The sequence below is a fragment of the Podarcis vaucheri genome, assembly GCF_965113315.1.
Source record: "Podarcis vaucheri genome assembly, chromosome: 10".
Taxonomy (NCBI): domain Eukaryota; kingdom Metazoa; phylum Chordata; class Lepidosauria; order Squamata; family Lacertidae; genus Podarcis; species Podarcis vaucheri.
Genome location: NC_138748.1, coordinates 19,670,200 through 19,783,412, shown reverse-complemented (window position 1 = coordinate 19,783,412; position 113,213 = coordinate 19,670,200). Strand labels below are relative to the sequence as shown.

Genomic DNA, 113,213 nt, shown 5'->3' with positions numbered 1-113,213 from the left:
TGGGGGGGGGGGGAGAGAGACATGAAATGCACTGCATTTGATATATGACTATGGTTCTTGTGCATTCAAAGCGTACCATAGCATACAGTGGTACCTCTAGTTACGTATTTAATTCATTCTGGAGGTCTGTTCTTAACCTGAAACTGTTCTTAACCTGAAGCACCACTTTAGCTAATGGGGCCTCCCGCTGCTGCCGTGGCGCGATTTCTGTTCTCATCCTGAAGCAAAGTTCTTAACCCGAGGTACTATTTCTGGGTTAGCGGAGTCTGTAACCTGAAGTGTATGTAACCTGAAGCGTATGTAACCCAAGGTACCACTTTATTTCAAGATGTTCAGCTCACTACTCTTAACATGGATAGAAGGGGAAAGATGCATACTGGGTGTAGTATGCAAGTTGAATTCATCTTGTCTATTTGCAGAGTGGCATTAAAATATTTGCATTATTTTCTTGTTTCTGAAAGAAAACTATCAGCTCTGCTGTTCCCTATCCTTGTGCTGTTCATAATGAGCCCTGCAGTGATTTTCACCCCTGCATAGTAGCAACTAATTTAGAGCATGCTAATAGGTATGAACAGTTCCAATTGTTCCTTTAGCACTTGCCGAGGAAGATGTAAATAAACATTAAAAACAAAAACAAAACACCAAACAGCTTCCAGTGCTAGTTAGATCCAAAGCAGGAATTCACCTTGAAGGTACAAATGACATTTTTATCCTTTCACAGCATTTCTGCCAGGAGCAGAAATAGAATCATAGAACTGGAGAGCTGGAAGGGACTACAAGGATCATTTAGTCCAGCCCCCTGCAATGCAGAAATCTTTTGTCCAGTGTGGGGTTCAAACCCACAACCCTGAAATTAAGAACCTCATACCAACTAAGCCATACCAGCTATAGTCTCTTAAAATGACCCAAAGAAATTACGGTAAATTTGTACTTAGCCATCCTTACAACAGCACAGTACAGACCTCAACTTTATTTGCCCTATAGACCAGTGTTTCCCAACCGGTGTTCCGCGGCACACTAGTGTGCCGCGAGACGTTGCCTGGTGTGCCGTGGGAGGGAGGCGGGCGAGTCTGGCGGCGAGAGGCGGGGCGGCGGCGGCGAGGAGAGGCTGCCCAGCGCAGGGCTCTTGCCGTCTGCCTGCCTGGCTGCCTGCGTGGCGCTGATGTCACGGGGCTGTAACGTGCCCCACATAGGCACACGCGGGGCGGCGAGCGAGCTCCCTCCCACATCCCATCGCCGCTCGCTTCGGCCGGCCTACTGGGCTGTCGCAGGGGGAAGGCCTGCGCATGCGCGAGGTTTTCGCGCCTTCGTGATTCCCTTCACGCCTTCCTCCTCCCGGGTCCTTGAGAGCGCGGGAAGCGGCAGCGCAAGACCGGCGTTGAGCCTGGTAGGTATTGCGCTTGCCAAGGCAGTCATTTGGGAAATGAAAACTTGCAAAGCAAGCAACCAGTTCAATCTGAAGTACGTGTATGCTTAATATCCTGCATCTGAAACCTGTTCTGCTCCCTCCCCCACACTTGGTGCCATTTTCATCTACACATGCAGCAGAGTAAGTTGACCCAGAATAGTACCAATTCAGATGGCAGATGGGAGAATGACAGTGCTGAATGCTTTCCCATGTAGAACAGTCCCTGCAAATAAAAACCTAGCATATTTGGAAGAGGGATGCTAGCCTAACCATTACCTTCTATGCTGTTACTATATATATATATATATATATATATTTACATAAGTAAAAAGTGACCTTTCCCCATCTGGCATGGTGGTGTGCCTCGAGATTTTTTTCATGGAACAAGTGTGCCTTTGCCCAAAAAAGGTTGAGAAACACTGCTATAGACCATTCTCTCCTGATAAGAAGTGGTGGAGTGAATGTAAATTAAATTGTGTGAGACCTGGAGACCCACCTCCTATGTTGTGGGTGGGTGAGACAGGACAACCACAGCACCCGATTGGCAGGTCCCTCGTTGTTGGGTTCAATCTGGCCAATGGGGCACAGTCCAAATGACTGAGGGACCTATATATATATATGATATATACTCAGAGTCACAAAGTGATTTCATGCTCTTTATTCAGCTCATAGTGGTGAGGAGGAATGAATGGAAGTCCCCTCAAAGTATCTGCTTTATATACATTATTTATACAATGGGCTGCACATGATTGGCTAATTCTGGAATTCTACTGTAAGCCAATCAGGTTGTGGATTCACTTATATCTGGAGCATGATTGGGTGGTTCCTGCCAACCAATCATACTGCTGCATTGTTCTAGGACCAATCAGACTGCTGCATTTTGAATCCTATTGTTCTAGGACCAATCAGACTGCTTCAGTTTGGATCCTATTCAACTCAGTACATAACACCCCTCCCCTCTAAGTTCCAGTCCTGCCCGGGAGGTCGCATTCATAGTCCTTGAGGTACGCCGGCTGCCTACGTGTGCGTTGCAGCCTGTGCTGTTCCCTGGTCCGGGGTTCAGGTTCTGGCTCGTGTTCCAAGGATGCTGGCTGTGATGGGGCTGTTTGGTCTGGCGCAACCGGCTCGCTCAGTCGTGGTTCTGGTTCCGGTGTCCTTTTGGCCTCGCGGGTCCTCTCTGTATTTACTGATTCTGCCTCTCCTGCTGGCCCCTCCTGCTCTATGGGCCTCACTGCCTCTCTGTTCCCTTGGGACTCCTCTGACCTTTCCTCCTCCTGGTTTTCTCCCGGGAATCGTTGCCGTATCTGGTCGCAGTGGCGGCGCCAGCATTGCCCCCCATCCGTTAGCACCTCGTACGACACGGGGCGAGTGACCCTGGTGACTGTGGCGGGTACCCATGCTGGGCCTGCCCCAAAATTCTTTGCGTACACTGGGTCCTGGGCCTCGAAGGTCCGGGGGTTCCTGCCTTCCCCCATCACTACCTCATCCTGAGCTCTATCGGGGTGAAGGCGGTCCAATCTGATTGCAAGGCACTGACCCATTAGTAGTTCAGCGGGGCTCCGGCCAGTCGTTGAGCTGGGGGTGCTGTGCTGTGCTAGGAGGAATGTGGCAAGGTGGTACTCCCAATCCCCTTGCGTCATGCGGCGAAGGGTGTCCTTGGTGGTCCGCACCATGCGTTCTGCTTGGCCATTGGTGGCTGGGTGGAATGGCGCCGAACAGATGTGGTGGATGGCGTTCTGCGCTGTGAAGGTTTGGAATTCTCCTGACGTAAATGCAGTCCCGTTGTCTGAGACGAGAGTGTCAGGGAGCCCGTGGGTTGCAAACAGCCTGCGTAGTACCCGGATGGCTGCGGATGTAGAAGTGGACGGTACCAGTGCGACTTCCAGCCATTTGGTGTAGGAGTCCACCACTATGAAGAATGTTTTCCCCTGAAAGGGGCCAGCGAAGTCCACATGCAAGCGTGACCATGGTGCTCGGGCGGACTCCCAGGACTGGACTGGGGCCCTTGGGGGATCTGGGCAGGATTCTTGGCAGGCCTGGCAGTGTTTGACCCAGGCCTCTATCTCTCCGTCGATCCCCGGCCACCACACATAACTCCTGGCCAGGGCCTTCATTCTTACTACCCCTGGGTGTGTCTCGTGTAGGGCTGTGAGGACCCTTTTGCGGAGGGGCTGGGGAACAACGACCCTGCTTCCCCATAACAGGCACCCCTTGTGGGCCGACAGTTCATGTTTGCGGGTTGTGTAGCCAGTGAATTCTGGCCCAGGGCTGCTGCTGGGCCATCCCCTCCACACCCAGTCCAGGACCCGGGAGGTGACCCTATCTTTCTTGGAATGGTGTGCAACTTCTTGTGCCTGAATGGGGCGGTCGGGAAGCAGCTCCAGGCTCATAACCTCTTGTGCAGGTGCTGGGCCGGGGCCTGTTTCCGGTAGTGGTAGCCTGCTGAGGGCGTCCGCATGGCTCATCGCCTTCCCCGGGCGGTGAATCAGTGCATACTGGTAGCTGGCAAGGAAAATTGACCACCTGAGGACGCGAGGAGACAGCACTTGGGGGGTCTGCTTTTCGGGGGCAAACAAGCCAAGCAACGGCTTGTGGTCAGTCACCACGGTGAAGGGCCGCTCATACAAGAAACCATGGATTTTTTTTACTCCCTTCACGATTGCCAGCCCCTCCTTGTCTATTTGCGAGTAGTTCCGCTCGGTTGCGTTGAGTGTCTGTGAAAAGTATGCTACCGATACCTCTCTTCCATCCGGGAGTTGGTGTCCCAGGACAGCGCCAATGCCATAGGGCGAGGCGTCGCATGCTAGCACCACCGGCAGCCTCTCGTCGAAGTGTGCCAAGACCGTGTTTGAGACAAGCAAGTCCTTGACTGCCTGGAATGCAGCCTCCTGGCGCTGGCCCCACACCCAAGGGTCCCACTTGTCCAGGAGTCTGTGTAGGGGCTCTGCTACCGCCGCCTTGTGGGGAAGGAAGGAATGGTAAAAGTTCAATAGTCCCAAGAAGGCCTGAAGTTCAGTCTTGCTCTTGGGTGCTGGGGCATCACAAATGGCCCGTACCTTGTCCCCAGTCGGGTGGACCCCTTCTGCGTCCACCATAAATCCCAGAAAGTCCACCTGAGGCACTCCTAGTAGACATTTTTCCCGCTTCACCTTGAGACCCGCCGTCTGGAAACGGTGCAGAACGGTGCGGAGGCGGTCCTCAAACTCCTCTGGTGTGGGCCCGGCAATCAACACATCATCGAAGAAGGGGGTGACGCCAGGAATCCCTTTAAGGAGCGAGTCCATTAGATTCTGAAATATGCCTGGTGCCACACTGACACTGAATTGCAGCCGCTTTACCCTGAACGCTCCTCTGTGCGTCACAATCGTCTGTGCCTCTGCTGTGGCCTCATCTACTGGCAGCTGTTGATATGCTTGGGCCAAGTCCAGCTTGCCAAAAATTTTCGACCCAGCCAGGGTGGCAAGGACATGGCTGACCACTGGCACTGGGTATGCATTTTAACTCTTTCTATGTGGAATTGTTTTAAATCGTTTTATATATGGATCTGTTTCTGATTGGGTTTTTTAATGCTTTTCTTGTTTTATGGTTTCAGGTGTTTTATTTGTTTTATAACTATGTGCTTTATTGTTGTCACCTGCCCTGGGACCTAGGGTAAATGGCAGGTAAGAAATATAAAAAACTGGAGGAAATAATAATACCTGCATCTTCAGGAACTTGTGACCTTTCCTAGCCCACATGTTGTTTTACACAGGGTCTCCCAAGTCGTCGTGACTAGCAAAAGGTGGTTGTGGCATTGGGAATACTGTCATTTATATACACATCTACAGAGAGAGAGAGAGATGGAGAGATTTTGCAAGGTATTACAAGCCATACCCATCATCGCCTACGTTTGCAATACTCTAGCTTCTTGTCTGATTAACAGAGGTATGTGCACATCAGGGGAACTTAGCTTCAAGTTGCTACTGGGTCAGGGATCTGTCCAAACATTGCACGAAAATGGGCTTATAGAGGGAAAACTTAATTGTTACAAGGTTGTGCAGGCCCAATACATTTTGTTGTCTGAAGTGGAGCTCAAGCAGTGCTGCCTGTCCATTGTCCAGTTAGGGCAGGAAAACATAGGATTGTATAACTCCCTGCAATGCAAGAATCTTTTGCCCAATGTGGGGCTCAAACCCATGACCTCAAGATTAAGGGTACACCATTCAGACATCCATTCTTCTGTCTGCACCTCGTACTCTCACACAGTGCTGCCTGGCACCATCAGTCCACCCAATAATTTCCTCTCACATCAGTGTCTCTCCCTTTGTTGTGGTTGCTCTGTTATGTTGCAATGCACCTGCTCTTTGCTTTTGAGGGGGTGTGCACTGTGGTCCAGGTGGTTTATTTTATATTGCCTAGTGACAGGGAGTGGAATTAATTGGCCTGTTTGGTCTCCTCGTAGTCTATGATTCTACACTATTTTGGAACCCTATTACAGTGGTACCTCTGGTTACGAACGTAATCCGTTCTGGAGGTCCGTTCTTAACCTGCAACTGTTCTTAACCTGAAGTACCAGTTTAGCTAATGGGGCTTCCCGCTGCTGCCGCAGCGCCACCACACAATTTCTGTTCTCATCCTGAGGTAAAGTTCTTAACCCGAGGTACTGCTTCCGGGTTAGCAGAGTCTGTAACCCAAAGTGTTTGTAACCCGAGGTACCACTGTATAATCAGTTGCTGAAATGTGATCATGAAATCATGGCCGTGCATAGTCCTCAAGCAGAGGAATTACTATTTCAGCCAGTGGCCTGAAGCTCAGTAGGCAAGTTGTCTCAGAAAGGACTTTTTAGGGCACAGAATCATGCCCTGTACACACCAACACTTACTTGCTTATTACCTGTATTAATCACTCAATGCTGTGAATTTCTACAATGGTATAGATATTATATTACTATTTACAGTCTTTCTTAAGTACAGAGATGCCAATCTATATATTGACCCAAAAAGAGATTGTATTCTTTAAGAACTTTTAAAACGCTCTACAAATAATTAAACACTCTTTCTTACTGCTTGATACTCTTTGTTGCTCAACTGTGTGGGACAGCATGCATGTGCCTTTTGTTCAGTCACAAGAGATACCAGTCTTGGATTTTTGCCCTTCCAGCCTCAATAATGTTATTGTTCTAGGATTATTAAATGACACTATGAGATGGAAGAAGTTAAATAAAACTGCCTTTAGAAACATAAACCTTATGAGCTGGCCAGAGGGAGATTCACACACTTTCCACTCCTCCTACCTTTACTTTGGCCCTGAAAGAGGATTGAAAGTTGCTCAGAAATCTTTGCTATCCGGTCAAAACAACAATGGCCTTCTGCAGAGCCAGGCACCCATGGCTACATTAAGCTGGCCCAAACGGTTGTGGTGTTTGACAAATCTATGCTAACATTTTGGCTGTGGACACTTTTGCCTTAGGTCAGTTACCATCTGCCAGATGTTACCCATATACAAAGCGATAGCCTGCTTGTGCAGTTATTGGGGGGATAATAGAATATACTGTATTTTTCGCTCCATAAGACACACCTAGTTTCTGGAGGAGGAAAACAAGAAAAAAAATATTTTGAATCTCAGAAGCCAGAACAGCAAGAGGGATAGCTGCACAGCCTGCATTCGCACCATAAGATGCACACACATTTCCCCTTACTTTTTAGGAGGGAAAAAGTGAGTGTTATAGAGCAAAAAATACGGTAGTTTATGCGTTGATTCAGCTAGTAGCAGATTTTAGGTGCCTTTGTGGATATGGAGCTCTCTCACAATAAAAATAATAAACCATTTGCTGCCTTTTCATGACACCTATCATGATCTGCTTGAGGTAGGTGCATCTCTCTACCTAATGGTAGATTGTTAGGACCACTGAAACAGACCTAGATCTGTGCTCCAGACATTGGAGTAAACAGAGGAGCTGGCTTGCAGCATAATCACCTTTGCAAACTCGACTACAAAATATTCCTTTCATATTAAGCTTGCAGATCCAACATCTTTTATTTCCAGATGTTGAAGACTAGGGAGGTAGTGTAGGCAGATGTCAATCCATGTTCTTCATTAGTGGCATTGCTTATGTCGGCTACGAAATAGAGACTTACCATACTTCTCTACATTTCACATTGCGAAAACCAGTCTTAGATTAGCCCTTAGCAAGGGACACAGCCCCAGGCAGAGATAGTGTCAGGTGGATTCTACAAAAACAGATGTCAATCAAACGGTGAGCAGGTGGCTCAGCTGGCCCTGCAATAAACTAGAAAATAAACCACCTATCCAGCAGCCAGCCAGCATCTCAGTCCATCTGCATTGAACACACATATCACAAAATTGGCACTCCGGATTCTCTGTACTGAGCCAATCTGGAACGAATTGTATAATGCATGAATGCACCCTATATCTGCCGATTAATTTGCACATGTGACAATAGCACAGCTTTCCACTGCTATTAGCAGAGACACAACCAGTAATCATTGTATGCAGAGGCATATTTTCCAGTTTTGAACAAATAAATCTTATGTTTTGGTTGGATCTCCCTAGAATTCTCAAGTGCTGGTTTTATTTTGTTTTTAAGAATTTGACCAAAAAATGCCGTGTGGAATTACCCTATCAGTTTTATTTTTGCTGATGGGAGCTATTATCACAGTCCTGTGGTAAAGTGTGCCATTCCATATGACAGATAGTGGCCCATGAACTAGCAGTATGTTTTGACTGCTGTATGTTATAGTTGGTACCAACTAATAATCAGGGCTTCAGAGTTATGATGACATTCGCTTGGTCTACACATTGCACACAAAACCTAAGGATGGGTGTAAATACTTAACCTATGGAATATTTATACGTCTGTTGTTGTTTTAAAAGGCAGGGACTGTAAAATGAAACAGGACGTGGGATACATGAGGCCACAACACTTCTTTTCATTTAAATTTATTTTTAATAACACTTGCTTAAAAATAATTGTTTAAGTTACCTCTATATCTTGATTGATTTGCTTTTATTTGTGAGCGAACAAGGTAAAATCTATACCAGGTTTTATTTTATTTTATTTTTTGAGATCTGTGAATGGATCTCACAACCTTTGCCTAAAAGCAGCTGCATGCCTACTTCAGAGTAAAGCCCACTGAATACAGTAGGATTACTTCTGAACAAACATGGATCAATGCTGCACGAGAGTTAGCCAGTGATTATATGCTTGCTATCTACATAATCACACTCTTTTATTCTGGGCAATTGACTGGAAATTATCATTAAGCAGCCTATGCCTTTGTACCTATAATCAGCAACAGATGTAAAACACCATCCCATGCCTTAAATTGCATGTTAAAAATCAATTTGAAATTATTAGTTATCTCTCATTGCTGTTTAACTGTCTTTTTCTCTCTCAAAATGAAAGTAATAAAAGTAGGGGAAATTGGTAACATCTGTTTAACGTACGTCCATGGGAATGCTACTTCATTCTTATATCAAGACATGTGTCTCATTTCAAATGAACCTGGTCAGTTTTCCGAGAAAATGTAGACTTGTCTCGCTTACGTTTTCGTGCAGATGAAATTTACATGAGCTCCAGTCTTACTCAGGTAGACTGCTAATACATTGATTTCAGTGATATTTAAACAGTCATGGTGGTGACATGTGGCCTAACTATTTGATCATTTCTTTACTTGCTACATTTATATCCCACACGGGTGCCCCTGCCAGAATATTTCTGGTCCCTTAGCCAATTTATTTTTGTCAATGAAATAAAAATAATAAAGTCTGTAGCCTACTTATACTGTAAACAGGTCTGCAGTATCACCAAACCTAAATTGGAGTGCATATGGGATTTGGAAGCATGGAACAAATGAGTGCAGTCTTTTACTATGTTTTAAATCAGGGTTTCCGAAACTTGGGTCTCCAGCTGTTTTTGGACTGCAACTCCCATCATCCCTAGCTAGCAGAACCAGTGGTCAGGGATGATGGGAGATGCAGTCCAAAAACAGCTGGAGACCCAAGTTTGGAAAACCCAAACCCTATTTTAAGTAATATGCTGTTGTGATCAAGTGGGTAGTTAAAATGGTTTAAGGGAGATGCAATCTAGGTTAAGGGTCCTTTGCAAATCCCTGTTGCTAGAATGTTAATAAGGGAATCCCTTGTACTATAACAGGTTTAAATCAGTATGCTTTCTAAAAGGTAAAAAAGAGATTAAGTAGCATCAGCTTGGCAGGGTGGGGGGTCCTAATAAATCCTACAGCAGACATGGAGGGGAAATTCAGCTGTTTCTTTCTTGACAGAGCTCTTACAGAAAATTCCTCTTCTGCAGCTGATAGCTGCTTTGGGAGGAATCCTCAATTGGTGCCAATGGAGACATGGGTATAGCGGGGGGGGGGCAGATGCTCCCCTATCAATAAAAATCAATAAGAATACATAGCAAACCTAGGTTATGCCCCCCTAACAAAAGACCTGCCAACAAAAATCCTAGCTACATTCATGAATGGATAATTTCCTCCCAACAGAGTAGCACACTCAGAATAGTTGGCTCTTGATTGCAGCTGGGAAGGAAAGAGTTACATCCTACTAGTTGCCTGCTGTAATAATGATCCTGATAATTATCAGCCCTCCCAGCTGATGAGCTGATGCTGTTTGTATTTTTAAAAACCAGCATCTTCAATGCAAAGACACATTTAATGTCACGTCTAGTTTGGCCCTGAGCTACACTAGGAGGCATATATATGCGCCTCTGTGCAGGCTAGAGAGCTACATGCTGAGGAACTAGAACGGCAAATATGTAAAACTAGTTACCCTATTATCCTTTATATGGAGGACAGGTATATAAAATTGGTTCTTTGCAACCTGTCTATCATCTTTCATAGCCTCAGGAAAGGCTTGGCCTGGAGTTCTTTGATGTCATCTGGAATCTTTCCATTTTAAATTAACTTTGGATCGCGACCAAAACGAACGCTGTTCTTGCTGGACTCTTTGAAGGTTTCTTCATAAGCATAGAAAGATGTGGAATTTATCCCAGTTACAACTATAAAGGGAGCCCTTGTAATACACTATACAATAAACCTGTTTGCCCTGTTTCTCTATGGTGACCTTGTTCAAGATTTGGTAGTAAATGTTTTATTCCTAGTTACAGAAGCATGCGCAAAAAAGTGCAGAGGCCTCAGAGGTGTCCATGAACTTAATAATTAAATCTAGGCCTTTACATTTTCAGAATGTGACTATTAACACCTCCGAATTCACATTAAAAGCAACAACATTTAGGGCACAATGGGTGACATTCTGTTCTTGCCTACAGTCCAAAGAACCGTGTGACTTAACTCCCAATGAGACTTTGGACATGTGTTTTTTGAACACCCCAATGCTGCATAGAAAGTGTGTGTGTGTGTGTTTGTGTGTGTGTGTGTGAGAGAGAGAGAGAGAGAGAATGAGAAATTATATGTACATCTGAATCTCGAGATTTTGCCAAGAATCTAGACCAGAAATCTATTTTACTGAGTTCAAGGACTTTATATTGGCATTATATAATATTTTTTTATGCAGACCTTTGCATAAACAGACTGTTATTGAATGCTTTTAATCATAACTTTTTGCCCTTCCTCAAGGAGGAATTATACTCTGTGTTCAGTGGTACCTCGAGTTACAAACACCTCGGGTTACAAGCACTTCAGGTTACAGACTCCACTAACCCGGAAGGAGTACCTCAGGTTAAGAACTTTACCTCAGAATGAGAACAGAAATTGCAGCAGGAGGTCCCATTAGCTAAAGTGGTGCTTCAGGTTAAGAATGGTTTCAGGTTAAGAACGGACCTCCGGAACGAATTAAGTACGTAACCAGAGGTACCACTGTATGTTTGAATACAATGAGTGTGTTCCTTTTTTAAAATAGTATGAGGGAAAAACATTTAAAATTGGACAATAAAATAAATTAACACCTGATATATATGTATATATATATATATATAGAGAGAGAGAGAGAGAGACAGACAAGTGGCCTTGACTTTAATGGGACATAGTTCCATATAGGATAGATTTTGACATTAGCTATCAATGGCAAGCACTCACTTATTTCAAGGTTGTGAGTTCAACCCCCACGTTGGCCAAAAGATTCCTGCATTTCAGGGGGTTGTACAAGATTACCCCTGTGGTCACTTCCAGCTCTACAATTATATGAAATGATTTCAGTGGTAAGCCCCACTTTCCTTATCAACTCTAAATGGAAGGGTCTCCCTTCATTGCTTTTCCAAGCATCTAGTGCAAGGTAAGAGATATCTGATTGCTCTAAACCTCTCTGAAGTCAGTATGATGTACTGGAGAACAACCACTCTTCTACAAGTTCTGAAGAAGGGTGGGGGAACCTTATTATTATTATTATTATTATTATTATTATTATTATTATTATTATTATTGCTTGCCAATGGCAAGCCAGAAGTGAATTTGTATTTCTGGATTCTTGTCCGATAACATATAGACTCTGGTAATAAACCATTCATCCCAGTGAAAGCATGGATGGAGCCCTGTACATTCCAAGGGTGCGCAAAGCTACAAAGCATTTTAAAGATCTAGATCTTTAAACTTTTGATTCAGCTGTTAAACAAATGACAGTTGTGTCTCCCATATCCATGAATCCTGATGATCACTTATATAAACAATGTCAAGTGGCAGTAGCAAATATATTTCTAAGCAAATGTGACTTTGGTTTCCAGGATGAGTGTTAATAGTTGTGTACCACCATCAATTATCTTAATCTTGTAATTTCAAAGTAAACAAATCTGCTATAGAAAACCTAAAGCCTTGAGATAGAAAAAACTTCAGACTCTTTATGTCTGTTGATCTCCTGTTCTCCAATGTCACTGTGTGCTTTTAGCAAAGCCCCTGGTTTTGACACAAGGTGTGCAGAGCACTTTAGAAGGTGAGACAGGATTAGCTATTTCAATTCATGTTGTAGTTGATCTTTGATGTTCTGGATCTCCCAGAGATGCCACAGTTTACATTTTCCCTTTGTTAAACTCAATTGGTATTCTGCTAATTTATCGGAAAAGGTCAGCCCTGCATTTCCTGTGAAGTAATTAAGAGTTTTTGCACTGGCTTAAAGATTTTGCTAGTTTATCATTTATCAAACCACTCAGATTAGGGATTTGTTTGAAGTAGAAGTGGCCAATCAGTGACTAAAGTAAATTGTCAATGGAGAAAAGATGCCGGATATCATTTGGAGAAAAAACTTGTCACTTTGGGGTAACTAATCCTATAAAATTGCATTTTTTGGTATCACATACCAGGTAGACAGAGCACAACTCTCTATCCTGGATTTCAGGAGCCCTTGGGGCTATCTCTCCAGACCACAACCCTCCCTAGTCTTGCTTCATATCTGAGTGTGAATGTTTCCCTGAACTCTGATAAATGATTCTTCTTGCTAGCCTCTATGGAAGATAGAGAAGGGTAGAAACTAGCCTACTGCACAAGCGTAAAATATTGTCGTACACCACCTCAATCTCTGAGCAGTGCGAGATCCCAAGGCTTCAAGGTGCTTGCCCAGGGTTTCTTCTGGACAGTGAAGCACAGCGGAGACTGTGGTGTCTTTATGATGTATGGTTTATTTACACATATATACAACCCTGAGCCTACAATGGAGGGGTTCACCTTAGCCATAGCCTTGGATTCAAGCAGAAAACACCTCTCTTGCTTCCCAGTCTGCAGCTTCTCTTCTAGCTTCTAGCTCACACAACTCCACTCTCCGCTCTCAACTCTTCCTTTGTCCTTCTAACTATTTGCGAGTTGAACGAGGGGCCCCTTACCCATTTGCTGTTCCCCTTAATGGCTCATCCCCCAGGCTATCACTACAACAGGAAGCTAGCCTGACTATTCCAAGAATTAGAAGGGCACCCATGCATTGAGCCTAACCACCCCCCACAAAAAACCTCATAGCAATATATACATTTCTCTTCCCACTTTTGCCCTGCCTACCGCTAGCATGCCCACACGCGACTCCAGAAGGTTGTGCAGAAGATAATGTGACGCTTGGGCTGCAAAAGCTTCCCCACCTGTTACATTGTGCTTCTCTTCCCTGCATGCTCAATATGTGAGGTTCACCTACATGGAGGCTAGACAGACTTCAGAGTTGCAGTTATTATCTGCTCTCTTTTTATTACAAGGTTTTACTTCCTGTTCTTCAGGATAGAAATAGTTCTGCAGTAGCTTATAAGGAACACTAAACTACTGTACTTTAAAAAATAAAAACAAAAACACAAGAGACAGTAGGAGGTAAGATGTGCTATCAGTTAAAAGGAAGGAACAGGCTGCCCCTGACAACTTGCTCAGCCTATAAATTCCTTTTCAGTATCAGACATGAATTCACAGTCCTTTCATACAGACAAAAATCTGCCCCTGGTTTTTGCCCAACCTTTCTTTGTTTCAGCAGCCTAATGTGGGAAAAAAAGAAAAGGCCCTTTTTTTTGCTTTTTCTATTGTTAAACAATTGGTAGCTGAAATCCTTGCCACCAGTAGATCCCGGATCTATGGTCTGCCAATCCCCTCCTCCACCCTAATAGTTGTCATTCACCACCTGTACTAATAATGGAGAAGATCCAACATGTTCTTTCAGTCTTTCTTTCTCAGTGTGCCATTATTCTGGGATCTGAGGTAAGAGTTTATTTTCCTCCCCTTTTGCAATTAATTATTTCAAGCTCTTAAGGTTCAAGGGAGATTTATAATTTGCATTAAATACACCCCCCCCCATTTTAAAAAGAAATTTGGGTGTGTATCATAAAAATGGAAACCATATTAATTGCCTGGGTATTAGAAATTGATATAGCATGACAATAGAAAAAATACTCTTCAAATTGAAGGAACAGAATATGATGTAATATAACACTGGTTATTGTAATACTACAGTGGTACCTTGGGTTACATATGCTTCAGGTTACATACGCTTCAGGTTACAGACTCTGCTAACCCAGAAATAGTGCTTCAGGTTAAGAACTTTGCTTCAGGATGAGAACAAAAATCGTGCTCCAGCGGCACGGCGGCAGCAGCAGGCCCCATTAGCTAAAGTGGTGCTTCAGGTTAAGAACAGTTTCAGGTTAAGAACGGACCTCTGGAACGAATTAAGTACTTAACCTGAGGTACCACTGTATGCATATGCTAATGTCCCAATCCACATACCAATAACAATATAGTTTTAAGCTTTAAACTGATTTAATCTCATTGATATGTCAACCTAGACAGGGTGGAATAAACATATAATAATAGGGATATATGAGATTTAAGTATTCAATTCTAAGCAACCTTGCGTACATAGAATTAATTGAATTTCTAGATGGAAGCCAACTGTCATATCACGATGTCTGGGATTGACAAGAGCATGAAATCATTCAAGAATCAAACCTTGCTGTTGATCACATACCCCCATACCCTCTTATTTATTTTCTAAATTTAATTGATGCCTAATAATAGCTATCATGCTCTGGGCATCAAAAAAGAAAACAGCAAAACAAGGGGGGGGAATCACAAAACAACAGCAACATGCAATATAAAAGCAGCATTAAACAATAATAAAACATCTTTAAAAACCCATAAAGGTCTAGGAGACCAAAAAAGGTTTTTGCTAAAAAGACATTCAGTGTTAGTTGAGACTTTTCAGGGATAGTGTTCCATAAATGAGGGCCCACTGCTAAGAGGGCACTTCCTCTTATAGCTACCCACTGTATATTAGCTGTAGAGGCACTTGTTGAAAGGTTTCAATTGATTACCACAGGGCATGGGCAGCTGGGCACAGGAAGAGGTAATCCTTCAGATACGGTGGTCCGAAGCTCGGATAGCTCAATTGATAGAGCATGTGACTCTTAATCTCAGGGTCGTGGGTTCAAGATAACCCTTGTGGTCCCTTACAAGTCTACAAGTCTATGATTCTAAGTCCTGAAGAGCTTTAAGGGTCAAAACTTGCACTTTGAATTTGGCCCAAGTAATGGACTGGGAGCCACTGAAATTGAAAACCACTAGCATAACATGCTCTTATTGCTTAAGCTTTCTGCCATATTCTGTTCCAACTGCAGTTTCCAGACCATTTCTGAAGGCAACTCCATATATACAACAGAGCTCTGCAATACGTATATACAGGAGGTTACTAGGGGCATGTACTACTGTAACCATGCCATCTAAACGGTCATAGCAAATGTACCAGCCTAAGTTGGCTCAGGCTGACTCTAAGTTGACTCAGAGGCACAGTGGATAGTTGAGTCTCTAATGGCAAAGACTGATCAACAGGAATCCTCAAACTATGCACCTGGTCCTTAAGGGGAGTGCAATTCCATCTAGAATATGTTAAGTACCACTCGCATTAAAAGGATGAGCCACCACCAACATGATCTCTATCTCACCTGGATTGAACTTCAGTTTGTTAGCACTCATCTGTTATCGTGGTGAGGTATCCATTTTGCACAGCCATAGCCTTGCTTGTTCATGAACATCTGAAAATGCCTTAATTAGCAATACAGAAGAGAGAGAGAGAAAATTAAATAGCTCTTTCAGTACAGTAGTTTATAAGAGATCAAGTGTGATGTGCAGATCTATGTGGGGGAATTTTATGTCAAAAAGGGACAACTAATTGTAATAAAATTATTTTTAAAAATCTATTTATCTAGGGATTTTCCCTGTTGCATTTGTATCATCCATGTCAATAATATGAACATAACCAATGTCCTCCTCCTATCTGTGACATACTAAAATCTGGAATGGGTTTTAAGCATTTAGCTCTTTTGTTGCCATATTCCCATTTAGAAATTCACACATACCTTTATTTCACCCCCAAACTTCTCTTCCACGTTATCCTACGGCTCATTCCACCTACCTGTCACCCCCCCAACTCTTTAGTCCCATGTGCTTCTACTGCATTTTGGGAAACCTTGGTACAGATTTTGGCCAAACTGCCCATTAGGTCATTGCTAACCCAATAAACCTGGGAGGGGGGGGGAATGTATCATATGTGATCATCTCTGGATGCATTACCAAGGTTCCTTAAGCTGGATTGATTGCCACATCTTAGAACCTTGTCTATTTCAGCATGATGGCTAGGTCTACAGGTGTAACAGAAAAGGCGGTAGCAGGCAGCAGAGTCCTGAGTAGGTAGAATGAACTATAATTTCACACTTTCAGTAGAGGAGGCTCAATTTGCAACATTATCCCAGACAAAACAAAGAAATGCAAACTCCCTGCACTCAGAAAACTAACATATCAGGGAGTGTGCTGCTATAGAAGTGTTTTCCCAAATGTGCTACATGGAAGAGCATTGAAATCTAGGATCCCTGAAGTGGTACCATCCACCTGACCAATTCAGGATGCTACCAGGCCCAGGAGTGGGAGGAAAGATAGATGATCCCTCCTTTTTTTGATACGTACAGGCTAAAGTTAACTTCAGAAATTAATGTATTGGGGGGCTCAGGTATAAGATTCTTTTAGTTAAATTGGCAGTTACCTTGGCAAAGATATTTTTCTGCCTGAAGCAAGGACAAAATGATGCTGTCCTTGTCCTTCAGTCAAGATAGAGAAGGCAGCCTTGATGGCAGTATCTGGTAATCTGGCACCAATGTGTGCATGCCTATAGTTAAAGGAATGCTTAGCACATTTAGGAGACAGTTAATAAAACCTAGGTATAAGCCTGTGGGCGGCAATTTGATTTTTAAGGGGGGCAATTTGGATGCTTGTTTAGACCAAACTAATGGCCTTTTAGGCTTCCTCCATGTAAATAGGAGTTCACGTTTTGAATAATAAGAATTATATGTCACGGAGGGGGGCATCAGGATTTTAGAGATGCTTAGGGGGGGATGGCCTAAAAAAGGTTGTAAACCACTGGTATAAGCCATGTTTAATGGTGAAAGTTCCTTGATGCAGATAGCGCTTCTAAAGCCTAGATTCTTTCATATCACTTTCCTCACAGGGCATGGGGGGGGGGAGGGCAGCTGCCCCCCTAAATAAAGTCAATAAATAAAAATACTTAACGTAAAGTAGAAAGATTTTGACAGACTTTTCTGAGCACTTGGGAGTCAAAAGAAAGTAATTTAACTGTCCCCGAGACATTCCTTTCTGAATCTGCTAAACAGAGGATGGTGGCACGGGCGTCCTACCCCCCTCCCCCAAAACCCCCCATAAATCATGGCTACGCTCACGTCCGAGCTGCGACCTCTTTTTAATGCTGGTTCTCGGGTTCAGTCCACACGTTCAGATGGGAGCCGTAGGGCGCTGACGCTTAATGGGAAGGAGCTGTGAGGAGAAGCTCTTTGAAGGCGGCGGGAAGCCATAATCATTAGCAAGGCTCCGTCAGGGAGGCGAGGTTGCTATTTCAGGACCGTGGCGACCGCTAACAAGGTTGGCTCGGCAAAGGGAGCGAGGCTGGGCGGCGGAGGGGTGTGTGTGTGTGGGTGGCGGGAACGACGACTCGCCTCAGAGGCTTCTTCCCCGGGACTGGAGAGCGCGCGCTCGCTCTGCCCGGAGAGGCACCTGGCGCGGGGCGCTTCTCTTGGCGCGCGCCAGTTTTTGTGTGTGTGTGTGTTTTTGTTTTGTTAAGGAGCGATTCCTTTGGGAGGATGTTGCTCCGCGTGAGGAGGAGTACGGGGCGGGAAGGCGAGGGCAGGCTTATGAAGCCGAGCGGGCGCGCAGAGGCGGGGAGAGGGGCAGGAGAAAGAGGGAGGCGGTGACCTGAGGGAGAATAAGGTGGGAGAGCGCAGGGCCAACAGCGAGGACGACTTCGCTTCTCTTTCCCCCCCTCCCCCTTTCCCAATTCGGAGGCGAGAGTATAAACGGCGCGGTTCCTCGAGAGGCCGAACTCTCTCCCCCTCCCCTCACCGGCCCCGCCGCGCCCACCCTCTTCCTTTGGTGTCCGCTGCGCACAGCAGCCTGGACGGTGAAAGACCATGCAGAGGTCGCCTCTGGAGAAGGCGAACGTCTTCTCCAAACTTTTCTTCAGGTGAGTGGCCGCCGCCTGAGCGGGCACGTGCTGCTGGCGGGGTGGGCGAGAGGGAGGGAGGAAGGAAGGGAGAGCGCGCGCCTGCGAAGCTGAGGGGACCAGATGGAGAGGCGGATTAGCGTTCGCGCGGGAAACCGGGGGGCGCCGCTCGCTGTACCGGGTCGCGCGCGCGCCCACCGGGTGGGTGGGTGGGGTGGGGGTGAGGCGCGCGCGCCCACCGCGGGGGGGGTGGAGTTTCCCCTTTCTAACCCTTTCCACACAGCGACGAAGCCTCGGGGACGACAGCGCGCCTCGGGGCAGCTGCTCGGTTTCCACGGGGACAATTGACTGTTGTCATTGCTCGCCTTCGTCCTGTCAAAGCCTGAAATGGTTAAGGGCTGGCATGCCGAGCTATCTCCTATCTCCCCCTGCTTCAGCAGGCAGGGGAGCACAGCGAGCCTTTCGACTTGGCAAGTAACATCGCGCTGCCTGAGATGCCAGTAATGAGTCTTGAAAACAGTTGGCAAAGGGAGAGGGAAATAAGGGTTTGTTCCAGGAGGAGGAGGAGGACCCCCTCTCTTCTCCGCCTTCGTCCTTTGTGCGCTGAGCTTTTCCTTTTGCTGAGGGAAGCGCCGGCAATCTCCTAACTTTTGACCTGAAGCCAGATATTACAGACCCATTTAGTATAGAACGGATCACCATCCCAGTAACTTTGGGCAGTTTTGCTCGCCTGCGGGATCTGCTTGTTGCGCTTTCTGGGACTGGCCGACGTAATTCCGAGGACGAATCGGCCCGCAAGCAGGGATTTGCCTGGCAACAGGGGCCGGGCTGTCCTACCTACTGGGTGCTGCAAAGTGTTCCCAGCTCTCAGGTGCGAGGCTCCTAAAGGTCGACCTGAAATCCATGCTGGCTGATGCTGTGCGTGCTCATTCAGAAACGGCTGGCGCCGAACTCACCCCCCGCAAAGTGACTGAACTTGCAGTCTGGTCTCCAAACCATTACATTGCACAGTAATAATTAAGAGCTCAATCCCAAACTAAATGTGTTATTCGTTTCATAGGAGCCAACTCCCAGGGGCCTAGGTCCTTTCGCGCCACCCCAAAAACATTTTAGGGCCCCCCAAATTGATTGGCATTTCCCTCCCATCAGATGTCAAGGAAATAAACAACTAACTTGACTTTCAGAAGACATCTGAAGGCAGCCCTGTATAGGGAAGTTTTTAACGTTTGATGTCTTACTGTATTGTGTTTTAATTTGTTGGAATCCGCCCAGAGTGGCTGGGGTAACCTAGTCAGGTGGGTGGCATATAAATAATAAATTATTATTATTATTAGTGTGTACACAATGTCATGTGATTGATTATGCGGGGCAGGGCTTAACCTGGCTCCCCAATATTTTATTCAAGTTGGCACCCCATATCTGTTGACACCCCATCAATCTTTTCCCCACTGAGCTCATGACTCACATACTGTACATGAGGTTCTTGCCTGATCTCCCATCCCAGCACTGACCAGATCAACATTTGCTTAGCTAATAATAATAATAATAATAATAATAATAATAATTTATTATTTATACCCCGCCCATCTGGCTGGGCTTCCCCAGCCACTCTGGGCGGCTTCCAAAAGAATATTAAAATACTATAATACATCAAACATTAAAAGCTTCCCAAAACAGGGCTGCCTTCAGATGTCTGCTAAAAGCCTGGTAGTTGTTGTTCTCTTTGACATCTGGTGGGAGGGTGTTCCACAGGGAAGGCGCCACTACCGAGAAGGCCCTCTGCCTGGTTCCCTGTAACTTGGCTTCTCGCAGTGAGGGAACCACCAGAAGGCCCTCGGTGCTGGACCTCAGTGTCCGGGTAGAACGATGGGGGTGGAGACGCTCCTTCAGATATACTGGACCAAGGCCGTTTAGGGCTTTAAAGGTCAGCACCAACACTTTGAATTGTGCTCGGAAACGTACTGGGAGCCAATGTAGGTCTTTCAAGACCGGTGTTATGTGGTCTCTGCGGCCGCTCCCAGTCACCAGTCTAGCTGCCGCATTTTGGATTAGTTGTAGTTTCCGGGTCACCTTCAAAGGTAGCTTCAGCAAGATGGCTTCATCCTGTGCCTTCAGGTGGAGGATGAGTCTATCAATGGCTACCAAGGAGGCATTGTTCTTCTGAATACCAGTTACCAGAAAGTGGAGGAGGACAAAGTGCTCCTGTGCTTAAGGTGCTGCTTGTGGGTTTTCTAGAGGTATCTGCTTGGCCACTGTGAGAGCAGGACGCTGGACCAGGTGGCCCATTGGCCTGATCCAGCAGGACTCTTCATATGTTCAGATCATGGTCACAAATCTTATGTGATCCTTAGGGTGAGTTCCCAGATTCCATCCTACATATGTTTTCGTTTGCTTTAAAGCCAAGACACACTGGGCAGACCATATCTGATGATGAGGCTACTTGACTCTTTTCTTTGCATTGTGTGGAAAATGAGTTTAATACTAAGATGATGGCCATCCAAGGAAATTGATTTACACGTGGTACAGGGCAGATGAGAGTAGTACTGTATGCAGTTAATTTATGGAATTTGCTGCCGCAAGATGTGGCATTATATCACTCGATAGTAGTTCCTGGATAGCAACACTGAGAAGGGATTGTTGTCTTCAAGAGTAAGGTAAAGGGACCCCTGACCGTTAGGTCCAGTCGTGGCTGACTCTTGGGTTGTGGCGCTCATCTCGCTTTATTGGCCGAGGGAGCCGGCGCACAACTTCTGGGTCATGTGGCCAGCATGACTAAGCCGCTTCTGGCAAACCAGAGCAGCGCACGGAAATGCCGTTTACCTTCCCGCCGGAGCGGTGCCTATTTAACTACTTTCACTTTGATGTGATTTCAAACTGCTAGGTTGGCAGGAGGTCTTCAAGAGTACTGGTGGGTTTTTGAGGGATCTGGCTATCTTCTGTGGAAAGCAGAATATTGGACTAGATGGACTTATTGTTTGAAACAGCTGGATCTTTCTTGTGTTCTTACGTTCCCCACTTGTTTTCCAGCTCAAAATCACCCTTCCCAGGGAGGTTTCTCTCCCCCCACTTGTGTGTGCATGGACAGGAGATGGGGAAGAGAGGAAACATGGTCATTTGATTCATTTGAATTTGATGACATATTGAATGGCTGGTCTGTCTATATAATATGCCTGGTTAAAAGGTGGCGACCTTGGGTAGGAATAATGCCAAGGTACGGGATGTGATTTAAGGGCACATTTATATGATAACAATACTTTATTAACTCAAAACAGCTATCATCCCCAATTCTGTCTGACAAAACTAATGATTTCCTGTCACTTGGCAACTCTAGCTCATACTTTACCATACCTGTCTTTAGAATTATAAGTTTAAGCACGTAATCCTATGGCACTTACATGTACGTAAACCACAGGGATAAATGGGCCTTGTTTTGGTTATATATACCCACAGAAGTGGACTTTCATCCTTTCATTTTCAAAAGCTGTAAGACAAATTATCAAATGCTATTTCCTTTTTTAAAAACAACAACAGCAGTACCCTAACTTGCAAGCCTTATTGTTGAAAGTCAGGTATCCAAAATATGACGTAGATTAATTTTCTATTTTTATAGGCAGGCTGTACCTCCTCTTTTCTTGACTTTTTATTTTTAGCATGCCTACCAATGAACAATAACATGTAAACATTAAAACAATACAAACAATGAATTTACATAATAAACATTACACTGCAAGACATCAAAACTGCACTTGTGTGTGGCTAAAATGTTTTCATATATACACCTCTATTTTTTCCATTCTAAAAATAGCAAAATGATGTAAAACAATGTTTTTGTTTTTAAAAGTCACATCTCTTTAATTGTCCTTTGCTGTTTCAATGATAGCATTGGCCACAAGTAGTATTTCAAGGGACGCGGGTGGCGCTGTGAGTAAAACCTCAGTGCCTAGGACTTGCCGATCGCATGGTCGGCGGTTTGAATCCCTGTGGCGGGGTGCGCTCCCGTCGTTCGGTCCCAGCGCCTGCCAACCTAGCAGTTCGAAAGCACCCCCGGGTGCAAGTAGATAAATAGGGACCGCTTACCAGTGGGAAGGTAAACGGCGTTCCGTGTGCTGCGCTGGCTCGCCAGATTCAGCTTTTCACGCTGGCCACGTGACCCGGAAGTGTCTGCAGACAGTGCTGGCTCCCGGCCTATAGAGTGAGATGAGCGCACAACCCTAGAGTCTGTCAAGACTGCCCGTACGGGCAGGGGTACCTTTACCTTTACCTGGTATTTCAAGGCAAGTTTTCCACTTGGTTTCTTTGATTCAGAACTTGAGCATGTGAAGATTGGGTGAAGAAGTACTCTACCCAGACTTCCGAATCTCTCTTCAACCCTTTTGGTTTACATGAAACAAGGGGTTTTTTTGCCCATCACTGATGAGTTGTGAGTTTGGACTGGATATAATTAACCTGATGTATGATAGGCCAAGTCTGTGTAAAGCTCTGGCTATAGAAGAGACAACAGAGCTGTGGAGTGTGTCCTTCTATACAGTATTCCAAATCCCTGTATTGGGAATATCTAGATTTGTAAAGGCAAAATAGCAGGAGAGCCCTTTGACTCCAAATTGCTATTTGCAGGAGCTTTCCCCAACTTCTTGTATAATTTGTACTCAAATTAAAAGTTAAAGAAAACAACTCATTTCAAACTGTATTAAGAGTCACTATACTATTGGTAATTCACAAACTGATAAGCATTCATTGTAAATTAATTTGCTCTTGTATTCAAAGCATCACATAGCATTGTAACATTACTAGTTCTACCTTTTCACTGCTTTTGTCACTCATACCCCAGCTCTGCCATACTATCATCAGTATTTTACTGATACCAAGACCTTTGACTGATACCAAGAACCTTTTTTGGGTGGGTGGGGGGAGGGAGATCTACTCTTGAATCAAATCCAATGGGCTTCGTTTCTGGGAGAAGAATCAGTAATCTTACAGTAATCTTAAATAAAACATTGATTATTAGTTTCCTGCTATTCACAATTATTCATGTTACTGCAGTAGAACTCTTAACTGGAATGAACATGCCAAGGTTTGGTATGTTGGATCAAAAGAATTAATGAAAAGATAGTTTCTGCAATTAATATTACTATTAGGAACTTGACAGTTTCAGAGGAACAGCAAACAAGGAAACTACAAAAAAAGAAAACTCTTGCTCAAGATAGATACCACATCTTAACACACCCTCAACTGGCTTTAGTCAGATAAAGCAACAAAGAGGGATGAGATTGATGTTTTTCTTGATGACAGTTATGTGCATTTGCCTGATGACTGATAACACATATGTGAAACTTCAGGCTTCAACTGCAGTGGCTCACCTTTTGAATAAAGTAGTGTGAAAGAAAATGCTATTTTTTAAAAAAGCAATTACAGCAGTTCCTGCTTAGATGTTCTTCCTGTCCTATGACCAATGCAGACTTGTTTTAATTGTGAAGGATTAGATTTGCAGAGTGCCAATCTCAATACAGTAAAACGTTCTGAAGCTCATTGAGGGACTGCTTGAAATAATTGTGCCAAAATTTATAGGTAAGTTGCAAAGCTAAATATCTCTAGCAAGCAAGCAAGCAAGAATCCAGTGATACACATATTGGTCATCATTATGCTTTTCAGCTAGCTAATGGCAGTAAAATTCTTTGCTTACAGATCTGAAGACAGAATTCCTTGCTTATAAAGTACACAAGCATAAACATAATTTTCACGAAAGCCAAATGAGTCCTCTGATGTTCAACCACAAACTCTATTGTCTATGATTATTTGCCATTATTGCTGAGTTTGATGGGGTTATAGTCCAACCACATCTGGACGACACCAATATAATATAGGCAGTAGCTCCCCAAAGCCTCTGCTATCTGAAATCCTCTAACTGGAAATACCAGGGATTTTGAACCCAGGACCAATATACTTGCAAAGCATGTGTACCACCACAGAGTTACGGATCCTCATTTTTTTGTAACCAACAAGCAATATGAATTTTAAATATACATGCTCTGCTTGAAAATGATCAAGGATTCAAGCAAAATAAACAAATTTACTTTTAAAGCTACTTTAGCTCTGAAATGTAACTATGGATGTTAGAAATGTTTTATGTAGGTAATTAGATAAGCAGAGGTGTGGCATTCTACCAAAAGTGTTGTACCTTTCCTACAACACTTTAAATAATGATAACTACTTGGAGGTTAAAAGTCATTAAATGCTATGGAACTCTCATGTGTATGCCAGTTCTATGAAGATTTATGGGCTGCCATTCCTCTATCTTGTTTAGCATATTTTATGCAGAGAGATCAAGTAAATATTACAATATTTTGAAATATCCATTTCATTTAGCTTATGAAATCAGGGGTTCTTTCATGTTGGGTTCTTCATTACTACCTAGAAATAAGCATTTGTCTGAAGAGACTGAAATGCTAACATAGCAATATGTTTAGATTCTCTAGACCAGGCATCCCCAAACTCGGCCCTCCAGATGTTTTGGGACTACAACTCCCATCATCCCTAGCTAACAGAACTAGTTGTCAGCGATGATGGAAATTGTAGTTCCAAAACATCTGGAGGGCTGTGTTTGGGGGTGCCTGCTCTAGACACTAACCAAAATAAAAATAACTATAAAAGATGTCTAGTCTTTTCTGCTGAATGACTCTCATTAAGGTTAGGGTCCTTGTGTTTCAAACTGAACACTGAATATTGCTCCATGAAAACACATACCGGTAGTTATTTTTATTATTATAGCTAAAGATTTTCATTTTCTAATAACGCTTGAGAGCTGGCACAGCTTTGGAGAGAGAGAACCAAGAGATAACAAATGATGCATATTTGCATTTATTCTAGCATCTTTTCACTGGCCTTTTACTCAACGGTTTTGCCTTATGAGCACTTTGGTGTTAAATTTAATTACCACTATGAAACACAACATTGGTCTTAAGAATCTGAACGAGACTAGTGCTCAAGAAAGAGTGAGGGTGCTGGCAGTCACAATGCAGAGTAAGAGCGTCTGTTCTCCTAAACAGAAATAGTTATCTCGTGTATCCATTTCATAGAATCTTACAGCTGGAATCAACCAAAATGCCATCTAGTTCAATCCATCACTGGCCGCCCACCCAGAATCCTCTCCTGGAACATCATGTTCCACTCCGGCCCATAATGTGCCACAAGTAGGGCTTTCAGGAAGCAGTCACAGAACATATAGTCTGCAGGTGACTTATGTAAATGAACAGCATTTTCCTTAATCCCTTGTCTGTGGCAGAGAAATATGGGACAATCACAATATGGTTTGTGAATAAGAAGCAGATTTCAGCAAAACACAAGAAAGGCAACATTCCAATAGTAAGAGCTGTTCAGCAGTTGAACAACGTGCCTCAGGAGTTAGTGGCCTCTCCTTTTCTGGAAGTTTAAGCAGAGGTTGGATGGCCATCTTTCAGGGATACTGTTTGCACTGAACTGACTGATTTTCATGACTGCCAAGGTCACTGCCTAAAGTTATATGGTGGTATTCAACTAAATGCTTGTGCTAGTGCAATGATTAACACAAACACAACAGTATTTTACCCCTCTCCCCCCCCCGTCACTTCTCGCAGTTAGGGAACCGCCAGAAGGCCCTTGCAGCTGGATCTCTGTGTCCAGACTGAATGATGGGGGTGGAGATGCTCCTTCAGGTATACGGAGCCAAGGTCAGCACCAAAACTTTCTGCTGTGCTCAGAAATGTACTGGGAGACAGTGAAGATCTGTTAGGACCAGTGTTATATGGTCCTGGGGCCACTCCCAGTCACCAGTCCAGATGCTGTATTCTGGATTGATTGTAGTTTCCAAGTCACCTTCAAAGGTAGCCCCATGTAGAGAGCACTGCAGTAGTCCAAGCAGGAGATAACCAGAGCATGTACCACTCTGGCGAGACAGTGCGCAGGCTCTGTGTGAGGTGTTTGTTGGCATCACCACAGTGGCTTGAGGAAGGGCCAGAATTAGTGCTGACTAGTTTCCTTGCAGACAGATGTTTAAAAAGGTAAGAAGGGCAGAAAATGCTGTGCAAGGAAGTAGAAAACCTTTCTCTTTCTCCCTCCCCCACTTCCAGTTTAGAGCACGGATTGTAGTTTCCTCAAAAAGTCCAAAGGTTGTTGCAATTACTCAGCATATCTCTGAAATTACCAGTGTGAGACACTGCCTAGGAACACCTTGCAGCATTTGCCAAGGATCAAGTTCCATAATCAAGATGGGCCACAATAATGTTCTTTCCATGCCAATTTCTATAGCAGACACCTTCATCTACCTGAAAAAGAGGGAAGCCGGAAGGCTGGCTATACTACCTGTCGGATGACTCATTATTCACATGCTGGAATGGTTCTCTGGCAGCTATTTATGTCAAGTATGTGAAGTTTCTTAGCAGTGATTATTGGAAGACTGGGCATTTAAATGTGGGGAGAGGGATTGTACCTGCTGTGATGGGAGACTTGCAAAAGCCGTGATTAAACCCTATAGGAGCAGGAAAGATCTGCACGTGAAATAAGTTTCCCTTTGCTCATGTAGAAGTATAATGCAGGAGGCTGAACAGACTTAAAATCAACAACTCCAAAGAGAGGAAATGCTTTTAAAGGGGGAGAGAGAAAAAACACACCCTTGCAGCTATTAAACAAATCAAAGTAAAGTAAAGACAATATCCCATGTACGTGAGAGCCTTGTATCATTCTTGTGAGGTGTATTTTGTTACCAGGCATTGAAAAGAAGAGGTGGAACTTGTTTTCCTTCTTTTACCTATATAACACCCTTGTTCCCTGCTGAGCTCTCTTGAGTATGTGCCTGTAATAACATCCGTCGTGACTGGCAAGACTATGACAGCTCTAAAGGCTCCTCCGGGAAAGGGTTCCTTTAAATGTCAGTCAGTAACACAGAAGCATGTGCTAATTCAGTGCATTTTTTACTTGTTTAAAAATTAGATTTTCCCATGGTACAGGAGCAGAGAGCCTCTTGATATTATTGCATTTATATCCTCTCCATCCTTCACAAGGAGCCAAGGACTATCAAGTTATAAAAATTGGAAATTTATAAAATGATATTGAGCTGGTTTTGACCTATGCCACCAGGGCTCGCCATCATATCTCCTTATTTAATTATGCTGCAAACTAGGTTTATAACTGACTTACACCATCACATTACAAAAAGCTCAAGGATGCTGAACATCTGGAGATCACTGTGCCTGAGGCTGTCAGGAACCACTAGAGAACCTTCCATACCACCAGGCTCTAAAGGTCCAGAGCCAAGGTCCTCACCAGCATCTTCTCCTGAGGATCCAAATTCCTCTCCCAGTATCTCACTGGTCACCAGGCAGCAGGTTACGGAATGGAGGAGTGCCCATCTTCAGGCAAGAGGGTTGTCCTCTAAAAACCTCAAGTTCTTCAGAAGGGGGTGGATCCTACAAGAGGAAGTCTGAAGGAGTCTATAAGAGGTAGTCTGGAGACAGATATTGGAAAGGCCTCCTTCTGCTCTGGAAACTCTGTTGGAACAAGTTGTTCTCATGGAGCTATCCATGGTCCTGCAACCCCTGACCTGCCTTGCTGCTGGGCTTTGGCACCAGACCAGCATACAACAAACTGAGAGGGGAGCAAAGTGTTACAACTTGCTTGTAATGCTTAATGTTTATATTGGGTGGTTAATCTGTGGCCCTTCAAATGTTGGATTCCAACTTCCATCAGTCCTGGACAGCTTCTGGTGATCAGGGATGATGTCTAGCAACATCTGCCATGACACAGGCTGCCCACACCTGATTTATATGGTGTTTTTCTGCATGTTTGGAAACACTTCATATTTGTTGTAGTATATCCCCAACCTCTGGACCAGGAACAGATTAGTATGCCTGGGGTACTGGGAGGACAACCTTTAGCTTTGCTATCTTTTGTGAAATATCCCTTTGTTATGATGTGTATAGAGTGCTGCAGGCTCAACATCAGGACCTGGCCAGTAGATTGGAATCTATTGGTACATCTCTGGATGATTTGCAGTAGATTAATAAGGGTTTCTGACTTCCAATTATTTAACATTAGTAACAATGAAATGATTCACCTGTTAAATTAGACTGCTGAAATTAAGAAAGCTTGAGGTAACCAGGAAAATATTTGTGGGTTCAGCTCAATACTAGTTCTAAAAAATATATATCCTGGTGTTTAGCTGGTGCTAAGGGTACCATCTATAATGGATGCCCTTTGCCGTTAGTGTCCTGGAAAAATGTAATAGATCCTATAAACCTAAAGTCTGCTCTCATCTGCTATAAGTTGTTAGGGACTCAAGCAGATCAATTTCCTCTCTCTTAATCCATATCCTCTTCCCTCCAGATGTGGCTGGCAGCTTGAATATTCTGTGGTTCAATTGTCCTCATTCACAGACTTATTTGCTAGGCTCGTATCCCGCCCCCCCAGTCAAAGTTTGTGAATAGTGAGAAAATCCAAAGACCTGCAAAATGGCACCTGACCTGGACCAGAAGTATAGAATTGGAAACATCTGTGAAAGTAACATTTACATCTAAAAGCCCAGCAATGTTAGAAACTCAGATTTATAAACTCGGTGTCAAATGGCTCCTTAAACCAGGGTTACAGTCGCTAAAGCAGAATGCCTAGTTGTCATTTTGGGGCCAGTTGTATTTGTCGGTTCCTGAAATTCATTCTGATTGTGCAGATAAAATATAATGGATAGAATTCTACAGGATGTGTTGCTAGTCTGTGAAAACAGTCAAGATCCAGAGATCTCCAGGGATGCACCTTCAGATGGTGGAGATGTCAGGTGCCATTCTGGTACCTGGGCATCTTCACTTGGTCACAAGTGACCGATAGCCAGGTGAAAATGTGCCTGGCAAATTTCGGATGCTGAAGCCCAGATAGAATCTGTAACCAAACTACAAGCTACCAAACGACATAAACTTCAGGTGGCCCCTCAAAAGTCACTTCCATTGTGGAAGAAGGCATTTAGCCACAATTTGTAAGCATAAAATGTCATAAATATTCAGAAGTGGGAGACTGGTATCAGAAAACATAAGGCAGGTTCCTAAAAATGGGAAAACACAAGGTAATGAAAACACACACTATGCTGGGGCAAATAAGGAAGCTACCCTGATGATGAAGAAGAGGCAGAGAATGTTATCTAAAAGGTGAATTATGAAATGGAAAAAGTGGACTCTTATGAGGAAACTGTATAGTTAAATTATCAACTTGTATACATAGAGATAATGGATATGTGGGAAGTCAGTGGAGATTATCTGTACAGGGACTGTATACAGAAGCATTCCAAATTGTTCAAATCACCAGTCCCTGGTCTGTTTTGATCCCAAGGTGGAATAAGAATGAATCTTTTCCTGTATGCAACAGGAGTGGCTCAGTTTCTGTCCAATGTTATTTCAGCAACAAACGGCTTATTTTGCTAGTGTGCAAATAACACAATTATGAGTTTTATATAGTAGCATGTTGCTGTACAAAAATAAAACTGGAAACCTGCTTCACTTTAATCAAATAGAATTTGGCACAGAACGCCACCAGCTACTCCGGCCCAAACCAGTTGGGATATCATAATGGGACAGTGCAGTGTGGGTGGATATTTTAGCGCAGAGCCTGCACGTTACCTTGGCTTGCAGTTCTTCATCAGTCTGCATGTCCAAATGCACCCTTGGCTGAAAGGGCGCTGCAGTTGATTCTTGAATGCCCTTTTGGGTTTCGCACAGTACTTTCCCATCCTAGGTTTAAGCAAGAGCCGCTCAGCACATCAGTCATTCTAATTTCTTCTTCAAACTGGCACAATGCCTAGTTACATTCTGATGAAAAGGAAAACAAAAGTATAGGCAGTAACAACTCACCAGAGACTGTTTCCCCAAAATATACATGGTATGAAATAGGCAAACATGATTTATGACATTTCCAGCATGTTGTTGAAAGTTTATATGATTTTCAGTCACCAAACAATCAGGATCATGGAGGCCCATGTCTTTAATTCGAAAGTCAAATATTTCTGCATGTTGCACTATTTGCAGAAACCTTTAATGCTTTCTTTTTAATTTAGCCGTTTTGTAAATGCCAAATGCTGCCAATGTAGTTTTTGATGTGAAACAAGAAATTGTTTCCATTTATGGAGAAGAGCCACACCCACACCATAATACATAATAAAACATCAAACATCAATTTGCTTTAAAGATGTTTGTTCTCATGAATTTATTCATTTATAACATTTCATACCTGTGGTGCATGGAACTCTAGTTCTGTGAGGGGTAAACTAAACTTCCAGGGATTTTTTTGGGGGGGAAGGTGATTTATAGGGACACGGGTGGCGCTGTGGGTTAAACCGCAGAGCCTAGGACTTGCTGATCAGAAGGTCAGCGGTTCGAATCCCCACAACGGAGTGAGCTCCCATTCCTCGGTCCCTGCTCCTGCCAACCTAGCTGTTCGAAAGCACGTCAAAGTGCAAGTAGATAAATAGGTAGCACTCCGGCGGGAAGGTAAACGGCATTTCTGTGCGCTGCTCTGGTTCGTCAGAAGCAGCTTAGTCATGCTGGCCACATGACCCGGAAGCTGTACGCCAGCTCCCTTGGCCAATAAAGCGAGATAAGCGTCGCAACCCCAGAGTCGGCCACGACTGGACCTAATGGTCAGGGGTCCCTTTACCTTTAAGGGGATTTATGGTGTGTACATTGAAAGTATACTTCTAGAAAACTAGATATAGAACTGTAGCCTGTATAACTTGGAACACATAAAATGTTGTTGAACTCTGATATTTCAAAGAACAGAAAATGCACAGCAAGCTTGAACACAGAGAGAATATGTGCATTGTGGAAGTACTGGATGTTTTTTCCCCATAGAGGAGGTTAAGATGAGTACTTGGTACTCAAATACTGTATGAATGAGCTGAAACTTACTGCATGTACTGTCTTCTGGAATATTTTTGTTCAAAGATCTACTATTAAAATTACTTATATTTACAGCGTACTTTTGGACCAATCTAAAATGTGTTCAGTAGCAATTGGGTGACCATTTGAAAAGGATGGTTAGTAAAATGGCATAACTGGTGACATTGTACAAACTCCACTAATTCCCACACCAAACATTTAAAACACATTTAAAGCACCTGGCTTCCCCCAAAGAATCCTTCGAACTGTAGTTTTCCTCTCAGGGTTGGCATCCGTTTGTCTCAGGAGACAATGGAGGAGTGTGTCTTTTGGGGGTGACGTTCCAGGCTCAGAAGGCTTGGGGCTGATCTACATTATGTTGGATTTTGGGTCAATCCCTGCAGCTCTTTACATTTTTGTAACTATCTTAAAAAGTGAGGCTTCTTATCCTTGTAGTTCCATCTATGCATGAAATGGAGCAAAGCCTGATCGTTACGTTTAAGATCTGTCCCTTTATGGTCTGCATTAACGTAGAGAAGTTTTAAAAGCTTCAGTTTCTAATTCTTCTGAAAAAGAGTATACCATGTTAAGGATACAACATAGTTTAGAATTTCTCTGGGTGTGTGAATGTACTTTGTGCCTTGTTTAATGGGAAATGAGCATAAACCTAAAGAACCATGCAACCGTTTTGACTACAGGAGAAGCAAGAATTCTTGGGGTGTTAATGCTGTTAACCTATCCATTGTAGGTTCAAGTTGTACATATGTGTAAATAAACCACATATCATAGAGACACCACAGTCTACACTGTCCCTCATTCCAAGGAAACAAAAACCTGAGTAAGCGCCTGAAACTTCTTGAATCTTTGGGGTGGCATGCAACACTATTGTAGTATATATTATGCTTAATAATAAATTATGGCCAGCATCCAGATAATAGTTTTTGAGTGACCACAGCTTGTGCTTGTGCATATCCAGTTAGACTTTTACTTTTCATTGGTTGAAGAATAAACCCCACCATACCATGTCAAATTCTGTTTTTGAAAATCTCGGTTTCAAAAGTGGTTTGCCAAATGGCTTGAGAAAGCCTAAGGTCCCTTGGACACTTGGAACTAGGTGTTTGTGTGTATGCTTTTTATTCCAGGTGTATGTGTTTTATATACCTCGATATTAATCTGAGAAAAACATTACTATCTATTAGGTGGACAAAACCGATTTTGAGAAAGGGTTACAGACAACGCCTGGAATTATCAGACATTTATCAAATCCCTGCCACAGATTCTGCAGATAACCTTTCTGAGAAATTGGAAAGGTATGTATTAAAATTATTCTATTTTTTTTATAAGGCAAACAATAGAATTTTATGTTTTGTTCTTATGTTCTGATAAATGAATGATAAAAGTACTTTAGCAGAAGATGTGTAGTAATCTTCTTTATCTAGCATTCTTTATCCAGGCTTTAGATCTGTCTAGTAATCCATATTAATTATATTAGTCCTTACTAATCTGGATATTAGTTTATCATCCTATACATCATTGTGAAAAATTGCCTCATTGTTCTCTGCTAATTTCTCATGTTGTAGTAGAGTTCTTCAGTGTTTAAGTGTTCAGTGTCTAGCTTGAAGATATTCATATCATGGAGGTGATTTCTATGCAATTTATCCAAATGATCTTCACACAAGCAAAAAAATTATTGTGATGCACAAGATCTTGAAATCTAAACAGAATAGAAACATATGAAGGTGCCTTATACTAAATCAGGCCTGACTGCAACCAATATATTAAATTTCTTTCAAAAGAAAAGTTACCTCTGAAAACTCTTTAAGAACTTGTGCCAGTGGTGTTTTATTTAGAGTCCACCCGTTCTAGTCTTTATTCCCAGAAATTCATACCTGTTTGGGTATTAACTTTGGGCTCTTTTGTTGTATCAAAGTAAAGCTTTGCAAGGTACTGGAAATAAAGCTTGTTCCAATTAAAAACAAAGAGCAACTTTCCTGAGAGGCTCACACTTTAACCCAATAGATTTACGCAGCTTCATAATGCTGTATTAAAGTATTACTGTACTATAGGTAAAGTAATACTATATGCAAGCCCCTCTTCAAAAAGGAGTTTCTGTCTAGCGGATAATTTCACACTATGATGCTTTCCAGCCAGAGTCACTCAAACATTTTCTTCCATTTCCCCCCTCAATTCATCCTAGCAGCTGCTCTGGGCTGGTGTTACAACAAACACATTATTGAATCCATAATCTAAAATCTCTCCCTATGTTAAATGTTTCCAACACTCTAAATATAGACATAGAAGATCATTCTGCCCAACTGAAAACTATCACCGTCTCAAAATAATAGGACTTCTGTTGAAGTCTTAATAATCTTAGAATGATCTATTATATCATTTGCTTTTTGCATATTTCTCATTAGATTCCTACGCTTGATAGATTCAAATAAAACTGTGCATAATGTCATTCAATAAAGATATGGGATGATAAGACTCCATTTCAGCATTATTAAAATGATACTGGCTTCATTTGGAGATTTTGTTTTGTTTCCCACACAGTAATTAAACAATCTGGTACCAAAGAATGGTCCCCGGTCTTCATATATTTCAGCTATCTGACACTGGTACATTGTTTTTTTTTTAGGGATTTAATTGGATTTACAAGATCCTGAGGAAAAATAGTCATTCTTCATTTTAGCTTGTCTTCTAATGAAAGCTTATGAACTTGCAAATTATTTAAATGATATAAATGTAATCATTTAAATAATGTAAATTAAATTATTTAAGAAAGGGGAAAGCTCTTAGATTGAAAATATACAACCTGAGCATAGGGTGGGAGGGCTGATATCATGAATACACCTACAGACCCTGCTTCCCATTTAGGTTTTTAGGAGAAGTTGGAGTCAAGTCTGTCCAGCTTCCATAATTAACAACAACAACAAAAGCTCATACACAGAGATACTTGGCTTTTGTTCTCCATCCTAGGAGGAGTCAGTGACAGCAGAAAGATGGCTGATGGTAGTGACCAGTGGTGTCATGGTAGGATAAAGGAAGGAAGTATGGTTTCATAGGTCCAAGCAGGTCTGTGCAGGCTTTGTCTGAGGACCAGTGTGGGAGTCTTGCTAGAGTAAAGTTATAAACTTAAACAAACAAACAAATAGCAGCTGGTCCCTGGCAGTTCCCTCCTACCAACTTAACCCCCTGAGGCCTAGGATACAGCTGCCCTGCCCTCTGCACAGGCCTGGGTCCAAGGGTGTCCGTGGTAGTGGGGAGAAAGGGGAATTACTTGGATGGAGTTATGGGAACAGATCCAGCAAGTATGGGAATATTGGCACCTCAGGGCAGAGATAGATGGTTGAGTTGCGGCTGAGTTTTTGAGTGATGATTGAAGTTGGAACTGGGCCGTTGGATCTCAAATGTTTCCTTACACTGGACAAAACCTGGTACAGCTGTTCCATCCAAGGTTATTTATTTCAGTGAGATGATCTTCACTGTGCTCAAGTTTGTAGCCAAAGCTATATCTTTTTTCCTCTGAGTACTGGATAGTTAAATTATAGTATCAAAAAGTCTGTTCAGCAGTAGCTGACATGCTTTATATGCAGCACATTGAAAAAGTCACAAAATAGAATACTTTAGAATAGTTTGTCTTAGTTTTTTTTACTTCTGGAGACTGGAAGGGATTCAAAGCCTTTATTTGCCTATTATTTGTGTATCGGTCTTGAGGAGTACAACAGGTTTCTTTAAAACATACAACGTGACCTTTTTAATGAATTAACTCCCTGCAGAATGATGTATAGCTAGGTATTTAGATCTGCCAAATATGTGGCTGAACTACACTTGAACTTTTATTGAGCTATCAAGTAATTGAGGATCAGATCTTTGGGGTCTTTGCAAAGCCTTCATTTCATCAGTCACCTAGCTAAATCTCCTTGGATATACTTGAGTGAGCTGAACTATGCTAGAGTCACAGAGCTGTGTATTTGGTCACACAACTTAATGGTGTTTTCTCCCCACCAGAGAATGGGACAGAGAGCTGGCTTCAAAGAAAAAACCCAGACTCATCAATGCTCTTAGAAGATGTTTTTTCTGGAAATTTATGTTCTATGGAATAATACTATATTTAGGGGTAAGAATTTACCTTATTCCACTTTGCTTGTTGGGTTGCAATCCTACATCATTTTACCCTGTGCCTGGGATGTTCTAAAGAGCAAGGAAATAATGCCTTCAGTTTCATTTTTTAAAATCCTACAGGAATCATGGTTGATTGAATTGGAGCCAATTTAAATAAAACACTGAAGCCTATATATTACCCTGTTAAAACATATCTCTGTGTTAGCATGCATTTCCTAAGTGACACACATTCTAAATAACACAAAAGCAGCAGGAATGGAAAATGACATTAATAATAAATTTATTTATTTCACTAAAGAGGCCAAATCAGAAAGTTCTTTTTTTAAAAAAAATGTAAGAAATATAAAGCCACATTTAACATTCCTAAGCCAGTCAGAGAATATTTTTTTAAAAAAGTAAATAATGGTAATTAAGGCAGAAGTGAGAACTTTATAGTCACTTCAAATTTATCAGCACCCAAGATTAGCATAATTGCACACCATGGCCACTAGAGTATAATTTTAAGATTATGGGTGAGATCTAGTGATTCAGCATTTTCACTGGTATGTCTGGTTATGCTCCCAGTCTTTACTCAAGGAAGAATTATGCAATTCCTACCACCAGTGGAATGGAATATTAACACCAGTGCTGGGTTATCCAAAAGCTGAGAAATGTTTTTCGAAGAAAAATGACATTTGATATTTCAAAAAGCATCAAAGTAGTCATCATGGTAAAAATCAGAACCTTCCTAGACTTCCTTACAGACTCTTGAACCATTTTCCTGTTGCCTTTTTATTACTTATTCTCACCTAGACCAGGTAGTATTCTACTAACATAAAATAACGTGAGTGAATCAGATCTTGTCATGTGTTGCAATCAAATCTATGATTTATTATTGATGTATCCTTCTGAGCTATATGCACATATACACACAATAGTTTTGTCTCATTTTTAGAAAATGGAATTTTATTTTATGAGTTAGCATCATTTTAATTTTGAATTACATATGCGGGGCCTCTAAAGGTCTTAATACCCTACCCTGTTTAACACTATCCCAGAACACAGAGTTGCATTGTGCAATTATTTCTTATTGAAAACAGTGGGGTAGTATTTAACGGAATAGTTCTGCCAGTGCAAGAACCTCTGGCTGCAGAATGGAGCTTTCCATATGGCTCCTCTCCCTAAGGACCCCACTAAATATTTTCTGGGGTTTCCCCAGTCCAAGGAACAGATTGGGGGGGGGGGAGCAGGGGACACATTTAGAATAGGAGAGGGATGGGAAGTTCCATTGCATAAGCAAAAATTATTGTACTAGTGGAAGTACTTTGTTGGATTTTAAATAGGAGTTATCGTCTTTGGCTTGCACCTGTTATTTGACCATAAAAACCATTTGTTTCAATGAAATTTTAGATAATAGTCTGTTTTGGGTCCTAAACGATCAAGATCAATACACCTTGGCAGAGACAAAAAACATGATCTTTCTTCCCCATCACATATAGGGAGAAGGTAGAGATCTAGGGCTTTGTTTCTGGACTGATAAAGAAACAGAGGAACTAGATTTCACTTTATTTAAGCTTCTTTTCTGGAGTTACCTCTAGAGTAACAGCTGCTCTAATACTCCAGAGGCCTTTGAACCAGAGATTTGGAAAGGTTCCAGATTTGAGAACGTCACAGTGCAGTTGTCAGTAGTTGCATACGAAGATTTCACGTATGTAAAACTACTCTGCTATGAAATGTAATTTTAAATGGAGAAAAAAATTCCTATGTTGGGGCCATAAAAAGGTGATTGCAGTCATTATGTGTTTACTTGCGACACTGCTATTTGCTTAAGAAATCATGGTATATCAAATAAAACAAGGTGTGTGAATCAGCGTTATGCAACATGATACTCCAATACTATGCAGTGCTCATGACAAGCATAAAAGAGGAAACTTAGTGCTGGAAACTGGTGTTTAATCCACCTCCCACCCCTGTTTTGCTCTGCTGAAATATGTGGAAGTTCCCTGTCATTCACTTCAGAAAGCGCAGGAAAGAAACATTTGGCCTCCCCGCTCCTTTTAAAATGTTCTTGCACCCTTTCTTTGGTCTGTTCATTCTTGCTGTTTTCCCTATGCCTTCCTTGTAATTTTTCACGCTGCACGCAACAGCTTGGGTAAAACATGTTTCCTAATTTGCTGTGGTTTCATTTCATCAGTTTTCTTGTAAAGACGTAACACATCAATGCCACTGTCTTCTGAATAGCATGCTCTGTTGCATCAATAATGGGGCTATGTTTAAATGAGAAATGGGAAATCTTCTTCAACCTGGGGGTCACATTCTGGACCATCGACCAAGGATCATCGACCAAGGATCAGATGGCATTGGTGGGTGGAGCCAAAGACAAAAGTGAGCTATAAAGAGCTCTTTAGCTTCCATCTATACAAGCACGGGTGGCGCTGTGGGTTAAACTACAGAGCCTAGGACTTGCCGATCAGAAGGTCGGCAGTTCGAATCCCCACAACGGGGTGAGCTCCTGTTGTTCGGTCCCTGCTCCTGCCAACCTAGCAGTTCGAAAGCACATCAAAGTGCAAGTAGATAAATAGGTACCACTCCAGCGGGAAGGTAAACAGTGTTTCTGTGCGCTGCTGTGGTTCGCCAGAAGCGGCTTAGTCATGCTGGCCACATGACCCGGAAGCTGTACGCCAGCTCCCTCGGCCAATAAAGCGAAATGAGCGCTGCAACCTCAGAGTCGGCCATGACTGGACCTAATGGTCCTTTACCTTTACCATTATGCAAGCAAAAAGTGGTATTGGATTTCAAGGACACATGGCAGCAGGGCTGGTGAGGGATATGGTTTAAATGAATGAAGAATACCAAGTATAACAGTTTTTGAAGGAGTGTGTGAAAACAGGCAATATGCATTTTATGTACAGACTCTGTACCTTCACAAATAATGCCTAAATACACTGGGTTAGAAACTTGCCGACTGTAGCATCGCCATCTAACTTGCCTGCCTGCTCACATTCTCACACTATGGAGATTCTTCTTGCCAAAATATAAATTGAACAAGGAAGTTGTTGTACCTGTGGTTCTATATTGAATCATTCCCATGACACCCACTCACCCTTTAGGGTCAGCAAGCAAAGTTATATATTGCCAGTAGTCATTCCTTGTATATTCCTGTAAGTGCTATAAATCACTTTGGTACAATAATCTGAAAACGTATTTGCTATCTCTATATGGTATATACACAACAAACATTAGCAAATAGTATCATTCCCACTGCTGCACAAATGGTATGATTTGTAAATACCAGACCACGACAGAAGTTTCTTGGATCTCAAGATATATGAAATAACTCTGTGATATTCTTGCCCTTGAATCTTACATACTCACATATAAAAACAGCTGTCATCATTATTTTTGGTGCTTGATCCTAGAATTATATGGACTCAAACACACCTGCCCAAGCCTCTTTTTAATTGTTCTTTTATAAATATTACTCTTTGTATACTAAAAACACTGCTGTGTTGCTCCAACACAAGTCTGTTGTGTATCTTTTTTTGTAAAATTATATGTGATCATGTAAAAGGATGTGAGTACTTAAAACATGAGCTATATAATTCAGTGTGTAAGTTTTAGACCATTTCTGAAAACATCGTATGAATAGCAGCTCTGCCAATTGATCTGTTGGAAGTGATTACACAAAATAATGAGAAATCGATGCATACCACTGGCCTCAGGTCATTTAAAGGACAGAATACAAAAGGACACTTATGATCTGATAGGTCTCAAGGAAACTCCAAGGTCTCAAGGCAAACTCTTAGCTTTAATTTTGGAAGGGAGACTGGGTGCCCCATGCAGATTTGCCCTTCAGCACTCCCTCCCAGCACCCACCACCTGAGGCAAGTTCTGCCCCACAACCAACAACCCACATATGCAGCAAAGAAAGATGAACGAGAAAGACCCGCAAACCAGAAGAAGATGAAAACCAACAACCGTATAACTATGGTAGAATTAACTGACAAATTGTTGCCTTTGTTAAAAGATTTGGCAGGGTGTGATTTGGGGCAGGGATTCATTTGCCAATCAGAAGCAAGGCTTTGCATACAGTGTAATCCCAATGTACCAAGTACAAGCTGTATTGGATGAGAACCTTAGTTTAATTATACAAATATTAACATTAAGACTGCCAGAGGGTTTTCACATTTTATTGACATTGACATTTCGCTCCCCCCCCCTTTCCGCAGGAAGTAACGAAATCTGTACAGCCTCTTTTGCTGGGGAGAATTATTGCTTCCTATGATCCGTCCAATTCACATGAACGATCAATAGCTTACTATTTAGCCATAGGACTCTGCCTTCTCTTCGTTGCGCGGATGTTGCTGCTTCACCCAGCTATATTTGGCCTCCATCATATTGGGATGCAAATAAGGATAGCAATGTTCAGCTTAATCTACAAAAAGGTAGGACTTGTCTTTTATTTACACGAGCTGTGAGTACAATTAAATCCATGGAAGACTTGGATCCTAATAGTTGGCTCGCATTGCAATTGTGGAAACAGTCCAGTGGTACAAAAAAAACACCTTTTCAGATGCTGTTTATAACATTTCTGTGCAATGTGGATATAGTGTTTTTTATGATTCAACTTTTTGTTTTTAATATGCTTCCTTGTTGTTTGTTTCTTGATGTTATTGTTTTTTGGTTATTTATTGCACAGCAGTTTGTGGACCTTCCTTGATTGGAAAAGAGATACACACATTTAACTAACTAAATAAACCATGCACTGAGTTCATACTAGAAGTGATTATTTGATCTGGAATCCAACCCTATGTTAACAGAACATTCTTTTTTAAAAAATCTACTATACCAGATTTTAGTTTCAGACTAGTTTCATATTTTATTGCATCTCTGATGAATTTCAGTGCGTTATAACCAGCGAAATTGTGCCGAATGGTTCACGCTGTACCAGCAGTGGTCTGGCCATCCATAGGTACACACACTCCCTGCTCTCCTTGGATGCGCCGATTTCCTCCCTGGTTCTGCTCCTGCTTCAACCAGGAGTCTTGCATAATACCTGGTCTTGGGGGAGGAATGGCTGCTTCTGATGTTGTTTACCAAATCCTACCTTTGATATAAGTGTTCCCTAGTTGCACGTTGACAGGGCTGGGAAGGGATTTTATCTGCAACCCTCCTTTGGCTAGTTGGATGATGAGAATTCTAGACAAACACTGGTTCCAACAAGGCCTAAGGTGAGAGTCAAGCCAAGGTGCAGCCAAGGTCCAGGTCAGCAGATGTTCAGGCAGGTGAAAGGCTGGTCAAGGGACAGGCCAAACTTTAGGTCCATGTAAGCTGACAATCAGGCCCAGGTATGACCTGGTATCAAGACATTGTTTCAGCAGCATTCCAGCCTCCCATTGAGACATTTTAGCCACCAGAACTCCACCCTGGACTCAGCCACTGTTGAATTAAGAATAACGAAAATGCAGCTAGGAAGTTCAAATCATACATATGATGTATGACCCTTTTTTTTGGAAATTAAACCAATGTGCAGACTTTAATATTCAAAAACTTCAACACTGAAAAAACTTATTGGCGAATTAAAACATGATATTTACAGTCACACGCTTCTCCAAGCATGGGCTCACAGTCTCTTCCTCAAACTCCCAAACAACTATATTTTCCTCTCTTTCCAGAGCTAAGCACTTAGCCTTCTGTATCTCAATTAGGCTATGCCTTGCAGCTGCCATGAGAGTCTTCCACTTTTACCTTTTCCTGCAGCTTCGCTCCCTTTCTTACAAGCAGAGAAGGAAGCATTCCAACACCCTATTCAACTTAGCAGTGTTCACAGTGGATTCTAAGGCATCTTGCGTCACATAAAATGGAGTCTCTCCTTCACTATATACCTCAAATGTGACCAATGTCAGCCGATCACATGAAAACTACGGTACTTCTCTAGAATTCAGTTACCAACCAATCAAATATAAACACATAGTAATGCATACAACCATTTACAATTTTGGTGACTTAAGTTACTATACTTAACAGCCACAACCTCTTCTCAGTTTCTGCAGAGAGTACTCTTGATGAGAAGGGTCCTACTCTTGAGTGCCCTTAACTCGCAAGGAGTCCTCTTCAGAATCTAAACATTCCTCCTGACTGTGAGGATGTCCACCTGTCTTGAGGCAATGTTGCCTCCTGAGGGCACGGGAGTAATTCTGCATGTAATTCAAAAGCCAAGCTCACTTTCTGTGTGGAGGGACCCTTGCCTGTCCCGGCTTCTCCTTGGCTGTTGTTCTGGGCTGTTCCTGAGTTTCTGGTGGCTCTAGATAATCTTCCACCAGATCCTCAGAAGTGGATTTATATTGTAAGGGCATAACAACCACTGAATTAAAGCCCCTCCACAAATATACTTCCCAGTGGTTAAGCCAGAGGTACCAAGGCAGCAGGTGAGCTGCTATAGTTTTTGATTCCTTGGCCCCAAATGTTTTTATTACATTGGAATCAGCAATGTAATCGCATGCCTTCCAAACCAGAATGGGAAACAGTGGTTTGAAGTGGGTTTCCAGTTTTGGGGGGGAAATGCTTAAGTGTCTAAGGCTCAGACCTGACAGCCGAAACAGGGTCTGGCTGTTGTACCTGAATCAGCTCAGTATGAGTGAATAATACAGTATATTGCCTTATGTAAATACAATTAGAAATAGCAGTAGATGCATTGAAGAAAAGGTCAGTATTTGCATGCTGATCGTATCAGAATATATTAGAGTGTGATAGATAAAATAAGCTTAGACTGAAATCATAAAACACTTAACAGGAAACCGCATTTCAATACTGTGGGACTTAGTTTTGAGTAAAGAAGCCTAGGCTCACACACATTAATGCTTTCCTGTGTAGGAAGTAATATTCCATTGGCATTTACTAACATCTAGTTGATAATAGCTGTGCAATATGATATTTGTGCTGCTTTATCTAAGTATTTGATTGTTGTTGTTTGTTTTTTTTAAAAAAATATCTTTTGTTTTGTTTTGTTTTTCAGACCTTAAAATTATCAAGCAGAGTCCTTGACAATATAAGCACAGGACAACTTGTTAGCCTCCTTTCAAACAATCTGAACAAATTTGATGAAGTATGTTGGTGCTAATATAATCATGTTTAATGTATTGCATTTCTTTGCAAGAGGTTGGGTATTTCTAGATTCCAGGCCATTCTAAAGTGCTTTGAATCACTGGAGCTGAAGTTAACAGGGTGTGGTGAATAGTTTTAGTGAATTGTGTGGCTTGAGCTAATTACAAAAAGAAGAAGATAAATGTCACCGCATTAGGTATGCTAGCAGAGCAATATTATTCACACACTGCTTGGTTTGCGTCTCAGCATTTCTAGATCTAGGTGGTTCATTTATTTGTTTAAAATACTTATATTCCACCTCTCACCCCCTGCTACCTGATGTGTCTTATAAAACAAAATACAGAGAAATATATGTGATTGCCAGTTCCCAGCCAGTTATCTTCTTTGGCATACTCTGTCGTCAACATTCCTTCACACTCCAGTCTGACTAAGGGTGTGCCTGGCAGTGTACCGCTGATTTACTGCTTGAACAACCACTATATGTGCTTGCTTCACTGTAAATTTCGTACTTGACTAGGGGTGGATAATTACCGCTCAAGGCCATAACAGTTCTTCACTGCTATTTCCCTCACGATGTTTGACAGACACAGTAAAAACTACTCAGGAGTGCAGTGTACCTAATTCTGCCCCCATGGGCAGAAATAATTGGATACAGGGCTAGCCCTATCATTAGACAAAGTGAGGTAAACTGCCTTGGGGAGCAAAACTATGTATGTTCCACAGCACGTCCTGATCCACCTAAACAAGGCTGTTGCTTCAGGTAGACTGTATCAGTGTTTTATTAAGGTTTTATTGACAGTCCAGCGGGTTTCTGTATATGGAACCAGGAGGTGCACACCATCTTGTCATTTGCCTCAGGCAGCAAAATGCCTTAGGCCGGCCCTGACAGAGTATGAGTTTGAAAGGCAGAAGCCACCATTGTGCCTTGCTTATTGCATAGGGTTACGGGATGACTGCTGTTCTTTTCATACTACGGGAAAACAGCAGCAGCATGTTAGTGTGGGTGGTGTGGCACTATGCTTGCAAAGATAGGGTGGAACATGGCAGTAGTGAGGTCAGGGCAACTCCAGCCAGAGCTCCCTCAACACAAGATGTAATACGTGAATGAAATTATGAATACATTTATTCGGAGAGAGCCAGACCAAGATAGTGTGACTTGGGAACTGTGTGGGAAGGACTTCTTACCTCCTTCGCAAAGATTGGATATGTTCAGTACAGGGGAATAGAGAGCAGGCCCAGATTTGGGGAAAATAAACCTGGTCCAAGCTCTTGTCCTGTCTGAGGGAAGAGTGAGAGTTTTTTTGGATTTGATATCCCGCCTTTCACTCCCTTTAAGGAGTCTCAAAGCGGCTAACATTCTCCTTTCCCTTCCTCCCCCACAACAAACACTCTGTGCGGTGAGTGGGGCTGAGAGACTTCAAAGAAGTTTGACTGGCCCAAGATCACCCAGCAGCTGCATGTGGAGGAGCGGGGAAGTGAACCCAGTTCCCCAGATTACGAGACTACCGCTCTTAACCACTACACCACACTGGCTCAGTGATGGACATGAGGTTGGAGAATGGGGATGGAGACTCAGGAGAATGTGGGGAGGAACTAGGGAAAAGCCTATAACTCTCCACCCCTCTTGCCTATTTTCTTTCCTGTGACTATCTTTGCATACTACCAGTGAGCAACGCTGTGATTTTCCTCCCCAGGGTTTAGCTTTAGCTCATTTTGTTTGGATTGCACCTTTACAAGTCTTGCTGCTGATGGGACTTCTCTGCGAGATGCTGCAGGCCTCGGCGTTTTGTGGACTCGGTTTCCTAATTCTTGTTGCCCTTTTCCAAGCCTGGCTGGGGCGAATGATGATGAAATACAGGTGACAAAGCAATTGCGGGTATTTCTTTCAAATATTAAGGGTTTTAAAAGCTTGCTAATGACAGATTCTGAATAAATCCTGCCAGCAATTTGCTATTAACAGGGCTCTCATATTGTATGTGTTTATACCATATATTGTATCTTACATTTCCATATATTGTATCTTACATTTCCATATATTGGATCTTACATTTCCATATATTGGATCTTACATTTCCATATATTGGATCGTACATTTCCATATATTGGATCTTACATTTCCATATATTGGATCTTACATTTGGAGGGAATATATTTAATACTTGTAAATTAGGGAATAATCCAAAGCTAGGCATGAACATACTTCCAGTTTTTAGAGGAACCAAAGTTTTCATAGGCATTAATGATTGTTAATTCACTCGGCTATTAATTTACACATTTTCATATGATCCTTCTGTTAATGAAACCAATGTTGGTTTACAACATACAATGACTTAAGATATTTATTTGTTAGGTTTTTATATCGCTCTTAATCTGAAGGTCACAGGGCAGTTTACAATATAAAGACACAAAAATATATAGCATAATAACAAATACAAATGACATCCAGTTTAAAAGGCCATAGATTGTTTAATTATGCAAAGGCCTGGAATAAGAGGAATGTCTAGACTGGCCTATGCTGTTCAAGTCATTCAAGGTTGAGTCATTAAGCTGGATCTGTTGAAACAAGCTTGAACACCTGTGTCTTTCCACAGTCTCCCGATAACTCCAGCAAGTTCTGCTGCCATAAAGCTTTCACCTGTTGATCCAGCTAGAACAAAGAGTCATCAAGCATCATCAGCTCTGCCAAAATCTATCAAAAACTCCTGTCACTGAGGGCTGGATCACAGTATCAGGAATGGAGGGCAAATTTTGCACAAACCACAACTTTGCCCATGATTATATTGCCTTACTTTTCTCCATAATGGCAATAATAATCTACTTATATATGGAGGGGGGGGGGGAACTACAGATGTGCACAGATGGAATGTTGAGGGGTTGCCTTTTATATGTACAAGATACGCGCACGCACACACACACACACACACACACACAACCAATAGCTACTACAAGCGGAAACGGGTGTGAATTATTATTTTCCAAAGAACATATGTACTCTCAGTTCTTGCTGCAAATCAACACAGGTGCTTGATCTTTGAGGTTGGGTTTATCTATATGCCAGAGAAAGTTTACTGACACAGGTAGCTATTCTAGGGGGAAAAAGAACAGGGAGAGAAGAGGAAAATATGCAAATTCAAGGGCTATTATAGAATGTTACATAACGAACTTGCGCAGTGACCAGGTGAAATGGCCATTGCAGAATGAGACATATGGGAGGTTGGTCCTGGTGAGGGAGGGGGTGCTATGAACCTCCCCCCACTCTGATGCTGTCAATCTATTGGTGATGGAGACAGTTATGGAGTGGAAAAGTCAAATGACCATCTGAGCTATAGAAGCTTAGAACACCTTTTGATTCAACCTGCTGAACTTTGAAAAGAAAAGAAATAGCATTGAATGTGAATCTGTTGAAGAATAAAAAAATTCTCTAAAATTTGGAGAGGGTCTCCTTGTTCCTACGAAGCAATTCTGAGGGTTTTTTTTTTGGATTTATCTCATTTCTAAATGAAGCAAATGTGCCAAGTCTATCTTTTTACCTTAACTTGGAAGATTGTTATAATTTAGGTTTATTATTATGCGCAAATTATAAAAGCTGCAGGCCAGTAGCCATTTAACTGCCTGGTTAGCTCAAACTGGTGATGAGTTGAGTCCTGTTGGGAATTATAATCCTCCAACTGATGTATTTTCTGAAGAACTCAGAAAATAGCTTCATTTCCCCCCAGACTATGTCATGTTTCCAATGGTATCAAGAATATACAGATAGGTACTAAACATAACTGTGTTGATGTGTTTTACAGAGATCAGAGAGCAGGAAAGATCAATGAGAGACTTGTACTCACTGCAGAAATGATTGAGAATATACAATCAGTCAAAGCTTACTGTTGGGAGAATGCAATGGAAAACATGATTGAAAATGTGCGCCAGTAAGTATTTGCCTCTCCAATATTGTCCATGTAATCTTTATTCCTGTGGGTTTATTTGGTAGTTTCATTAAACAGGACATTTTTGCTCTTCCCTAAAGTTTTAATCCCCTGCAAACGAGATAAATTATTTTAGCCCTATTCATCCTATAATGAAATGTATTGGGCCATTTTGGGTTAGGCATTTAAGCTGTTGGTCCAACCATTGTGCTGCGGATTTTACAAATTTAAATAGGAGAAATGTGATTCTTTTGGGTGGCTGTGTAGCAAAGGCTTTACCTCTGGAAGATAGAGCTGAGTTTATAAGGTAAATCGGGGGAAATTTGGAAATTTAAAAGAGTAATGATCTCAACCCCTATTTTTCTGTGGCTGTCAGGCTGTTTTGGAGGACTGAAACTAAAGCTCTAGAAAATATGTGATGGCCAAGGTTAATCTTTAAAATGAAAGTTTGCATTTTGGTGTGCTTATCGGGCTGGAGAACTTGTAGCCCTCCAGATATTGTTGGCCATCCACTCCAGCCAGCATGGCCAAATGTCAGGGATGGAAGGAGCTGGAGAACCCCATTTTTGGCCATCTCTGGCCTACAGTATCAGACAGAACAGGAAAAATATTTCAAATTCCAAGAGGCTAGTCCTCCACAGAAATGAATAATGCAGATTATTCAGCATTCTAGTTTCACATTCCAACCCTGCACAAAGCTATAAATACCCATATCAGTCCTCGATGCCAACACTAAATGTTTAAATACCGGATAATCAGGTAACTGGATTGTTTTGTAGCTCTTTCATCTTGGTCTATTGCATACGGAACTTAGGCAATTTATTTCCTTAACTATTTATTATATGGTTACTATGTGTTTTCCTTTTAAAAAAATATCCCCCCTTCCCGTTTGATATACAGAACTGATTGTGGTACTAGGTGTGTCCCGTCTCTGTTTTAGAAGAAAAACCAGCCTGTAGCCTTAATGCCTGGCACACTGTGTACGAGTGTTAAATATGAGTAGCAGCAGTATTCAGCATTGCAGCATTTCAGCTAGAATTAGCAGGGGCTCAAAATGTTTAGAAACCAAAAAGAGTTGTACTATGTTAGAGCCAACTCAAAGAAAGGGAGTGAAGAAAGTTCAGCGCAAGCCTAGGCTCTGGTGTTCCTTGAAATTATAATTTTTAGGTACAGGACGCAAGAATATGGTAGGGAAGGAGTAAGAAGAAACAGCACATTCGCTTTCATTAATCAATCATCAGTGTAACAATCCGTATTGGATGCCTACCTTCAAAAGACGTAATGGGGGAAAAAGAGAGTAGCTGATTGATCTTTATCAATTTCATATTTTGCTATAGATTTGGGACACCTTGCTTGTGAAAACGTATCTTTTGACCATTTAAAAATTCTTTCCCGTTAATTTTCTGGCCTATTTCATTTTGTATTTTGAGAAACTCTGTTTGACTTCCCTTTTTTTTGCTTCTCAAAATTATTCATCAACATATACTTTTGCTGTTTCACCCGCTAGTAGTTTCTTTCTGAGATTTTCACCTCAGCTTTAAGCATGCCTAGATGGAAGCACGTTCCACTGATTTCACGTGCTCCCCAAACATGTGTGCCGTTTCTGATTGGGACCTGTTCATTCTGACTTTAACCATTAACATATATAGGCTGTAATCTGCATAGCGTCTCCTCCTTTTGAAATCCTATCAAAGTCTTGATTTGGGCTGTAAACTGGAGACACAGAGTTGTCCTTTCCACACCCCAGTGTGCATTGGGTTCCAGCTGCCAAGACTCACTTTGGTTCGCTGTCTTATTGGCCATGCAATGAATTCTACATTTCCATAGTCTGGTTTAATGTTGGAGATCTCTTCCATTCCCATGCCAAGCAATGTACAGTACAGGTCAGGGGCTCTCTGGGAACTGAATCCCAATGCAGCCCTCATGATGTATGTGTTCACTGAATGATTAACCTCTTATTGCTACAGTGCTGCATTGGGGTAAAGGGTGCTCCAAAGCTCAACCCACGGCTCTCATTTTATTGCACAATTGTACAATACAGAGATTTCTGTGAGTCTGGAATGTAATAAGCTGATAAAGAGCTTCATAATTTCCCAAAGTGCTGCAGATTTTGATGAAGCAGTTTATCCAAGCATTTAGAGCTACACAGCTGTTCCTTTTCCTTATTAACATCTGCATCGGGACTTTTTCTGCTTATAAAAATGTCATTGCGAATGGAGTTTTCTCCTCCCCCCCCCACACTTTTATTCAGAATTGCATGCTAGTTGTGCTTCTTTGCTGACCCACCCTACAGAAGCAAACCAAGAAGATAACTAATAAAAATTCTCAGCTTATTTGGACAATAGTTAGTCTGCCGTCTCTAGGTCTAGAATCTCTTCAAAACTGCATGGTTTTGCAGATGCAGTATAATCACTTGCAAGAAAAAGAAACAGAAGAACAGGGAAACGAAGCCGCATTCATCCTAGTTATATTGTGTAAAGACATACCCGGATTTTTTGCAGAAAATGTCACATTTGCCCTATCCACAAACTCTTTGGGCTCTGATATTTTCTGAGATCCATAGCAATTCGTTGGCAGAACACATGCAAATAACATTGCTGTCATAGTCTGCTAGATGGTTGCTCCTAGAAGCCCACTAGTTTTAGGGATTTCCCTTGTCTCTGAATGTGCAGCTCTGATTTAACACACCTTTTAGTTGAAGTGTTGACCTGTGCAAAATGTAGTGTGAATGTTAGAGTTTTGGATGTAGGTTCAAATTCCTAAGCTCACTAGGCAATCTTGGGCCAGTCACTGTTTCACAGCTGAACTTACACCACAGGGGTACCTTATACCGAAGGATCAGTTGTTCTACTTTTGTGCCACCCTCATTCACATTCTGCGCTAAAGCTGTTTTCCAAGCATTTATTTGCAGCCCCAGCTGCTTCTGCTTTTAGGGTGGCATACCTTTCCCCAGGTATAATGACTTCCACATTTTACTTTTCTCTTTGACAGACCTGAACTGAAGCTGACCCAAAAAGCTGCTTATGTGAGATATTTCAATAGCTCAGCATTCTTCTTCTCTGGATTTTTTGTGGTGTTCTTGGCTGTGCTTCCATACGCACTGATCAACGGAATTATTCTCAGGAAAATATTTACCACCATCTCATTTTGCATTGTTCTTCGAATGGCAGTCACTAGGCAGTTTCCTTGGGCTGTGCAGACATGGTATGATTCTCTTGGAGCAATAAACAAAATACAGGTACAATACATAAACCCAGTTCCCTACAGGAATAGAAGCTAATCCTTTGTAGTATATTATCTTGCCAATTTATCACTGAAAGTACATTGCAATATTTTATTGCACTTCATTAAATGCTATTCGTAGAAGCCGTTTTGATGTATTTCTCCACTGTTGTTATGAGGAAAATGTCAATTGACTGAGGTCATTGCTGACTTCAGCTGCAGTTCTCCAAATGTTTGCTCAGGCAGCCTGTTGAGAGTCAATGGGATTTACTTTTTTTCAAGTTTATAGAAGATTGCAGCCTGTATCTGATGCATGTAAAGCACATTGAGTTTAATGAGGCTTACTTCCAGGTAAGTATGTATAGGACTGCAGCATGAACCAGTTTGTTTGGGGCAAGAAAAAGTCCTCAGTATACAATGCTACTTTGTAGGAAAAATCCCTTTCATCAGAGTGGAAAAACAGTCTATGGTGGTTTCAATCGGAAAGTCAAGTTAACTGCTAGACCTCTTTAGTCCTATTGCCCCATCTCTTTAGATCAGAGGTTTTCAACCTTTTTGAGTCCTCGGCTCCCTTGACCCACTACATTCTTTCCATGGCACCCCTAAGGGGCTCAGGAGCCCAGTTATGTCACCCCTTGTCTGCAGAGCTGGCAGCCTCTCACCCTTTTTCGAACATCTTCCTTTGTGGAGTGTTGCATCAGCCTCCTCTCCCCTCTCCTTGGCAGTCTTGTTGCCACCCCTGCCCCAAAGAGAGGTGCCTTTCAGTGGCACCATTCACCTGCAGAGCTTATAGCCAGGGCTTCTGCAATAAACAGTTGTTCAAGCCTTTGGGAGGCAGAGACGCAAGAGAGCATCAGAAGACGGAGGGAGGGAAAGAGAGACAGATGCCAGTGTTGCTCAAGGCACTGTCTTTAGATGGTCAGTTGTATTACTTCTATAGAGAAGCGAAGCACACAATGGATGTGTCTAAGCTCTCATCCACTTAATTCTTTGTATCTGTGGCTACATTCCTACATCCACACAAGCTACCTCAACTCTTGATGTAGAAGCAGTATCTGCTAAAGGCTCTTCAATCGCTACCTCGCAAGCAGTCTTAACTCCTGACCTTATAGTTACAGGAGTGCTTGGTCTTAAAGGAAAGCCTAGCTATATTGTTCATAGCAGAAACCTGGGGAAATGGAGAGTGCCATTGGGATGCTGTCATCTCTATAAGAAGGACAGGCAAGGGTGTATTGGAGATGGTGTCACTCTGTATGTCAAAAAGAGTCCAACAAGCTAGAAATCCCAAAAGGGTCAGACTCCTTAACAGAATCACAGAATGGTGATACCAGATTTCTCATGGACGTCTTACCAACACCTGTGATAACCAGATGCTGAACTCGATGATCCAGCAGGGCTTTACTTATATTTTACTATATTTTGTTGGGAGCTACCCAACAACCCTGAGACGCAGGTGGCGCTGTGGGTTAAACCACAGTGCCTAGGACTTGCCGATCAGAAGGTTGGAGGTTCGAATCCCCGCCATGGGGTGAGCTCCCATTGCTCGGTACTTGCTCCTGCCAACCTAGCAGTTTGAAAGCACGTCAAAGTGCAAGTAGATAAATAGGTACCGCTCCGGCGGGAAGGTAAACGGCGTTTCCATGCACTGCTCTGGTTCGCCAGATGTGGCTTAGTCATGCTGGCCACATGACCCGGAAGCTGTACACCGGCTCCCTTGGCCAGTAAAGCGAAATGAGCGTCGCAACCCCAGAGTTGTCCACGGCTGGACCTAACGGTCAGGGGCCCCTTTACCTTTACCTTACCCAACAACCCAGTCAGATGGGTGGTATTATAGGGTGGCGCTGTGGTCCAAACCACTGAGCCTCTTGGGCTTCCAATCGGAAGATCATTAGTTCAAATCCCTGCAACGGCGTGAGCTCCCATTGCTCTGTGCCAGCTCATGCCAACCTAGCAGTTCAAAAGCATGCCAGTGCAGGTAGATAAATAGGTACCGCTGCAATGGGAAGGTAAATGGCATTTCTGTGCACTCTGGTTTCTGTCACAGTGTTTTGTTGCACCAGAAGTGGTTTAGTCATGTTGGCCACGTGACCCAGAAAGCTGTCTGTGGACAAACGCCGGCTCCCTCGGCCTGAAAGCAAGATGAGCACCACAACCCCATAGCTGCCTTTGACTGGACTTAATCGTCCAGGGGTCCTTTACCTTACTTTTTACCTTTTACTTATGTTGACTATCTAGCCTCCAAGAACTTCTTTTTCTTTTGAATATTCTCATCATGATAACTGACTAATTTCCTTTTTTGCAACTATGCATTATGATGTTTATGAAAGCACCTGTGGAATAAGTAAAATGTACCAAGCTGGGAAGGATAGCTCAATTTTTCTTCACCTCGACCAGCATCAAGCCTCTGTATCTCCCCTCCAGTGCCCATTGTCTCCTGAGTATAGCGACAGCATGACTGAAACTTTTTCTCATCCCACCCCAGCACATCCATCGACAAAAATATATGGTATAACTGGATCCTGTGCATATTTACACAGAAATAAATCCTACTGTGTTCAACAGATCTTATTCCAAAGTGTGTGCACATAAGATTATAACAAAAAAACACACAAACCCTCCTAGCTCTCATAGACAAAAAAAGGTGACAGATTAGAGAGAAACGAAAACACAGAAAGTCAGGAAGGTAAGCATTGGCCCATTCTACCCATTCAAAACATAAATGCAGAGAGTGGATTTGCTGCTGCCCTCCAAATATTAGAACAAAAAATCCCAAGCAAACATAAAAAAACAGTTTGCAAACCCTAATAAAATAAAAATAAATGAATGCTTGGAGTATGTACAATTTTGCATTTTAAACTCACTTAAGGCAATATGGTGCATTATGATGGTATTGCAAGCAGTGACACAAATGTTTAGAACTATTGGGGGGTGAGTTGTGTCCCAAAATCCATGGCTAATGGTGCCACTTGTTTAACTTTGGGCTGGCCTGTGTCCACAGTAAACTCTCCTGTCCTATGTAACCTTGGCTTGCCCTGTAACCCCTGGAAGTGACCATTTTCTTTGTGGTGAGACTTGTAGAATGAGAAGCCGCTGAGTCATTTAACAATTATATGCTCCAACTCTGTTTTGGAAATGGTGCTTCATAGTTTTTATTTCATTAAAGGAAAACATAATTGTCAAGATCATTTTTGTTTAAATAGCCGTGCCCAAGGGCATCTGAGGACAGGCATGTGACGACCAGATATTAGAAGGTGGTTGTCTAGATCCAGGTTCAACATTTATTTCAGGATTAAACCAAGATAAAATGATGGGGAAAATGTGGAATGTGTAATGGCGCCATCTCTGTGCATTCTAAGCATTTACAGGCCGAAACACCTGGTTTGAAGATTTGGCTGAAAGACTTTATTACTGCAAATATGTGTTGAATAGTTAATACCCAACTGCTGTTATCTGTGCTACACATATGCTCAGATATGCTGTCGAGAGGATACAAACATGAACCTTAAGGCTGATTACAAGCGTGCAGGGAGCCATCTGAGTGCACCTTCATGTGTTTGCAGTTTGCACCCCCTTCAGAGTGTATGTAAAGTGATCGCTTGTTTTATTTGATGACAGCAAATAAACTGAAGCCTAATCCAAATAAGACTGAGACACTGTTAGGCTGGATGGATGGGCGGTTGCTTGCTGTTGAAAGAGTTGCACTCCCTCTGAAGGTGTGGGTACTAAGATGGTTGAACTTCTGAATCTCCTGTTGTTGCTCGAGGCTCAGGGGGCCTTGGTAACCTCTAGGTTAGATTACTGTAACATGTTATACACGGGGCTGCCTCTGAGGATGGTTTGGAAACTTCAGCTGGTGTAGAATTCAGTGACCAGGTTGCTCACTGGGCCAAAACAGTTTGAGCAAATTAGTTTCTGTGCCCAATCCAAAGTGCTTTTGTATTGCCTTTGTGTTGCCCCTTTGCATGAGTAATACATGACAGGGCCTCTTTCTACATGCAGGACTCAGCTACATTAGTGAAGAAACAATGATTTGAGTGCACTATAAACATGCAACACCAGATGGCGGCAGAGAGCAGGAAATATTAAAATGTGATTTTCCATAGAGATTTTTTCTTTTGTTAAAACGATCTAATTTCTGACTTATTTATAGTGGGTTTTTCCTGTGTTTAGATCTACCTGCAGTTAGACTCAAGTGCAAAAGTGTAAGGTTAAATTCTTATTGGTGGTCTTTAAGTTGATAGGTGGAGAGGGGAAGATAGCATTAAGGAACCAAAAACAAAGGATGACATAGCCGGTTCATATGTGCACTTATGATGATCTTGCCATCTCACTTGCATGTTATGTTGGGAGTCTCCATCTGAAGATGAATATTCACTGGCGTGGACAGACTTTGCCCATTAACAACCGCCTTCTTTTTAATTAAAAGTAATTCGTGCCGGAACAAGAAAATGTTTTAAAAGACATGTTCTGTGGTCAGAATTTAGCATGCTGCATTATATGTATTGGCGCCTGAAAAACTTTAAATTAAATTTACAGGATTTCTTGCAAAAAGAAGAACACAAAACTCTGGAATATAATTTAACAACCACAGGGCTTGAGCTGGATAAAGTAACAGCCTTCTGGGATGAGGTAAATCTGAAATTTTGATCATTTTTGCCGAGTTCTTAGAGTTTCTTTTAAAAGGATTGCCCCTTATTAGATTAACTGTTTCATGTGCCTTTAATAACTACAAGACAAGCTGATGTTCAGCAGGTGAAGACTGCGCTGTTATTCTGTGTCCATGCTGCGTAAAGCTTCACCTGATAAATTTCTGCATCAGATATAGTTATAGAAGGGACAAGTGCCCAGCCACAAACAACCATGGCAAATCTAATGCATTAATTAGTTCAATATTAATGAATGAAAGCTTCCTGGAGGGAGGGGGAGGTTGCAAAAATTCCAGGATATATTGCTGTCCATGTTTTACCATTTAGCTTGTGTGTTCTGTGCAAAACAACAACAAAAAATCCTTAAAACCATCTGGTCTTAATTAATTTTTGTCCCACCATTCCTCCAATAAGCTCAAGTTGGCATACGTGGTTCCCTCCCCCTTGAGATGCCATCCTTTATCCTCACAACAATATTGTCAAGGAGGTTAGGCTGAGATATAGCTACTGGCCCAACTAAGACCACCCAGGTAGCTGAATTGCCATGTGAGGAACACTCTCAACACTACACCATACAACTAACGTGGTATATAAATATTGACTGGTGTTGCAATATAGGTGCATCTTTTAATACATGCCAGTGTCTCATTACATAGGCAGATGGTGGGAAAAAGGGAAAAGAAGTTGTCTCCTCATCTCTCCCTTTATCCAAGCTTTCCAAGAAAAACACTCATTTTTCTAGACTCCGCCCTGATAACCCCAATAATGGACTATAATAACATTTTTTAAAAAAGTTTGATTCACCTTTGCATACCAATTTGAGGGATTGGGACGGGTTTTGATATAGAGTATGGAATTGCTTGATTGATATCAGAACATATATCCGGCTAACTGTGGATATTCAATACATCTACACCAAGGTTAGCGGTTAACATCAAGTTAAGCCAGATTTTCTTCCAACTCAGAATCCATTTCCAGTTATGATTTCCAGATGATATGGGAAATCTGGTAAACCTTAACCATAGTTGGCAACCATGCTGCGATATTTCTTAAATGCAGGTGATGTGACAGGGTGGGAATTCAATGCAAGGAAGAAGAGAAGTTCGTCTTTGGGTGGGTGGGTGTGTTTGTACAAGGAGCACAAAGAAGCGGCTTGATGAATATACAATAAATATACTACAGTTTTTAAATTAGGGTCCATCTCCAAAATGTCAGCATTGAAAATAGCAAACATCAGAACATATGGAATTATTTTAATGCAATAATAACGCAGATACATAATATGAAAGCGTTTTCTTTAGAGAACTCATTTATACATGCACTTCCTTGTTGCTGCTCTATAATTCTGAGCATTTGCTTTTCCTCTTTGCAGGGATCTGGGGAGTTCTTTGCAAAAGCACAGCAGGAAAATGGCGACAGGAAAATATCCACTGCTAGTGATGGTCTCTTCTTCAGCAACTTCCAACTTCATTTTACTCCTGTCCTTAAGGACATCAACTTCAGAATTGAAAAGGGAGAGATGCTGGCTGTTGCAGGGTCTACTGGAGCAGGAAAGGTACCGATGGCAGACTGCTGAAATATTTGCATGTCAAGGCCCCCAAGCCACCCCCCCCAGGAGAATAAAGACAGAAGGACCCAGATTTTAGGTTAATGTTAACGGGCAAAATTTAGGCCACAACTTTATTGGTTACAGAATGTGAGCGGTATTGGCTTAGGCATTGGCAACAACGGACTATATCTGACTCCTGCCTGCCTTGCAGGAAGGTAAACCACCAGTAGGGGGAGCCTGCCGATGTGGATCGACTTGAGCACCCTGGGTTCCTGCTGGGGTCGTGGCATGGCCCTAGTCCCTCCCCAGGCTTTGGACAAGATCCACACCCCTGGATTCCCCAGATGGCCGCACCTCCCCTCCCCCACACATCACTACTCCAATGCCTAACTGCCAAACCTTACAACATTGTGACGATTGCTATGAGGTAGGCAAAAACCAAGTGGCTGGTGCCAGTCTGCCAAATGGAAAAAAGTCCTACCAGGCCCCTCAACAGTGACCAATTGAAGATCATAGCAAGGCCAGTGACGCGACCTGAAAAAAGGATGGGAGGGTGGGAGATCCGTGGTGCGAGGCTGAAAGGTAAGCCTCAGAGTCGCGCCGCGGCTTAAATCGGCCCCAGCCACGCCCCCAAGCGACCTGATTGGCCACCTGGTAACCTGACGTGGCCGGGGTCTCTCCCAGCATGACATGGGGCGCTGTCCTGCCCTCACGCTGAGGTGGGAGTCTAGGCGGCCTGACCGCAAACCATCCCCACCCGGAAGTGGAGCCGATTAATTCTGTGATATTAAATGATGCATTCTTTTTAACGGCAGAAAGATAGGCTGGAAGTAGACACGATGGCACACACATAGATAAATAGGTACCACTCCGGCGGGAAGGTAAACGGCATTTCTGTGCACTGCTCTAGTTCGCCAGAAGCGGCTTAGTCATGCTGGCCACATGACCCGGAAGCTGTACACCGGCTCCCTCGGCCAGTAAAGTGAGATGAGCGCTGCAACCTCAGAGTTGTTCGTGACTGGACCTAATCATCAGAGGTCCCTTTACCTTTTCTACACAATATTTAAAAGGGCAGGAAGGTTTTTAAACTTTAAAGGGTATTTTGTTTGCTTTTGCATCTTGCACCAGCCCTGACTCCAGTTATTCTCGATAACTAACTCATCAAGTCACAACTTAGCCGCAGTGCCTAAGACAGTGGTTCTCAAATCTTTTTTCTCTGGTCCACACTTTCAGAATAAAAATTTGAGAACCGCTGTCCTAAGTTCTCAAGTTGTGTCACAGGAAGCCCACCTCTGCTGGAGATGCAGAAGTTTAAAAATAAAGTTTTATGACTGTTTTACTAACTAAAGGCATTCTGTGACAAGTAGACCCCCTTTAGAAATTAGCTTTCACAGCATTCAAAGAAAAAATGAAGGGAATGCATAGAGGCTAATTTCTGAAGGCGGCTTGCATTTAGAGTACCTTTGATAACATGTATGATATTTCCTCATATTTCTTACCACTTTGATGTGCACTAAGTGCCACAAAGTTACTATTAGCTACTAATTAACTCAGAAACCATGGCAAGTGTATTCTGAAGTCACGATCAATAGCTTCCTGAAGGGCTTTCAAGCTAGAATGAATCACTAGCTGTGCTCTTGTACTGTTTTACAGAGAAGTATTGCAGGAAATGTCACACCAAGCCAAATCATTAATAGGATCAATTAAAAAGTTACACAAATTAATTACGCTTTTTCAAGGTTGAACAAATAGTCATATCTCTGGGTTTATGATTAATTTACACCTAATGCTTTGCCTGACTCATCAGATATTCACAGGGGCATTGAGGTTTACTCTGTAAATGTGAAAGACTTCTATGACTGACAGGCTATTTTCTGAGCTTGCAAGGGTGATTTTCAGACTCTTCATCCTTTTGCATTTTGAATTGTATTGGAATGAATCTGCCAAACCATGCACATAAAACCCCATCCTTTCAGATTTATTGATATAAACATATTGTACAAAGTTGCAAACTTAGAATAGTCATGGCTGCTAGATCTTGTTGTAAGGTAAAGGTAAAGGTAAAGGGACCCCTGACCATTAGGTCCAGTCGTGACCGACTCTGGGGTTGCGGCGCTCATCTCGCTTTATTGGCCGAGGGAGCCAGCGTACAGCTTCCGGGTCATGTGGCCAGCATGACTAAGCTGCTTCTGGCGAACCAGAGCAGCGCACGGAAACGCCGTTTACCTTCCCGCCTATTTATCTACTTGCACTTTGACATGGTTTTGAACTGCTAGGTGGGCAGGAGCAGGGACCGAACAACGGGAGCTCACCCCGTTGCGGGGATTCGAACCGCCGACCTTCTGATCGGCGAGTCCTAGGCTCTGTGGTTTAACCCACAGCGCCACCCGCGTCCCTTAGATCTTGTTGTACACACCTCTTTATTAAAGAATGAATGTTAATTATTATAAATCTCAATAACAGACTTCTCTCCTGATGATGATTATGGGAGAGCTGGAGCCTTTGGAAGGTAAAATTAAACACAGTGGAAGGATTTCCTTTTGCCCTCAAGTATCATGGATCATGCCTGGAACAATTAAAGAAAACATCATCTTTGGGGTTTCCTATGATGAATTCCGATACAAGAGTGTCATCAAAGCCTGTCAGCTAGAAGAGGTCAGTCTTTAATATTTTCTTCTTGCTTGTAGTACGTGATTGTGGTTAAAAGCTGCAGGGGTACATATAGCCAATGGCAGTACTGTATAAGAAGTACTGAATAAGATTTTTAAAATTCAAAGAAGCACTTATAATTTATTAGTACTGTACTGTATTCAGTATTTTCCTCATTCAGCACAAGGCTATATGAACCCTAATGCTTTAATTTCCCTGTTCAAGGTACAGTCCTCTTCTGCTTAGATCTCATTGCACAGCCTTGACTGGTGAATAATTTAAAATGTGTCCAAATCATAAAGCAACTTGTATTTATAATCACCGGTAAAATTAAAATTTCAAAACAACACTGGGCTTACAATTAATTAAGGTCAATATGGGCATCAAATTCATGTATATATATATATATATAGAGAGAGAGAGAGAGAGAAATATAGTTGTTGACACATCTAGTCAAAGCATGATAAAATAAATCAGAATGGGATAGCGAGACAATATTTTCCTGAGATGTGTCATACTCTTGTGGAACCTGTCATCAGCTGCAAGAATGATTTCAATTACATTGTAGGGAACTAACCCTCTGAATTTTTACGTATAATAAGGTATAGCTGTCCCATAACTAGGATAGTAAATCTAAGAATCAAATATTATGCATTCTGTTAAGAGGAAACAGCCACAGTAATGTTATAGTCAAATTTATACTAATATATATGCATGTCTGTTATCTCTTTGGCTGAATCTTGAAATTTTGAAATGGCTGTTGAAATTGTAGAAATCCAATTCTTGCTTGAGGTTGCTGTACTTCCAAAGTCTGTCTGTTCATTAAAGTCAGGTTTTGCCAACAAAATAATTAAAGCAGAAATTTCCTGAAATTATGTTTTCGTGATGGGTAGGTTGTGTTGCATAACCTACAAATGGCTCAGCCAGGTAAGCTATAAATCTTCTGGGTCTGAATAGAAGGAAAAGAATAGGGATGAGACAGAAGATGTAGAGCTAGTAACAGCACTTAAAATATTTTTATCAGAAGTGTCTATTAACTAGTATTTGCAAAAGTGCATGTATCACATTGCTATACTAAGCAAGTAATATGGAATGCTGAACAGCTTGCTCATCTCATACCTGTAAGTCATAGTTCATATATTACCTTTCTGATGGGATGCGGGTGGTGCTGTTGTCTAAAAGCACGCCAGTGCAAGTAGATAAATAGGTACTGCTGCGGCAGGAAGGTAAATGACGTTTCTGTGCATTCTGGTTTCCGTCACGGTGTTCTGTTGTGCCAGAAGCGCTTTAGACCTGCTGGCCACATGACCTGGAAAGCTGTCTGTGGACAAACGCCGGTTCCCTCGACCTGAAAGCGATATGAGCGCCGCAACCCCATAGTTGCCTTTGACTGGACTTAACCCGTCATGGGGTCCTTTACCTTTTTACCTTTTACCTATATTACCTTTCTCATGTATGTATATTTGAAGCAGCAAACTACTTGGTGCAGGTAAAGTGAAAGGTCAGACTATCACTCCCCCATTCGTACCTCAATTAGTTTTCATGTCAGGAAACCCAATCATTAACAGCCCCTATCTCCTTTGACCAGTGTTCAATCCGTTCCAAAGAATGTACCATCAAATTTCACTTGAAGGATTGAAGGAGATGTGCGAGGTAGCTTTATCAAATTCAATTATGCATAGATGGATGAGAAAGCAAATAGCTTGCATAACTTTCTGGGTTTTGAGATAGGAGAAAAAAATTCCTTTTAAGATACATTAAAGCACATTCTGCAGGGTGGAACATTTTACTTGTTGTACTCTGAATTAGTGTTTGCAGTGTTGAAAGACCTCATTAGTGGTACTTTTCAATCCAAAAATATTTGAGATGGAACCAGAAATCCATCAAGGTTTGTGGTGTTTCCCTCAGAAAAGGACCTATATTTCTATTTATTAAAACAAATGCAGGATTTTACCAGGGACGCTGAACGCATTATGTCTGGCACTGAGTATAGTATTTAGGAACAGTCCTTGACAATCTTAAAACTGTACTCAAGGCTGGTGGGAAGGGAGCAACTGAAACTTTAAAGAAACATGATTGGCTTGAGAGCTTAAGGAGAAGTAGACTCCAATGCAATTTTCTCCCTCAGAACTATACAGTGGACATTGAGAAGGCCTCGATGAACTTTGATAAAGGTCTCAGAAAACCTGGCAAATCGTGATACTCACAGACAAGTTAGGAAATATCTCAAGAAAATTGTTTCACAATCTTACTTTCCCCCTTAAGAACATAGGAAGAGAACCAGGTCTAAGGCTCATTTAGTTCGGCAATCTATTCTCAGAGTGGCCAGCCGGTCTTCTGCTTGCCTGCCAATCTAAACTCCCCCCTCAATTTTGTATGTTCCTTAATTAGCCTTAGACTTCATATAGGTAAAGGCAAAGGACCCCTGGACGATTAAGTCCAGTCAAAGGCAGCTGGGGGTGTGTGCTCATCTTGCTTTCAGGCTGAGGGAGCCAGCGTTTGTCCACAGACAGCTTTCCGGGTCATGTGGCCAGCGTGACTAAACCGCTTCTGGTGCAACGGTTCACCGTGATGGAAACCAGAGTGCACGGAAACAGCGTTTACCTTCCCACCACAGCAATACTTATTTATCTACTTGCACTGGCGTGCTTTCAAACTGCTAGGTTGGCAGGAGCTGGTACAGAGCAACGGGAGCTAACCCTGTTGAGGGGATTCGAACCGCTGACCTTCTGATTGGCAAGCCCAAGAGGTTCAGTGGTTTAGATCACAGCGCCACCCGCATCCCTGTTAGACTTCATATATCGAGTCCCAGTGAACATAAGGCCTTCTTTCTTCTGACTAGGATTGGGATTCTGATTTGGATGCTAACAGGATTCTCCTTTTGTATATGACTCTCACTGTCGATGATCAGAGGAAATATGAGACTTGCTTTTGTCCCTATGGGTATTTTATAGTTAAGTTTGTCAGATACGCAGGTTATCTTCAAAAGAGTCCCAGCAGCTTACAAAACAGACTAGACTGCTGTCTCCATCTTAAGTACCCACAGTGAAATTAATGCTGAAACTGTGGAGGGGAAAAAACATTCAGAAAATAACCAAATCAATGTTTGGAGAATCAGGAAAGAGAAAAACTGAAGGAAGCCCAGGATTATTGTGTTTATTTACAAAGCAAACCAGAGTTTAAATTGCTGGTAGCGTATTTGTCTTAGTAGCTGACTACCTAATCAAATCCAGCAGAGCATAATGACCCCAAAGACTGAAAGATGAAACTAAAACAAATGTAGGGCAGGAAAAGGGGATAAACATCTTACAGAACAATTAGCCTTAGATCATGGGTAGGCAAACTAAGGTCTGGGGGCCGGATCCGGCCCAATCACCTTCTAATTCCAGCCCTCAGACTGGGAATCAGCATGCTTTTACATGAGTAGAATGGGCCCTTTTATTTAAAATGCATCTCTGGGTTATTTGTGGGGCATAGGAATTCGTTCATCCCCCCCTAAAAAATATAGTCTGGCCCCCCACAAGGTCTGAGGGACAGTGGACCGGCCCCCTGCTAAACAAGTTTGCTGACCCCTGCTTTAGATAACTTACTCAAAAGTGCAATGGATTTTTCCTGCAGCAGAGGGAATTCCTAAAGGTACGAGGGTTGTCTCATGGTCTAGAGCTGGAAAGAGTCGTAGCATTGTGCATGTGGTCCTCTCTGCTCTACTGCAGATGTGCAGCCTTTCCCAAGGAAGAAAGCAAAGCAACATGTGCTGTTATCTACCCCAGAGGAAACACAATATGGGCAGTGCTTGTTTGTCTGCTATTAGTCTGCGCATGATGATCTCCTATTACTCTGGTGCGAACATCGCAACCTATTTTACCCTAAAAGTTTTTTTTGGGGGGGAGTATTTAAAATTTTGGAAGTCTTATCCCAAATGAAGTACAGATCCTCACCCAAGAATGTACATTAAAAATAATACCAGTCAAATAGAGATGGCAATAATTTCTAGGGCTTAATTAAAAACAACCAGCCACCAGGATGGAAGCTGGTGAGTTCTTAAAGTCCACCATGTGTGCTTGCTAAGAAACTGTGTCCCATGCCACTAAATGAATGACTGGGAAATTACATTTTCTGCATTATATCAAATGTCTGCCATGTCCATCACAAAAGGCTACCACATAAACTAAGCTTAATGGGAGAAGAGGAATGCTCATCTAATGGATTAGTTGCTTGCCAAATAACAAAAAAAAAAACATAGGCTAGAAACAATTAAGCAGTTATTGCAATGAAGGGAGACTGGAGCCAATTGGCATCTGTATAAGTTATGGGTAGCTGGGGTGAGCTGTAAAGTGGCCAAATCCTGTGTATGATTAGATTAGTCAGGATTCTGAAGAGCCCATTGGGTTGCAAAGAGCTCTAAAGAGAGATTGCTCCCAACCAGATCTGGTTAAAATGGCAAAGAAGTTGTGTGAATTTGCCCTCAGTCACTCATTTTTATGACTTAGAATTGCTCCATATGATATAAATTGAGAAGCTATGGTGTAATCTGGAAAAAAAAAACTTTCATAAAATGTTTCAACAGGACATTTCGAAGTTACCAGAAAAAGATGACACCATTTTGGGAGAAGGTGGGATCACTCTCAGTGGTGGTCAGCGAGCCAGGATCTCTCTTGCCAGGTGAATTGAAATAATTGTATGATGTTTTTAATAAATACAGCCCATACTTGTTTTGTTATCAGCATGCAATTTCTCATGATTAATGGAAGCCTCACATTCATATGCAAGGTAAAGATTTAGTTTTATAAATTCAGAACCTTGTTGCTTTCTTACAACTCATTGAAAAACTTCTGGTGCCTAAAATTGCTGCTAAATTTTTAATGTTTTCAAATACAGCTTTCTAGTTCCATGATATGAAATTCCAGCCTTTTCCAAAGTTCTGGCATTTAAAGGGAGGCATCAGAAATAATCCTACACTCCATTTTCCTCCCCTGTTGCAACTAGCAGTTTCCACTCTGCAAGAACTAATGCATTCAGGTTCCCATTGTTATAATGTTTGAAATCATCCCTGCCTCTGAAAATGGGTGCAATGTCTGCCCAAAGTTTTCAGCATTGCATTATTCACTAGTGCAACTACTCCCATTGCAAGCTCAGTCAGGCATTTCCTCACAACTTATGGGAAGCACACGGGAGGTAGTGGTTTTAGCACAGAATTGTCACTAGCAACACAGTCCTTATTTAAACTAGAATTGTTGGTGATGCTCCCATTTCAACTGAAGTAATACACTACAGGAATAGGTGGCAGCTTTCAGATGAGGGTTATATGACTTAAACTAAGAGAACTGGAATAGAATAAGAGAATTGTAGAGCTGGAATAGTCAGATCCTTCCCCGGTATAACATGTAAGGTTAAGGGGCCCCTGACCATTAGGTCCAGTCGCAACCAACTCTGGGGTTGCGGCGCTGATCTCACTTTATTGGCCGAGGGAGCTAGCGTACAGCTTCCGGGTCATGTGGCAAGCATGACTAAGCCGCTTCTGGCGAACCAGAGCAGCGCACGGAAAAACCATTTACCTTTCCGCCGGAAAGGTACTTGCACTTGCACTACTTGCACTTTGATGTGCTTTCGAACTGCTAGGTTGGCAGGAGCAGGAACTTAGCAACAGGAGCTCACCCCGTCGCAGGGATTCGAACCACCGACCTTCTGATCGGCAAGTCCTAGGCTCTGTGGTTTAACCCACAGCACCACCCGTGTCCAGCATAACATGTAGATACCATTTATATGGGACCTCTTTAATCACATAGATAGAAAATATGTCTACAGCACCTTCATGGGCTAATTTACCTCTTGTTTACATTTTGAGCTTATTCTGGAGAAACATGATTGCCACCATGTTCACCAACAATGGCAAAATTCAAATTTAATCACCGAGGATTTATGATCCAAGCAAAGCACCATGCTTTTATGTGGCGTGTCAATGGATAAGTGCTTGGTATCGGTTGTTGCTGGCATCTGTCTGTCTTGGGAGACAATGGAAGAATGCGCCATTGGGGGTGAAATCAAAGTGTTGGAAGGTTACAGTGCCTGCTGTGGCTGTAGAAACCAATATGCGAGAAACATATTTTGTTGCCACTGGGGCAGATGCAGGCAGGTCCAGTGCTGCTGCAGCAGAGGCACCTTGGCGTTCAAAAACTCAGACTGTAATTGTTTCCTGAAATTAAATGTTAATATGGTGGATTATAAAGCCTACGTGATCACAATACTGGATTCTCTGGGTGATGTTTTTATTGCATATACTAATAGAAAAAATATTCTGATCAAACATTCCAAATATAAATTAAATGTTAGCATTTACTTTTAATGGGAGCTAATTTCATTTTTATGTCCTTTATTTAGAGCAGTATATAAAGATGCAGATTTGTATCTTTTGGATTCCCCTTTCGGTTATCTAGACATGTTAACAGAGAAAGAAATATTTGAAAGGTATAGTATTTTTTGACATATTTGCTTATTTAATAAATAAATGTTATTAAATAAATAAATTTAATAAACAAAATCTGCTTATTTAATAAATAAATGCACAGGGTATTATGCCAACATAATGCAAAAGAATTTGTGCAAAGCAGTACCCAAACCCAAGAAACAGATTTTCTAATGTATAATTTGATTTTGTGCAAATGCTTAATGCTTTTAGGAGTAGGCTTGGTAAGGTTCAGAACACCATGAAATGCACATTATTCTATGGATATTGTAACTGATTGGATTGCAATAAACCCTCATGATCATTCCAAGCTTCTTAGTCTGAATTTCAGTAGTTCTGTAGATCATCCCAGGATGTGCTATAACCCTTTGTGTTGGTTTGCTGACCTCACCTTAGCTGTTATCAGCCACTTAATGACATTTAAAAGAACACACTTCTCTTCTATGTTTGTGTGTAAATAATTGTTTAACTGAGTCTTAAAAAAACAAACAGGCAGGGGCTGGATCACATGGAGGGTGCCCGGGGTGGTAGGGGATGTTGGCCCCCTCAATATTGGGGGTGAGTGGGCACCCTGATTCAAAATATTGAGGCTGGAGCTCCCTGTGCCCCATATACCCAGTGCTGGGGGCTATGATATTCAGATACCTAGCTAGAGTCCTCAGTGCACAATTACTTGAGTGACATACTTTTTTTTGCTCTTCAAATTGTATCTTGGCTAAATAAATCTGGGTTGTTGCTTTTAAATTGGAAAGCACTCAAAGAAGATCAGCAAAATTGGACAGAAAATAAGCAATGATTACCCTCCTTGAAATCTCTAATTGTTTCCTCCCCCTTCTTTTTGCGAAGCTGTGTTTGCAAACTTATTGTCAATAAAACTAGAATACTTGTTACATCGAAGCTGGAACATTTGAAAATAGCAGACAAGATACTAATTTTACACGAAGGAAGCTGTTATTTCTATGGGACCTTTTCTGAACTTCAGGGTCAGAGACCCAACTTTAGCTCTGAGCTGATGGGATTTGATGGTTTTGATCAGTTCAGCACAGATCGAAGGAACTCCATTCTAAGCGAAACACTGCGGAGACTTTCTATTGGTAGCGACGGCATGGGCGCACCAAACGAAATAAAGAGAACGTCTTTTAAACAGACCTCAAACTTTGTGGAAAAAAGGAAGAACTCGGTCATGAATGCGCTGAATTCTAGCAGGAAGTTCTCCTTTATGCAAAAAACTCCTCTTCAGGTCAATGGCATAGAAGAAGGCCTTGGGAAACCCGTAGAAAGAAGGTTTTCCTTGGTACCGGACTCTGAACAAGGAGAGGCAATTCTGCCACGCAGCAATGTGATCAACGCAGGACCCACGTTTAGAGAACATAGAAGACAGTCTGTGCTTAACTTGATGACCCGAACATCAGTTCACCAACGTCAGAGTTTTTACAAAAAGGGCAACGTATCCATACGTAAAATGTCAGTAGCCCACCCGTCTTGCGAGACAGATATCTATGCCAGGCGCTTGTCTATGGACAGTGTGGCAGAAATAAGCGAGGAGCTTAATGAAGAGGATTTAAAGGTACGTGGTTCAAATTACTGTTGGCAGATGTGCATTTATATACCACCCACCTCATAAAATGAAAGCTTATCCCATAGTAACCTGGCTACTCTTTTACATTGCTGAAAGACTATTTTATCAGCAAACATACTAACATGGCTGCTCTTCTGGAAGATTGTTGTTAGATATGCTTCAGTTCCCAGTATCTGTGTCAGGGGTCAGCAAACTTTTTCAACAGGGGGCCGGTCCACTGTCCCTCAAACCTTGGGGGCTGGACTATATTTTTTTGTGGGGGAGAATGAATTCCTATGTCCCACAAATAACCCAGAGATGCATTTTAAATAAAAGCACACATTCTGCTCATGTAAAAACACCACCACAAATAACCCAGAGATGCATTTTAAATAAAAGGACACATTCTACCCATGTAAAAACACTCTGATTCCCGGACTGTCTGCGGGCTGGATTTAGAAGGTGATTGGGCCAGATCTGGCCCCTGGGTCTTAGTTTGCCTACCCATGATCTACGTAACATGGTCCTCTATGACTGAACACCCAGTAGAGCATTCTTGTATCACGTACCCCTTTGATTTCACATTTGAAAATGTAATTAATGATCTCAGGGAGATTCTTCTCACTGTAATAGTCCTACTCAGGTGTTGGATTTACTCACATTCAAAGAACGCATGATGGGGTGCAGGTCTATGTGTACTGCCCCCAACAATCCTGCCCGTGTAAAAATCCAGAGTGGAGTGTGCAAGGTCCTAGGAGCTCGGATGGTATGTGTGGCTTCACTCCCCACAACCATGCATTGTTTGAACGCGAGTAGACCCAACACTTGAGCAGTACTATTGTTGAATCAAAGCACAAAGATTACATTTGGGCTGTGCTTCAGGGAGCATAGCAGTGCCTTGTTTATTGTGTACTATGCAATTATAAATGAGTACAACAAAGTATCCAGGTGGTGAACATAACAAATCCTTAAAATAGTAAAAAAAATACGTATCCAACATCTGTACAATAACCAGCGGTTGCCAGATATTGTCAAAATCTTCTCCTTCATTGCAGCTCCTCAATGGTTCTTTTAAATAAAAAAGTTCGAAGTATGAATGCAAAGAAATAGACTGGGCATATATTCTTAAGCATCTTATTGTGTGAGCATCATATTGTAGGGCTGCCATATTTCAGAAAAGTTAAATTCCTGGCACACGCAAAATTATTGAGCCTTTTAGAAATTGTTCACCTTGGGGGGGGACCTCCCCCCCCAAATAGTGATTTTTAAGCTTTTCGAGCTGCTTTTTCCGTCACGTTGCCATACATCCAGGGTTTCCCTGAAAAAAATCCCCCCCGATACCATTTTTACATCCGAAAACAATGTGATGTCAGGAATTTTCAAGTATATCATATTGTTTAGAAGACAGCTAGAAATTTTAAAAGTTTTATACACATCTCAACAATAGTCAGCTCTCATTCCTTTGAATAAGGTGCCAACAAAAGATTATGTTACTCAGATAGTTCTAATCAGTGCTTTTTTCAGGGGGCACTCAAGGGTACGGAGTAACAGAACCTCTTTTTGTTGTTAAAAAGTGTGGCTCTTACTGTAACAACTTCCTGGCACCTATTTTTCTAGAAAGAAAGCACTGGTTCTAATGGTGTTCTTGTCCATTCTTTTCCCAGGAATATTTTTGTGAGGATTCAGAGACCATGAATGCTGTTACTACATGGAATACATACTTCAGATATATTACTGTCCACAAAAAGTTGATTATTGTGTTAATTATATGTGTAGTTATTTTTCTAATTGAGGTAAGTATATTAACTCTATTTTAACTTAACTCTGCTTAAGCTACTGTAAATGAAAGCACTGTTAGCATAACTCTTTTCATAGGGATAGCAGCAGAAGGGAGCCACTGGAACTCCTAACCCACAGGCACTGGCGGAGGAAGAGGAGGGCAGGAGGATTCTAGATTAAATATGTTCTAGTCTGACCCATAGTCTACTAAAAAACAACAACCTGTTAGTGTGTGTGAAATTAATGGTGTGATCCTCCTAACAATTACCTTTCTGCATGCTCTATTTAACACAGTGTTTCTTCTAAGACATTGCTAGCATTGCGCTGTAAACAGAGAAGAAAACAGAGGGTAAAAATAAGGTTGATAAAATATAAACTGGTAAACTTTAAAAGGGAAGTGAAAATTAACACATACACAAAGGAATGAGATAAAAATAGGAAGTTGCTTTAAACATGTACCACCATTTTATTTCCCAAAATTCCCTAGACAGATGGTTGTCCACTATAAGAACAGGTTTCTGGTCTAGATGGGCTGTTGTTTTAATCCAGCAGGGCTCTTGTTATGTTTTTAACATGTATGCCATCTTGGACTTCTTGGAAAAACAACAAGATAATAACAGGAAATGTTGATGATAGACAATGAAACTATGTGTTTCTTATTTGCAGGTGGCGGCTTCTCTTGCTGGAGTATTGATTATCAATAAGTGAGTGTTTATTGTATTATATTATTTTAAGTATATAAAATATACTTGACATCTTTCCACAGGGCCTGCAAGACAGAGCTGTTCTGCCTGGCCTTTGATTTGGACTCAGTCTGACCCTTATGTTTCCCTCCTCTTATGGTTTTGACTTTTAAAACGAGGCTGCATTTTAAATTGCATTTTAACCTGTATTTTAAATTGTTTTTTCTTTCTCTTTTTTTTCTTATTATGTTTTTACTGAAATGTTATTGATGTTAGCAGCCCTGAGCCCGGCTCTGGCCGGGGAGGGCAGGGTATAAATAAAATTTATTATTATTATTATTATTAGCAGTAGTTATTAGTTGTTTACTATAGCTCGGCAATCTGGGGAGGTAGCCCAACTAGGAGAAGGAAAACTCTGATCCTAAACCTTTGCTGCCCTGCAGCTCTACTCATTTGTGAGAAAGGCTTTGGGAATAAACCCAGAGGGAAAAAAACATTTCCCCTGTCTTTCGGGACATCTTTGGAAGAAGGAGCAAACCCTACACTCTGGAGTGGAGTCCCTAAGACAGTGGGATAGTGTATTGCACTCCTCCTTCCAGCAACTCCCGCAGCCAAGCTGGTGCCAAACATATCTCTTGTCTTTCCTGCAAGGCCAAGAGTGGGTGGGAGGTCCAGTTGTCTGGACAGCCCAGCACCTCCATACATAATGCCCAGGCTTGCGCCTCAGAGTGGTTGCCTCAGTGCTGCTAACACCACAAAAACAATACAGGAGGCAGCAGTTCCAAGTCACTGGCCTCTGCAGCCACAGCAGGCGCTGTGATTCTCCAGCAGCTTGATTTCACCCCCAGAGGTGCACTCCATTGTCTCTTGAGACAGATGGATGCCAACAAATATTTACTATAGTTCTAACATTGATCAACATTTTTTGATGTACCTGCATTTTTAGCAAATGCTTAGGTAAAGGTAAAGGGATACCTGACCATTAGGTCCAGTCGTGACCGACTCTGGGGTTGCGGTGCTCATCTCGCTTTATTGGCCAAGGGAGCCAGCCTACAGCTTCTGGCAAACCAGAGCAGTGCACGGAAATGCCGTTTACCTTCCCGCCAGAGCGGTACCTATTTATCTACTTGCACTGTGACGTGCTTTCGAACTGCTAGGTGGGCAGGAGCAGGGACCGAGCAACGGGAGCTCACCCCGTCGCGGGGATTTGAATTGCCGACCTTCTGATTGGCAAGTCCTAGGCTCTGTGGTTTAACCCACAGCACCAACCGCGTCCCTTAGCAAATGCTTATCAATAAGCTAGTTTTCTGAACCAGCAGTGTACAAGGCAACCATTTTCAAAGCACCCTTGCCTTATATGAAATTCATTATCATGTCCAATTTTTCTTTTTCTGTGAAGATTTTTTGACCCATGGGAAATATCAAGTGGGAGTCACAGCAAATGATTGGCAGAGCCAAATGTGGGTGGGGCTTGCAACACTGCATACCTTTTTATTGATACCCAATCCCTTCTCTGCCTTTCACACACAGAGACAAGTGAGCATGAATATACTTTGCCATAGCGAAAACTTAAAACACTTTCCTTTGAAATCGATATTCTCCTCACCACTATTGCAAATTACAGGGAAGTTAGGTTGGCCTCAACCAGAGCCAGGGCTTTTTCGATTGTGGCCCCGATCTGGTGGAACGCTCTGTCACAAGAGACTAGGGCCCTGTGGGACTTGACATCTTTCTGCAGGACCTGCAAGACAGAGCTGTTCCACCAGGCATTTGGCCAAGGCATAGTCTGACCCCCTCTCTCCTGCTGTAATCCTCACAGAACTCTAGCCCAATGGTTGCCATTAATTTGATTCTGAATTGATTTTAGAATGTATTTCAATTAATAGACAGTGGTTTTATGTAAATTGTGCTATTTTTCCTGTTGTTAGCCGCTCTGAGCCCGGCTTTGGCTGGGGAGGGCTGGATATAAAGAAATATTATTATTATTATTATTATTATTATTATTATTATTATTATTACAGTTTTACCAAATATTCAGTTTCCATTTTCTGTAGATCAGAAGTTCCGATTTCTGCCCCCAACTTTAGAACAAAGAATTAACTCAGACCTGTATTGATCATAGTCTATGCTTTGTTTTGTTTTCAATAGGTTGTCTGTTTCAGATAGCTCAAATGCAACACAGGCAAGAAATGCTTCCTCCCAAGACGTGGAGGGCTATGCAGTCATCATTACAGAGACTAGCGGCTATTACATCTTCTACATTTATGTGGGAGTGGCTGATACCTTACTTGCCTTGGGCCTCTTTCGGGGCCTACCCCTGGTGCATACTCTCATCTCAGTTTCTAAAACCCTTCACCGCAAGATGCTGCACGCCATCCTTCAGGCACCCATGTCTTCCTTCAACACACTGAAAGCAGGTATAGACCATCTCACTCCCTATGTGGCACATGTCACCTCGCCCATCAGCTTCCTCTCAGTTACTCTAGATTACAGGGGTCAGCAAACTTTTTCAGCAGGGGGCCGGTCCACTGTCCCTCAGACCTTGTGGAGGGCCGGACTATATTTTGGGAAAAAACCAAAAAACGAACCAATTCCTATGCCCCACAAATAACCTAGAGATGCATTTTAAATACAGTGGTACCTCGGATTACATACACTTCAGGTTACGTATGCTTCAGGTTACAGACTCCGCTAACCCAGAAATATTACCTCGGGTTAAGAACTTTGCTTCTGGGTGAGAACAGAAATCGTGCTCTGGCGGTGTGGCAGCAGCATTAGCTAAAGTGGTGCTTCAGGTTAAGATCAGTTTCAGGTTAAGAACGGACCTCCGGAATGAATTAAGTACAGTGGTGCCTCGCAAGACGAAAATAATCCGTTCCGCGAGTCTCTTCGTCTAGCGGTTTTTTCGTCTTGCGAAGCAACCCTATTAGCGGCTTAGCAGATTAGCGCTATTAGTGGTTTAGCGGATTAGCGGCTATTAAAGGCTTAGCGGCTAAAAGGCTATTAGCGGCTTAGCGGCTTAGAAAAAGGGGGGGGGAGCAAAAAAAAATTGGAACACTCGCAAGACGTTTTCGTCTTGCGAAGCAAGCCCATAGGGAAATTCGTCTTGTGAAGCAGCTCAAAAACGGAAAACCCTTTCGTCTAGCGGGTTTTCCGTCTTGCGAGGCATTCGTCTTGCGGGGCACCACTGTACTTAACCTGAGGTACCACTGTAAAAGCACACATTCTACTCATGTAAAAACACCAGGCAGGCCCCACAAATAACCCAAAGATGCATTTTAAATAAAAGGGCACATTCTACTCATGTAAAAACATGCGGATTTCCAGACTGTCCGTCTGGATTTAGAAGGCGATTGGGCCAGATCCGGCCCCCGGGCCTTAGTTTGCCTACCCATGCTCTAGAATGCGGTACTTGGGTTGAAAGCTATTTAGGTCAGCACACATCTGAGAGGAAAGCCTTGTTGAATGCAGTGTAACTTCCGAGAGTTGTCCTAAACAACACTGAGTTTGAATTTAACCATTGCTCGAGTCAAAAGAGATGACCTCTGAATAAACATGTTTAGGATAGGCAGAGTACAACTCCAGAAAAAACTAATTTAGGGGAGCAAAGGAGGGTCATTGTCCACTATTAGGGTAGCAAATTTTAAATTAGGGCAGCCAGGTAAAAAAGAGGATAAGACTTTTAACACATGTACAGGGCAGAAGGACATCACCACCTCATCCGAGCCCCCTCTAGCGTGGCAGACCTGGGACTTGGATTGTGCCTTACCAAACCAGTCACTTTTCTCTCCAGTTACTCCGTTTATACAGGGGTGGGGGAACTATGGCCCATTCCCAAGTGCATAATAAGCACCGTATTTTTCCATGTATAAGACTAGGTTTCTTAACCAAAAAATTAGGTTTAAAATTGGGGCTCGTCTTATACACAGGTAGTGCTGAGGGATGTTTTCTTAATTTGGAGTATCCCAAATTAGGGGGCATATAAATACGGTAGTTATTTATGCTCCATTACTCCAGCTGCCTTATTTTATGCCTTATGCGATCATGTACCCCTATACAAACAGTGCATTTTCTTAATGTTATGCTGAGTGGACAGTAATGCATTGGGCTACAGGCCTGCATGCCGCTTTACCAACATATATATGATATAATGTGACATAGGCAGTCCTTTGTAAAATTTTACTAATACTGTAGATCATTCAGACCAGTCTCCTTGTGCCAAAGTTCTGCTGTCTATATGAAAACAAATGTCTTTTTATGGTAGGTTTCAGTTCAGTGCTAAATTTTCTCCAAAACTTCACACAATTTGTTTTTAAGTAGTCAGAAATTATTACTACTAAGAAAGGTTATATGTATAGTTGATATATTAATAAACTTTGCTCATATTAGGAATAATCTCCTCCTCTTATATCATTTCATTTTCTTCAACCTGTAGGTGGAATACTTAACAGATTCTCAAAGGATATAGCAATATTGGATGACCTACTACCACTTACAATATTTGACTTCATCCAGGTTTGTGAAAATAAATATATATTTTGCAGAGTGGCTGACAGTGGTTTGTTTTCTGGTTTTCTGGCCATCACTTACGAAGATCAGAAAATTAAAAGAGACTAATAATAATAATAAATATAATAATAATAATAAGAAGAAGCAACAAGAATAAATGAATGCTCATAATGTTAGTGTACATAAAGCTTCTTTTCAATGTTTTGCCACCCAATCTGTGCCTTTATGACTCTTCTTTTCTCCCATTTATGTTTCTCTGCTCTTTCCTTCTTGCGCATGAGGCTCTTAGCTCAGCTGCTTACTCCTTCTTCCTCCTGGCTTCCTTGTTGGCATCTCAAGAGACAATGGAGTGCGTCTCTGGGGGTGAAGTCAAACCGCTGTTTAGCAAAACCAATGTGACCTTCCTGGGGTGCAAGCCTGGGCAATGTGTATGGAAGTCTTGGACTGCCCAGATGACAATACTTCCCTCTTGGCCTCACTGATGGGGTCCAAAGCAGAGCAGTACATTTGCCTCCAGCTTGGCTGCAGGAGTTGCCAGAAGAAGGTGTACAAGGCCTTCTGATGATGCCAAGGTTGCAGGTCTGATCCCTGTATGGGACAGCTGCATATTCCTGCATTTCAGGGGGTTGGACTAGATGATCCGCAGGGTCCCTTCCAAATCTATAACCCTACAATTCTGTGATATGTGTGTGCATGCACACCCAGAGAGAGACTTGGGTTGAAAAATCCAATTAAACTGAGTGGTGGCAAATTCAGGATAGACCAAATAAAATCCTTATTTACATAATACGTAATCAGTGTGCAGGGTTTACCCGAGATGTGGCAATGACCAGTACATCAGATGGCCTTAAAAGGGGAATTCTGTGACAGTCGTGATAGCTATATGCAATCTATGCCACTCAACAGCAGTTGTTGGGGCAACAGGGAGGGAGGACCTCACTGTACTGGTAGTGGGCTTCCTGGAAGCATCTGTTTGTACTCAGGATGGTAGATTAGATGGTTTGATTCAGTAGGGTTCTTCCCATGTTCATGAAGATGCGTATTTTAGCTGAATTAAACATTCCTTTCTTAAATTCTAGTTAAAACTGTGATGACCATTCAACCCTGCATTATGATTTCCATACTCTTTCTCCTCCTTCTTCACTGCCTAGCTAGCTTAACATAGTTCGTAAACTAATAACCAGCCAGGAACGCTTCACATGACAATAATGGATATTGAGCTATCCAATATATGGATAGGACATACATTTTTTTTACAGATTTTTGTTCCACAATGGCTTTATTTTCATAAACCAGCCACCTAGAAAAAACTGGTGTTAAACAAAAAAATCATATATTAATTTGGAATTTGCAAAAGTAATGCTAAACCCTATGACTTTGACAGATGAGTCCGTTTCCTCCCAAGGCATAAAATGCAAGTTCTATTTCCATGGCTTGTCAAGCTTTTGGCCTCCAAATTGCAGCATTTCAGGAGATACAATGTGTGGTTGAGGCTGATCCATTTCATAAATGGAAGAGCTTCCAGTCACCCAACGCTGGTGACCATGTTAAGATTTCCCAGTAAACCAACTTGGTGATAAACATTAGCGGATGGTGTGTTGGGTCTACATCTGACCTCTGTGTGGCTGAGTCACTGCAGCTTACCAGCACAGAGGGGTCCAGTGGTGGTGGTGGTGAGGTTGGCGTGGCGCAAACACAATGGCAGAGCCATTCTGGCATTCCTGCCATCATGTTTGCACTACACCACACTGTCATGACATTCCTTCTTCTCTCTGTCCTGGGGTGCTGCGGTGGCTGAAGTGGATCGAGGTCAGGTGAGCAGTGCAGGCCCACCATGCCATCCACTGTTGGTGATAAAACTTGAAGCTTTTAAGTAATCATTGAATTACTCGCTGTGATAGATCCACAGTAAGTATCAACTCCTTACTTGGAGGCTTTTAAGCACAGGTTGTATGGCCATCTGTCATGAATGCTTTAGCTGGGATTCCTGCCAATTCAGGGGGTTGGACAATGACCGTTGGGGTCCCTTCCAATTCTACAGTCCTATGATTCCATGGTAGCTTTAGCATTATTAGAATCGTTTCTGCATTTTTTGACCAAGTTGTAATAAGATATCAAGTCCTTTGCTGATGAGCCTTGAGGCAGTTTTTTCTCTTCAATTATTACCATTATTATTATTAATAATGATTAATTTCCTATACTGCCCTTCATCTGAGGATCACAGAACGATTTGCAATATAAAAACACAGAAATACATACCATAGGAACAAACAAAAATAATAGCCCCCCATTGTTTAAAGGACCATAGATTGTTTAATTAGACAAAGAGGAGTGTTTTTGCCTGAAGGTATGTAATGGCAGTGCCAGGCAAGCTTCCCTAATAAGAGTATTCCACAAGTGGGGAGCTACCTCAGAGAAGGCCCCGTTCTCATGTTGCCGCTCTCTGGACCTCTCATGGAGGAGGCACACCAAGAAGGGCCTCAGATGATTGTCTGTGATTACCCTGAGTAATGTTCTGATGTTATGTGTTCCTGATAAAGACAAATATCCATGGGGTGACGCAGAATAAATAGTTCCACCAGAAAGCAAAATCCATGATTCACAAAGGACAATCTAGAGCCTTGTTCATGATAATATTATGCAAAAAAGATATGCATTTTGCATCGTCATAGAACAATTTTCATATTTATATCCATGAATTGACAGTGTTCCATGAAAATTGTACGAAAGAATCTGCATCTTATTTTGATAATTGTACAGGTGTGCATTTGAAAAACACTGTGATGTCTTCCAGACCACTGTTAAATGAGTGCTTGATTTAGCAAATCATGAAACCACTTATTAATTTCCAAGACCTTTAGCTCCAAATACTATCAGTTTCTTTTTGTTCTCAGATGCAAACCCTTGTTGGGAAGACACTGCTGGGATGTTTGAAATATATATGCTCATACCTCCTCTGGGGAAATTAAATCACCAATTTGGAATTTGTAACGTAGAGGGGACGTTTACTGTGTCAATAGCATTTTTCTTTCATCCTGCAGTTAATGCTCATTGTGATTGGTGCTATAGCAGTAGTATCAGTCATACAACCCTACATCTTCCTGGCATCTGTGCCTGTGATAGGAGCCTTTGTTATGTTAAGAGCATACTTCCTGCACACTTCTCAGCAGCTGAAACAACTGGAATCTGAAGGTATGGCTGGCAAAAATTGGTAGATTCCTAAAAGATACAAAAATAAACTGAATAGAGATTTACCATTTCACTTTTCCTCCAGCTCCCTCTAATTTCCCAATGCAAGATTCCAAAGTCTGAGGACAGAATGCACCCCTGTAAAGACATTCAGCGAAAACTCGGGAGCAGACTAATAAAGTGTGCTCTGCTTTGCAGAGGGGGAAATGTTATGAGCATAACTGCAGCACAACAGAGTGTTACGAGATTTGGCATATGGAATGGATATGTATCGAGAGACAACTTACTTTTTATTAGGGAGGCAAGCTGGTTAGGAACGTTCAACATCCTTACCATTTTAGTAAATCCAAAATTCCTTAAATTTGTCCATTTAGTAGCTTTTGGATTTATTCATAATTTGTGCATTGTTATTAGTAGGGTTTTGCTGCTCCTTACTATTGTGACCTAAGTCCAGTGCCTTTGAGATGTCTTATGCATCTCAAAAAGCAGCGTGTAGTATGGAGATGGGAAGTTGTTGCTCTGCAGATCTTTCTGAGCTACCATTTTCATAATCTTTTAAGTCTAACAACTTCTAGAGAGCCATAGGTACCCCAACCCTGCCCTAGTAGGAGAACTGTGCCTAGAGAGGCAGATTCTGGAGGGCAGAGGTTTTTCTTGAAGCCTGGGGGCATATCTGTGTATAAGAGGTTATCTGCAGGAAAAAGAAGAGCCTGGCATTGTGCTGAGCAGTTGACAAATAAGACATCTGTTGTTTCATAAAGGGGGTCACTTTCCTTTATGGAAAATAAACTGTTGGAGAGGTTAACTCTACATAACACTAGCTTACTCTTTTTCTTGCATAGAAGCAAACTTTGAAGGATGCTTCTAAAAGCTTTGGAGATTCAAACGGATCAGTTGAGCTCCTTGAATTTGGTTTCAAGAAACTCACTTTTACTCACGGCAGCCAAAATCATGTGGTTCGCATTTAAGCCCATGGATTCAATTGAGCCTTTAAAGGGCACAGGGCTAGGTGAAAGATGGCAAATGGCACCAAGATACTAGGAACCCTTGAAGAGTAAGCAAATTAGATAGGCAGGTTTTTCTTTTGTTCGACGTGCAACCACACAACTTGTAGCAGTTGCAGATATATACAGACTGATATCAAAGGATGGAGAGTAGATATTCACAATCTGTGAAATGCTGTTCTGAATGTTCTTTGACATGATGTAGTGCTATAAAAGAAGGCAAGAATATGTCTAATGGAAAACGTATTTGTTATCTTTGTGTTGTTGTTGTTTTTTAAAAAGACCCAGTTCATTTCTGGAAAGTACTAAAACTCTTATTATTTTCAATTTGCATTGTTTATAGCAAGAAGTCCAATTTTCACACATCTTGTTACAAGCTTAAAGGGGCTTTGGACACTCAGAGCTTTTGGACGGCAACCTTATTTTGAGACGTTATTTCATAAAGCCCTGAACTTGCACACGGCGAACTGGTTCCTTTATCTGTCTACATTACGTTGGTTCCAGATGAGGATAGAAATGATTTTTGTTGTCTTCTTCACCATTGTGACCTTTGTTTCTATTTTAACTACAGGTACGTAGCTTTGCTTTCTATACTAAAATGAGGTTAAAAAAGAAGAAGTTTTGCTGCATATTCAGACCTTAACTAGGTTGCATCCAGTACTTCTTCCAGTCTCCATAATACTGTCCACACGTCCTAAAGGCCTTCTAACATCTGATGTGCCGGGGTCAAGAGACAGAAGTGGGCTTGACCAATGGAAGTGATTTTCACCTTTGTACAGCAGGCCACATTCCAGCAGTGCGAAATTATTTTTCTACACTTCTCCATCTCCATCCATGCAAGCAAGAGGCGTTATCGCAGTTCAGGGTCACATTCGCAAAAGAATTAGAAAGCGGTGTGGAGCAGAGCCAGTGAGTTGTGTGTCTTGGGAAGAGAAGCTTAGAAGAACCCTGAAGTCCAGACAGAACATTAGGCTCCTCGGTCTGAGTTTCCACAGCCTTGGTCCAGTGCATTGCCCACAAACAGCTAAAGTAGGTTGGCATCTGTGCTGGAGATGCTCATGGAAACTGGGGTGGTCTTCATTCCAAAGTGAACTTGCCAAATTTGTCACCCACCAATTAATGTGCAGGTTGGACAAGGTTTACAGTGGTACCTCTTTCCCCGTTCAGGTCAGTGCATAAAGATATTCCTGATGCAGTGGTACCTTAATTTGTTCTGGAGGTCCGTTCTTAACCTGAAACTATTCTTAACCTGAAGACCACTTTAGCTAATGGGGCCTCCTGCTACCGCTGCACCACCACCGTTCTCATCTGTTCTCATCCTGAAGCAAAGTTCTGAGGTAATATTTCTGCGTTAGCGGAGTTTTAAACCTGAAGCGTATGTAACCTGAAACGTATGTAACCTGAGGTACCACTGTACTTTGGGATTCAAACTCCATCTGAATTCCATAAGGTCATTCAAGGGCTGCCTTTCCTTTCATTTCCTTATACAGTGGTACCTTGGTAGTCAAACGGCTTGGCTCCCATACACCGCAAAGCTGGAAGTGAGTGTTCCAGTTTGCAAATGTTTTTTTGGAAGCCAAACATCCAACACCGCTTCCAATTGAGTGCAGGAAGCTCCTGCAGCCAATCGGAAGCCACGCCTTGGTTTTCGAACTGTTTTGGGAGTTGAACAGACTCATGGAGTGGATTAAGTTCGACAAGCAAGGTACCACTTTAAATTCCAACAGCTTGGAACTGCTGGAAAGGCAGATGACCTGCAGACAGGGCTGCAAAACCCCCTGGAAGGTCTGGATGTGATGTTGCATAATCCCTCCCTCAGTTTTATTTAAGAGGGAGGCGAGGGAAGCTTTCCATATAAATTCCAAAGGAGGGACAGCATGCCATCATGTCATATCCTCCCAGGAGCTTCGCAGCTAATTTGTAACTCATTCACCTTTCTAGAGGTCTTTCTTTTTAAAAAAGTGCATACAGTGGTACCTCGGGTTACAGACGCTTCAGGTTACAGACGCTTCAGGTTACAGACTCCGCTAACCCAGAAATGGTTAAGAACTTTGCTTCAGGATAATAACAGAAATTGCACGGTGGCGGCCGAAGACCCCATTAGCTAAAGTGGTACCTCAGGTTAAGAACAGTTTCAGGTTAAGAACGGACCTCCAGAACGAATTAAGTTCTTAGCCCAAGGTATCACTGTACTGTACTTAAAAAAAATAACCTCCTGAGATCTGGAACAGACTATCTATCTACTGGTCGCATGTGCAGTTGTTGTGAACCAAATTTAGACTGGTTCATCCATCCCTTATCAGTGCCTCATACTGTACTATAGTGCATTTTGGCTTAGCTTGTTCCTCCTTACAGTACTAATCTGTGAATTTCTCACCTTTTGTATTTGGGCATGGATCTATTATTGCATCACTTATGTAACTGCCCCTCTACATACAGGTTTTTAAAATGTGTCTTCGTACTTGCAGGTAACGGGGAAGGAACAGTTGGCATTATTCTTACACTAGCCATGAATATTATGGGAACCTTGCAGTGGGCCGTGAACTCAAGTATAGATGTAGACAGTCTGGTAAGAACCATGAGAATTAATTGAAAATGAGATTTCATTTTGATTTTTACATGTTCATAAAATGTATTACTTTGGCTGTAGAGTGTACAGTTATAAATATGCTTGTACTTGTAAATATTTGCTAATAATTCACCCATAATTCAGTTATCATTGGGTATAGTTCTTCTAGAGGCCCAATCTTGGGCTGTCAAGCTCTTTCAATGGCTCTCCATTATTTTCTCGCTCTTTTTGTTATGGCAAACATTTACTTAACCCTTCTTTTTTTGTCAGTTTAGTACACACTTTCCATTGTTCAGCCCTCATAATTTTGGCTTCAGCCAACACTCTTGCTGTTTATTTATTTTATGTTTCCACTTATCTCCTTTAGAAATCTTTATAACATTACAGCTGCATATTTTGCAGATCTGTATTGCATAATGATATGTTCTATTTCATAGCTTTGCCCCAATAATTCTGATGACAACATTTTTTCCACTGTTACTTTCCTCCCCACCTACCACCCCTTTCCAAGCATCTGTTACATTAGCATTTTCTTCCTTTCTGTGTTTTTCAAATTGCCACCCTGGCATTGCAATTGCTACTTGCTTCTGGCACTCCTAGATTGCATGCCAGCAGGGAGACTTCTCAAATTGCAGACTCAAATGGTGTTCAGAAAGAGGACTATCACATTGGCTGAAGGGTACTGAATATTAATACAGAACACTAAATATTAATTTCAGGAAAAATCTACTAGAAGTGCATAATATGCTACAGCCTTTGTCATCAAATTACTCCACTGTTGCTGTCTATCTCATTTAATGGTGTTGGCCATTCACAGATCTACATAGCTTCAGGGGAGAAAAAAAAGAAGTTAATTATTTCCCCCATGAACATTTTCATTTGGATTTTTGCTTTCAAATTCCATGAGCTCATGAGGAAGTATCTAAATGCCCTGTAAAATCTTATGCATGTCTTTTTTTACATAGGACATCCTCTGGGCCTCTGCAGTTAATTGCTCAAATGATATTTTCAGGTGTGATGATTAGTCCTTACAAAGAATTTGTTAAAAGTGCTGCATAATTTCAAGCAAGAATAAAGAAAAAAAATGCATAATATGTGGGCTATATTGGATTCCTCATCAATTACAAAATGTCAGGCTGATGAACTGGAAATATAGCGTTGTAGTGGAAAACGGTTGATGCAAAATTTGTTGCAAAGGATTTGGAGCTAGGCAGATGTTTTCATGCCACAGAGATATACATATGTTGTGTACATTGTCTTTGTACTTTGAATGTTATAATTATTCCCTCAATTTAAAAAACACACACCACTCATTCAACCCTGCTGCCCATTCCTCTCGCTTGGTCTCAGCTGACCTCTGCTAAATCAATGACCTTTCTCCATCAGTTTTTAAGGGCCGTTTTGGTGTGCATACTTTTGCTTTGGGACATTGCTTCCCCCCTCTGCATCATCACACAAGGAGTTACATATGCAGAGCAGGACTCCACTAAACACCACGTCAGAGTATAGCACAAGAAATACAAGACAGATGAGAAACTCCTGTCTCCCAAGGTACATATTGTTGTTGTTGTTTAGTCGTGTCTGACTCTTCGTGACCCCATGGACCAGAGCACGCCAGGCGCGCCTGTCCTCCACTGCCTCCCACAGTTTGTTCAAACTCATGTTAGTAGCTTCAAGAACACTGTCCAACCATCTCGTCCTCTTCTCGTCCCCTTCTCCTTGTGCCCTCCATCTTTCCCAGCATCAGGGTCTTTTCCAGGGAGTCTTCTCTTCTCATGAGGTGTATTGGAGCATCAGCTTGAGGATCTGTCCTTCCAGTGAGCACTCAGGGCTCATTTCCTTCAGAATGGATAGGTTTGATCTTTTTTCAGTCCATGGGACTCTCAAGAGTCTCCTCCAGCACCATAATTGAAAAGCATCAATTCTTCGGCAATCAGCCTTCTTTATGGTCCATCTCTCACTTCCATACATCACTACTGGGAAAACCATGGCTTTAACTATACGGACCTTTGTCGGCAAGGTGGTGTGTCTGCTTTTTAAGATGCTGTCTAGGTTTATCATCGCTTTTCTCCCAAGGTACATATACAAACTAGATTATCTTTTCCCTTATAATTCTGTAAGTGAGACAACTCTGACAGAAGCCTGAGGCTTACTGAAGTTTATTCTTATCATAATAAACTGGCTTTGCATGATAGACCAGTGACTTTAATTGCTTACTTTAGAAATGTGTTTGCAAATGCATTTCTGCTATTATTTGTCATATTTTATATCATGCCTTTGCTGTTTGGATATTGGATGTACATGGATCTTGCTTCAGCTTCAGCTTTCTTTTCTTTTCAGCAGTAATGTTACTGTTCTCCCCTGTGACTCGAAGAAAATGTGTGTGCAATGGTGGGGATGGCTGGCACGGCTGCATTTGAGCAGCAAGCCACGCCCCCGCCGAGCTTCCCTATTGGGTGCGCAACCGGGGAGAGGCGTGACGCGCCAGCCCTGGAGTTGAAGCAGGGGGCGAAGCGCCCCCTGCATGATGCGGGAATCGTCTTCCATCCATAACTCCTCCACTCCTGGGAGGAGGAGAGGCTTTACTGTTCTCCCCTGTGACTTCAGATGTGTCTCTTTCAGGGGGAAACAAAACACTTTCTTGAACTCCTTTCCCTTTTAAATCCGATTCACATTAGTTATTTCTTGCCACTCCCCTAGCTTCATTAAATCAGCTTTTTTTTCTTTAATAGAAAGGGAACAAGGCTTCTTCCCTTTCTTGCCTTCTTCAGAGTCACAATTTCAGTCATCACATGATTGGTTTTGTCCCAGCTACATTCTATCTTTTCATTTACCAGTTTAGTGCTAGTTAATGAGCAAGCCATTCACAGCTCATTTATTTGAATAAAGTTTTTCTTTTATTCTTTTTGCTTGCAACAACTCAGTAGTAGTATGAACAGCATATGGATAACTGAGTGGCCTTTCTTTGAACTTTCTGACCAAAGTAAATGAATCAAAAGTGCCAATCAGGACTTAGGAACAGTGTTTTCCGAAGTCTGACTGCATGACAGCTACACAAGCAGAAAAACAACCAGTTAACCACAAAGACTTGCAGTACTTTCCCACCATTAACGCACAAAGATTCTTTATCATGAAGTTTGCTTTCCCATGGTGAACAAGTCCCATTGTTGTCCTAAGAGCTGAAAGGTCAGGATAAACTAATAACTGTCTTTCAGAAACTCTTTTTAAGAATAGCCCTGCTAAAGAATTAACTGTGGCAGAAGCAGGCTACCGCTGCTCATCTTAACACTATCACATACAATTAATAGGGAATATATATATATATATATATATATATATATATATATATAAAAGTGTCAGAGAACCAAGTACTTTGTCTTCACAATTTATACACTACAAAGAAAAGATTGATTTGTTGACATCAAACTCAGTAGGGTGAAGTTTGTCTGCTTCTGTGCCAAGCTATGCGTGGAAAAAAAAAGATGTTTCAAAAAATGACTTCAGTGGTTCTTGGTCTGGTTTTCAGATGCGGTCAGTGAGCCGAGTATTTAAGTTTATTGATATGCCAACAGAAGAATCCAAAACTGCACCGTCTTTGAAAAATGGAGAGCTTTCACGCACCCTCATAATTGAGAATAGGCATGCAAAGGAAAAGACTGTCTGGCCATCTGGCGGGCAAATGACAGTGAAGAATCTCACGGCCAAGTACATAGATGGAGGACTGGCCATACTCGAAAATATTTCCTTTTCAATAAGTCCAGGACAAAGGGTAAGAATTTTTTCAATTAAACTCATTTTAGTTAATCCGCTGTCAAGCAAGTGCCACCACTATTCCTAAAAGAAAAGTAATACTTGATTACTAACCTGAAGCACGTCACAATAAATATTCAAGTTATTTTAATATGCAGTAAATCATGTAGGAACATTTCACAATAATTATTCACATTATTTTAATATGCAGTGAGTTGTGCAGGAACAGAGGGAAAGCCCATTGGCTGGGTATTTGTAAAAAGGAACCCACAATTTCTAGAAATGCTGAGCATAGAAAGAGCGCAGAGTTAATGAGAATTTGCTGTAAAAACATGGAGGATGGGTAAAATATCCAGAAAATAAATTTTATTTCCTATTTCTGTACATTTACCTGCTTTCACTGTCTCTTTGTTTCGCTGCTTGTCCGGTGGGAAGCCTTGCTCATGAATATAGGTTTGCACATAGAAAAGAAAAATATAGGGTAGTGTGCTAGTTACACAATATCAAATTGAAATTGAAAACATTGTGGGTGAGATACAACATCACACCTGCAGATACAATGGGGTTCTCTTGCCTGCCCTCCGCCCTGCTGTCCCTCAACCCTCTATAGCATATTTGGGGGCATACAGGGGACTGTTTCTGTAAACAGAAGTCTGAGTGAGACACCCCTACTGGATATTCTCCTATGACACTATGAATAATAATAATAATAATAATAATAATAATAATAATAATAATAATAGTAATTTTTATTTATACCCTGCCCTCCCCAGCCAAGACCGGGCTCAGGGTGGCTAACAACCAATGATAAAAACAAGTTGATTAAAACACAATTTAAAAAACAAGATTAAAATACAACATTAAAACATTAGGATGCAGCCTCTTCACAGGAGGAGAAAGGAGAAAGAAAGAGGGGGAGGGAATCAAACTGATTCTAAGCCAAAGGCCAGGTGGAACAACTCTGTCTTACAGGCCCTGCAGAAAGAAATCAGATCCCGCAGGGCCCTGGTCTCATGAGACAGACCGTTCCACCAGGTTGGAGCCAGTGTTGAAAAGGCCCTGGCTCTGGATAAGGCTAATCTGACTTCCTTAGGGCCCGGGACCTCTAGGGTGTTGCAATTTTGGACCTTAAAGTCCTCCATGGGGCATACCAGGAGAGGCGGTCCCGTAGGTACGAGGGTCCTAGGCCGTGAAGGGCTTTAAGGGTCAAAACCAGCACCTTAAATCTGACCCTGTACTCCACCGGGAGCCAGTGCAGAATGATTTTATTGGAAATCAATAACTTATTTAGAAACATCGTTTAGATAGATAAAGCTCCTGGCTGGCACTTTGGTGCCAGAATAACATACAATATTTGCAGAAATGAGTTTCAAAAATAATAATAAAATAAAATAAATGAGTTTCCAGTTTTGGTTGGAAGCAGGGGTTTTCTTTTCCCAGCTGGAACTCACCAGAACTCAGTTCCGGCACCATTGCCATTATAAGAGAAAAAGGGAGGTGTTCATGGTGAGTTCCGGCTCTTCTTTATCTAGTAAAATAGCACTGGTCTGAACTATGAACTATGAATGAACTGTGGTTCATATGACTGGACGTTTGCCCAATTTTGATGCCAAGGGGAAGGTAGCAAAACTAGGGCAAAAATGTGTTCTTGTTATAAGGACAGATTCTACCATATCATCAGAAGCTGTGCACATTCCTGCTGTTACATTAATATTTATGGTTTCAAGCCCATCTCAACACAAAACATTCTTCTCTGAACTGCTCTTCTGTTAATTTCTAGCACGCAAATGATTAATTTATGAGAGCGGTTTCTTCATTAATTTATGTTTATAAATATTGCAGGTGGGTCTTTTAGGAAGAACTGGCTCAGGGAAAAGTACACTGCTTTTTGCCTTTTTAAGACTCTTGACCACAGAAGGAGATATTCAAATTGATGATGTCTCCTGGAACACCGTCTCTGTGCAGCAGTGGAGAAAAGCATTTGGAGTAATACCTCAGGTAAATTTACAGTAGCCTGTAAAATAAGTTTTTACATAAATCAATCTGCCCAAAATTGTACTTTGTTGATGCACAAAACTTCAAATTGATTTAAAGTTAGAAAAGTGGAAAAGAAATAAAACTAGACCAGATAGATATAAGACTTAAGAGTAGGACAGAACGTGTGTGCATTCTTGTCTTCCCTGTTTGCAGGGCCTTCTCTGTAGTGGCACCCTCGTGATGGAATTCCCTCCCCCTGGACGCAAGGATAACCCTCACAATACTGGGCTTCTGTCATGAAGTAAAATGTATTTGTTTACCCAAGACATTGGTGGAATTATGTTAAAAGATTAGCAACTTCATAGCTGAGTTTTGTAAGAACTCTTGAGTGGATGCTATCTGGACCCAGTAACGTGTTAGTTTTTAGTTTGTCAGACAGGCCCACACCTTAATTTCCTATCACCGCTATTTACCTCAGTTCCTTATACGCCTTTCTTAAGAAAGTTAATCCGGTTCAAAGATCAATGAAATTGTAATAAAGGATTAATTCAGCAATTGCCTTTTCCTTCTTTAGCACATCTCCCTTGTCATTCCAAGGTCTTTCTGCCTCCACGGCCTGTTTCCTGCTTCAAATGTATTTAAATAATGTTTAAGTATTGTTCTTAATGCTTTTATGATTTTAATTTTTTTTTAATCCCTTATTGTCTGCTTGCATTCCTTTTGTGCTCTCCTTATATGGGCAAGTATTCCGTTTTCTGAAGGAAGTCTTCTTGCTTCTGTTAGCTTCTTAATAGCTGGTACAGTATCTTCTTGGCCTGGGTGGTACCTCTCTTGGTCTGCATTCCAGTTAAGCTGCTATTATTGTGGTTTTGAATACCCACCCTCAATCATTCTGGGGAGATTTCACCATCTTGACTTTCCTATTCAACTTCCTTTTTACCAATCCCTTCCTTTTTTTAAACTCCTCTTTGGAAGCCAAGTGTGACTGTGCTGGACTTTCTTGGCAATTGTCCACTTACTACTTACATATCTCTTGAATTTACTAGTGCTGAGGTCATTGTTTCTAAATGGTTGAAGAACACCACAGGTCGCAGGGACCACTTAAGTCCAGAGTCTGGTCATTTCCATGACAAACTTTTTGTGTGGAACACTACGTTTGAACCCACTCTTCGATAAAAATACTGAAGTGTTTGCTCTGTGCTCAGGCTAACATACCTGTTCATTTCTTACTAATGGTAACTGGCTTAACATAGTCACATTCAACACTTGCCAAGAAATTTAAAGTAATTCCTCCAAGGTTCTCAGTTACTGATAAATTGGTGTGTCTACTACCTCCCCTGCTGCACTTTTAAAAGTAAGCAACAGAACAAAGAAAGCCTTTTGTGTTCCTGCTTCTAACCAAATTTTAATATTTGTTTGCTCTTTCCCTGTTTCCCGGAAGAGATGCAAATTTATTGTTAAAACTCTGGAGGTTATGTTCAAATGTAACATCCTGTCCCACAGTTCACTATTTCATTTTTTTTTTTAAAAAAAAGTTTTTCCTTGCTTACTCTCAGTGGTTTCTTTCCTTCACGGAGCTTTCTTACACTGGATCATGAAGGTGGTTGAATTTGTTAGGTGACCTGCCTCTAATTCCTGCTGTTAATTGCAGTGGTCAACCATTCAGGAAGGATTTCAAGAAACCTCACTAGGCTCTCCCAGGAAATTACTTCCACATAACATAAATTTCTTCTCAGTGGCAGGCATTAGCTCTCCAACACTTCAAGGCATTAGAGTTCAGTCAGTGTGTCTAAAAAGAACTGGGAACTGACAATATTGTGTGCCTGAGAATTGTTCTCACTTTCCTGTAACCGCAGTCTACTCATATCACTTATGTAAACTTCATACCTGTCTACTTTCAATATGTAAAAAATGGAGTTCAGTTGCAATTTAGTGGCCATCTTGTGTTACTGCCTGTAAAAGACACAAAATCCTTGTCAGGAAGGAAAAAGGAGTCTCTCTTTTTTTTTTTTTTTGCATAAATAACGTATATATTTATACACTTTAAAATATTTATAAGCTGCCTTTTGATTTCAAGTCTCTATTTTTTTTTGAAATAATTTAAATTAATTTTCCAAACATATAATAAAACAAATAATAAAACAAAACAAAACATACAAACAAGTAAACATGTATAATTTCTTAAACTTATTTTCATTCACCTTGCTTCCCAGACTTCCCCATACCTCCCTTTTTCTGCATCCTTATGTTTACCCTTTCTCAGCAACGCTCCATTCAATTAATTCACTCATTTTCGTTATACATTCCTTAAAGTATATTCCTTAAAGTTATGATTTCTTAAAGTATATTCCTTAAAGTTATGATTTACAGCTGCAATTCTCTATTTCTTAACACCATAACATCTCAGCAATCGTCAATCTTACAACAGTTTTTAAGATATTTTTTGAATTTCTTCCAATCTTCTTCTACTGTCTCACACCCCTGATCGCGGATTCTGCCGGTCATCTCTGCCATTCCCATATACTCAATCACCTTCGCTTGCCATTCTTCCAGAGTGGGTAGCTGCTGCGTCTTCCAATGCTTTGCCAGAAGAATTCTTGCCGCTGTAGTAGCATACATAAAAAATGTTCTGTCCTTCCTTGGCACCAATTGGCCCACCATGCCCAGGAGAAAGGCCTCTGGTTTTTTCAAAAATGTCCATTTAAGGACCTTTTTAATTTCATTATAGATCATTTCCCAGTAGGCCTTTACCCTCGGGCAGGTCCACCAAAGGTGGTAGAAGGTTCCTTCAGTCTCATTACATTTCCAACATTTATTATTGGGCAGATGATAAATTTTTGCAAGTTTAACTGGGGTCATGTACCACCTATAGATCATTTTCATTATATTCTCTCTCAAAGCATTACAAGCCGTAAACTTAATACGTATATTCCGTAACTGTTCCCAATCATCAAACACAATGTCATGACCCATGTCTTGTGCCCATTTGATCATTGCTGATTTTGCTGTTTCATCTTGTGTATTCCACTTCAGCAGCAAATTATACATTCTTGACAAGTTCTTAGTATTGGGTTCTAACAATTCTGTTTCTAGTTTCGACCTCTCCATCTGGAAACCTATTTTCCTGTCCTGTTTAAATACCTCGTTTATCTGAAGGTAATGCAACCAATATCGTACTTTAGACTTTAGTTTGTCATAACTCTGTAATTTAACTCTTTCACCATCTTGTTCTAGAATTTCACAATATTTAGGCCATTTGGACTCCATATTAAGTTTTTTTGTCTCTTTAGCCTCCATTGATGATAACCACCTGGGAGTTTTACTTTCCAGTAAATCCTTATATCTTATCCAAACATTGTACAATGCTTTCCTAACAATATGGTTTTTAAAGCCTTTATGCATTTTTACCTTGTCATACCATATATATGCATGCCAACCATATCTATTGTCATACCCTTCCAGATCCAAAATGTCTGTATTTTCAAGAAGCAGCCATTGTTTCAGCCAGCAAAACGCTGCCGATTCATAATAAAGTTTCAGGTCCGGCAGGGCAAATCCCCCTCTGTCTTTTGCATCAGTTAAAATCTTAAAGTTTATTCAGGAAAAAGGAGTCTCACGGCAACACTAAGCATTGTTCTTAGTGGTCCATCTTCCTCCTATTGGAAAATAATGTGAAATGGTGAAAGGGAAACTTTGAGAAGAGCAAGTAGCAAGACAATGCTTACTCCATTTGGATACAATTATAAGCATCAAAGAATGCAGTTTAGGGTATGTGTGGCTTGCTAGCATTAGCAAGAAGTTGAACTTGTAGTACCTTCTACAGTGGTACCTCAGGTTACATACGCTTCAGGTTACAGACTCCGCTAACCCAGAAATAGTGCTTCAGATTAAGAACTTTGCTTCAGGATGAGAACAGAAATTGCGCTCCGGCGGCATGGTGGCAGCAGGAGGCCCCATTAGCTAAAGTGGTGCTTCAGGTTAAGAACAGTTTCAGGTTAAGTACGGACCTCTGGAACGAATTAAGTACTTTACCCGATGTACCACTGTACTCTGCATTACTAAACCCCCTTGCTCCAACCTGTTTTTAAATGGGTTACCCAAATTAAATTTTTATATTCCAGTTTTGCTAGCTGAGCAATCAACCCATGTCCTTTTCCTTTTCTTCTTCTTCTTCATCATCAAAAAATTATGCTGCCCTTCACCTACCTGTAGATCTCAGGGCAGTTCACAGCAAAAAAATACACAATGAGAACATCAAAACAAAACAATTAATTCCCCTCCCACAATCACATTCAAAAGGGTATAGGATGTTAATCAGCCCAAGGCCTGGTTGAAGAGGAATGCTTTTGCCTGGCACCCCTCCCATACCCAAGAATCTCCTGATGATCTCCTGATGGTCTCTGCTGACTCTCCAGAGAGGAGGAGGCGTGTCCTGCCTATCTACTTATTCTGCCCAGCAACATATCAGTGTGTGTGTGAGTGAGAGTCAGTCAGTCAGTGTATCGGAGAAAGTGAGAGTGTTAGAGATCCTAGAGATTAGATTGCTGCTAAGAGCAGCTGCAGACTCTCAGTGTAGCATTGATTTATGCTTAGAATATTCAGCTCTGTATATAGTTTTGTATCATAGTTGTAGTTATAGAATAAAAGGAAGATACTCTACAGAGCTGCTCTCCGAGTGGTTTATACTCTGCAAGACTCTGCAAAACTCTGCTGCGCAACGACTGTATTATTGAGACAGTGAATCCGGTGCTCTCAGCTCTAAGCTGTGAGTCCACAGCACTGTGACCTGTTCCTGTGAGAAAGGAGGTCTCTGGCGGTGCTACCCAGCTCGCCTAGCCCAGTCGGGGTTGAGGTGCAAGAGTCCAGTTGGTGCACTGGCTCTAGGGCGATGCTGACACCTATAGGAGTATAACAAATTTGTCAGCTGAACCCCCCTGGGGAAGGCATTCCACAAATGAGGAGTCACTGCAGAAAAGGCCTGTTCTCATGTTGTCACTCCCAGGAGCTCCTGTGGGCACGAAGAAGGGCCTCAGATTATGACTGTAGTGTCTGGATTGGTTCATATGAGAGCCAGTGTAGTGTAGTGGTTAAGAGCGATAGACTCATAATCTGGGGAACCGGGTTCGCGTCTCCGCTCCTCCACATGCAGCTGCTGTGGGTGACTTTGGGCCAGTCACACTTCTGTGAAATCTCTCAGCCCCACTCACCTCACAGAGTGTTTGTTGTGGGGGAGGAAGGGAAAGGAGAATGTGAGTCGCTTTGAGACTCCTTAAAGGGAGTGAAAGGCGGGATATCAAATCCAAACTCTTCTTCTTCTTCTTCTTCTTCTTCTTCTTCTTCATATGGAGTGAGGCAGTCCTTGAGGTATTGGGGTCCTGGGCCGTTTAAGGCTTTATAGGTCAAAACCAGCACTTTGATTTGGGCCCAGGAACGAATTGGCAGCCAGTGCAGTTGAGCCAAGATTGGTGTTGTATGCGAGCAACCTGGCCATCTTGCCCATGACACTTGGGCTGCCTCTTCTTACTCTCCTCCCTCTCATTAGGTTGTAAATTTATGTATGTTAAGATGGGAACTAAATGAGACCTGGATAAACATATGTAGGTTCAGGCCACATTCATGTACAGTGGTACCTCAGGTTACATACGCTTCAGGTTACAGACTCCGCTAACCCAGAAATAGTACCTCAGGTTAAGAACTTTGCTTCAGGATGAGAACAGAAACCGTGCAGTGGTGGGAGACCCCATTAGCTCCGGTGGCGCGGCAGCAGCAGGAGGCCCCATAAGGTAAAGTGGTGCTTCAGGTTAAGAACAGTTTCAGGTTAAGAACGGACCTCTGGAATGAATTAAGTACTTAACCCGAGGTACCATTGTATTAGTTTACAGAGGTGATAAGTAAGGTTGAAATGAAGTATAGTTTTTTTAAAAAATTATTAAACAGGGTAGTTCACAAAGTAAAAATGCAAGATAAAAAAACCACAAAATACATAATAAAAACAAGAACAAAACCCGCCTGCAAACCAAGAACTCCCTCCCTATAGACAGTTGCTGCTTTTAATTACAGTTGCATAGTATTCATATATCCTGTGACAAGAACAGTTGCAATGTAGGAAATCCAGCAGGAAACAAGACAGCAACAAAAAGTCAGCATTACAATGAGCTGAACCATCTGCTGACCTATACCCATGAGCAGAACTCCTAGGGAGATCAATAACAACTTTAAATGTTGGGCAAGGGACCAGTATTTAGATTACTTCCTGTAAGGCATCAATCCTGCAATATACTTCTTGGCTTATGCTTTCATCGATGCCCATAGGAGTCAGTGTGTCCAAGGGATGTTTGGTCTATGTTGAGATCAGATCCCCAAAGACCTGTAATTTCCAGTTATGTAGTGTTCCTGTTCAGTGTTCTCCATATTTGACAGCTAAATGACAGTGTCCACTGATGACTCTGTGAGGCCAATGTATGTTGCATTCAGGAGGCTGCAACAACACTGAAAAGGGATGAGAGAAGTCATTTGGACTGCCAGATTCATCTAGAGATCTTTAAAAGCTCTGACCACAGGAAAAGCACACACAGATTGATTTCCTCTCAAATGCTAGTATATTAAAATCAAATACCCTGTTCCCACAATGAATGCATACAATGGATGCTATTTTAGGGGAGAGTTGCTCATAGTGTCTGAATAGGATGGAAGTGACAGCGGCTAAATTAACCCGACAGGAGTTGTATCCTGTTCCATATTTGCAGTTTCCTTATGCAATATATAAAAAAAATAGGGAGATTTTGGGATTTCACAAGCTTTTGTCTGTTTGCATGTAAAGTTTCCAGTTTCCTCATTTTTCCCCCTTCCTTGTATCTCATTAATGGATTTTGATCTGAAGGGTGTGATGTCAGTTAAATATTTGGCTGGATTAAGAAACTAAAGGAAATTAATTCTGAAAATTACTTTACAAAACAAAGCAGCATTCCTAGGGAAGTCAGCTGAATTGGCACGTGAAAACCTAGTGTGGGCAGCATTTTGTGTAGAAGTATCACCTGTGCCATGAAGGTACCTTTCTCTACTGAAAACTGGTTTGTTCACTTCTGTTTTCTTTGCCACCACAGGAGTTCAAAATATTTAAATTCCTTATTTTAATATGCAGCAAACCAAGTGTAAACAGAGGTTTGCCAGACATAGCTTCGTCCCTTGCCTTTGTGCCACCACACCCAGTAATCTTAAAGAAGCTAATCCCAAATCAGATAACACCGCCATCTTTAAGAAACCACTGCCCCACATAAGAAAACAAAAGCAGAAATGTACATTCCCTGCCTTAGGGAAGTTATTTTTCTCATCCCAGGGAAAAATATACCTGCTGAAAGACAAAGAAAGAACCTGATATAGTTATTGCTAACTAAACAACACACAGTACCTTCTGCAGTTTCTAGATTTCTAAGCATGTTCTGCAGAATAGTTCTGGTGGAGTAAACTGGGACTTACTCCCAGGTAACTCCTGAATTGACAGCAATTCTGGCGCATTAGTCTAAGGCTGCAATCCCATGCAGACTTGGAGAATAAGGCCTTCTGAACTCTGTAAACAGGCTTAGGGTTGGATGATAAGTGTGTTACTGCAAACAAGACCATATGTATTCGATATGTTTGATAATGACTATGAGACATGCCAAAAATGACACATTTGGGTATGGCAAGTACAGTTGTGAATCTGGCCGTAGTCAGATTCACAATTTAATTTTTTAATTTTTTATATTTATGTATATGTTTATTTATACAGTGGTACCTCTGGCTATGAACTTAATTCATTCCGGAGGTCCAATCTTAAGCTAAAACCATTCTTATCCTGAGGCGTGCTTTTGCTAATGGGGCCTCCCGTTCGCAAGTGCCTCCAGCACATGATTTCTGTTCGCATCCTGGGGCAAAGTTTGCAACCAGGAGCAGCTACTTCTGGTTTAGCAGGGCTTGTAACCTGAAGCATTCGTAACCAGAAGTACCATTGTATGCTGCTTCTTGGGCCTAGAAAGGGCCCACAAAGCAACTTACAATTAAAACAATTCAAATACAATACAAATAGTTTAAATACAATAAAACAGTGATATTGAATAAAATCATGAAAAGAGTATAACAGCTGCAGCTTACTGTATTTTTCACCCCTATAGGAGGCACTTTCCCCCCTCCCAAAATGAAGGGGAAATGTGTGTGTGTCCTACGGGGCGAATGCAGGCTTTCGCTGAAGCCTGGAGAGCGAGATGCATCGGTGCGCACCAACCCCTCTCGCTCTCCAGGCTTCAGGAAGCTATCCGCAAGCCTTGCAAGCCCGGGGGAGTTCCCGCGGGCTCGCAAGGCTTGCGGGCAGCAGCCCGGAGCATGGGGCGCCCTCTGGAGGAGGTCCCGCTGGGCACGCGAGGCTTGGGGCAGCAGCTTGCATCCCGAAGCACGGGGTGCCCTCCGGAGGATGCCCCGTGCTTCGGGAAGGTGTCCTCAAGCCTCCCGCGCAGCTTGGGGCGGCAGCCTGCATCCCGAAGCATGGGGTGCCCTCTGGAAGACGCCCCGTGCTTCGGGAAGGTGTCCGCAAGCCTCCCGCGCCTGGCAGGAGGTCCCACTGGGTGCGCGAGGCTTGGGGCGGCAGCCTGCAGCCTGAAGCACGGGGCGCCCTCCGGAGGATGCCCCGTGCTTCGGGAAGGTGTCCGCAAGCCTTGCACGCCCGGCGGGAGGTCCCGCCGGGCGTGCAAGGCTTGAGGCAGCAGCCTGTTCTGGGGGCTGGGGTCGGGGGAAGCTCGGGCTTCCCCTGCACCAGCCCCGCGCCTTGGGGGGGGAATAATTTTTTTTCTTTATTTCTCCCCCCAAAAAACTAGGTGCGTCTTATGGGGCGGTGCGTCCTATGGGGCGAAAAATACGGTAATCAACGGGGGAGACAAAGACTTCAAATCAAAATAAAAGCTAGATTGGAAAATATGGTGCTCTCAAACTCCATAAAGTTGAGAGAGAGAGGAGACCAACTAAATGTATTCAGGGATGGCATTTCACAACCTAATGTCACAGAACAGAAGGCCTTGCTTTGCTTCCCATCCACCAAGCCATGAAGGCTTATGGCATGCTAATAATGCCTCATATATTTAGTCCCGTGGGTGAAGGGGATTCTATCAAAGGACCTTTGGATACCCCAGTCCCAAACTATTGGTTTTCACATGTACAAGCAGAGCCAAGAATGTCATCGTAATAATCCCTGCATGAATTATCCGAAGGAGTCAGCTATGCCATCATTCACATGACCTAACTTCTTCCATTTTTACTCACATAGCCAAACTCATTGGATCATCAATTGCATTGCATGGAAATACAAAGCATAAGCGAGCTTTTACATTGCAGATAAGAGGTCACTCACTTTTGGGGAGCTGTCAGCACATTTGCAAAGTGGAGAAACTTTTGTGGCCTCCACAAAACCCCACAACCCAGAACGCTCTGCAACCTCTTCTGCTGGTTACAATAAAATGCTTTCAGGCCTAATTTCAGGTGGGGTCCCGTGGATGTCAAGGGAAGGCCTTTGTGGGCACCTGTGTGTTTGAAGGCACCAGGTTGCTGACCCCTGTTCTAGATGGTTGTAGCTGTTATGTCCAGGCCAGTTCCTATACGAACTGAAATAGTCTTTGTTACTTGTTTCATTAGTAATGTAAAAGGGATGAGGAAGAGGGGAAACGATCACCTTTCAAGCTTTCCAATAGGCAGTGTTTATTCAGCGGGCACAATGGAGGGGAAGTCGCAGCGAAAGCTACTTTCTCTGAGAGAAAAATCTGCCAAGGGCCTTCGGTGACGCAGAAAGTGTCACATTCTCCTCACCTTCTCAGAGCAGTTGTGAAAGAGTTACTGTCATCTGAAGCGGAATAAATCATTCCTGGCAGGAGTGATACAAAGTCTCTCACACTGCTTAAAGAGATTAAGCAAATATTGAATTTGGACTGTGTCGTTCTCCGCCTCCCCCAAGACACAGTTTCCTGTGTGTGACTAAGAGGTGTCCATTTCTCACCATGGGAGAAGCAGGGAAACAGCTTTAGCTTCATTGACAGACAACAATCTCACTGGCTTCAGTAGGAATTAGGAGCAGGATGTGGAAAGATAAAGCATAACATTCGAATATAAAAATGCATCTCCTCTACTTCCTTACCTACCGTGACAGGAAACAGGAAGCAGCAAACAGAAAAATGCACACCATAACTTCAGTTGTGCAAGACTCCTGCGCTAATGGATTATTGTTACCGCTTTCCTCACAGAAAGCCTATCACATTCTTCTTATTATGCAGGAGTTTTGTTTCACTTATTTCAGGGGCAGGGACTCGTCGCCTTCCAGATGTTGCCAAACTCCAGGTCCCATCATTACTGACTGTTGGCCTTCCTGGCTGGGACTGATGGGAGCTGAATTCCAACAATATCTGGAGCCACAGTTTCCGCTCCCTGTATTATGGAACAAGATAGTTTGGGGGCAATTTTGAGCAGTACTTGCTGTTTGGATGGGGTCCTGGAGAACAGCAAAGGCAAAAATATCAGGAAAAATAAATAGAACCAAGGATACGATTTGGTGCAATGCAGTGGTTTTCTCATTGCGAGAGGTGAGGTTACAGGGAACCAGGCAGAGGGCCTTTTCGGTAGTGGCACCCGCCCTGTGGAACACCCTCCCAGCAGATGTCAGACAGATAAATAGCTATCTGAATTTTAAAAGACAGCTGAAGGGGAGGTTTTTAGTGTTTGATGTGTTTTTCCTATATTTTCCTGTATTTTGTTGGGAGCTACCCGACAACCCAGTCAGATAGGTGGTATAATAGGGTGGCGCTGTGGTCTAAACCACTGAGCTTCTTGGGCTTCCGATCGGAAGGTTGGCGGTTCGAATCCCCGCGACAGGGTGAGCTCCCGTTGCTCTGTCCCAGCTCCTGCCAACCTAGCAGTTCAAAAGCATGCCAGTGCAAGTAGATAAATAGGTACAGCTGTGGTGGGAAGGTAAATGGCATTTCTGAGTGATCTGGCTTCCATAACCGTGTTCTGTTGTGCCAGATGCAGTTTAGTCATGCTGGCCACATGACCCGGTGAGCTGTCTGTGGGCAAACGCTGGTTTCCTCGGCCTGAAAGCGAGAAGAGAGCTGCGACCCCATACCCGTCCCCCACCTGCTCCCACTAACACATTTAAAAGGGAATAGGATGTTAATCAGCCAAAGTCATGTTTGAAGAGGAACAGAAAATGGCTGTTTTATCAGCTATAGCCTTAGCTCTTCCACATAAATTCTGCAAACAGGTTTTTTTAAAAAAATTGTTTTGTTCTACCTCCACAGAAAGTGTTCATATTTTCTGGATCTTTTCGAAAGAACTTGGACCCTTATGGACAGTGGACTGATGAAGAACTATGGAAAGTTGCTGAGGAGGTAGGAATGCCCATCTTTGTTAGTTATGTTTTCAGGGAGAGCAATATAATTCCCAAGTGGTCAAGGCATGACAAGGGACTCGGCTACATTGGCAAAGAAAAAGCACTTTATATGCATTGTATATGCATTATAACACTGTGGCACCAGATGGCGCTTTGGAGTTTTGTTTTTGCCAACCCGATTTCTCATACAAAGTTTACGCGTTTAACTGAAATGTTTTTTTGATGTGTCTAGATCCTGCCAAGATGGCCCAATAACTTTGTTACTCCCCTCTGATAAGATGTTGCGGATCAGACTTTTTCCTTCTCCTAGATAAATTGCCGTCTCATTAAGGAAAGTGTGGTGTGGACAACTGCAAATATTTGTTGCTCATTTTAATTTAGTATGTCTGCCTTGTGCATTTTTAAAACTACTTAAAACTTTGTAATCATATGTAATTGCATTCATTTGCTGATTGGGTAAGGAAGCAGAAATATATGTATATTTATTTATTTATTTATTTACTTACTTGCTTGCTTGCTATATTTATATAGCTACCCCATAACAGAAGTTGTCTGGGCAACTCACAACATTAAAATACAACATAAATTATGAAACAAAATAATGGGTGAATAAGGATTATATTTGCCTGGTACTGAAAAGATAATAAAAATGGAGCCAAGTGAACATTTCCAAAAAGTCTATTCCATAACCAGGATGCCACTCCCCCCCCCCCGAATGCCTAGTGGTTATCCAGTTTATTTCATTTGCCTGCGTACTAGTGTATCAGAAGGTTGTAATTACAAGACTTAGATTAGAGAGTGGCCAGTGGTCCTCCCATTTGCCCCAAAATGGGTCTAGCCTTTCTCAAGTGCTCCAGTTGAGGACTTGAAAGAGTTCCTTGTGTTAGAATTCCTGCTCCGTGATTGCAGTCATGGGATTGTTGTCTTTCACATGACGGTGTATGTTTTGACTCCACAAAGTGGGAAGTGACAGAGACAGGATCTTTGTGTTACTGTGTTCCGTGAAGTGGAACTATTGTCCTTTGTTCTTTCTCTTTGCTGTCTGATGCTAGAGAGAGAGGGAGCCATGTTGCAGTGCTCCGTGTGTGTTTATATGTAAATAAACTAGATTAGCCAAATGCTGAGCTGCTGAGGTGCGTTACGCAAGCTGCAAAGACTCTACGGATCCCTAAGTGTGCCGATGTCTGTTGGCATTGGTCGCTGTGATGTTTGGGCTGAAGAAAGCTTTTGACGCTCCCGAACGACCAGGAGGGAGAGAATATGCCAGTCAGGCATGTGTATCTACCAGGGTCCTACTCGAGTGTAGGACAAGCTCCTGACACCTTGTAGCATCTGCTTGAAAGCAGGTTCAAGGCTGTGCCTTCCTCAGTTCTGTCCAAACGGTTTTCCAAGGCCACATACATTTGGCACTCCTACTCAGTGGGAGCTTCCTTGGAGCTGCCTCCACGGGGAGCTGACCAGGGTCCTGATTTTCTGTACTAGACCACTTCCTTGCAAAGTCTCACTAAGACTCCTACAGGATCCTACCACATACAAGGTAAGCAGCAGTAGGAGATTGCAGAGTAGATTTTCCCAACTGGGACACAGAAGATGCCCCAGAATCCCTTTGATGTAAGGCCATTTCTCTCTCAGTGGAAGGAAAATAGAGAATGCCAACTACAGGGTTGGCCTACTCTTCTCTGTGGTTTGGAGATGTGTTGGCAAACTGGGAAGGCAATGGATCATCTGGATCCATTCCTTCCCTGAGTCTGGCAGTTGGCCCACTCCTTTTCAGAGCTCAGATATTGGGAAATCAAATTCTCTGGAAGTTTCCAGGGTGGCAGTTGGACCTTTCACTCCTTCTTTAGAGAGGGAGATCCAATGCTTCATTGAACCACCTCTCAAGGATCATAGATCACAGATCCCATTGTTTAAAGAGGATGATTGAACTATTATAAAAAAGTTATTTCGCAATAAGTCTTTGATTTAAATTAGATCGGGCCATGTCTTCCATCGTTGTTTTGCCCCCTCTTATATTTTTGTGTGTGTTTTGCTTCCATAACTGTTCATACCACATCTTCTTAGTATTACCTCATAGCCTTCATTTGCAGTTTCACAACATTTTTTCTTTGCCTTTTCAAGCTCATTCAACATCTGCACAAACACTGTGTGGCGTGGAGCCAGTGTGGTGTAGTGGTTAAGAGCGGTAGTCACGTAATCTGGGAAACCGGGTTCGTGTCTCTGCTCCTCCACATGCAGCTGCTGGGTGACCTTGGGCCAGTCACACTTCTGTGAAGTCTCTCAGCCCCACTCACCTCACAGTGTGTTTGTTGTGGAGGAGGAAGGGAAAGGAGAATGTTAGCCGCTTTGAGACTCCTGAAGGGGAGTGAAAGGCGGGATATCAAATCCAAACTCTTCTTCTTCTTCTTCTTCTTCTTCTTTTTGCCAAAGCATCTAGTTGGGTGCCTGCTGTTAAGATGTTGTAGCACAGCACTGCTTTTAAATAAGTTTTAATATATGATTGAAAATGTGGGTCACCACTCATAAATAAAGTGAGGCAAACCTCAAAATCTATTTACTGAAGCACTTATGAAGATATGCTTCACACACACATATATGGAGAGGGAGAGAAGCAGCTCAATTATTTTCCTCAGGAATATATAAATCAGATAGTGAATCACTGTATTTAAAATATTAACAGGTTGTTTTTTTTAAAAAAGCAACATAATTCCTATCATCTTAAGGAGTACAAAGGAATATACAATCAATCTAACCTACAAACCTTTAAAGATTTGTCTTGATTGGTTGGTTTATTTTTGAAATTTGGGCTTCTTTTCTGTCAACCATTTACAGGGGTGTCCTGGGCAGGGGAAGTTTTGGTGGAGGAGATGAGTAATTTAGTAACACAGAGATCAGATATAGCTACTGGAAGAGAAGAGCGTAGCACTATTTATTTAGAGTGCAGCGCTATTAATAAATGGCACTATCCCAATCATTGTGCCTGTTTTGAAAATAGATTACAAGCATGGAGGAAGAATCCCTGTAAGTATAGCTGTCACTGAGACAGAGCGCATGATGTAATACAAATACTACAAGCTAAGTATCTTAGGAAGAGCAGCAGATAACATGAAAAATTGTCAGTGTGGACACCTTAGATTAAATCCAATTAAATGGCCCCTATTATCCAGCTTTGAATTTGGCTGTCAAGTATTCTAATATGTGCAGTCTACACAAGGTGTCTGTTTCTACTAATTTTATTTATAAATTGCTTAGTAAAATAAATCTCCCCTTTGTGTATCTGAAATAATTGTCCATAATTCACAGATAACATCAGAAAATATTAAAAGCAGCTATGCAGTGGTACCTCGGGTTACATACGCTTAAGGTTACAGACTCCGCTAACCCAGAAATAGTGCTTCAGGTTAAGAACTTTGCTTCAGGATAGAACAGAAATTGGGCTCCCGCAACGCGGCAGCAGCAGGAGGCCCCATTAGCTAAAGTGGTGCTTCAGGTTAAGAACAGTTCCAGGTTAAGAACGGACCTCTGCAACGAATTAAGTACTTAACCAGAGGTACCACTGTACATAGCTAAATTATGTGTCTGGATAGACTTGCTAAAACAAATGTTTTAGCGGGTGCCGAAAACAGTATAAGCGAGAGTGCCTGCTGAATGTGAATGTTAGGTCTTTTTTAAAAAGAGAAGCTTGGCTATTAATTGAAGCTCATAAAATGTGTGTCCCTATAGTACGTCAAAAGATACTTTTTACTAACCTATAAATTTGTGATCCTCTCCATTACGTGGTGTAATCTCCTTTGTGTCTAATTGAAATTCTGATAAGGCCCACTGACCACAGTAGACATTTAAAAATGGCGACCATTTGTTCCAGATGACCAGTTACGGGAAATGGATGACACACATTTAGAGGTTCTATCTAGTGTAAGTGTGGTTAATTGGCTGAATCCAGTGCTGTACCATGCCTACCTTGACTGTTAAAGCAGGTTTCAAATTATAGTCAGTGTTTCCTATTAAGAAGGAACAATCGTTGTGATGATATAAATTATGTGATGGTGTATATATCATTACTATTACTCACAGATTAAACAGATTTCAACATAAGCTCACCGTTTCTGATGGATCTCTAGGCCTTAAGTATATATTACTGTTTATTCTGAACTGAACCTATTAAACTATCAAAGGGAGGAGTGCAAGGCACTCCTTTGTTTTCTGAGTGTTCCTGAGATGAAATTTCTGTGTTCTGTTTCTGTGGCTATAATCTGTACTATTTGTAACCTAGAAGTCATTGTTTAGGAGATGTCCCTAAGCCAGGCAACCTGGCTAACACATCAAACTTTTCAAAGTCCATTTCCAATATCATCTTATCGTGTGACACAGGAGGGTGCTATTTGAGAATGAAATTGTCTGCACCCTTCATCATGTGGGTCTAGATGCCTAGTGCTGTGGATTAAGGCCAAATAGCCATAACCTTTGCAAGAAAGAAAACCAATTTGTGTGAAACAGAATGCTTATCTCCCGCCGCTCCCCAACCCTATTCTTATCTCCTTCAGGTTGGACTGAAATCTGTAATAGAGCAATTTCCAGGCAAGCTTGATTTTGTCCTTTTGGACGGTGGCTGTGTCCTCAGCCATGGACATAAACAATTAATGTGTCTTGCCAGATCAATTCTCAGCAAAGCAAAAATTCTTCTTCTGGATGAACCAAGTGCTCATCTTGATGCTAAGTAAGTACGAGACAAATATTTTGTCCAGTTGTTTTCATACTGGAATAGAATAAAACATTATCATGTTAATAATAGTAATTCTCCTTGTTTTACATTTGCCATCTGACCTCTGCTGAAATACTTCCAGTGAAAGCAGACTCGCCACCTTTTGAGGCAGTTGTATTCCACTTTTAAATGGCCTGTTCCATTGGGTAGATTCTCCTAACATTTAGCTGAAATCTGTTTCCTAGGCATTTCCACCCATTGGTTCTAGTCCTGCCCTTTAGACCAACAGAGAAAGCTCCACTTCCATTTTTTGGTGTTCATTATCATTATCATTATCATTAATATTATTTTATTTGTAGCCCACTCATCTGACTGGCTTCTCCCAGCCACTCTGCAAGCTTCCAACAAATATAAAAGCATAATAGCACATCAAATATTTAAACAATTTCCCTATACTGGGCTGCCTCCAGATGTCTTCTACATGCTGTATAGTTATTTATCTCCTTGGCATCTGATGGGAGGGCATTCCACAGGGCAGGTGCCACTACCGAGAAGGCCCTCTGCCTGGTTCCCTGTCATTTCACTTCTTGCAGTGAGGAAAGTGTTGCAGTTCTCTGAAGACAGCAATCATGTCTCTTCTCCAGAATAAACATCCCTACCTCTTTTAACCATTCCTTATAGGAACCCTGATCATCCTGGTCATTCTTGGGGTTGCCTTGGGAGAGGAAATCACTATCAAGGTGGTTTAACTCTGCAGTGTCAGCATAGACCTTCTGGTTTCCTACAGTAGATATTGACCTTTTTCCAACCTTGTCTGGTCAAGGCAAGAAGCGAATGAAAACAGTTACTTCAGAACAAAATGCTGAGCAACTACTTCAGTAGTCGCATTGCAGGAGTAGTCACTGTAGCAACAGTAGGCGCTATGCTGACATTTCATCTGAACTGAAACTTCCCTATTGCAATGTTGTAAAAAGCCTAGCAAATACTGTAAGTGTCAACTGCATGTAACCAAAAGTTTATATTTCATTCTTCTGCATATTAAAACTCGTTTACCTTTCAGGACTTTCCAAGTCATTAAAAAGACTCTCAAGCAGGCTTTTGCAAACTGTACAGTAATACTCTCAGAACACAGGCTAGAAGCACTAATGGAATGCCAGCGATATTTGGTGAGTGCCTTTCAAGAATTAGGCGCGATGTCCAAGGTAGATCCAAATAGCTACTTTTAGGCATGAGTAAGGGCTTGGAGTGGGACGCGGGTGGCACTGTGGGTTAAACCACAGAGCTTAGGACTTGCCGATCAGAAGGTCGGTGGTTCAAATCCCCACGACGGGGTGAGCTCCCGTTGCTCAGTCCCAGCTCCTGCCCACCTAGCAGTCTGAAAGCACCTCAAAGTGCAAGTAGATAAATAGGTACCGCTCTGGCGGGAAGGTAAATGGTGTTTCCGTGTGCTGCTCTGGTTCGCCAGAAGTGGCTTAGTCATGCTGGCCACATGACCCGGAAGCTGTATGCCGGCTCCCTTGGCCAATAAAGCGAGATGAGCGCCGCAACCCCAGAGTCGGTCACGACTGGACCTAATGGTCAGGGGTCCCTTTACCTTTACCTTTAAGGGCTTGGAGCATGTCCAGTGGTGTTTGTTCTGGACTTCTTTCATTTGAATAGCAGGCCCTGCAATATCACAAGCTGTGTTTGTATGCTCTGGTCCAAAGACACCATGGACATGTGCAAACTTTATATCCCAACCAACATGATGTTCTAACAGGTGCAAATTATATGTGCTTAATTAATTTTTTTTTGCATGAAATGGCTGTTTACAAAGCATATGTAACAACACTGCTAGTCACACTTCCTAAAATATGGTGCAGCTTTGGAGCCAGAAGTCTAGTTTTCGAGTTTAATCCAGAAATGCACATTTTTTAGAGGAATTCTTTGATAGCACAATGTTTGCGTTCTGTGCTATCCCATAAGACTTACTTATGGAAATGCACAATGTACTGTAGGTATTCCCCCCTCCACCCCCAAATAATCAATACAATCATGCCAAAGGGCAAATAGTTAGAGTATTTCAAACAAGATGCTTTTTGACACTTGAGTTGCTGTTACTAGTTTTGTTGCTCATAATTTTTTTATTGCCTGGTTTAAACTGTATTTTGGGATTTTCATTTATATTGTTTTGATTGCTCTATGTAAACTCCTTCAGGTCACCTTGTGGCAGGAGGTGACTTATAAAAGCATTAAATAAATATAGACAATAGTTGGAGAGCAAAGTATGCTATGCTAAGGTATTTTCTCCTTCCTTATAAAGCAGAGGAGAATTTTTCAAGAACCTAGCAAGTTATGTTAGGAACTGTGATTCTGGAGTCTCAGAAGGAAACTGATCACCACTTTGAATGCCAATAGCACCTGGCTTGATACTGCTCATCTTCCAAATTCTTTCACTTCTATAAAAAGGGAGATATGAAGAAGGAAATGCCAAGTTCTGTATCAAAGTACTAACTGTCCTGGACACAACTGTCTAATACATGATTTACAGTTTTACTTCTCAGTTCTGATAGCGAGAACACATAAGTCAACAGCACAAACTGTTCATGCAACATTTTTCACAGCCGCATTTTCTCTCTCTTACTCATGCACACTAGGCAGATAGAATAGCTTCCCAGGTAGACACATTTTTTAAATGGTAAACGTTTTCCAAGTTCCAGTGCTTCCCCCCCATTATTGCCCCTCATTTCTTGCGCACACAGACGTGAACTTTTTGGGGGAGGAAGGGTGCAAAAATTACTCTTTTCATATTATATTATCTTCTCTGAGCAGCTGCACAAGGCAGTCTACCTAGTGAAATACAAATAAATGGAATACCTTATATCATGCAATGGATCTGTTAATGAACAGAGAGGAACAATATACTGGGCGTTATCCAATGCATTGCTTGTGCAGTGGAATTATCCCTCCGCACATGTGCTCTGTGCCCATCCCAAATGTGCTCTGGAGGGCTGTGGAAACTCCTGGAACAAATTAAGGTTGGGGGGTGGGAGAGGGGAGAGGAGAGGAGGACGAGGTTTTATTGTGCACACAATGGACACTTACCCCTTCCACTGGGTGGGCAGTTGTTGCAGATCCTTGCTCTCAGTCACCATCCCCAGGCAGTGAAAACAGAATGCACATGGCCAAGTGGTCATTGAGGGAATTCCCCTTAGCCGCCTGGGTAGCGGGCTCAAGTTCCTGCCAGCTGCTGCGATTCAAATTGGCTGAAAAGGCATTAGCTGCATGTATATATGGGCCATAGTTGTCAATGTTTTCCCTTTTTAAAGGGAAATTCCCTTATTCCAAATAGGATTCCTTGCACAAAAGGGAAAAGTTGACAGCTATGATATGGGCAGCCAGCGAGGTATAATAGCTGGCAGTGCCTTCCTACCACAGTGCATACAAAGTTATTGTGCTGTGTTAGTGGAATTCTGCCCACTGTGTTGGACCCATGGAAATATCCTGAAGTAACGGTACCAGTGCTATTTTTCTAGAAAAAGAGGTGGCACAACTCACCATGAACACCTCCCTCGTTCTCTTAGAATGGCAATGGCACCCACCTGAAAAGTGCCATAACTGAGTTCCTAGGAAGTCTCCCTGAAAAAAAACACCCCTGACTATATCTGTATCTACTCTCACCTATTAAAAATATCATTCTTAAACATCAAGATGGGGAAAAGTCCCATTTGATTTCTCTTTCACTTCCTTTCCACAAGGTCTACCTTGTGTCTGGAAGGGGGTTGCTCTGCAACACCCTCGGGTGTCACATTTTAATGACTCATTATTAACGTTGGAAAAAAGAACATATGGCAATATGGTTATCAGAACCATTCCCTTTTAGTGTTAAAAACCAAGAGTGTAGATCTGCCCTATATCTGAATTTAAGATGATTTGGCTCTGGGCAATGTCTACATGCAAGATTTCCTGGGAACAGAAAGGGTGGAATGTAAATGGAGTAGCTATTTCAATTACTAATCATAATTCAGTCCTGTAATTATGTAATTATGGTTAAAAATAACCATTCACAAGCCAAGCTTTTATAACTTTTTTTATAACTTTTTATAACTCTTTTATAACTGTACCCAACCTCTTCTTAACTAGGTGATAGAAGAGAACAAAGTCACGCAATACGAATCCATCCAGAAGCTGCTCAGCGAAAAGAATTCTTTCCGTCAAGCCATCAGCCATTCAGATCGTGTCAGACTCTTCCCGGTGCATCCCAGGAACTCAAGCAAACGGATGTCGAGGCCTAAAATAAGTGCCTTGCAAGAAGAAACCGAAGAAGAAGTGCAAGAAACCCGGTTGTGAAAATTTATCGAGGTGGTGTCTCGTTGCAATTTAACAGGAGGCATTCTGGGAAAAAGTCAGAACAGGGCATTGTTGAAAATTGCCACTAAAAGAAGTGCAAAAGCAAGCACATGAATATATATATATCTCTGCAAAAAAACTTCATTCCAAGGGCCAGTTTGGTTATGAAGGATTGGTGCATTGGGCAGTATCCCGTTCCCCCGAAGCTGCCCCCATCTCTTCTGCTTCTTGTCCACATAGGAAGATCTTTTATCAAGATGGATGATCAAAATATCCAAACATTTCAGTTGTATTAGCTGCCTCTTTAAAAATAATGTGAATGTCATAACAAGCACATCAAAGTCTACACTCGTCTTTTCAAACTGAATCCATAGCTCACTACGAAACACAGTGAAAAGCCTGCTTTTCTGTGTAAAAAACAACAACAATCCAGGGTTTTTAAAAATGCATTTTGGGGTGGTTTGAGGTCAAGAGTTACAAATGCAGGTCATGAATTATATTTATTATTACACAAATTATAAATATTTAGGCTGTCAACTGAACAGCAGAGACATTTGTTTTCTGTGTCAGGAAGAACACGGCAATTACCATGCTTTTGTTCTTGAAAGTGCTGGGCTTTTCAAGTCAGTGGTGGTTGGTGTGCAAAACTGCTATACTTGTGGAGAATGAGAGCACCAAAGAGGAAGAATTTCACAGTTTCTCCTAAATTCTGTAGTGGAAAAGACATGGAAACATGGCCAGACATTTGGGTTCATTCTTTTACACAGTACAGAGGTTCTATTCAGTTGCAAACAAATTACTTTTTATAAAACATCCATGCTTGTTCAGAACATACACCAATTAGAAAGTTGAATCGAAATCAGTTACTTAAGTTGTATTTATTTGAATCAAGCCACTCTAGTGAAAATCAGTGGGCATTTTGTCAGTTGCATTAAATAGAATTATAATATTGCCCTAGACGAATGTAGACACCTTTAGACCAAGTAGATTTCAGTACATTTGCAAGCATTTATGAACCTGACATTGCATGTAAGTAGGTGAGGGGATTATGCATTTTTTAAAAGGAAAAAAGAATCTCATTTATATTAGACTCACTATATGCAATAAGCAGTTGACTCCCTTAAACCTGAAGTCAGCGGAAGCTAAGCACACAAACTGTAGGTTCAAGTGTAAATAATGGTCTGTCCTTTTGCTGAGCACTTTTTGAAATAAAAAGTCAAGGAAAAGCAATATTCTACAGAATTGTTGCATTTCGGTGAGTGAGAAAAGGGGAAAGTCACAGTTTAGAATATGCAGATCATGATGAACACAGCTGGTTAGGACACAAAATGTCTAGGTAAAGATGACAATGGGAATTTTTACACTTCAAATGAAACCTTCCAAATTTATTCTAGCAATCTTACTGAGGTTGACGGGGGGGGGAGCATATTTTAAAAATGAAAATAGCAGTTCATCTGCACGGATGAAAGAGGAATTGACTTTTGTGATGATCTTCTTTTATACAGTTCCATTTTGCAGTTGACAGGACCTTCCTTGGAATATTTATTTAATATCTTTATTCAGAGATGGGAAAGATTTGCTTATTAAGAAAGTCCTGTATTTTAAGAGGAATCGCATATCACGAAGACTATATTTGTATACAAATAATTGTTATATATTTGAACAACAACAAAAATATTTTTTAGCTCGAATTTACTATGTGTTTTAGAAAAAAACTGGTGTGTGGGCAGTAACCCCACAAATGTATCAACTGCTGCTTTGCTTTCTTGTTGTTGTCTTAATTTTAATATGCAATGTGAACATTGTGTTGAAGAGAATGTGAGGCTCTAACCTTGTCAGAGCTTTTTCCTCCTACGGTCGGTTTAGACCCAGTTCTGTTGCAGTGGATGGAACATATGTAATGTAGGAGATGTGGAGCTTTTGTTTCATAGCAGATCAGACCTAGTTCTAGGTCTTGAAGGACCCTGGATAAGCTACTCTCAGCGAGTCCTGGAAGAAGCAGGCAGGCAGACCTAGGTGCCATCCTTCACATGCCAGAAGCTGGCATTGCCCGTTGTAGGGCGAAAACCCTGCTTGTTTCAAAACCAAGGAGATTTGAATTGTGTTGCTAAAGAAGGCTAACGTGTTCTGCTTAATTAAAATACAGTGGTGCCCTGCAAGACGAATGCCTCGCAAGACGGAAAACTCACTAGACGAAAGTGTTTTCCGTTTTGGAGGTGCTTCGCAAAATGAATTTCCTATGGGCTTGCTTTGCAAGACGACAATGTCTTGCGAGTTCCTGCTGGGTTTTTTTTCCTCCCCCCCTTTTCTAAGCCGCTAAGCCGCTTATCAGCTGATCCGATCAGCAGATAAGCCGCTAAAAGCCGCTAATAGCGCTAATAGCGCTAATCCTTCAATGGGCTTGCTTTGCAAGACGAAAAAACCGCTAGACGAAGAGAATCACAGAACGGATTCTTTTCGTCTTGCGAGGCACCACTGTAGTTTTTAAGAATTAGTAACATAATCCTTACATGGCAGGGCTTAGGCAGGGGGATAGTTTTGCACTACTATTTTGTTGTATCTTCTCTTGATGTTGACACTGGTCAATGGGTTTTTCCAATTGCTGTACACGCATCTTTCTTATAGGAGGAGAAATCCATTTCCCAGGTATAGCTTGAATCCTGATTGAAGACATACTAAAAAAAAGTGCATATGTGCCAGGTAACGATGGTGCTATTTTACACTGCCAACCGTACAGAAATTATCTCCATGCACGGCTTCAGTTGTATGGAAGCCCTATGGAAGGCAATGCATTATCCATTTTGGTTCCATTTATTTCAGTAGTACTTAAGAGCAAATCTGCACGTCAGGCCTGCATGTGTGAACTAGGTGTGTCCCCCTACGCAGAAAGCACAACATAGATGCAAGTGTGCTGTGAATTGTTAGACTAAAGGAAGTACAGTGGTACCTCGGGTTAAGTACTTAATTTGTTCCGGAGGTCCATTCTTAACCTGAAACTGTTCTTAACCTGAAGCACCACTTTAGCTAATGGGGCCTCCCGCTGCTGCTGTGCCGCTGGATCACAGTTTCTGTTCTCATCCTGAAGCAAAGTTCTTAACCCAAGGTACTATTTCTGGGTTAGCGGAGTCTGTAACCTGAAGCGTATGTAACCCAAGGTACCACTGTACTTCTTTATGTAATGCAGTTAATCTGTGGAACTCACTGAAGCAAGGCAAGGTGGCTTTCTAAGGGGATGGGACAAATTCACAGAGGAGGCTATGGAATTATATTAGTCATTATAGCTATATGGAACCTCTAGGTCCATTGCCAGTCTGCTATTGAATGCCAGTGGACGATCAATAGTGGAAGAGGGCCTTGCTTATGTCTTGCTTATGACTTCACAAAGCCCAGTGTTGGTAACAGGACATTGGACTCATATCACACTTTACATTCTGTGTGCTATGCATTTGTGGGTGTGTGGACACAGGTACAAGTGACTCACTTGCCCAACTCAAGTGTGGTTACATTATATACACAGGGGCCTCTGTGCAAAGTAGTCAATAGCTGTGATTAGCATTTGCTGGATTGTTGCCATTGTATGTATTTGTAGAGCTAGAAAACTTAACCCACACTTTGTATATTACAAGCTACAACACCTGCCATTCAGGTTGCCATCAGGTAATACAAAAAGGTACTAAGCGGCTAGGTCTGGAAAAAATAAATAGAAAGTGAATGTAATTGCAAGCAAGTTTCATGATGCTATTGTGTGCAATATGTCAATAAAACAAACATGTTGTGTACTGTCTCTCTGGCATATGATAACACAAATTATATCCAAGGGTGTTTGGGTGAACAAGCCAAATGTATATTCTGTTGTTGGACCATCGAAGCAAACAGAATTGATCCTGTTCGGCACACAAATATCCAATATATCAACAACTCTGAATCCTCGTGTATGCTGAAGAAATGTTCTTCACAAAGTGTTTGCTTATAACTTTTTCGCTTTCTTGTCACTAGATGGTGCTGCAGAACGGATACACTTTTCTCGTGCTGTGTTGCCTCCAGAGGGAGAAACACAGAATCTATACAGCTGCAAAAACGCAGTGCCTTTTTATTGGATCAATTTTTTGTAGGCAAATATAGATGCAGGTTATTTTAGCCTACACAAAATTCAGTTTCATTCAGTAGCCTCGCTAAAAATAAGCTACTTTCCTACTTGACAAAGCAGATTAAGTCTGTGCAACTCAAATTGCTCACATACATTCACTGATTCACTGAAACACCTGGTGCAATGAATAGTGTCACTTTAAACATCTTGGAATAAATTGTAACAATATATGTCTATTTGTAAAGTTTCCAAGAATAGAAAACAGGAAAGAGGACACCTGTAGGAATTTTTATTTTTGTTTTTGCGCATTTTGAAAGGGGGGAAAAGAACATTCACAGGGTCAGTCGGCTGATGACGCAATGGAGCTACCAAAAAGTGCTGCTGTTGATTCTGATGGTGTTTGGTAACTCCAAAATTCTGAGGTGTTTTTTTTTTTCCAAATGGGAGCAGGAAATTAGCACCCTCATTTCAATTAACAGCTTCAATAAATAAATAATAAATAGTTCAATAAATAAAATAAATAGCTTCAATAAATAAATACAACCACTGGAACATCAACAGCTGGGTTGGGTATGTGCAGCTGTGCTTGGATGAATCCCACATGAAAACTTGGGAAAGTTTCCTCTAGAAACTGATTTTTACAACTCTATGATTCTATGATTCTATGATTCTACTCCAAACATTTTCCATGCAACCCTAGCTACCGATCAAGTTGTGTAATCTAGAAGCGGGAGAAGGCAGGGGAGTCAAAGCAAAGCCAGGATCTTATTTAAAGGGAGCATTTTAATGAATCAAATGTAAGATTAGACAAATTGCACCTGAAAGGGGATGGGTAGGAATCAATAACACAGCTGACTTAATAAGCGTGAAGCTCCTCATGAAGGCGTTTGGTGAAAATTTGCCTTTTTGTGACTCATATTTGAAACAAACAAAAAATGTAGTTTTAGAAAACAAGGACACAGAACTATCAGGAAGGGAAAATAAGTGTCTAATAATTACATTATGCTTCTCTCAGGTATATTTGGATTTCTAAAGTTTGGGAGTTTCCCTACAAGTAAGTGTGTGTTTCAGGACTTGAAGCATCTACAGATTCTGCTCTCAGTTAGTTCCTTTAAATGTATTGTCTGGAACAACCCTTGGCTATCACAACCAAACCACATGGGTACCAGAGCTTATTGGAATTAAAATGTGCATTCAAAACCTGGCAATGCGCATAGGGTCAGTCTACACTGTAGATTGGAGACCATGTCAGTGTCGTCTTTAGTTGCTTATGAAAAGAGTACTGTGGAGCAATTCTTAGCTGGAAGTACAGTGGTGCCTCGCAAGACGAAATTAATTCGTTCCGCAAGTTTTTTCTTCTTGCGAGTTTTTCGTCTTGCGAAGCACGGTTTCCCATAGGAATGCATTGAAAATCAATCAATGCGTTCCTATGGAGACCGTCCGGAGACAGAGGGGACCTGTTTTAAAGCAAGGGAAGGGGCAGCGGGGAGAATCGCTTCTCCCCGTTGCCGCCCCTTGGTTCAAAAGGGGTCCGGGGACAGAGGGGAAGGCGCGCGCGCACCTTCCCCTCTGTCCCCGGAAATTGCGGGGCTGGCAATGGGGAGAAGCGATCTTCTCCCCGCCGCCCCTTGCTTCAAAAGAGGTCCGGGGTGCGGGGGCAAGCTTCGTTTTGTGAAGCAAGCCCATAGGGAAATTTGTCTTGCGAAGCAACTCGAAAATGAAAAAACCTTTCGTCTTGCGAGTTTTTCGACTCGCGAGGCGTTCGTCTTGCGGGGCACCACTGTACTGCTAAGCGGCAGGAATTTAATGGGCACTTGCCCTTCTGTCAATAGCACTGCTGAGGACAAGATAAGAAAATGTGAAAACTGCCTTTATTCTGCCCAATAACTGAAACAAATAGAATAGCAGAGTTAGAAAGGACCCTGACGTGCTCCTCTTGAACACTGCTGGTTAGCATTCATCCTTGCACACACACAAAAGCAGCTTATTTACTCCAGAGTCTGAACTTTGTGTATGTTGAATTTTTATTGGGATGAGGACTTCAGGTTGAGACTTTTGCTTTTGGCTGAATAACACCAATGAGTTTAGACAAACATGGCCATTTCATTAGACTTAATTTAGGTATCAATTAAATTTAGCTGTATTTACACCTTTCCCCCTGTTTTTACACTTTGTTTTCTTGTTGTAATCATGCACCACTCTGTTACTGAACTGCTGAAACCGCAATCATTATCGGTTCATTCATATACTCAAGGAAAATGTGACTTCTTTCAAAATATAATATTCTATCTAGAGATGAAATAGTTGTGTTTCGAAATACCCACAGATAAATTTCTACTTTCCTCATTGAAGGAAGGTAAAGGTAGAGAGACCCCTGACCATTAAGTCCAGTTGCAGATGACTCTGGGGTTGTGGCGCTCATCTCACTTTACTGGCCAAGGGAGCCAGTGTACAACTTCTGGATCATGTGGACAGCATGATTAAGACGCTTCTAGTGAACCAGAGCAGTGCACGGAAACGCCGTTTACCTTCCCACCAGAGCGGTACTGTCAGAGCTGCTTCCAGATCCTAGCTCACAGAGGATCACGCTAGCCAGCAATCACTTTGTAAAAGTCTTTATTGAGTTACAGTTTCCATTCTCCAGCTGCTGCGTGCACCTCTACGTCTTATGGGTTACACCGGCGAAGCTCCGTCTGAGTCTCCGCCCCTTGTACACCAACTTAATATCCTAGCCTTACTCCACCTTTTCCGCCTGACTGTTCTTCTCTGGGTCCCTCTGCCCCCCGGGGTCTCTTCCTTCCTGGATT

General features: G+C 42.0%; 1 protein-coding gene across 3 annotated transcripts; it reads left to right on the top strand.

Annotated features, from left to right (window-relative positions):
* The first annotated feature begins 17,977 nt into the window (after nt 1-17,977).
* CFTR (CF transmembrane conductance regulator) lies at nt 17,978-110,103 on the top strand. Of its 3 annotated transcripts, XM_082239465.1 has the most exons (29): nt 17,978-18,355; nt 32,418-32,528; nt 35,230-35,338; nt 39,552-39,767; nt 42,338-42,427; nt 44,121-44,284; nt 46,218-46,343; nt 49,332-49,578; nt 54,099-54,191; nt 55,581-55,763; nt 58,221-58,412; nt 62,974-63,068; nt 64,785-64,871; nt 65,716-66,436; nt 68,092-68,220; nt 68,873-68,910; nt 71,038-71,306; nt 73,325-73,404; nt 76,440-76,590; nt 77,935-78,162; nt 80,060-80,160; nt 83,687-83,929; nt 85,753-85,908; nt 97,197-97,286; nt 101,833-102,005; nt 103,051-103,156; nt 106,113-106,331; nt 107,825-108,467; nt 108,801-110,103. In XM_082239465.1, exons 1-27 carry the CDS (start codon nt 18,303-18,305, stop codon nt 106,317-106,319), a joined length of 4,458 nt encoding a protein of 1,485 aa, XP_082095591.1. In that variant the 5' UTR covers nt 17,978-18,302; the 3' UTR covers nt 106,320-106,331; nt 107,825-108,467; nt 108,801-110,103. The 3 variants fall into 3 exon arrangements, with proteins under 3 accessions (XP_082095591.1, XP_082095590.1, XP_082095592.1); XM_082239464.1 differs by having other exon boundaries at nt 17,980-18,355; nt 106,113-108,467; XM_082239466.1 differs by lacking the exons at nt 17,978-18,355; nt 32,418-32,528; nt 35,230-35,338; nt 39,552-39,767; nt 42,338-42,427 and having other exon boundaries at nt 44,182-44,302; nt 106,113-108,467.
* Nucleotides 110,104-113,213: the final 3,110 nt, after the last annotated feature.

Bases quoted from the DNA above. Each gene is read 5' to 3' on its own strand.
- CFTR (XM_082239465.1), top strand. From the start codon at position 18,303: ATGCAGAGGTCGCCTCTGGAGAAGGCGAACGTCTTCTCCAAACTTTTC. The intron at 68,911-71,037 runs GTGAGTGTTTAT...TGTTTTCAATAG, and splicing joins GGAGTATTGATTATCAATAA to GTTGTCTGTTTCAGATAGCT. The intron at 80,161-83,686 runs GTAAGAACCATG...TCTGGTTTTCAG, and splicing joins GTATAGATGTAGACAGTCTG to ATGCGGTCAGTGAGCCGAGT.